General features: G+C 45.8%; 1 protein-coding gene across 1 annotated transcript; it reads right to left on the bottom strand.

Moving 5' to 3' along the window:
- Window positions 1-29,827: 29,827 nt before the first annotated feature.
- Window positions 29,828-133,114, bottom strand: TSPAN7 (tetraspanin 7). The gene is made up of 8 exons (XM_063343846.1): window positions 132,962-133,114; window positions 49,474-49,662; window positions 47,209-47,283; window positions 45,650-45,745; window positions 43,851-44,006; window positions 39,243-39,326; window positions 31,703-31,775; window positions 29,828-30,983 (listed from the first exon to the last, which is right to left on the bottom strand). The coding sequence occupies exons 1-7, from the start codon at window positions 133,040-133,042 to the stop codon at window positions 31,707-31,709; spliced, it is 750 nt and encodes a 249-aa protein (XP_063199916.1). The 5' UTR covers window positions 133,043-133,114; the 3' UTR covers window positions 29,828-30,983; window positions 31,703-31,706.
- Between the last annotated feature and the right edge of the window lie 11,065 nt (window positions 133,115-144,179).

Here is a 144,179-nt window from a genome sequence, read left to right as displayed (position 1 = left end):
GGCGGTTGGGAATTTGTTCTGCTGCACAGTGTTTGCAAAATATGACGAGATCTTGTGTGGGCAAAAAGTGATAAATATGTGCAAATATTTAGTGTTGCATTCTGCAGCCTGGGAACACCATTTGGGCCGGCCTTGTAAGAGCAACATCTCTTGGGAATTTCACTTCCTCTTGTAATTTGTTGTCGATGCGACATGGCAGATTAGAGTTCAGCCTCGGAAACTGCGAGTCGTTTCCTTCTATTCCTATTCGACATACATTTTTGCTCAAACTTGTGAACTGCTTCCATCATTTTGGGTGGCAGTACAGATGTACGCATTTAACACTTCTCTCCTCTCCTTTCTCTTTCTGAAACCGAGTCCAGTTTGTACCAGACTCTGAACTGAGGAAACCTGTCATTTCTCATCCAGAAGGAATGTATGTAAATTTATCATCTTAATTGATGCCTCTCCATGAGTTTCATATAATCAGCCCTTGTAGCTTAACATGCTAATGAACAGGGTAAGTAGAAATCTAATAAGTTAAAGGAATGCAGACCAATTTGTCTGAGTCCTGCTGAGACCTGTGGTATAACTTTTGCAAAGATTTACTCATCTCTCATCTGTCTTTCACTTAACCGCGTTTTACTTCTGTTTCTGTTGGTCCTCTGTGGAGCGGAGTGATTCTCCAAAGCGGACAGAAGGCGTGCAGAGAAGTCAGGAAGAGGACGTATGGACAAGGGAGCTGCGATCGTAAATCCCCTTTCCCTCTGGCACACATGCAAATCTGTGTGAGACCGCACGCTGCCAGAAGCGGCACAACAAGGGCTCCGCGGCGTCGCGTCTCGGCACAGAGGAGCAGTGATTCGTGTGCATGGTGAAAAGGATGGGAGTCCGGCAGGAGCTCTGCTGGGAGCAGGAGCGGGGAGCAGTGCTGGGCAAGGAGGTGGCTGTCTCAGGGGGCTCCTGTGAAGCCCCTCCGAGTCACCTGGCTCTGCAGGTTGCAGTCAGGTCTCTACAGGCCCGCCAAGTCCTCACTTCCTCAGAAGCATTCCTGAAAATCATCGCCAAGTCCAGCTTCAATCTGTTCACCGGTCTCTGTGTATTTTCACGGCCCGGGATCCCTCCCAAGCACTGCTCAGCTACCACTGGGAGGTCAAAACAGGCTGGAAACCCCCTGTAAAGGAACCGACGGGATAAATGCTGCCTGGGCGTTGTTCACACAGTGTTTGTGTAACATCTCTCCCCTGCCTTTTGCCAGCCTCATCCTTTTCCCCTGGAAGCTGGTCGGAGCGGCACTGTGGTGTGCAGTGCCCAGGACAACGGCGGCCCTTTTCAAATAGCTCCTTAGCGCTGCCATAATAAGCCTGATAAATAAAACATGGCTTGCAGACACGGATTTACTGGAGAGGGCTAAGGGGGCTGTAGCTCCCTCATTAGTATCTCCCGGTGCAGCATGTGTGCTCCTCATTATGTGGCACAGTGGTGGTTGTCTAGTCATCCACGATGAGGCTGCAGCCGCTCCAAGGATGCGCCAGGGATCCCAGGGATTTTTTTTTTTCCTCCTATGTTAATAATAGGAATTTATAAGAAAAAAAAAAAAAGACCTTGCATATGAACAGGATGAAGGGGGAAAGACCGCAACTGAGTCTGATTTTCTCTCCCTTGCGTCTCTGTAAGTCCGCAGCAAACACAGGGAAATCTGTATAGCCGTGCTAACATGGAATTGGCGTGAGAAGGACCAAGACCTCTGGGCTGCACAAACTCCTGATTTGGGGAGCTTTGTTTCCCATCAGTCTAAAATGCTGTTTGTAAACTCTTGGCCGCAGTATAAACTCCTTCCCATTTTTCATCTTCTGTTTAAGGGAAAAGAATCAATTTGTCCGGTTTCAAGTCCCTCAAAGCTGGGAACTCAGGAATCTGGGTTAATCTGAACATGTTTTCTGGAGGTTTGATCCAGCTTTTCTTTCCGGCCATCATTTAAATCCCTCCTGCCTCCCGCATCGAAGCTGCAACTGCATCATCGTAGTAACCCTGTGACCGAGAGGCATGAGAATCTCCTCTGAGACAGTAATCTCACTCTAAACAGCTCTCTGGCGGGTGCTCCTGAGTGGCGATACATCATGCAATTTTCTCCTTTAGAGGCTCGCGGTGTCATCTCCGCTGTGATCCCTGGCCCTGCCTTGCCAGCGCTGGTAAGCCAGCGCCCAGGGGTGGCCTGGGAGCGGGTTCCCGGCTGGGACACATGTGGGGTCATAAACAAAATCTGTCCCTTCCTCTTTGCAACCCTGCCCACGCTCCGGCAGAAAAGATACCTGTTTAGGATGGCAGGAGATTTTTCTTGGCGTAGCAAAATAATCCTCAATAAACTCGTGACTTTCGGTAACGGTATTTAATATGCAGATAGCCAAACGAATGCCACCGTGATATATTTTTATGGACAAATATTATATATTAAGTCCTGATTTATACATTTGAGCGTAATACCTGAGGCTCTGAGGAGAGCCTTTAATCTCTGTCAGCGAGGCAGCACGCATGCTAAAATGCTGAGTAAATCTGCACGGGAGCGGTGAACCGAGCGCGGCATATATCAGAGTTCTTCCGCCTGATAAAATTAAATACACAAGCCCACCTTTCTGTGACATTAACGGTTTGATACACAGGGGCTGACATCAGGAAATACTGATCTGCACGCTTTGACCATAACCTGCAGCGTTCCTGCTGCTTCTGCTGTCCCCGTCCCAGCAGGCAGGAAGAGTGTCACCTCAAGCTCCCAGGAGAAGTTCCTGGGTGAGGGAAGGTCTCTGCCTGCAGCTTGGGTCCCTCTTCTCCCATCACTCTGCAGCATCTTGCCTTCAATGTTGACCTGGGTGCCTCCGGAGGGGTAGGCAGGGGGATAGGGGGGTGCTGGCACCCTGTTTTCCCTTTGTCAGCATGTGTGGTAAGGTGAGCATCATCTCGGCACGGGGTTCTGCATTTAATAATCTCACCAGCTCAACTGTTTTTACCTGAATCTCCCTTCTGAACTGATAAATCTAAATTGCACATTTTCTAAACCGCTTAGCTTAGGGGTAAATCTTGCAGGTATCCTCAAATGACTAGCTGGTGTCTTCTGCACCTGTCTAGCACCATCTACTGTAGCTTTTTTATACTGTTTTCCTTTCCCATACGCAGCCTTACGATTCCTGCAGGAGCTGCCTTCCTCCCGAGGAGTTTGTGGAAGAACGGGAGCTCTGGTTTTGTTTGAAAGGCCCGGGGCTGGGCCAATGGTGAAACAAATATATCACACGTCCATCCTATAGCTTGTATTTCCCCCTTTTAAACCAGTGACCTGATTTTCAGTGCCTAGCTGGCGGTTGGTAAATTTTACACTCTTCTCAGTGCTCAGAAAGAGAAGATGGAGCAGAACAAACGTGTCCCACCTTCACTGAAGCTTTCCGTGCTAGCTGGGGGAGAAAGAGTTAGGGATGTGGCAGGACGAGGGGCTGGAGCAGAGCTTTGCGTGGGGAGAAGAGGGCCTGCATGGGAACAAATCGTCCAGTTGCTGTCAGAAGATACCAAGGGGGGAGGCATCAGCTTGGGTTTCTACCATCTGATGGGGAGTTAGGGAGTGTGACTAGCAGCAGCAGCATTCTCCTGACAAAGTCCTATATCTTCTTGTTACATTCAGTATTAAAAGGGAAGCTGCTCTGAAAGAGTATCCTACTTTTCCCAGCTTGGCAGTTCAGAGCTGACATGGAGGGGTTATTATATGCACTCCTATTAGAATGTGGTTTTGGCTGGAGGATGTTAAAGACAACTATTACAACCAAAAATAGAACCAGAGCTTTCCGACTGCTATGACTATTATGGATTTATATGATTAATATTTAGTTGCTATACAAAAAGCACAGAAAGCTGGAAGTCAAAATCAGAACTAAATTGTACTAAGGATTACATATGGCTTTTCTAAACAGAAAAAAATCTGTTCATAATGAGTATTTCTGTAGGTGATAGCTTAACATAAAAAAAAATTACCCGTCTGTTCTGGGATTGTAGAACACAAACCAAGGTACATCGTACATTTTTTTTTTGTTGTTGTTACTGAGGCCGAAATCATCTGTTTGAAACGAACTTGTTTCAATAGCAAGTAACATCTTTTTCCACAGTCCTTGTGACAACTGGAAATGAGGTAGATTTGGCAGCTTAGCCTGTGAAGTTCTGTGGCAAATCTGCAGACCGAAAGACCACAGGGTTTTGTCCTGGCTTTGTTTCTTGATGAAGTTCTGAAAAGAGCTAAATTAAATCCATGCTCTAGCCATATGTGTAATTTTCCTCTACTGGAATAGCTTATAGCTGTCAGTGGATTTCTCCATGCTCCCAGCATTGTGGAAGGGATGATACAAGAGCCTGAAGATTGCTCTCTCCAGTAGTACCACGCGTTTGCGAGCTTAAAGTTATTACAACAGCATTTTTTCATTTGCATGGTTGGAGAGAATCTGTTTTTGCAGTAAATTTGTATTTCAAAGGAGATTTCTGTGTCTGTCATTATTGGGGGTTTACAAGATTTCTCTGCCCCCCTCCCCCCCCCCCCCCAAATTGGGGATGTGGGAGCAAATGAAATAAACCCATCATAAAAAATAATTTTGTCCAGGTGGAACATAAATCAGCCAAAAAAATATTATTCTGCATGGCAAATAAAAAGCATATGCTGTATTATTTAAAGCACAGCCTCCATATTCACATACAAAATTAATGCTACAGTGGGAGGTAAAACTGATGGAGGCAGACAATGAAAATATTAGGAGTAAAACATGATGCCAAGAACAATTCAAGCAGAGCCACTTGCAGGGTCATGGTCATATTCCATTTCAAATGGGCATGGAAATACACTGTGGGTTATTCTTCTCCAGAGATGCACAGATAATAAGCACCTGCTCCCCATGTCTACTCTTCCCTTTTAACTGTTGATTTATTGGATGTTTCTGAAAGCTGTGGTCAGGCTTGTGAGGGATATATAACGTGGTTCCTGCAGGAAGAAATGGGAGCGGGCAGACGAGCTGCCAGACTCCCCGCCACAACCGCGGGGTGAAGGGCTGAGTGGGGTTCAGAACAAAAGCTGGCTCCGGTTCAGCTTCCAAGTGAAAGGACGCTACTGGAAGGTAAATCAGCGCTCTCCTTGTACTCGTCGTGCCTGGATCACACCTAGGAGAGTCAGTAAAAAATCCTAAATGACGTTCCTCACCTCAAACTGGAGTAAATGGTGGTCTCGGAGGAGACACGTACAGCGCTCAGCAGTCTAAGGCACCAAAAGGGATCTTTTCCATCACTAGGTATTTGACTTCCCGCAGCAACAAGGAAACCACTGGGATATATATATATATATACATAACTATAAAACATATTATCGCATGTGTTTAAAGGTCATTTTCAGAACAGCATTAGGAATCCAACCTTCTTGCATGTGTAGGAAGGTTCGTACTTCATACTGCTACTCCATACTACATTGGAGACAGTACCACAAGCAAATTTTTTATACTCATCCTAGTTCTCCCAGGGTTGGGGGGATTTTCACTCCACTCCCCCTCCTAAATTAACAAACAGCCTCACTAAATAACAACCCCACTTACAGCTCTGCCCTTGCCAGGCAAGGACTGAGTCCCTATTTATTCTCAGCTGCAAGGGAACACAACCTTGGCCACTGCATTTGCTTCAAGGACCTGTCGGGGCCTCCTCGAAGGAGCAGGGCCCGCGGGACCCCCCTCCTTGGTTGGACTCGGCATCTCCATAATGGAGAGCAGCCCCACTGCATCGGTGCGGAGCTTTGCCTTCAGCATAAGGGCAGTGTGAGCTGCTGTGCCAGCCGGGCTCGGATGCTTTTGGGGTGCCAGCTTGTGTCTCCGTGTGCCAGCTTGCCCGGGACTAGCTCAGGGACCTCTGCACCACTCCCCATCCCATGCTGTCCATGTGCCCTCTTGCTGTTTGGTATCTAAGGGGTTTTTCAAAATGAAGTTACGAAGCGCTTGAGGCAGTACACCTGGCTGTGAGGCCTCCTGGTAGATTTTACAGCCCAACAGTTGTATTTCTTTTTGCATAAAGCTCTATCTTCTCTCTTTCTCAGTGCCTCATGCAATCTATCCTATCCTTGACCACCATGAACCAAAGACCAGGTTTTTCAGTTCTGAGTGTATCAGACCTTAACCGAAGGCGTAGTCCTGAACAACACAAAATTACTCACGTGCACAGCGAGGCAGAAAAAGATGATCTCCTGCACAGGCTTCCTGACCCAGGTGCGGATTCATCAGCACTCGCATTGTAAATCCCCCAGAGAGGAACCTTCCCCATGCAACGTGACTGGAGGACAACACTGTCCTCCTTCACCATCACAGCTTGCAGCAGGTTGCCGCAGACCTGGTAGCCAAAGCTCCTCAGCGGATTTCCAGGTGGGCTGCTGGCCAGATGGGTGCATGGGCAGAAAGGAAAATCAGGTAGACCTTACTGCTTGGCCTGGTAAAGAGGATGATGATGACCTTATCTGGTCATCGGAGGATTTTTGACTCCACATGAATCTTTTTCTTTGACAGACCAGTTTCAGGGAAATCGTGCTTCCCAGCCTGACCTGCATGCATGCGTCATGTCTGCTCTACCATGTAACTGGAAAGGAGATTTGGGGCAGGAAGGACTGCCAAAAAGTACCAAGTAAACATACCTCCCAAAATGGCGGGAGGTAAATTTACTCGCTGATGTCTTTCAGCCCCAATAATCTCAACTGGTCCAGTAATCTCAATTGGTCTGAATAAGACTGCAAATGTTCTCCAGCAGAAGCGTTACCTTTTAGCTGATGGCATCCCTTTAAGTGCTAAGACACTGTTGTGGTGAGTTTTTGCTGTAGCCAAACGGGACTAGATTGAAATCATTAGCCCCATTTCACCTGTCACTTACTTAAGCTTGATTGGAACCCACATTTGTAAAGCTGAAAGGCTTTTCTAGTCCGTCGTTATTGTGCCTCCCATGGCCAGCCCACCTCTGAGAATTTCACCTTCTTATGTTGTGAGAAGAAATAATGATGGGCAATGAAAATAAATGTTTGTTTTGTTTTAATGTGTTTAACTCAACACTTTTTCTGTTATTAAGGCTTGACTAAAACAAGACTGCTTGGAAAGGAGACACATCTGCTCAGAGTAGAGACTTTCATAACTCATTCAGAGTTATTGGTCTTACCCGTAATATTAGTGATAAAAATTGATTATCCATTCCCACTTGCTTCACGATCCATAGATATCTTTTTTTTCATTCATATTATAAGTTGTTTTATACAGAGTGAGACAGCGTTACTTAAATAGCCAAGGATGAGCATAATACATCTTACTTGCTAAAAGCCCACACCAGCAGAAAGCAGGATTTTTTCATGTTAGCCCCGTCCTGTAGGTAGAAATAATCTGGACTTGGCAACTGCCATGGATCCTTTCAACTTTGAAGATCAAACACCCCTCGGTTACCGTGTGTGTACTGCCCATTGCTGCGTTTTTATCCCCAAGTGCAAAGTTTTATGGGAATCGATACGGCCCCATCATTTGATGAACAGTTATGCCGAGCTACAGAGGGGAAAGTCATTTTGGGACTGTCTCACCAGCACCTCATTGAAGGCAGGAGAGAGGGGGAAGGACTGAATATTGCAAGGATAGAGAGAAATATTAAAGGGAGGGACACAACTGAAAGCTTCTGCAAAACTTTCTGAGTGAAAGCTCCGTTTTGGAAGTCACACTTCAGCAATAGGGGCTCACCTGCTCCCAAGGAAGAGGACCACATGTAAGACATCTCCAAGGGGGTCAAGGGGGTCACGTCATGACCATTAGCATCCAGAGCCTTATACTCAACACTTTCTTGTAGCTGTAGGGGAGAGCAGCAGCGCTCTTGCCATCATCTCGCTGACTTCCCAACCATTAAAAGGACAGAGCAGTTTGGATATTGTCTTCAGATGAAACTGTAAAAGTTGCATTCTCCAACTTAAATTGATTCTTTGAGTCCAGCAGTTAGATATGGTGTGGGAACAGAGGTTATTCCTAAACTGGGATAAACCATAGTATTGCAGTTGTTTGACATGACCATAACCTTAAATCCCTTACATAAAATAGAAAGGTAACTTATTTGCCTGCCCAGAGATCAGTGTTTTCTTTGACTTAGACCCGGAAGATTTTGGTTATTTGATCCAAAACTGGATCCTGGGGATTCCACCTTTTCCTCTGTAACTCCTTTCAACATTAACAGAGGAGGAAGAGGAGAACAGACTCCTGATAAAAATGCCTTGCAGCTTAACTGCATTTGGCAGCTTCCCTCACATAGTAAACCAGCCAATGCATAGACTGACATAAAATTGAAAGGAGAGGTGTTTCCCCGTGGGACTATTAAATGTAAATCTCTTTTTGCTCAATACGGAGATAAGACAAGGTTTTCCACCCAGTTGCTGGGTAAATCTCTTTGGGGGCGAGGGCTGCTTGTCTTGCACGGGATCTAGAGCTCCTGAGGGCAACTGCAGAGCAAACAACTGATGCCAGCAACAGCAATAAGAAAAATAGCCACCCATGCATCTATACTGGCCTTTATGGTCTTCTCACCTACGGTACTTAAGAGCCGCATCCGATCTTTAAGGCGCGATCTCTGCAGTCGCCGGTTACCCCCGTGGGTCGAAGGCGGGAGAGAGGTCGGGCGAAAGGGCAGGGGGTGCACGGCCCCCGCTCCGCGGGATGCCCACGGGTGGGATGTACCCGCAGCGACCTGCTTTTGGAGGGCGATGGGGGAGGGGGGGTGGCCGGCGGCAGCAGCCCGGGCTGAGCTGCCAAAACTGACGCTGTTTTGCCATCTAGTGCCGCGGGTCCAGATTGCAAGAGCCCATCGCCACCCTCCCGGCTCGCTCCCATCCACGGCCAGGCAATCAAAGACACCAACCCAGTTTTATGGCCCAGCTAGAATTACTGGAACTTCAGCTGTTTTGTTTTTTTTTTTTTTAACATTAATTTACATCAATATTTTATGTGCCGTAATGGCTCAAAGAGGCGGTATTTTGTGTTGTCGATAGCAATGGGAAGGGGATAAATCGCCGGTGGCCGCACGAGCTATCTGTGAAACCCTCCCCTCGCCGATTAGCTACCGCCTAAAAGTAGATATTTAGTGTCATTCGTACCTCCTGATTTAGGGCTGAAACTGTGACGGAGCTGAAGCCATTAGCCGAGCGCCGCTGCCGCCGCTCAGAGTGTTTGGCAAATGAGGCTCCTTCGGGTTGTGAGGGACATGATTTACACGGGGAGGCTTGGGAGCAGAGCCAGGTGAATTGCTTTCGGTGACAGTGAGTAATGAATCTGATCAATTTTGCGGGCCCTCCCCCTCCTCTGGTAATCGTCCATGAGTAGGTCACGATTTTCTCACGTGTATTCATTCTTCTAAATTATTTGGTGAATAATTTCAGCGAACGTAGGGCATCCTTAAAGGATGTGCGAGGGGTTTATTGGGGGAGCCCTGGAGTCAAAGGGATTTTAACTGGCTGACTGGAAGCACAGAAACACTGCACTAAGCCTTTCAGTCACGACACACAGGGGTTACTCCTCTGTGTGAATTTATGATTTACTTTATGAAATCATTCCCCCCCGTTCATTTAGAGTGTGCTGTATCTACAAACTTTGTGGCTGTGACATTTTTAAGAGTATAACTAAGTACAAAAAAATGCCTGCGATGCAGTCCAACCTAATTTCCTATAAAATACAAATTAATATTTGCTAAACCTTTTAGTTTTAGGTTTAATTTCAGCAAATTCTAGTCACCTCCGAAATGGAGAGGGCAGAGATAAGTGAGTTTGGCTGCCCCACAATCAGTTCCCAGCATGTAGAACTAAAAAGTCTCATGCTTCATGAACTGAAGTTAACGGGGCGGGGGAGGGGGGAGGGAGAGATTTGGGCTTTGAATACCATTCCTTTAGAGAAAAAAAAAAGTCTTTGTTGGTAACCGATTTCCACAGGAGCTTTAGAAATAATTTCTGGTTTCATTATGTAAAGCTTCTTTCTGCGGTTGAATCCACACGTATGTCTTCACAGGCACAAGAACTTGTCATAGGGGAAAGTCAGCACTTGCTTGGGTAAAGGACGAGAAGATAAACCACGTGCCAAGCACGTTAAAAAGCGGATGGTGACAGGGCAAAGCAAAAAGAAACTGAGCTGAGCTGGGGACTGAGAGGTAGTCAGGAGGAGTGAAGACAATGATAATAAACTAATGAGCTGTATTCAGAACACCTCTGCCGCTGCACAGGAAAACAGGGCAACTGCCGAGCCACCATGAGGAAAACTTGGCAGCTTTCAATTAAAGCCATACCACACCCTGTAGGTTTGGTGAGCTATGAATAATACCAAGGTTTAATTTTACATGCTAGCACAGGCTATATTGTCATCTACAATTCAAATCTTTACTTAGGAGGTTATTGGGTTTGCTATCAAGAGAGAATAACAAAGAAGTGTTTGAAGACAAAATCCAGTGAGACCTGGTTTTCTACAGATTCGTGGCTTAAGGCTGAGCACCTAAGAGGACTTTGTACTGCGTAACAGCAGTTACGCTCACACTGTACCCTTTCCCTCAGCTGGGAACATTAATAGGGTCTTTTCCATTGACCTTCCTGCTTTTTTATGCAATCCACAGGAAATTTCTAGCTTGGACATCTTTGGCCCTCTGTCACATTTGGTTAAATTGGCCAGTGAGTTTAAAAACTGCTGAGGTTACCGGGACTGAAATCAACCAATGGATTGAATTAGTCTTTGCTTCCTTAGCAAACTCAAAGTTAATCAACACAGAGTTGAGGGATGAAGACTTCACTCTTCAAAATGGGATTGAATCACAGCAGAAAGGATGACCTTTTTGAAGCCAGGTGAGCATTTTCATCATTATCAACAATAATGACTAATAAAGTAATAACAATAACAGCCGACCTTTTACGTAATAGCTTGCAAGTGCTTTTCAAGCTTCTTTTTTCCACTTTTAGAGTAATTTTCTCAAAATGCATTACATTTTTGCAGCGCTGCTGAAGTCAAGTCCCTCCTTGAATAGGACAAAGGCAGCCACATGGGTTGCAACATGCTGCACGTCAGTGGAGGGAGAGGAAATTTTAGACAAAGACATTCAAATAGATTCCTGCTTCAACATAAAATGTCAGGGTTTTTTTCATATTAAAGCAAAGAAGCCAGGACTTCAGCAGTAGCTGCCTTATTCAGTCTTTTCTTGGCTAGACTAGGCAAACTGGGAGCATTCTTGTAGACAAGACACCCCAAAGCCAGTCTCCCGTCAATACAAGGAGCCGAGTTTGGATCGGAGTTGTCGTGTGAATGCATAAGCCCAGCCGAGCTGGTTTTATGAGATGTGCAGTGAGCTGCGATCACACAGATCCTAAAAGACACAGAGCATGCACCAGGTAGTGCCTCAGACCCAAACTTGTAAATGCTCTTTTTCCAAGGACTTGAGTGCCAAAGATGTGTAGGCACTCAAGTCCTTGCACATGAGCACTTGAGTGTCCTTGGACACTCTTCAAAGGCAGAGAAGCGTCCATCAAAAAACCTTTGAAAGTAGTGCTGCTGAGCGGCAATTCAGTTTAACTTTTCTGGCAGGATGGGTTGTATTTGTTTGTATTCTTACAGAAATGTTAGCTGTGGAGCCTCTGCATGTACGAGGATGCACATACGAAGAGACAGAGAGAAAAAATTACCGAATACTTTATATTTTGCTCCTTACAGATTCTAAAGTTGGTGGTGGTTATGTGTTGAGAGGAGGTTGAGCTCTCATTACTCACCTGCCCTCAGCATACAGACGTGAGTGCTTCCTCTGCAGTTCAGCGAACACACAGAAAGGGTACAGTAACGCTTAATAATTAGTTTCCCTTTACAGTATTTCATTAAGATACTATTATTATTGTTGTTGTTATTGTTACTATTATTCTCCCAGTGAGCGTGCACAGAGAATGACTAAATAATTTGGACAGACACAGCATGATTGGGAAAGAAAAGGGTTTTCTAAGCACTTCATTTTCCCCCATCCCGTTCCCTCCAGCAAGAAGAATAAAATCCTGTGGTTTTCACGCAGAACCTTGTGCAGGAGACAGGCAGCAAATAATTAAGCATTCCTTTCCTACAGCCCAGCTTAGGCCTTGTCTGCAAACACGCAGATAATGCCGCAGCAGAAATGAGGCGTTGGCGGCAGCGTTAGCTTACCGACGTGCCAGCAAGTGTGGAAGGGCTCTGCACGTAGTCACCGTTTGCTCACCTGCCTGTTCTGTGTCAGAGGGTCGATGCCCAGCACAGCTAAAGCCTGATGGATGGGCATAAACACTAAAATGTAGTGGGCTTGTACAGGGGTCAACGCCTGGATGAACCCTACAAGCACTAAAGGAAGAAAGTGGTAGCTTTCCTTGGGTTCCTGGGAAAGCAAGTCAATGCCATAACCCACGTCCGTCTCCCTGAGTTAAGACACCAGGACAGCTAGGAGATGCTGGAGCAACCTCAGATACAGCAAGCCCGCACCAGCTACTGGTGTTACGCCAGCTGCGATGTGCTGAGCATGAAGCCGATGGAGCAATGCGCATGGCTTCCTGACTAGCCAGCTCTCCATCCAAATATTCCCCTCTGATAAAGGAAACTTAGATGGCTTCTTCAAAGCTCCTTAGAGCTGCAGAAGCTCAGTTATTTTTTTGCAAGGACATGGGATAAAATAATGGATGCAGCTGGAGGTGGAATTGAGATGAAAGAAGGGTAAACTAGACTGAGGTTTCCTTCTGTACTGTATTGATGCAAGCAGCACAGATAGCTACACTGAGGTGTAGTACTTCAGAGAGAGAAAGACAGATAAGGAAAAGGCTGAAACACTTTTTGGAAGGGCTGAAACACTTTTCCATGTCAGTAACGCCGTGTCAGGAATGCCCTCCCATTTGTTTTTTTTTTTCTACCCAAAATAACAATACGTGAAGTTGTATGAAGAATGCTTGATAGGAAATACTAATCGTGTGTAAAGCTACTTCTGGAAGTTCTACATGTGAGCTTTTCAAAGCAACTTACAGGGGTGAGGGGTCAATTTTCATTGAATTTCAATGGGATTTGTGCATCTGTTGTTTCACAGTCTTGAGTAAAATTCTAAAACCGTTGGTTTTCACAGCAGCAATGCTTAACTGCTTTCTCCATAGTGTAGTAAAAAACATCAAAGTCCGTTAACTACAAATCAATATAATGGACAAAAATTACCATTTGAAAATTGCAGGCTACTATATTCATTTAAAGAAAACATTCTTAATCTTGCTAATCCCTATTCAAATAAATCCAGCAACTACTTTAAGAGACATATAATGATCTAATGTGCTCAGCCAGCTCTGTGTCTCCTTAAGAAACTCAAAGGGAGAAAACAAAACAAAACCAAACCAAACCAAACAAAACTCCAGCTAATTGCCAGATGGGGATAGGGCACAACATAGTAAATTAAAGTAAGATGGGAGACAGATGGAGGCCCTTTCAGAAGTCAGATTTTGGTAGTTAGAAAGGACGGTGATAGTCAGGCTGTAATAAAATCCCAGCTACAGTCACCCAGAGCAGATTGAACCTAAAAAAGCCGTGGGTATCCAGGAGTCACAGCCTTACATTAAAAACCCGTAAATAGTTAAGTCCACAGCTCTCCTATGCTTGAGATAGGAGTTCTTTACTTGGGAGCATTACTAGGGTACTTGGGCATGAACATTGCTCATGGCATCAGGATGCCACAAGGAGTAGCAGGGATTTAACACGGCTGATCGGAGCCCCTCAGTCAGCCGCCTTGGGGTGAAGAGCCCCCACTGGACTGCCTTTCAGGGTAGACACAGAGATCCTTCTCCCTGTCCTTCCCTGGACTTCAGGCTGTTTCCTCTCCATTTCAGCATCAGTGTGTGGAGTCGTTGCAAAGCACTTTCCCACACTCCCCCTTGTCTGCTTTCCTTCTCAGCATCGTGGGAAATACCGTGTCCACACTTTCCATGGATACTCCCTAAATGACTGAATGTTCATGTTGGGAATATGTAGGGGGATTGGTTACTCCATCCTTTACTTTGAGGGTTTGTTGCTGGTTACAGTATTTCCTCTTTGGCTGCGTTTCTTTCCCTGCTCTCCTCTTTTTGCTGGAGATACAGCACATTAGGCTTTACAGTGTTCATATGGGAGGCTTCTGCTTTCTCCAGATCATTTGTCTGTATCTTACCAAGCTGAACACACTGACGCTTAACCGGGTGGCACGCTGGCTGCTATTTTGAATTTACATCATTCTTCTTTCAAACTTTCAACCTACTTCCAAAGGCCCTCACGGTTACCTGCCAGGTTGCTACTCCCTACCTTTCCCTTTTCTGTGGCAATACAGTAGTTTAGGAGCAATCTCTACCAGGAGGCTACAGAGCGAGGGGATGACCATCAAAAAACTGCACAGTGACCTACATGACCCAGCATGTCTTTCCAAACTGTGTCCCCTGTCCTTGTGGTGCCACCTGTGAAGTTCACTACAGGCTACAGCCTGTATTTCTGGGGTGAAACACCACCTCTCTTTTCTTTAGCTCTCCCTGTAGGCATCTTACTCTCTTTCAATAACCTTTTTTTCGGTTTAGCAGCTTTCCAAAAGCAGAGACACTTGATCGTCATCTCAGCTTCACCAAGCATGTTAAGCCTGTGCTGCACATCAACAAATGTCATGCTGTTTGATGGATTATAGTTTAAGAGTAAAAATATGGCCATCCTAATGAAATAGACACTTGTGAAGGTGGGAACCAGAGACGATGGAACATTTTGCAGTCATTGCCATCGCTTGGCAAAGTCCTATCATTTATTTACAGCTGCATTTTGGCCTCTAGCATGAGCCTGAATGTAGCTTTTGAAGGGGAAGGAGGAGGAAATACTGGATGGCGATGCTGGTAAGTGCTTCAGATCCTTGCACTCACCCTTTCTCTATGTCCACTGCTCTAGCTGTCATACTTATTCTGTATCTGAGCAATGCAGTTTCTTCAGTAAGTGGTTTGAGTTGCATCGCTGGGTGTGAACACACTGACCTACTTCAACCTCCTTTGCAATTTCTAAATTTCCCTGTTTACCCCTTTCATTCTCAGCTTGTTCACTGTTGCTTACAATCAGCAGGCTTTACTGCCTTTGTGGTTGGTTTCTCCAGACGTAATTAAATTGTCTGGGATTGACATCTGGCTCTGCTGAGGTTTGGGTTGTATCTTCTTGGCTGCCTCAATGTCTTCCTTGATTTGGGATTCTGATCGCTGCCTGCCCCCACATGGCACATCATCAATGGGCGCTTTCATTCCTGCAAGACTCTCTTGCGCCTACAATCACTCTGTGAAGTGTTTTTGGCTCTTAAAGCACTCCGGAAGGTTATTTCAAGACTCAGTCTCAGCTGTGGTGCCTGTTGTGCATGCTGGAGCCTCCAGCAGGATTGCATCAAGCTACAGCAATTTATAGGGGTCCCTGTCCCTTCGCAGGAGGGCCATGAGCTCTCTGGGGCTGATGTCTTTACCTTCACAGCCAGCCAGAGCTCTGGTTTGGAGCATCCCTTGGTCCTTTGGAGGCTGATAAAATCCTGCCAAAACAGCTGTTTTGTGGAAGAATTGTGTCTCTTCCTGCTGTCCATGATCTTGCCTAAAGGTCAAAGCAAGACCCGGTACCTCTCCTGTCCCCCTTCCTCTCCTCCACTGTTACGAAGCCTTCTCTTGTTTTGTGTGCTACGAGCTATGCTATCTGCCCTCTTCTTCTGCAATGCTTCTTTTAATCCCTTAATTTCAGGTTTGTGAAACATTGCAGGTGGTAACAAGAATAGGGCTCACCTTTTCTGTGACATACCTTTATGTCCCTGGGTGACAGCCCTGCGCCTTTCATAAGGATACAGCTAGTCCCCTTGCTCCTGGGAAGGCTTTTTGCTAGTTATTGCTGTAGCTTTTGGTGATGTGCACCCTCTTGGTCTCGGGCCTAACAGCTCAGGTACACGCAGTCTCATGACCTACTGCTTTTCTTTGTCAAGTTCATTGACTTCAGCGGATTTAGCGACAGGTACCCAGTCTAGGGATGCACCTCATTGGAAAGTTTGACATTGTGAGTTTTAATCTTCATATTCAATTTCCTGAGTTTTCTGGTCCTGTGCTTGCTTGTGTGGCCCTGGTTAGCCATGACTGTCACTATATGTTTTCACCAGTGAGAGCCTTAAAAGCTGGCAGATTGTCTTTTCACTGCACTTGAACTTGCTCCTGTCTTTCCTGTAAAGACCCTTCGCATTCTACCTTCCCCTCCCAGCTTTTCCCACTCGGAGCTGTTTGTGATTGTTTCTAGTCGGAAGCTCTTCAGAGTACGCATCCCATCTGGCTTGTCCTCACTCCTTGCAGAAAAGTTTTCCCCCTTCCCCTTGGATTTTGGGTGCACTTTTCCTCTGTCTGCTTTACTCTGGCATTTCCAGCCACGTGCTCTTTGACACTTTCGAGACGTCACGTTACGGTTGTGTTTGTTCATTTCTGTTGTGGGCACGATGCTTTGCCCAGTGTGATCTTTGCACCCATGCAGAGGCTGCCATGGATCTTTATTTTTCTATAGCCCAACGAGGAGACATTCTGCACACCCGTAGAGTGCTAAATGAAGATGTGTCAAGAGCTGATTAGTTTGGAGTTATGGACTTTCTTTAATATGCCAGATTAACAAGGCTAATTATTTCTTTTAAGTCTGTTTTAAATATGTAGGATTTTTTTTCTTGCTGAGTTCTTATGCAGAACATCAGTCTTTGGTAGATCATTTATGTAAATGCCTCATCTCTGAAGTCCCATTCTTCCCTTTTTACCCTCACTCTCAGCCTTGCAGCTCCAACCACCACTAAAACCAACAAAAAGTGCCACTGGCTGTGCTTGTTTACCATTTTCCTACCAAGAGGCAGGCCTTTATCTGAACTTTTATGCACAGTACCCTTCCACGTTCCCTATATTTTATCTTTTAATCCTGGTAGGTAAGATTTCTAAAGCAAGCAAAGTAAACTCGTATGGCAAGCAGCCCTCCGAGGCCACCGTGCTTCGGTCTGGCTGTATGCTGGAGCCTCTTCCCAGCTCCGTCTTCGAGGCGCTGCGAAAGTCGGCTGGAAACTCGGTGCCGCACAAGAACCCGCCGAGAAATACAGTCGCTTCAGAGTTGCCGCTGGGCTGAACGCTTCACTGGGGATCACCTTGGTGTGCAGAGACTGAGCCGCGCGCCACACGGGCTCTTCCGACTTGCGCTATAAATGAGACGTCCTTTATCTGTGGTAAAGCGGGGAATTGTATTTATTAGCAAGATTAGTTGCTCTGATCTCAGGCAGGTGGGCAATCTATTAAATTCCTTGATTAGGCCGTCTTCTCCCAAGCACCTGAGCTGCCTGAAAGTTCAGGTCCTGCAGCGAGAGCCCTTAAGGAGCCCTGGCTGTGCGGCGCGACAGGCAGAGCTCTCCCTGGGAGAGGCTGGGGCTGCTCTGGGCTTCAGACACTGGAGAAGAAGCTTGCTTAACAGGAGGAATATGTAAAACCTCAGTCTTGTGCCTGTGGTCATGACTATATAATGAGAAATCTTTTTTTTAAGCCTGTGGTTTTGGTGCCGAAATCTCCGGGTTGAGTCCCCCATGACGATCAGAGTGTCTAACTGTGTGCTTTAGCTGTACCTCGTTTACACCCGGGCTTGTTAATAGGTGCGAGATTTACAGAGACAACTACTGCCAGAGAGAGTGGGCTCCTCTCTTCCTGCGTTTACCTCTCTGGCCTTTGACTAAAAGCGCTCCTGGGATGACGGGAGTGGACCCACAAATATTTGGCATCTGGCATAACTGGTTTTCCCCCAGCGGAGTTGGCAGATCAATCAGCAGGGACCAAACTGGGATCAGTTTCAGGCGACTGCCCTTTGTTTCCCATCGATTCCAGGGCTGCCTCCGTGACAGGCTAATGAGGGCTGCCGGGTGCCAGGCGCTGCCGGGGACTGCCACCGCGCATCCTTCCACCGTGATTGAACTGCCACCGCGTCACAAAAGCGGCGAGAACAACTTTGATACGCTCAGGAGGTGAAATGGCAAGTACAACTGTGAAGCTTGAAAGGGAAGCGCCGGAAAGCAGAGTACAAGCTACGGCTTGTCATTTAGCAGAGACAAACGTGAGTGCAACCAAAACAACAGCATTATCCGATTAGCAAAAGCACCTGCAACCCGACAGGAGCGGATTTGCAAAGGCAGGGGATCTGTCAGCTGTCGTTGCAGCACCACCGCGAGTGCCACAATACATTAAGTGGGAATAAAAGAGCGGTGGTGTAACAGGTGTAACTGCAATAGCGCTGAAAGGGGCACTGCCAGAGCTTGCAGACCTGAAATGAGATCTCCCGATCTCCTGCGTGGGTGTGCGGGAGATGCAATGTTGTATTGCACTGCGGCTCTGCCTGATGGCTCCGCTGTGGCATCCAGGGATGCAACAATCCTGCTCTCAGGCACGGAGCTGGCGAAACTCAGCATCCCCTTTGCTTGCCGTCCAGAACAAGCGGAGGACTGCTGCGACTGGGAATACCTCAAGGAAAGCACCTGGTGCATCCATGCTTCAGACCACTGTGCTGACCTTCCGAATACACCTCTGCTGCCCTGGAAAGCTACCTCTCAGAAACACGTATCAGCTTTAAAAGCACTCAGTCACTTGTAACTTGTCCTTCCCCTGCCACATGCTCTCCCTTCCCATAAGGCAAAAAATGTATTCCGTTTCAGAGTATAAGGTATACAGGTATATTATACAATGATGATGATGATGGTGATGATTATGGTGATAATGATACATGGCATAATAGCTGTCTTTTACACACATACACGTATGTGAGTACCACCACACGCTTACTTTTCCCTTTACAGAAAATACTCAGTATATGAAATGTCACCTAGGCATGGTTTATCTGATCATATTTCTCCCCTGAAGGACAAGTGGTAGAAATAAAGAACATCATTGATAAAATGGAAATTCCTTATAGGGTTTTTCACGGCTAGGGCTTCTTCTGCTCATTAATCTGCACAAAACAGAGGAGATACGGTACACATGACGGGCTGGTGTATCGTGCCCATCTTCCACTTTAAAGATTTTACATACAGTTCATTAGGCTGCTACTAATATACTCGATTTAGTCAACCAGCCCTTGGTTGTTGAACTGTCTTGGGATTGTGCCTTAGATGCAGAGATGTGCACCCTCACTAGCACCTTCCCCAGGTGGCACAGACGTGCATCTTTCTCAAGGAATCAAAACACTGAGAATGTTAATTGGGGGAGAAAAAAACCAAAAAGCTTGGTCTTTGGAGGCAATGTTGAAAATTGCACTGCCGGTACCAACATGGGGCTGGAAAGGACTGCCAGGACTGAGAAACGCGGCTGTTCTAGACCCCTGCACCTTGGCCTGTGGGTCATGTTCTCCACAGCACGGCTCAGGTTTAATCGGCTGAGGAAGGACCGGACTAACTTCAGCATGATAGGAAAGCTGTCCCCTTTGCTATTTGGTCCTACGCCATTTTGGCAGACTTGTCGCAGAACGTCTGAATTTCCAGATGTCTTTTGGGTGCTGGGACCTCATAATGCTGCCGGGTGAAGCTCTGCTCTCCACCAACCTGTGTGTTGGCCAGGCAGGGTCTGGAGACTCCCAGGGGGGCACATGAGCCCTCCCTGGCCATTTATCGGCAGGTCCCTGTCATGCTGGTGCCCGGGTGAGCTGCAGAGCCTGGGGTGAGGTGGGGGCATTGCCCCCTGTGCCATGCCCAGCCGCCCTGCGGCACAGCCCTCCTCAGGACGGCCTCCTTAGAAGATGAATGAAGCCCTACAGGTGGAAAGGCCACCTTATTCGCCTGCTAAGCCTATCCTTGCCTTCTCCGGGCAGGAGAAGGCCTTGTTGCAACTCATGCCTTGTTGCAATCCGTGTCTTAAAAGCAGCTTATTTTTTCCGCAGAGAGATGACAGAGTTTGCTGTGAGTTTTTGGACACCTGTGCACATGGCATGCCTTCTGCGACCACAAGCAGGGGACTTGAGTGGCCTTGGAAAACTTATCCTGCTTATAAGGAAAAGGGGCTCCAATTATTCTCAAATACAAGGCGCAGGTTGGCAAGAGAGAATTAGGGAGGCTGAGGAACAGTAGGAGCCGTAGCTTGCCCCACCTGGGAGCGAGCCAAGGGCAAACAAAACAGCTCGTTGGTGCTAAAAATTGCCTCCTGACTATTGTAATTGTGCAGGGTGTCCAGCCTTGAAACCCTCCTGGGACAGGCAGGTGTGCGCAACCGCCTTCCATGCCACAGGCAAGGTTATTGCAGGCAGCAGTGCAGCAAGAGCATCGGTGGTGATTTGGCCACCAGTTGGACAGGTTGGGCTTCAACTTCATGACAGACTGTCCCATTGCTGTGCCACTTCAGGCCAAGAGAGATAGTTCACGGCATTTCCAGCTTGTGTTTTTAGCACAGCCATTCTTGGAGCACCCAGCCATAGGCTGCTTGTAGGGAAAGCAAGAGTTTGGCCACCAGGGATGGGGGACTGGAGCCCACGGCTCGGCCAGCAGCACCGCTGCTGCAGCCCCTGCTATCACCTGAACCAGTCGGTTGGTGCTTTTTGGGGCTGGAGATTCAGTGCCTTTGCAGAAACACAGCCTGACTCCAGAAAAGAGCTATTATTAATCATCTCAGTCATCCAAAGCGAGCCGCATTTGCCATTATTTAAACAAGCATCGGTTGATCCATTAGGAAATAATAAAAAAGAAAAACAGCAGAGGAACAGTTCAGGTTCAGAGATTACTATCATTTTTGGGTTTTTTGTTGTTGTTGTTTTGATTTTTTTTTAAGGAAGATTGCAACTCTGTAGCTGGAAGGAGCTGAGCTCCTTACTCCAGTGACCGTGGGGCAGCCTGCATTTCTCTTTCTAACAGGGAAATTTAGACACATCACTTTCACCTCAGGACTTGAAGCTATTCAAAGACTCGGGATGAAATGCGAAAGAAAGAGCAAAGGTGTCCATCTCTTTACTCTGTTGGCCTTTTCTCCTTAGGAAGCCCAGCAAAGCCATCCAGATGGGGAGCCATTGGGAAAAGGAGGTGCTGGACGTGCTGCCCGCAGCGGTGGCAGCATCCTGGGAAGGACGGTGACTACCCCGCAGGCTGCTGGGGACTGACAGACCTGGCCCAGGGGCCGGTGTGGGGCAGCTCATAGGTTAAAGCTGTCCAGGCTTTACGTTTGCTGTGCCTACCTGGGATAGGTTCCTTAAGTGCTATATTAATGGGAGTTTTGCAAGGCAGGTAATTTATAGGGAGGGTTTATGAGCATCTCCCATTTCAGCAAGTGCACCTGTGTACTGGGTCACAGCTCCTACTGATCCAAAACATACTCACCCCATAACTCCACCTGTTTTTAGGCTTGTAGCTGCCTTTACGTCTTAGGGTCTGACCTGTCCTAGCTGCAGATACTAGCAGCTAGTGTTTCTTGGCGCTGTGGCTGTGATGGCATTCAAGGATACTCTCCTTTCCAAGCTTCGACTGTTCCTGCAAAAATTTCCTTTCCTGCTATTGCAAGAAAATGAGTGATGGAAAATACAGAGTCCAGCGCCCTGTATGAATCTGTAGGAGACCTAGCCCTGATCTTCCTCGGTTCTGTAGAAAGATCACACCAAGTCTTCATCCATTTTGTGTGTTGAAAAAAAGCAAAAGTCAACCAGAAAAGGCAACTCTCTAAAAAGTAAAAACTGCAAATACAAATACACTAATTTAAAATGCCATTATGTTACCAAAAACTGTAATCCTTGCGCCCAGATACTGTAAATGTGGCAGTTAAGTGATTACTAATTCATGTTCCAAAGCTAATTACAGCTAGTTGAACTTTTGAAAACTTCTAAATTGGAAAAAAATATATCCCACACCCCACCCCCCCAGCTCGTAAAACTTTCCCCACAGTTCTGCCAACTCTTTTAGCAAAAAGGGGGACATAAAATTCTAGCCAATGTTGAACCGAAGGACCTTTTCTTTCCCTTTATACAGAAATCATGACACAGCATGGGAATGACCTCCCCCACCCGGGGGACCGGGGCCTCTGCGTGAGCATCCCCTTAATCCCCACTCTCCGCAGCCCAGGCAGCTTTGCTTGTGGGCCAGCAGCTGAGCACCCCCACTCCATCATCCCATAAAGAGCTGGTGCGACAAGCAGCAAGGGGGCTGATCGAGGGCTTGCAGCCCTGCGAAGGGTCCCTCATAAGATGGTTACGATTCCACATGGAAAAAAAATAATATTTTCCCCCATGTACTTTTTTTTTTTGAAGTTAAGTAATTGCATCAAAACAAATGTGTGCTCAGAGAAGCTTACAGGTGCAAAATTAGGCATCCATAATCTACGAAAAGCCAAAATTGAGGTTGCCTAAAGCAACTGTAATGCAGCCCTGTGCTCACTGCACTGATCCCAATAGCCCCCACACTGCCTGATGCTCTTCTCCTTTTTCTTTGCCCCTGTTTGTTCCTATCCTTACACCTGCAGCCTTAGCTCCGTGGCATGACTGTGTTTCCTTGACATATCCAGCGAGACGGTGCTCTGATGCCACGCTGTCGCCTCCAGGCAGCACCGCCATGCAAGTTGAGCAATCATCACATGTACTGCTCGTCTGGGTGTTTCATCTGGCTGCATGCAGCGTGCAGCCGTAGCGGAGACGTTGGCCACCACAGAGGCGTTTGGTAGAGCTGGCTATCAAGGTTGGTGTTGGCTCCTGAGCTGGCTGCCACGCTTGCCTCCAGCGCTCATACGTTGTCCCCCTGGGGCTGCAGCACCGTGTCCTTGCAGTCCTTGTTCCCTCCATGGGGTGGAAGATCCCTGCTCCACAGGAGAGAGCAGGGAGGGCAGGAGGCGTCTATTTGCCTCGGGGTGGGAACGGGAACCCTAACAAATGAGTGTGAGACGGCAGGGGGAGAAGTTGGCAAGGAAAATCTTATCTGCAGCATGTAAATTTGCTGCTGGCCTCCTTAATTAGAGCTCCCATTACCTACTGTCTTTCCATGGGGAAAGCCCTGGCGTCCAAGCTCCCCCAGCATCATCCTGGACCACTTCTTCCTCGTTCGGCAGCCCAGCTTGGAGGGGAGGATTCAGCTCCTCACCTGAATCCTCAGGTTTGTAAATGTAATGGGGAAGCTTTTAGAGCCTGGCAGCAGAAAGCTGTGCCAGCAGCCCCCCATTGGCAGCGGCAGCCTGGGTCCCCACCAGACCTGGGCTGAGCAAGGGCCACGCGTGGGTCGGAGGGGAGCGCTGCCCCAGGGAGGGGCAAGGATGCTCCCAGGGCAGGGGAAGGGAAGTCCTCGTTCTTCTGTTTGCTCTTTGAGGGCTTTCATCTGACAGGAAAATGCCTTAGCATCGTGCCTCACCACCCTGAGGAGAACCAGGCAGCCATGGTGACCGCAGATGGGCTGTCAGAGCGGGACGGCCACTGAATTGAGAAGTCTGCGCGGATTTTGCGTCTGCAGCGATGAGAATGCCAATCACTGAAAATGCCAGCAATCAAATAAGGGCGATGAGGAAGGGATGCCACCACTTTATGCTCATCCCCTGTGGTGCCAATGGGTTAAGCAGTGAAGGGGAGACAGCAGGGACACACAGCCCTCTGCCACTCAGCTGACGGACACCTCTCAGACAGTTAAATCACCACGTCCAGACAACCAGGCAGCCAAGTCACGTTCCACCCTGTCAAGCTCTACGGACAGGTTCAGCAAAAGGTAGTAGCCAGCACTAGTGCATCTCCACTGGCTTCCTCAGCTTTACACCCAGGGACACATGAGGCACTGCTCCTTTTGTATGCTTTGCTTCGTCTCCTTAATGAGTAAGAAGCCAAGTCTATTGCACTATAATGCAAACCAATTATTAACGGCTTTTCATTGCGAAGCAACCAGCTCCAGCATTCACTGGAGTAGGATTGCCTCCTGTTTGTCACCGTCCCGCCGCCCGCGTTGTCAGACAATGTTGTTTTAGAACAACATTCATCTGAAGTGGATTATTATTGGGCTGACTACCCCTTGGGGTGTAATGAAAAGCATTCATTAATTCTCAGGGCAGGAGGGCTAATTACTTTTTAATAAAAAACCGTGCTAATTGCCAATAACTTTTTTATTGAATGGGTCTCATAGAGATGATTTTGATTGGCTTTTTGATTTCCTTTCACCTTGTGGCACTTCAAATGCATAGTCCAAACAAGTAGGGAGCATCTAGGTTGCTCCCCTCGCAGGCCAGGCTGGATGGGGCTTTGAGCAGCCTGGTCTAGTGGGAGGTGTCCCTGCCCAGGGCAGGGGGTTGGAGCTAGATGATCTTTAAGGGCCCTTCCAACCCGAACCATCCTGTGATTCTGTGATCTAGGTTACCTGGATAAGCATCGGGAGGAAACCCCACCGTTACAAAGACCGGTGGACTACGCCAGTCTGCGCTCAATTCCATGCTCGAGCTCGCTGTGGTGCCGGCCAGGGTTTTCTGAGTCTCATACCTTCACGCTGCCTCATGCTTCCACATGGCAGGTGGAGACCTGTTTTCCGTCCTGTTTTCCATACTCCCGCAAGGCACGGCATTGATTTTGGCAGGCTGTGGGTGCCGGCGCGGCAGAGGGAGCGCAGGGGGCTGGGGCTGGTTCCCCGCGGGGCTGAACTCCACCTCGCCTGCAGGGAGGAGGCAGCCCCCAGCCCTGCCAGTAGCGGGGTTGCATCAAGGTAAACGGAGTAGCACACAGCAGTAACACACGGGCTCCGTGTACCAGTGCCTACACTTGGGAGAAGGGCTCCTTCACCTGATTTTTGGGTCACAGTGAACTCCAGGGTGAAGAAAATTCTGTGTAATTTTTTGTTTGCTTTTACTTACAAATAATTACAGCCCCGAAGACACCAAATCATCAACATAAGCACTAACCAGTTCTTTTGAGCAAGCAATAACTTAAAAGCACGGCGTTGAAGGTGAATGCCACAAAAGCGCAGCAGGCCCCTGGGAACCGGGGTAGGAAACTGCCGGTGTCAAACTGCTCCCACAAAACCTCAGGGAGTGCCCCGGACTGACCCTGGCCCTGAATTTCATTTCCTTGGTAGTTTCTAGCAGTCTGACACCTGCAGGCTCCCACAAAAGGCTGCTCTCACCATCAGGAGGACATAAGGGGGGTCCTGGCAGGCAACAGTCCCCTCCGGACCGGACCTCAGACCCCCCTGCTGCTGGACTGAGCTGACGAACCTGCCCAGCTCGGAGCTGGAGATCGCTGCAGCACTGTGTCGGACACACAAGCAGGTCGAAATACTCCTCGTTTCAAACCCTTTTGACTGAAAAAAAAAAAAAGTTTTATATATTTTTTGCTCTTTTTTCTCCATCTATCCAGTTCTTTCCTAACATCATGATTTCTGATTCTCTACTCGAGAAGATAAAGTCCACAAACCATGGCTTCCGTGCAAGCCAGAAAGCTGTCCTTGCTTCCCCTCTGGAAATAATTGCAATTTTAAAAAATACCAACGTTTTTTACTTGGATGAATAATCTCCATTTTAAGAACAGATAGGGCTTTCAGAAACGCCTTTTCACTTCTGAGTGCCTTGAGAGGCTGGATTCTCAAAAGGTAGGTCGCTTGGCACTTTCTGAAAGCTAGAGCATTTTGGAAATACCTCCAGGGGGGTTGCCCGAAATCTCATGCTTCTGAAAGCCTTGGCCAAGACGCATAAGTCTGGTGAATAAAGGAATAGCATTCTGGTGATTCCATGGTTGCATTGGGAATGTACATCACGTTATAGGTTACGCTGTTGTATAGTGCAGCAGGGATGCTCTATATGTGTGCGGGTGTATAGGTACACACCCCGGTTATTGATTACACAGAAGGACCTCAATCTAAAATAAGTACTCGGTGTCACCTATAGATAGTTTCAGCAGGGACCAAAAATAGCCACACTGCAGTTACCGCAATCAGAACAGACTCCAGAGCCTGAAGAGCTGCTGCCTCAGCACGGCTTGCTTTTAATGAGCTCGCACGTACCAAATATCTGCGGTTGCGTTGGGCAAAAATGGAACCCCCTTTGAATGAAACGCCTCCTGGTTGCTACAGGAGCAGGTGCAACGACAAGCAAAAGGCAAAAGCAACAGCTTTTTTATTTTGATTCAGAATTAGGCCGAGCTGGTAAAAGCAGCCTGAAGAAGGTTGATCAGATTTCACACGTTTGGGGGGCAAAACGCTTTTACTTACAAAAGAGCAGGAGTGTCATTTGTATGGCAAATTGTGAAGATTTCTATTTGTATTATACAGGTTCATACCGAAGTAGCCCTAACTCAGCCCTGGTAGAAGTCTGACATCCCGATCAATCCTCCAGTGGGATGTCAGGTATTTTATATAGCGTTAACTAAATCGTGCGTGGGACTTGGCTGCCAGCAAGTTAATTTGCTAATCTTAAGATTACCTTAAATGGTAATGAGCCATTAAAGTCAAGGGGAAGAGTCACAGACGATAAAACCGTTTTAGCCCCTGCATGGGGTTCTCCAAGGAGCAACAGGCTGAAATCCCGTCAGCATTCCTGCAAAGCCAGCCTCCTCCGCAGCGATGCTCGCCCAAGGATGCCGGCAGCCAGCACGGCCTCCTGCTCCTAGAGGCGCAGTTTGATGCTAGTGTGAAAAATCACCTGCGCAGCAACGTAGCGTCCCCTCAGCAGTGCTCGGGGCTGTCCTCAGCAGAAGCCATCCCTAGGAGGCAGCTCAGGACTGGATGCACGTGCCAGCTAAGGCCGCTGGTCCAGCTTGCAGCCAAACCAAGCTAGCAGCTCCCCGGCACCAAAATGAGGTGGTCTCAACGCCCCTTCTTCCCTCTCCCGTCTCCATCTCCAGTCCCGCTCCACCTCCCGCTCTCGTCCCCCAGCCATGCCCCGTTCCTCCCGCCCCTCCTGGGACTCATCCAGTCACCCCATCACCCGAATTGACTCCCAAACCTGCCCACCCTTCTTTTTCCCAGCTGGGGTGGGTGATGGCAGTGAACGCAATTTGCTCGGGGAGCGATCAGGCAGCCAGAGCCCAGCGTGGACGGAACTGGCCCCCTCCACCCCTGATTCCGTTCGTGCCAGAGGGTGGACCTCAGCCATGGAGGACGCAAAGCCCTCCCCTGGTACCCCATGGCAGCTTCACCTCTGGAGGCAAAATCCCGCCACATCTGTGCCCAGATGACATTAACCCATCCTTGGCAGCTCTGGCTTTGTTTCCTCTCCACTGCCTCGCTTCTCCCCCCAGGAGGGAGGCAGGGAAGTGTGGGGATGTTGCGCCCAGGGCAGGGGATGCCATGGTGCCAGCTGAGTGCCACCCTCCCCGCTGCAGCCCGAGCCAGGGGGATCTCCCCGGGGAAGCCCTCGGCAGGTCCTTCACCAGCCTGGTCCTCTCCAGGGGAGCTGTCAAGAGACCAATTAACACCCCTACCCCACAGAAGCAGGAGTGCTGCTGGGCTGAGGGAAACAATTGAGCACGCACCGAAGGGCTTCGCTGAATGGATTTAATTTAACGCTTAGGCCTTAAAGCTGAGCACAAGCTCTACTGAATGGGGATGGGAAAGCTGGAGCAGTCTGGGGGCCTGCTGACCTGTCACCCAACATCAGCATCTTCAAAGGAAACAGCCCTTGGCGCAAACAACTCCTTCTTTCAGGGGAAAAAAAAAAAAAAAAAAAAAAGGAAAGGAAAGAAAACCGAGGAAAAACCGAGGAGAGGCTCGGTGCTTTTCCACTCCGGAAGGTGGCTGGTGGCTCCTGAGGGAGGAGGTGGCATCTGCGCCCTCACCTCCCTCCTCTCCGTGGGGCAGGGGAGACCTGCCCGGGGATGAATAGGGGAGGGAAACCGGGGCGGCTGGTGGTGGGCCAGTTCTTTCTGGTGTGGAGAAATATCGCCAGCTTCCTGCGCCTGCGGGAGAAGGGCATCGCTCCAGCATCCCGTAGCCCCAGCAACCGGGCGAGCGGCTGCTACTGTTTTTCAGCCCTCGGAAGGGACTGCAACGTGAGCATTGTGACCCATGCCGAGCGGCTTTGTCCCCACCAAAGTACATGCAAACTGCCCAGCCTTTATGCAGGGCCTGTACCGGTGTCCTCTGCATTTAAAGATGTCCCGCTCCCTCGCGGTAGGCGTTTTATTGAGGGCAGATTTAAATTAGTGCACCAGCTTCCTCTTTTCTTATTTACAAATCTCTATTTCAGATTAGTTTTGAATCCCAAGGACAGGCTACGGGGGGAAGAAGAAGGGGGAAGGGGAGGGAGACGGATGACGTGCCTTTGGGAGTACTTTAGTTGCTCTGAGGTGAAGTCACTTGCTTGGTAGGGAAAAATAAACTCAGTAAAAGGACTTCCACAGAACAAGTGCTACAAACTTCACTACGTGCTGTTCTTTTACAGTGGCAGGGGAACGTCTTAGACACAGAACACCTTGGGAAGACAGGTCTTCAGCTGGAAGTCAGTACATCCCCAGCCGTAACAGCATCTTGCCACAAAACGCACTTGGCGCTCCCCAACACCTTAATGTCCCTCTCGCACAGAAATACTAAGCCTTTTCGTCCCCATTACCAACAACTGGTAACAGGGAAAACGCAAGTGATGAGGGAAATACGAGTTGCTCATGTTTCCCTGTAAGAAAGCAGGCCTGTGGAACCGTGTCGCAGTACGCCCGGCTCTCAGCACAGCCAGAGCTTCGGCTCCTGGGCACCACGGGAACGCAACCTGCCAAAGACCGCGTACAGTGGGGTTGTGCATTTTAGAGCCGGGTTGAAAAATGCAAATCGTGACAGAAGCCAAATGCGAAGCCCTGAGCTGTAATCAAATAGAGAAGCAGAGACTGAGCAGCAAATCGCAGCTTTTCATTTTGGCAGCGGATCAAATCCATAAAAACCATTACCTGCGTTTCAAGAGCAATACAAAGTACTGATTTCCCATCCCCCTGGCAAAGCAGCCAGGGTGCCACCCCTCCCTGCTCTGGGTAAGCGGTCTCCGAACAAAGCCAAAGATGCCAACGGGTGTTTTAAAACCTGCTGCCTCGCCATATGCCGACAGGTTTTTGCCCGTGTGGCTGCGAGCCCTTTTATAGTTGTGGGTGAGAGCGCACCGACCGCGCCAGCACCACCCAAAGGTTCATCAGGAGCTGATGCTGGAGGCCATCTCCCCCCGGCTGGAGGGTCGCAATAACCAGGTGGTGACGGATGGACAGACGGACAGAGGACAGGCTGGGACACTGTACCCACAGTGCTGCGCAGGCACAGGTGCTGCGCAGCTCCTCCACAGCTGGAAGGCTGCAGGGCTTCTCTCCTCGAGTCGTCTTCTCTGTCCACGTTGCCATTGTTAAGGGCTCGGCCCAAAACTTCCAGGTTTAAACTTTCATGGGCTTTCCCATCACATCTTCAACACTTCACGTACGCAAATGAGAACGAGATAAGTGCCTGCCTTTCCACGAACGCAGCAAAGATGGCTATTAGCCACCCCCCTCAACCCCAAATCCCTCTTCTCACCACCCTCACCAAAATCAGAGGGAAATGCCTAAGGCCAAAACCACGCGCAGCACTAAGGATGGGGTCATTAAACGCTGCAGATCGTTATCAGTCACGAGCAGAAAAATGGCAAAACAGAGGGTATGTGTTTGTCACATGGTGAAACCAGCTGTGGAAGGTTTTTCTAGGAGTTTTGAAACAATTCCAGCTCTTTCTCTTTTTTTTCCCAGGGTAGTAACATTTTTCTGTCACCAGCAAGTTAGTTGCTAAAATATGCATAAAGACACGTCACTCCAAGCTGTGCACTTATGTTTCACGTTCACTTCCCCCCTCGAAAGAGTTTTGTTACGACTGAAAAACGAAAAGGAAGCGCCTAGAAATCTGTAATGGTTCCATTTATTAATACGTATATCACAAATACTCACAATATCAATGCATTCTCGTTGGCATGCTAGACAGAGGCATTATTAAAAAAGTCCTATTTTTTTAAAAAGGTTTTAAAGTTTTGCTTTCCCCCAAAAATATTTCATATGCCTGTTTTTTTTGTGATTTTTTTTTTCGTGTGTGTGTGTGTTTGTGTTTTTATTTCGATTTGATTCAACAATGTATTTGGTGGCTGCAACCTCAATGCAAAACAAAAAAAGAAAAAAAGAAAGAACAGGAAAAAAGTATGAAGGCCGCAGTACAGCACAGTTCAATTAGTTCATAACTACCTAATAAAAATAAAGGAAGCAAAATTCCTGCCTTCACAGTAAGCAACAACACAGCTTAATAACAGTATTACACAGGATCAGGTTCAGAGGCAAAATGCACTAGACAAAGCCTACCGGGATACGCACTAGGCATACAACACTGAGTAAGAATCAAAGATGTAGAAGAACATCAGGAAATAACGGTTCCCTTCAAGCACAACATTTTAACATCGTTTTCAAGTATCTTTATGTTATGTTACTGATTCCTTTGTCTTTGGGGAAGGAAGGGGGCAGGCGCAGGGAAGGGGGAAAGGATGAAAACCTTAGTAAAGCAATAAACAAAACAAGAAATTAAGATAAAACCAACAGAATATATATTTCATATACCGGTTTATATGAACGTGTGCAACACTTATTAACCATGGTGAAAGGCTAATTACGCCCTCCAGTCACTACATGCACAGCCCGATCAATGCTGTTAATGAATTACCTTTGTTAACTTACGATGCAACTACTGTGTGACCAAGAACATACAGACGGTGCCGTCCTACGCCGAGCCGCGGGGACGGGAGTGGGGGGTCTGGGTCCGGCGACGGAGGGGACCCGGCTGCTCTCGGTGGCACCGCGGTACTTCACAGAATGGTAACACTACGCATGGGACAGAGTTCGGGAGGTGGGGTGCGAGTGTGCGCGCGCACGGGCTTGCTTGTGGGGGGGGGGTGTTGGGTGTGCGTGCGTGCGTGCGAGAGACAGTGTGTGCTATGACATTCGTTGCAGTCTTCCTCCAATTCCGCAGCTCCTGATCTTGTGACAGGCTCTGGACTTCGCGTTCCTGAAAGACTGGGTCGGGGAGGATACGAGAAAAGAAGTGGGTTGCTTTGGTTGCTAACAGTGTTGGTGGTGGATATTCTGCCCTGCCTTTTCAAGAAGAAAGTCGAAATGACAAAACATTTAACAGTATATTCCTACCCACCCCCCTTTTTTTTTACCACCAGGCAGAATATTGGGATAAAACTCCCCAAGCAGTGAATCCCGTGGGAAGACTTAATTCTCGATGAACACGCTGAGCACCTAAAACTTGCCTGCTATCTTCAGCAGAAGTAGCATGGCCGCGACAATATTTGGTTGTTCAGCCTGGAGAAGAGAAGGCTCCGGGGAGACCTTATAGCAGCCTTCCAGTACCTGAAGGGGGCCTACAGGAAGGATGGGGAGGGACTCTTTATCAGGGAATGGAGCGATAGGACAGGGGTAACGACTTCAAACTGAAGGAGGGGAGATTTAGATTGGATATCAGGAAGAAATTCTTTCCTGTGAGGGTGGTGAGGCACTGGAACAGGCTGCCCAGGGAGGCTGTGGCTGCCCCATCCCTGGAAGTGTTCAAGGCCAGGCTGGATGGGGCTTTGAGCAGCCTGGTCTAGTGGGAGGTGTCCCTGACCAGGGCAGGGGGGTTGGAACTAGATGGTCTTTAAGGTCCCTTCCAACCTGAACCATTCTGTGTGATTCTGCGTGATTCTGTATATAGCACACCGCATAGAAAGTGGGGAAAGCTCAAAGCTCACCTTGTTACACCATCTCGTACTGGTTAGCAGTAATAAACCGGGACAGACAGCAGGCCAGCAGCATCCCGATCAACTGTTCCGGACAAGAATAGAGGTGGAATAGAAGTAAAGTTAAATTAAATGAACTCTGAGCAAAGGAGAGGCCATGGTGAACAAAGATTTCATGTTCTGGCTTTATTATACACAACATCTATGCCCTATTTTAAGGACCACTCTAATCAGAAAAACATGATTAAAATCTCCTGTCTTTCTTTGTCAGATCTTCCTCTTGATTGTTATCAGAGCGTATTTATTTGATAGCCAGCATGCCTTTTTATTACTTTGCAAACCCGTTGTCATTGCCTGGCCGAGTCAGAGGTAGATGGGTAAACTGGTGGGGGGGTCCCTCCCCACCACCCACCACCACCGGGAGCTGGCAGCCCCCTTAACTTTGCTAACGGCGTGCTGGGGAAAAGCTCCCCAATGCCCCAGAGTCGTTATGCTTTCTTTACAAATGAGGCAGCACCGGAGAAATGTGCGTTATAAATCTGGAAATAAATAAAATAATAAAAAAAAAAGAAAGTATTTCACTATTCCCTTGGCTGTCACTCAGATTATCGAAAACACATCCCTGGCTTCCACTCGTCAATAAGCACTCAGTCATTTCAACGTTTTGCCTATTGCAGTTTGTTCACGTTTCCTGCATACGCCAATGGCATTAATATACTATAAATAATTCAACCTCGCTTTTCTCATTTGGATTGGTCAATTAATTAACCCATGAGCATATCCAGATTGTTACAGCTCATGCCCGGCTACGGGGGTGAGGCGAGCGGGCCATCCCTGCAGACGGACCAGCCTTCCCTGGACCTGGCTCCGAGCAAGGGCTGTCACAGCTGCTCCAGCTCCAGCGGGGCACCACCTCTGCCCGTCTCCTTCTGCGCATCGGAAGGGAGCGGTGGTTAAGGAGGGGGATCACAACCTTTTGGCAGCGGCAGAGCTCCCTCGGACCCCGTGGAGCACGTTTAGATAACGCCTGGATGGCCGCTCATCCAAACCATCTCCTATTTCACGCTTGGGATTGCATGTCCTTTCCCCTAGACCATCAGTCCTCCCTGTTCAAGCTATCATCATCGAAATATACATCTTCTCTACCAGCCAATTGCTTCATTTGGCCTGGCATCAGCCCAGAGCAAGACCAAGCCAGGGTACCTCAAATCCGGATAAACTGTTTTCTGCCCCTGAGATGCCAAGTTTCTGGTCAGGACACACTTAATTTGCCACAAATTTGCCACTGCCACTCCTGTTTCAGTGTCCACCAGGACTGCTCTGGGCATTTCAAAAGGGCTTGGAGTCATCTTTAAAAGCAGTGTGAATCCCCACCGTTTCCTACCCGCAACCCCCAACTTTGGCATCAAATGCCGAGGATGACACTGCCTTGGTTACAACCAGATGTGGGGCACAGATAACACCTCCTCCTGACCAGCCTCCAATAAAAACCTAAGCTACTAGGTTTTGGGGGCTTTATTTTTACAGTTGCCAAAAGAAACGTGGGTGCTGAAAACCCTCCTCAGCTTTGGAAAATCTCACTTGATACCAAGAAGACAATTTAGGCATCCGGTTGCCTTTTCTACTAAACTTCTCTAGATGAGTGTTCCAGCAGGAAACTTATTTGGTAGCTGGAGTGCTCACACACTCACCCAGGAGTTCACGGACCGGCAACAATGAGGATGCCAGCATATCCTGGCCAGGTTTTGGACTTCCTTGCTTAAATATTCCAGTCACCAGGAAGATGATTTTATCAATTTGGTCATTTGGGAAGTGCTGCTGAAAACCCGCTACATTCTGCGGGTTTACTAGAGAGTATTTAACACTCCCGCTGCTTACTTGGGCGATGTTTCTTCAGTTCAGTTTTGGAGAATGAGATTTCCCATAGTGCATCCCTGGTACGCATTCTTTCATGCTCTGGCAGGCAGAACAGAGTAAGATCCTCTGGGTGGCCCCGTCCCACCCGCTTCACTATCCCTTTTCTGTGTTTGTGGTACCTTTCAGCCTTCTCTCACCTTCCTCAGCCGGTCTCAGAGGTTACTTCTCTGCCTTACTGCATTTTTCATTAAGATGAACTTCACAGTGTATTCCATCCTATTTATTTTCACTGGGAAAATTCCATCCCCGATCCAAATCAGTTCCTTCCCCATCCTACAATGGCCAACAATGTATGTACATTCAAGTTTACTTTATTTTTCAATGCCTGTGCCATCAGATACCTATTGTTTCCCAATATAAGCACCCAGATTATGGCCATCATCGTTCCTGGCCACAATCTGCTGCTCCTATTGGGTTTACAAGGGGGAAGATGCTGCAGCCCCTACAAATAGGAAGCCATGGGCTTTTCTTTCCCCCTTCAGCTGTAGCAGAGGTCTCCAGCTACCTTTAATTAGGGATTCTTCTGTTTCACACAGGCTAATAATCAGCGTGTCTAAGCTTTGTAGCATTTGCAGGCATGTGACAATGTTTTGATTTACTCAAGTCACTCGTAAGATGAAAGGCAGGTTACACGTGAATGTATCCTTCTGATCTTTGGCCCACTTATTAATTCTTGGCTCTGACCATATGCTGGTTTATGCATTTAAGTGGTTATAGTACCATAATATTAAACTTCCATATTTCAAAAATAATGGCATGCATATCAAGCCATTGCAAACACGTTTTATACAGCATTTCCAGCTATTACCAGGACGTAGCAGAGCTATAATAAATATCTTAGAAGTACTTTGAACACATATAAAAACATGTATTTTCCAAGGTGTGCGGGCTTCCACATTTAACCACAAGAGCACTGTCCCTCCTGGAGCCAAGAAGAGGCAATACCGTATTAAGTTGCTGAATTTTCCTCCTGGTGCTCTTTCATTACAGTCGTAACTACAGTCCTCTGCATTTGAATCAGGTTAGAGGCTCCCAGTCTGCAAACCACAAAGGAGCGCTCTTCATCCCCCTTTGCTCTCTGCATTTGCTTGATCACTTGCAACCTCTGCTCTTCAGACGGGGAGGAAGCCCCTTACCCTACTGCGCAGCAGGTCTCCGCAGCTCCTTTGAAAAACCAGAGGAATCGGTATAAAAGGATCCCCGCAAAGAAACTGGCTGCTACAAGTTGCATTCATTTCCCTTTGCTCCCATTGTCTCTCAAGTGCCCCATCTCAACTTTTATCCACTTATTAAATTTTTTTTTAGTAGTCCCATTTTTTTTTGAGTGCTAAGATTCCAGACTTGGTTCTACGTAAATATTCTCTCTCGCTTTTCCCCTTTCTCTTTTTTTCTAAGATTATCTTGGTCCTCTGCACTATTAACTGAGAGTTTGTCTTGGTACCTCTGGTCTTGTTGCAGGAAACTTGAAAATGCTGACAAATTATTTGGCTTAGGGCACTGGGAAACCCACATCCCTCAGGTGTGTCTTCTTTACTACCATCCCGTTGGCCAAAGCTCATTCCAGAGAGCAGAAAGCAGTGCATCTGCTGTTCATCTCTCCATGGTTTCTAGCAGTCACCTCATGCGTTATCTCGGATCTGACCACTGAAATCCGTCCACAGCACCTTCCTAGCAATCTTATCTCCCATCACAAACATGATAACTGGCTTTTTAATATAGTTATTTTGCAGGAGTTAACCTTGACTGGAAGCTGTCCTGCATGACATATTTATTACATCTTACTATACCGAAAAGAAACTGAAGTGCAATTCGAATTTCCATTTTATTTTGGGTTTTGGTACATTCACCATTTCTCATTCTCTGAGAGACCGTCTATAAATAGAAATGTGTTTAACTGGGAATTCATCAGTGGATCAGGTAAGCTAAAACTGGATTTTTTTATCCATCAGGAATAATTGTTTAGTTGAATGATTTACCTTGCCATATTCTCAAAATGCAAATCTCCAAGCATCCAGATTCCCTGCCTCTATTTTAGAAGACAGCAAATTTTCCATGTCACAAATCGCTTACCTGAGTCAGCCTCCTGTGCCGTGATATGCCTCTGGCACAGGTCCTATCTCCATGCTGAATCCACAGTGATTAGTATTTAGAAGCAACAAAATCTATTCTTATATTAGGTTTCAAGTCACATATTGGATCCCGATACGGATCCCACTCCCTAACCCTGGTGCAAGGCGTGACTGAGGTGTAATCCTGGGCTAGGGCCAAGTGTCAGCCTCTCTGTACTCAGGCAGGACTTGCAGCAGACAAGGTGGATGGTGTCTGCACCAGAACTGTGTCCACAGTCGGGCAGAGCTACTCACATTAACCTTAAGAATAAAGAGGGCAGGTGGATGCTGCACTGTAGCGAGGGACTGTAGCCGCATGAGAACGTATCTTCAAATGACGGGAACCGTGCATGCTCAGGAACATGCCTGGCTTCCAGTCCTTCATTACAAAAGGAATAATTTGGCCTTAACACTGCACTGAGACTCCCCTACTCAGGAACTCTACTGCAACCACAATCTGTAACTCCCTCCCCACCCCAAACTCTGCCTCTCGCGCCCCTGAAGCCAATGCCTGTGCTGCAGTTTTATCTAGGCAAAACTCTTCATCATCTATGCTGCTTGCATAATTTTATTCTCTGTTGGTCAAAGTGCAGCTATCACTTTGCTGCTCTGAAGAGCACCTGCTAAACTCAAATTATTCCATCTGGAAGTCAGCACTGGCATCTGATTCCAAAACCAATCAGATTGTATTTTATTATTATTATTTCAAACCCGAGGAGCAGTGCAGACAATGTCAGCAACACAGCTTTTTTTTTTAACACTCTGACTCTGACTGGGAGGTCTGTGCCAGGCCTGTAAGATGTGCAATGCCATTACATCAACTTTCCCTATTTGTGGGAATCAGCACATTCCCCATGCTAGTCAACACCTAACAAATCATGTGAAGTAAAGGCCTTTGAGCATGCTTTACTGTAGAAGAGCAACATGATCTAATTTGTCTTTTATTTAGATTAAACCTATTCTCAGTAGGAACAGCGAAACCTCGCCTACAGCTGGAGCACTGCCTGGCATTACTGCCAGCCACGGTTAACCTGAAATCAATTTGTAAACGCCGTCCCTAATTGGGTCCAGCAAAACAGATTAGGCAGTCAACTATAACTGGCCGCCTTCTATTCTTCACACCCCAGGAGAGCCGCATTTTTCTCCCCTGCATCCCCTCTCTTCTCCTTTTTACACATTCGCAAGCACCCCAAGCAGCTGGATACCTACTGGGAGTGCCAGAGCCTTGCGCTTAGGTAGGGGAGGGACATCCCCAGCTGGCAGCAGGGCGCACACTGCCATCCGGCAGCGCGAGCTGCCAACGCCACAGCAAAACATACTTTGCTTTTCACTCAGAGCCGCAGCGGCAAAGCGCCTTCCCCCCCTTTTCTGCGTGCCGCGTGCCGCCTGTCACGATAATCTCGCCTTGTGCCAAAAGGCTCCCGTTGCAGGGACCACGCTCTGCCCGCTCTGCCCACCCGCCTTCCCCCTGTGCCCACCTCACAAACAACCGATGACCTAGAGTAAACATCCTGGCACGTGCCAAAATACTAACAATTCCAGCTTGCGCCCTTCCTACAGCCCCCTTCCCAGCTGCAAACAACTTGGAGGCAAGATGAGATGCTGCTTTGCCTATCGTACGTACGATACACCGATTAAAGGCTTTCAGGCAGCATTGGTCCTGACCGAGGGATTTGCCCCAGCAGCGTATGAATTGTAGAATTCTACTCATCCCATTTTTTTTTTTATAGTTTTACATGAGCTTTATAAAAGATGCTTTATAGCCTTCTGGCTGTCTAGAAACGGAACTGAAACAAGAGCTGAGAGTCCTATAGCGGTAATCAAGTCATAATCAAGAGAGTTGGAAAACAGTATCAAGACAGCCGTGACCACTCAAGAAGAACTAAAATAGCCTATTAAAAAAAACCAAAACCACCACACAACAAAACTCCCCCTCCTCCACACACCAACAGCTCCAGACTGGTGGTTTCACCACTCCCGGACCCCAAAGACCTGACACCCACACCCATGCTCTGGGTGGCTGGCAGATCAACCAGCATTTACACCCACATGAAACAGGCTGACAGGCCAAATCATGGGCTTCTCATATCTAACGCCCAGGCTACAAGGCATCAGTTTCCAGATATGCTCAAGGCAGGGCAGTCGTCCGGTCAGAGCCCGAACGGTTTTAGGGCTCTCTCAGGTTGTGCATACCTTGATGGAGAGGACACGCGGCCTGGGGTCATTTACTCTGAAGTACCTGGAGGCATTGTAACTGCTGAGCAAATTAAACCCCAGAGAGGCTCAGCCAATCATGGGCTGACGACATGCAGCAGTAGGGGCAAGACAGCAGCCACAGCCCTCCCGTTAATCCACTTGCCCACCACTGGCAACAGCACTAGCAAATCATTTGTTTGTAGCGCAGCACAGTGTAAACCTACAGCTTGCTAACTGAATTCATGAGTTTTAAGAAGTTGTCAAACAATTTTTCCAAGCACCTCATTTTTTTCAAGCACTGGAAAAACATAAGTCATTCAACAGATATATTAATATTTTCAGTGTTGCCTCAGGACCCAGATTTTTGATATTGTGTGAATGAAGCAAATGAAAGTTGCACGATTGTTTTAGAATACAACATTTGCAGTTGTACTATGTACTGTCCACAGAGAGAAGGCAGATTGCCTCTCAGGTAGAAGTGGTTCAGGCATCATACATGTCGCTCTGTGTTTTTGCTGAACCATTCTGCAAGCACTTTTTCATTACCCGTGTTTTCCTCTCTCTCATTTTTTGCACCTTTCCAGGAGAGTCCTTGCCATCACACATGAAATGACTAGTATAAAGGAGCATCTTGTTGAAATATGCAGGTGTTTTCCTGCTCCTTCTTGACCACAAGATTCTGACCAGACCTTTAGTTTCCCCAACTCCTGTCTAGGTAAAGGCAGTTTGAAAATCAGGGAGCACCAAACACCTTCTTAGCTCTTCTCTTGTCCCTCCCATGCCAAACTCCTTTTGGTGCAGGCAAGGAGTTGGTTTAATAATCTGATTTTGGGAGATCTCTGCTCAGTGTCCAGTGATAAAAGGAAAATAAAATAAAATAGAATAGGTCACCAAAATTAGATACCCCCTCCAGGCTCCAGGTCCAGGATGTGGAGGCCTGAAGGTACACTCTTATTTGAATTCTAGACTCCTTTAAGAAACTATAAGAGCGCTTAGATGATAGAAGCCTATCCAAACAATGGATAAGCTATTTGTCTTCTTAGCTGTTTATGCTCCATTTAAGCCAATGTTTTATTGGGTTAACCTCTATTTGACCCAGTGGAGGGACAAGTTGTTTTCCTTGAGCTAGTCATTAGCTCAACCGTAACTGATATTCCCAAGGAGAAACTTCATTTAAGTTGAAAAAAAGAAAATCAATGAACAGATGACCTCAGGACTAATGAGCATGCTGAGTTCAGTCCCTTTCCATAATCCTTCCTTTCTTGAAGTCTGGGTAAAGAAAAAGACAGAGGGGAAAAAAGGTGGGGGGAGGGAAGCACTTATGCACTTACCTGTGAGAACGCAATCCCAAAAGCCACTCCAGCTATGATTCCCATATTTGTCTCCATAAAACTGGTCACCAAGTCATAACAGCCCTGGAAAACAAACATAATCATTCCTTGTATCAACCTTCCCTGCCACAAATGCATACATACAAATTTCTCATTTAAAATGAACTTGGGATAGACAATGTTTTTTTCTGTAATTTCCAACAATGTCACCTTTTTATTTAATAGCAATTCTGAGTGAATGATGGAAAGCAGTGGCAAAACCGGTTCTTTTTAGAAAAAAAATGTCTTTCAGTACTTCTAAAAGCTAAATGTGATGTGGCATGCCTTTTTATAGGTCTTAATAAAGAAAGTCACTTCGCGTTGTTTTAAAAAACGTTAATATAGCTTTGACCTGAAGCCAAACCAGTAACAATATAAGGTAATGCTATAATACAGTACAGGTGTCAAAAATGAATAAATGATGCTGATCTCCTAATACTCCAGATATTTAATAAAAGCCTGCTTCAGTCATCCAGTGAGGCTTTCTGCTTGCTTTCTCCTTTCAAAGGACACCAGGCAAGGTACTGAGTAGTATATAACTTTAAACCATATAACAAAGTTATCAAGGGTTTTGTATGAAGTTTCTTGGTTCATTTGCTCTTGGACATAAAATTCCCTGTCCGGCTCCCCAAACCCAATTTTCTCTCTCTAGCTCAGACCCTGACTCCATCAGCTGACTTGCTTCCTCCCTCTGTCCCACACTGGGGCCCAAAAGATTCACACATGTTTCCGCCCTTCTCTTGGATAGGCCTTTTTAAGATGTCCCCCTCAGTATGATAATTTTCACCAATTTTTTCCCTTCACCTACTCTGCCCCTCAAAAAAGCGGTGTGGTGTAAATGAGTCTTATCAAGAGACGCAAAACTTGAAGAAAAAAAGGATAATGTCTATTTTTTCTTTCATTACTAACCTATCCGCCCACACGATCCAAAGCCACCTCTTGGCCCCTTTTGCCAAGGTCAAATGGCCAAATGACCAACAATGGCCAGTGGTCAAATGACCAACACCACTCTCAGTGTAAAGCCAGTCAGAAGGCATTTGTCAGGTTATAACTTGATCCACTTATCAGAAGTTGGAAAAAACAGAAATAACAGTGAGTTCTTTTCCCAGTTTGGGCTCCTGTCCCATAAGAGAGACTTGCCTCCGTGTTCCCCCTCCATCCACACCCCCCTCACTTCTGCAAACGCTTTAGGAACTCTCTACATGACTTCAGAGGATTAGATGCTTGTAAACACTAACAGCTAGAAAGAAAGGATGTCCTTCGTTAGAGACAGGCCATCCATGAACTAAATCATATCATTTCTTTAACCTCTTCTATAATATCAGAAGACATTTTATTTAATCGTGAGAGCAATGAAGTGGTAAACCTAATAGTAGCTGTGGACCAGCACAGCTGTAATTCAGTTCTGAAATGTTTAAGTGTACATATTAACCCTTAATTACATCTTACAACAGTGTACAGTATGTCAGATTCAAGCTTGCTTATTTAACACATCAAGCAACTATAGTTGTGTGTGTTTTACATGTTATGAAATGAGATTAGATTTCTCAAGCAGCGCTTTCATTCTGTCTGACACAGCTTAATGTTCTCCCAGCTCTTCTGAAAACAGCCTTCAAGAGACGCAACATCTAACAGCCATGGTAATTTGAGGGAGACAGAAGATCTCGTTAAAAAAACATGCAAGTGAGAGAGTTTTGATCGCTCTCCTCATTTGAAGGCTGTGTTTTCCCAATCACAATAATCTGTTTCCTGAAGTACATTGCATAAATACAGCTTAATTGCTCAGTCCTTACTGTGCACGGAGTGAGAGTGCAAGCAGCACCCAAGAGTTGCATATAGAGTACAGAAGTACGTGAAGCACCGTGTGCGAACATCTGGGCGGTGACTCAGAAGACAGAAGTGACAATTTAGCAAGTATCCGGTCATTCTTGACTCCGCGCATCTGTTCCTTTATTAAGATTTTAGAGAGAAGTAGTTCTTGAGGTTTGTTGGTAATGAGCTCTAAAGATTAAAAGCACTATATGAACACTAATTAGCTAATCCTAATGACAGCTTTCAAAGTTAGGTATTAGTCCCATCTGAGATGAAGAAACTGACAGAGAGACTAAATGATTTACCCAAGGTCACTAAGCAAGTTAGTGGCAGAGCTGGCAAAGAAAATCCAGGAATGTTGTCTTTTAGTCCTGCAATTAGGTCATCATTTTAATCCTCTTTGGATAATTCATCATTAGTCCTCAGAAACTGCTAGTAATTTGATGAGCTTATCGAGAACTTGTCTTACTGATAGTTTTGCAAGATCCACTGAAAAGAAGTATTCCAAATATACTTCTCCACAGGAATGGTAACAAGGGTCTTCCACAACACAGACAGTGTGTATTTTTTCCCTTTTCTCCAACACACACAGAGCAAAGTGCCTATTTCCAAGACGAGCACGGGGCAGGGGTCAGAGGCAATGACGTTTGCTTCCTATCTGAAGTGAAAGCATAGGGCCACACAACATTTCCTCCTGCTTGCTTTTTATTCCCATGGCCCTTTCAGAAACATCCCACCTCGCTCAAATGTTTGGGACAACTCCATGATCTCAAAACTGCCAAACAGAAATCTTTACAACCTTTGATTACAAGTAGCTATCTCAGAAAATGGGACACAAGTTTTCAGATGTCACAGGACGTTCAAACTTCCCCTAGGTAATCAAATCAAATAATTAAGTCAACTGCTTCCCGAGGAATCAGCATTTCACTTGTCAGGCAAACTGTGCATTTGCAGGAGAGATGCTTAGGAACAAACACGGCTGGAAGTGAGTTACTAGCCCTGGACTAGCACAAGCTCATTCATCCCTCAGCCGCTTCCTACAGCTTTGCAGGCATTCCTTTGCCAAGAGGAACTCGCAAGTGGACAGGGATTTCTGTGTGCATGCCAAGCATGCACAGCAAGGCTGGCACTTTGGGGAAACACCAGATCGGTGCTGGGAATGTAAATGGCACCTGCTCAGTTACGCAGCCAGGAAAGGTTCAGAGAGCGTGACCACCCCGAACTGAAAAGGTGGGACCTGCTGGTAGAGTACCAGTCACACCAGACAGCTCTGCTGCTGGTAAGGTGGGGAGAAGCAGGGGCTCAGGATGGGCTGCCCAGGAGGCACTCTGTCTGCAGGGGATGCTGGCTGTACTGCACAGCCCCTACATCCACCCCGTCCTGCCTCTCACCTTCTTTCCAATTCTACAAAACCAGAAAGTTACTACAAGTTCACAAAGTGCAACTGAATGGAGCGGCTCATCCTTCACACTCACGCAACCCAGCAACCCAGCAAGATTACCTCACTGGTGGCGACCGAGTTTCGTAACAGATGGACGTCACTAATGTTCTACAGATGTCTGCAACGAGTGGCTGTCATTAAACTATTACAGAAAAAAAAGGCTTAGTGGAAAATAATCCTCTAGTATCTTTTTTTTTCTTTAATACATGCTAGAAAATGTTGTCCACTTGACTGGTTTATAAAGAAAGATGTTTCAGGCTGTGCTCAGCCACCACTCCAACCTCCTGATTCACAGGTGACTGAGATGAAAAAGACAGAAACAAGACAGAGAGGCATTTCCATATTTCCCCTGCTATCTACTCAGGACTCTCATTTATTTTTTTAAATTAAACTCTGAAAACAAAAACAGAAAAGAAAATAATCTTTAAGTCTGACTAACTATGCTGCAACTTAGCTTGGTGATTTGTGATCATTCCAACAAACTGCCTGTTGCCTCTCTTGCTAATCTCAAGTGAGAAAGAAAGAACTGATGATGCACCAGCACTTAAAGCAATAACTTAAGTTGTATTTCTGCACTGCAGTGTCTGCTATAAATGCTGCATTATTTTCTCTTTATGCCTCCCTTTCTTTGTGTTTTCTGTGTTTTTATTCTCCAATTATTCCTTTTCTTCCTGTTTTCCCAACCTTTTCCCAACCTGCTCCTTCAGGTGACCCCAGGAGAGGGGTCACTTTGTCTGCACTGTCCTTGCAGCAGCACATGTTTGAAGATCTTAAGAGTCACTGTAAACGTACCAGCGAAGCACAACATTTATTGTCCATCATCCATGTTTTCTCTGTTTGGGATGACAGTTAGGCTCCGGCACTGAAATTACTGTACAAACATAAGCAAGAATATGCCTCCCTGCACCTAGCTAAATCCTCGTCCTCAACAAAACGTCACCGCATTCAGCAGGAGCGAGCGGAGAAGCGGAGAAGCAGAGAAGTGCTGGCTGACCTAACCCTCAAGGGGAGTCAAGCACGCGTGCCACTTGTGCCAGCGCTGCCTGTGTGTGTAGTGCCGTACTTCTGCCTCTGCTGTGAGCAAGGGGAACAAATCCCCTCCTCATCAGAAATGTCGCTATACCTGTTCATTTGAGAAAGGCCAGCTTAAAGAATTTGAAAGTAGGCAGAGGGGCAAAGCTCACCCTTACCATCACCGCAGCCCAATACACACGTTATCAACCAGCCATTTGAAACAAAATGCAATTGCTTCATACGGTCCACTGAGGTACTGGATGGTTTCGTAACAACTGCCTCTGGCACAACGTTATTGGTACCTTCTGGTTTACTTTAGTGGCAGCCACGGTCATGTTGCGCAGATCCTGAGTATTACAGTCACTGGAGTTCATGCAACAGCTCGTAGGGATGCCGTGTTTGAAGAAGTAAGGGCTGGTGCTCCAATTGGTGTAGCTCTGAATGCCGCAGCAACTCAGCTACGAGGAACAAGAGGCAGATTTAAAACAAACAAATGAACCAGAATTAAAACTAGTACAGGATCATCACTGCCCACTTAATAAACTCATGATCAAAATAAAGGCAGATTATCTCCAGCTTTCAAAAGTAGTTACCACCCCTTGCCCCATTTATCACAAAAGTATCTGGAATGTCATTTACAGAAGATGGGAGCAGATGACCTACTAAGAAAAAGGTATTTTATGAGCAGAGTGATTACTTGTAGCATTTGACAAAGGTCAAGCCATAAAGCCATCTTTTTCAGTTGAAGGTCTGTTGGGGTTTTTCATTTGTTTGTTTCCTTTGCTTATTTATTTATTCGATTAAAGATGATCCTGGAAATTCAAGACAGAGCCTCACAATATGGTCAAAAAAAATGGCTTAAAACCCCCAAAGCATTACATAGATTTACATACAGGGTCAAACTAGTACAAATTGCTAAGGTTAAGCAAGCCCCTCTAACTCACCAAAATAATTTCTAGGAAAATTCACTAAGCCACGAATAGAAGGAGACCATATGTTCATAGAGTGTGTCTACGAAATCAGCTGAAAGGAAGTTTCAGTTTGGAAGGACATTCTGCTCTAGATGCTAAGCTAGAAGAAGACTCAAAGATATGGAGTACGGGCTGAATTCTCTGCATGAAAAGGGCTTATAAACGCAGTTCCTGTAAAGACAGAGCTGCAGGTTAAATGAACATTTTGCTGTGACAGAAACACTGGACAGTTACTCAAAACTATTTAGTTCAGCAACTCCTAGGAATCAGAAATTCAAACTAATGGTGAACATTAGGCAAACACAGAATTTGATGGCAGAATATACTCAGTTTAGGTCAGCTCAGTAATCCGCTAACCCGGAGAAGCCAGGTTGGAGGCAGAGATTCAAACACGCTGAGGGGCCCTACATAACAGTTGTAATTTCTAACGAAGATCTAGAAGTCATCAATACAATTACATTAAAATTTCAGCTGTTCAGCAAGTTACAATTATATGAAAAACAAACTGGCTCACAGAATGCACTGTGAGCTATGAGGATAGCTTCTTGCTATGGTATAGCTTCCTGGGGGAAGTTAAATATGAATGTTATCGCTTTGTTGTAGTCGGTGGACTTGGTCCCTTGTGCTTGTCACCTGTGGCTATTTTGGCCATGCTGTGGCATTTGCTGGTGCCCTGTGCCCCACTGGAAGGCAAGGCAACCTCCCATTGCCCTGCCACCACACCCTGCAGGTCAGAAAAGCCCTTCCACTGAGCACCTAATCCATCCCTCCGGCATGGCCAGAGTACAGCATTCACTGCCTAAGAACAAGGTGTTCTTAAGGGATGAAACTGGCTCCTAAACCTAATTCAAGATCTGGGACCAACAACAAGTAAGAGGGACAGGCCCTGTCTTTATTGGATAGCTTGTTCATTAAACTCCATCCCTGGAGGTATCTAAGCTTAGGCATCTTGGACAAGCATATCAGCTGAAATACTTTTTTCTTTAGATCAGTTTTGCCAGCCTCTAATTTTGCTTGCAATATACAGCTTGCAGATTGAGCCATCCACACTTCATGTTCCACGATCAAATCTGAATGTATGCTTTGTCTCTCCTTATTTGTTAATTTTTAATATCCAATTTCAGACTTACACTTTCCTGTACGTTATCCACTGCATGGCTCCGCTCATCGTTCTTGTTGTAATTCTGGATTGCTTCAGTGTATGTCCTAAGGAAAGTATCCTTGATCTGTGAAGGCAAGGAAAAAAACAGCCCACATGAGCAACGGAAAGCATAACAACCAAAGAAGTTTTTGCAGGAAGCAAATGCATTTCCAAACCTAACAAGGCATCTGAACTAGCCCTTCCCACTTGTTTTTACTGTGTTTTCAGAGCTGGCAGAACTCACTCGTAACTGTCAGGAGTCACTCACGCTTGTTTTCAAGTGGGGTCTATCAGATGTAGAAAGAAAACTACCCCAGCAAACTGCTACGCTTTAAAAAAACAGAATATGACTTAACCTGTTAGAAAGATATCCTTTGATGCTTCTTCCCCAAACACTTTGTTCCAGCACTAATTCTGAAGGAGGCTGCGTGCTTCTCTCTGCTCACGGATGCCTGATGGGAGCCGGAGCTTAAGCAAACTCCTTGGTGACAGAAGTGGCATCAAAAGCAGACCTGAATCCCCTGACCAGGTGGCAGCCCTCATCCCCAGCACTGAAGATGTTTGAGTAACGAACAAGAGGTCTCTTAGCTGGAGAAGGTTGGGCACATCACTGGGAAAGGCACTTTGACTGGGTGGTAAAGGGATTGGGTAGCAGATGATCTGGGCAACCCACAAGGCTGTGGCCTGCACAAGAGACTGTCTCCCCCAAAAGGGAGCAGCAGCCTGATGCTGGCAGGTCAGGCCAGATGAAATGGCAATCCTCAGCAGATGGGCAGGTGTTTCAGGATCAAAATTAAAAACCATCCACCATTTGCAAGGGTAGACACCAGAAAAGCCTATAGCAAGGAAAATCTCATCTCAAAAGAGGAGACTAGAAAAACACTTAATACAAAGAGAAGAGACAAGAAGGGTCTGTGGGGTTGCCCTGGTTCAGCACTAATGGCATGTAGGTCCGTGGACTTAAAGCCAGAGATAGACCTGATTACAGTGGATAAAGCAGAAGTGCTACTACAAATCTAGACCATCATCCTTTTTTAAAGCTTCTTTCTGTCCCAGTTTCCTACCTCACCCTATTTCTAATCTCTCCTTGTTCTCAGGATAGAAACAAAATCCCATCCCACTCCCTCCCCCCCCCAAAAAATAAAAAGATCTACAAAACATTGAGTCTGGTCTGATGCAGAAGTGCTCTCTGCCTTTCATAAACAACATTGGCCTGGCTGAAGAAGCTGTGTTTAAGACAAGTATTTAATCTATTTTGCAGCCTTCAGCACATGGTAAAAGAGTAAAGAAGATCTTACATGATGGACACACAAAACCCGATAGCTCCAGAGTAAATTATCAGTCAGCTGAGGCCAAGAGCTTTGGCTAAATCCCTTCATTTGGAATTGCATCAGTTTTTAAGAGCCGCACATGTTATTGTTGCACGTCAGCCACATCCCAGGAGATGCGTATGGAGCCGCCGAGCTCAGCAGCTCATTCTTCACACTCCAGAGAACTCAGTGCCCGGGGAGGCACTGCCATATGCAAACTCAGCACATTTCCACCTACCTCGTGGCGAAACACAAACCCTGAAATGCCAGCCACTAGCTCAGCCAGGAACACCAGGGACAAGAACATGGCATACTGAAAAGGAAGGAGGCAAGAGAAATCAGAATGTGACAGGCTTCTGTCTCAGCACAGATACTGCTCAGTTATCACATAAAATTTAACTTTCTGCCCTGGACACCCTTTAAAGATGTTAATAAACCAAAGGTCTTTTGGAGACAATGCATAGGTTATTGCCTGAATATGTTATATGTGTTTATACAACTCACAAATGATATGTTTTGTCTAATTACTGTCTTTTCTGACATTCCTGTTCCACCATTTCTTAGAGTTCTCATATAAATTAAAACACACTCACATGCCAGAGATGGATCCAAGTCACTCAGGCTTTGATCTCGCAATAAGGAATACAAACAGACCCTCTATATTTGTATGGCACTCTGCTAAAGTAAATAAGCTTCTCCAGGTGTTTTGATTCGTGTCTATCTGTCTCACTGCTAGACTGGGATTTGCTGCCCGATTCCTGAAGTTTCTCCAATGAATGAACTGAACCACTGATTTCACTGGTGTGGAAATATTCCCACAGTAATACTAGACAGATGCCTCAAATACTTTGCCGAGCCAAGGCCCATGTTTGGCTTTAGAAGCAGCATTTGGATCCAGAGCTAAATAAACCTTGAAAGCAGCGCTTTCAGTGTGGACACTCGTAAACTATTAAAATTACATGTAAGCAGGAAAAAAGAAGCTAAAGAAAAAAAAAAAAGCAAAGCGGGACGGCAAAATTTGAAGGAGGGAAAATTACTTTTCTTCTCCATGTGCTAGATGACAGTTAATTAAAAAAGGAAACATTTTAAATCAAATTCAGTCCTAGCAGGGTTTAGTGGAAAGAGGGACATTTATTTTTACTGGAAGATTGCTGGGGAAGGGAGGACAACAGCGAAGGGAGAAGTAGAATCATTCTCTACAATTAATGCAGCTGTCAAATCACTGCCTGTATTCTATTCAGGAGAGAAAGAAAGTTTTAAAATATTTCTTATGTGTACAATGAAAATAAACCCATGTGCTTGGAATAGCACATGCCAGTGTAAGTGGCATACCTTTAAAAAAGTTACATGACTTGCAGAGCAACTAGCAGAGCCTGAATTCCTATGGATTTGGATCTTCTTTCACCTTTATCCCTTTTCTATCCGGACTGCAGTAACTCCGACAAGCCTCTACACGTGCCCTGACAGCACATGACCAGCAAGAGATAGCAGCAGTTCGAGTACATGCCAGTTGGCCACCAGCATATAACAGCTGACCGATCTGCAGCTGCTACCTCTCCCCTGCTGTGCCATCCACTGAGGAAATTAACTCTTTAAGATGTCCGTTTTTAAAATCCAGTTCAAACTGTAGAACCATCCCATTCCTTAGAAAATCAGCCCCAAAATTGTACCAGGAGATGCATTGTACTGTCAAGCCCTTTTCCACTATCTCAGTGCTTCGCAAGTGCTATTTTCACCCTTCAAATCATTATACATGTAGGATTTTGCTCCTGAATATTCCTAGAAACGCATTTTACAAATATAGGTTTGCTTAACCTGTAGTCACTTTGCATTTTAAGGTAGGCTGAAAAACTCAGAAGAGAGAAACTTATAGGCAGAGAGGTTAAACTGGATTGAGAGACAGCTGCTGCACCTCTGCTTAGTGTACCTCAAGTCCATGATGCTTTTGAGATGAGGACAAACATACCATACGGAGCTTTGTTTTCTGGGGTTGACTTGTTTCATTCTAGTGAATGTTAGGAGAAAAAGAAAGGCTGGTGTGCTTTTAGAAGGTACCAACTATTTTTGCCCCAGATTTCACATCAGGGGGTTAAAATGACCCCTTTAAAATAGACTTCAACTGAATTTCAAGTTTATGATGCTTCAGATGTTTTTAAGATTGTAAATATACCTATCTGTCTTGCAGAAACCCAGAACAATTGTAGAATTACTCACAGAGTAATTCATCATCAGCATTTCACCCTGCTCCCAACCACACATGGGCCTGTAAGCTGTGCAGTAGCAAAATTCATTCATACTCAATCAACAGCTGGGTTTGGCAAAGATTTTTTTCCCATTCTTTGTCCAAAAGACACACGTGTTGAACATTAAGATCAATAAAATCTAGCTTATGAGCATAAAAACACACATTAACATCTGGTGAAGCTTGGCAGGAGGTGGGAGGAATCCCAGTACATCAACAAAACCTCTTCCTCTCTTGCTTCAGGCACTTTGGCATGCTTACCAGTTTCAGCATCCATGGGCTGCCACGACAAGTAGCAAAGCAGCCAAAAAGACCGAAGACGATGATCGTGGTACCCGTCCCGATGAGCACGTAGGGGGCATTGGTGGAGTTCTCAGCAATGAGAGAGATGTACGTGCCAAGGGTGAGCTTGCCCCAGACGCCGACTGCGAGAAGGATAACGCCTGTGATCTGCAAAGCAAGAGCACAAAGCCGTCAGGAGCTACCAGGGAAGGCATCCAAATTCAATACACAGTGATCCTGAAGAGATTCATTGGTGCTGTTGTCTTGGCAGAAGGAAGCCTCAAGACTTTTACTAACTCCAGAGGGATGGACAGAGAAAATTAATTTCCAGCATCTGGAGATGTTACGTTAAGACTGCCACTGGAGGACAAACATCTAGGATTAATCACTGCGAAGCTGATGATTGCCAAGGGAGGATGCAGTGTTCCACCTGCAGAAACAGGCTCTCTGCTCCTACAGCACGCTGAGAGAGGTGGCCAACTCCATCACTCTCACCAAAAGCTGACAATAATCGCCTCCACCTCACACCTCCTGAGTTTTGGCACAAAGACTGCCTGAACCACAAAGACCTGTTGCTCGACGTCCCATCCTTCTTAATGCCAAAGTTTCAGGAACATGAGCATCCCTTGCAGTGCATTACTCTGGCAAGTGAGCCTTCCCCCACTCCCCAGGCTGTACAGCAAGCGAGCCCCTGGCTGTGCAGAAGCTTTCCCCCCTGACACGGGGTGGGAGGACGTCAGTGGGCCCTGGGAGTGCCCGGCCTCTCGCCTGAGATGTGCGAGCAGAGGCCACCATGCTGCAGGGCAGTCGGGGCTGCCAGCACCAGCAGGGACGTGGGGGAAGCCCATGGTGTGACGTACATTGATATCGAGCAGTGGCCACAACAGGGATGATGCCTGCACCACCTGCTGATCATCACCTGATGCTGACACGTCTGCTTCAAGACTGTACGCCCATAACTCATTCCCCCGGTGCAGCCAAAGGTGGGACACGAAGGGCCAGCCCCGAGTGCCAGCTCTGCAAACGCTTCCTGAACTCACCCAAAACTTCTTACTAGCTCCTCCAGGCCACTGCTAAGAGGCAGGAGCAGAAGAAATGTCCTGACAGTATTCTTTTGTTCACTATCCAAGATTTCTGTTGGGAACATCTTTACACTGCTGTGAAATCTTGAAATTCAACACTATTACACCAGGGCTGCCCTGCAGTTGCTTGTGCAGGGGATCCTTGTTTACAGTTATATTGCCTCTAAAAAATCCCAGCTGAGCTACGATTGTAAGATCTTTCAGCTACTTCTCATACAGGTTGATGTTAATTAATTCAGGGAAAGTCTTCTCGAAGGGAAAAGGAAAACAACTTTTTGGCTTTTTTACCTGGGCTGGCTTAAAAAGAACTATGCGGGGTGCACCTTCGTCACTGCCTTCCCACTGTGCCCCTTCCACTGTCCCGCTGCTCCACACAAGCCGGCAAAGGAGACCGTCCTCTGCTCGACCTGTGTCTGCGGCAGTAGCAGCAAGTGCTGCTCTGATGCAGCATTTCTCCCTCTCTGGAGAGGGAACTGCATTCAGCAGAGCTGCTGAATAATCAGAATCACCTAAGGAAAACACCAGGAGGGGGGAGAATACAAAATAGATGCTCTGAAGAAAGGTACAGGGGGAGGGATGCAGGGGAAGAAAAGAAACCCCAAAAAGAGAGAATAAAGAGAGGAGACCAGACAGACAAAAGCAAATTAGCATGTCCTCAGAGATGGGAGATCACTTCTCTACCAGAGAGAAAATAATCTCACCTGGCACTTTGGACACTTCCCAGCTCATCCCCTTCCTTCTCCCACACCTCCCAGTGCTGTAGGAAAGACATGTCCCCAGCTGGCTGCCACTCAGAGCACACCGGAGTGCAGCACCGCCAGGGAAACCCATCACATCCCTGTATCTCCCTAAGCGTCCCCTGCTCCCCCTGACCAGCCATGGCAGGCGTTGGCATTTCTATAACGGAGGCAATAGGAATAAATCCAGCTCCTGTCCATCTTTCAGTGGAACTGCGTGAAAAGTGCTGATTCCTTGCTCTTGTACCCCACCGACTAACAGCTGAATGCCAAAAAAAATCACCAAGTAGCTTACCTACCCATAGGCATCAAATGCCACTGATAAGTTTGGTCCCATCCACACACACCACTAGATTCACCTTTCTCCCCCTTCTCCCTAACAAAAGCTTTCTCAGAGGGTGCAGATTAATCAGCAAAGTCCGAAAGCGAGCTGTGGGGGGACTCGGAAATCCATAGAACAACTTTTGGTTTCTCGCCTCCAGTTCGACAAAGGGCTGGTTTCTGTGCCTGAGCTGCTGAAAGTTTTACCACTGTCCCCAGGGAGACGTAAAAGCAGCCTTCACTGCCAAAATGAACAAGCAGCTTCACATTTGAAAGAGAACTCAAGCCTTGTAATAAAAAGCATTTTTAGTCAGCTGTTTGAAACAATTACTAACCCTTTTTAAGAGTTTGGTTTCCTCCTGTCTCAGGGGGGCCTACCCAATTTATGGTACACGCAGACTTTGGAAAAAGGGAGCAAAGCCTCTCGGTGGCTCATTCCCCTTCTGTTTCTTAAGAGAGCTCTGATTTACATGGGTTTAAGGAAATCCCGCAGTTTGTGGTGAGGCCTAAACCCCCAGCACGCCTGGCACTGTGCAGAGGGGATGGGACACTTCCACAAAGACACGCTGCAGTTGCACCTTGAGTGGCAGCCACGCCAGCTGGAATTTCACTCATGAAGAGGGAAAAACAGAAGCCTTCCCTGCAAACCTTTTCATGACCTTTATTTGACAGAGCATGAGCAGGGGTATGACTAATGCCTACCTCTACCCAAAGGCAAACCTTGCTTCCTTATTTTCAAGATACACTTTTATCCCTATCTCTCTGCTCTATTAGGCAACCAAGGGAGCAAAATCAATGTACTGGCCTCTGGTTTGGTTTGGTTTTGTTTTTAGATTTGTTTTCTTTAAAAGCAGGAGGGACAAGAGCAGATGGAAGACCAGGATAGCGCTGGCCTGAAAACAAGGCGGCAGGAATACGCACCACTCCTGCTACTCACCATCGCTGCATGCATCTTCTCCTGCCTTACCTCTTGCCCCAACAGGCTGTGGAAATGAACCCTGTATGGTTGTACCTGATTAAGAAAGCAATTCTTTCATTTGACCTGAAACCACCAGGCCAGCCTAATACTGTGTCCAGTGTGACCTGTGGGTCAGGCCCAATAAGTGATGTGGGACCATTCACATCTGAAAGGTCTAAAAGGAAACTCAGAGCATCTCCTGCAGTGCACAGTCTCTCCTCAGTCTTCCCCCCTCCCTTCCCACTGTAATGTTTCCCTTCAGACCACGACAGACTCATAGAATGGTTCGGGTTGGAAGGCACCTTAAAGACCATCTAGTTCCAACCCCGCTGCCCTGGACAGGGACACCTCCCACTAGACCAGGCTGCTCAAAGCCCCATCCAGCCTGGCCTTGAACACTTCCAGGGATGGGGCTTCCCTGGGCAGCCTGTTCCAGTGCCTCACCACCCTCATAATGAAGAATTTCTTCCTAATATCTAATGTAAATCTACCCTCTTTCAGTTTGAAGCCATTACCTCTTGTCCTATCACTACACGCCCTTGTAAAAAGTCCCTCCCCATCTTTCCTGTAGGCCCCTTTTAGGCACTGGATGGCCACAATGAGGTCTCCCCGAAGCCTTCTCTTCTCCAGGCTGAACAACCCCAACTCTCTCAGCCTGTCCTTATAGGAGAGGTGTTCTAGATGATCATGTAGTTCAGTGGCAAAATGGAAAATGATTAGGAAATCATCAAGATAAACAGTGGCAGATAGACACATGGATATGATCAATGCATCTTCTGGAGATGTACAAAATATTTCAGATATCTCCTGGCAGGCAGAGGAGAGCGACTACAAGCCTTTCGACTTTTAGAGCCCCCCCGAGCCGAGATTCACCATCCAGAGCAGCTTTATTTATAAACAACTGCAATAGCTGGCACACACAGAACAAGAAAGCAGCAGTCCTGCTCCACCGGTGGACTTCTATAGGAAAACCTGGCCTTCATGTGGCCCCTCCAAGAATTCTTGCAGGGTTCATTTTCTTAGTACCCTGAAACTGTATGCTATAATAGAGCAGATGAATTATACATTTTTTAATCTTGCTTGGCAATAAGGAGCAACAAATGATCTCATAAGGACAAAGTCTTTATAGAGGCCACTCAGTCATATATTTGAGATGTCGAGTCATGCAGTTTTGAAAGCTCCCTGAAGCTGAAAAACACACTTTATTTACATCTAACAAGAAGGGCTAGCACAGGCCCTGGTAACAGCATGAATGGCACCAACAGTGACCTCCCTTCATGGTGGCCACACACCCTTAGCCTCTGGCATAGCCTCTCTCATGGCTATGAGAGGTGTGGGGAACACAACAGGGGATGCGGCATGGCCTGGACATGTACTGTCTAGGGGTGGAAAGTAAATAGCTAGCTGCAAAGGATTTAATTCTTCATTAAAACAAACACACACTAATAAAGCAAAACCCACCCCATACACCTCCCATGAAGCGCGAACCAATTCTTCCCTGACTGCCCACAGAGATGTTTTCCCAAACACAAGGGCACTGAAGTACAGTGTTGTATTTGTAATTTCCTCTCATTGTCCTGGCAATGGTATGACAACTACAGCCTGTGCAAAAGGGAGGGCACAACCCCACCCCACCTCCTCAGCAGACACAGAAGAAATGAACTGGCAGCTGCAGAACCTACGATGCCCCAAATGAGACATCTGGAGTGCTACTGAAAAACAAGCATTAACAAAGGCAAAAAAAAAAAAAAAAAGGTTTGTTTCTAAAAAATGACTACAGGAGAGGTTCTGCCCAAATGTAAGGAGCTGTGGGAGAACCGTCAGTAGCTGCTCTTTGGAGGGCTGGGACCCCATTGTCCCCACAGCCCCCAGGGGGCAGAAGGGCCAGAGCGGCCTCTCTGAGCCTTGGCCCCATTTTACACAACACCAGTTGCAAGAAGCGCAATGTCATGAAGGCAACTGTGGCTTTCACCACCTCCCTTAAGCATTTCTGACTTCATGGATTGTTTGGGGTTTTTTTATGGTTTCAAGCACAGGGTCTGAGTATACACAGAGGCAGCCGATCGGAAGAAGGATGCACAGAGAAGGGCTGCCTAGATAGCTCAGCTATTTTCAATATTTACCAGCCATCATATACCCTTGCCCAGTGTCTGACGGGTCTGCCTCCATGGCACAGTGCAAAGCAGGAGCCCCCTTGCAGGCAGGGGGCCGAAGGGTGTCCTGCGGGCACCCTACTGCTGTCGGGGTAGGATTAATGAAGCCCACAGGGCAACTTCCAGGGCTGGGCTGGCAGTGCCTGGGCTCCAAGCTGCATCGGGGAGCTTTGCTCACTCATCACTGTTGCTGGGACCCCCGACCTGGAGACCCTGGCCTCTTCCTAAAGCAGATGTCTGACAGCCCCTCTTCATCAGTTCCTACAGCTATAACAAGCCCCATCAATTTGGACAGGTTTCGTGTCCACGAATGGGCTTGCAAGCAGTTTCACAGAATCATAGAATTGTCCAGATTGGAAGGGACCTTTAAGATCATCAAGTCCAACCATTAACCTAACACTGCTAAAATCACCACTAAATCGTGTAGCTCAGCACCATGTCTACCTGTCTTTTAAACACCTCCAGGGATGGTGACATAGACACTTCCCCGGCCACCCTGTTCCAGTGCTTGGCAACACTTTCGGTGAAGAAATTTTTCCTAATATCCAATCTAAACCTCCCCTGGTGCAACTTGAGGCCATTTCCTCTTGTCCTATCACTTGTTACCTGGGAGAAGAGACTGACTCCAACCTCACTACAACGTCCTTTCGTCCTTTCAGGCAGTTGTAGGGAGCGATAAGGTCTCCCCTCAGCCTCCTTTTCTCCAGGCTAGACAATCCGAGCTCCCTCAGACGTTTCTCATAAAACTTGTGCTCGAGACCCTTCAGCACCTTCGTTGCCCTTCTCTGGACACACTCCAGCACCTCAGCGTCTTTCTTGTAGTGAGAGGCCCAAAACTGGACACAGTACTTGAGGTGGGCCCTCACCAGTGCCGAGTACAGGGGGACGATCACTTCCCTACTCCTGCTGGCCACACTGTTCCTGATACAGGCCAGGATGCTGTTGGCCGTCTTGGCCACCTGGGCACGCTGCTGGCTCATATTCAGCCAGCTGTCCGTTGCTGCCCAGCAGCTTTCCAGCCACTGTTTGTGCTGTTTTTTGTCAGCTCTTTGTAATGCTTGCAAACTGTCCTGCCTCTCACATGATTTTGATGGACGCTCCCTTTCTGCCTGTGTTTCCAGGCCAAAGCGCTTCATTTCCCCTCCTGAGGCACAGCGCTTTCCTTCCCGGTCGGTGTCGGGAGAGGCCCGGGCCTTGCAGTCAACCTAGCAAGGAAATGTCCCAGCCCATGAAAGCCTCCTGCCCTGCCCGAAGCACTCCCCATCCCCAACACCATGCCCAGCACCTCCTGCAAGCAGCTGACACCACAGTGGTTCTTGTTTTGCTTTGGTGACTGTGCCACACCAGCCTTGCTGTAACGCTGCTCCAGTGCAAGGGCAGCCCTTCTCGACATGGGGGCCGCAAGAACTTCTGGTTCCGTCTCAACATGAGGAAAAACTTCTTTACTTTGAGGGTGGCAGAGCACTGGAACAGGCTGCCCAGAGAGGTGGTGGAGTCTCCATCTCTGGAGACATTCCAAACCTGCCTGGACGCGTTCCTGTGCAACCTGCTGTAGGTGACCCTGCTCTGGCAGGGGGGCTGGACTAGATGATCTCCAAAGGTCACTTCCAAACCCTACCATTCTGTGATCCTGTGCTCTTTCTCGAGCCTTCAACATTATTAGAAAGCTATTTCATCAAACGTAGATCATGTCTTCCTTACAAAAATTCACTGCAGTGGAAGCCCCTAGACTCGCATTTCCTCAGCCAGGAAACCTGAGAAGGAGCATTCAATAGAACATTATTAAGCCTGCCCTTCATTTAGGTCAAACATTTTAAAGGTTAAAAAAATCCCCAACGCAGGAGATATACAAGTAGGGCAAAGACTGTAAAGACTACACACAAGTACAAATTGCATTGTTTAGCACTAGAAGGTCTCACATTTCATTGCGTCTGAACTCAGGCTCGGCAAACACACCCCAGAAACTCTCGACCGATGAGATGGCAGGAAATGAAGGAGGCAGGCCACCGGGTCACTTTCTAAGAAAAACTCCACTGAAATCAAGATGTTCCAATGGAGTGTTTTAATCTAGATGAATCGGTGTGTTCTGGCTTAAAAAAAATCTGGGAAAAAAAATCCAGCCAGCTCTATCCCTTGCTTTGGCCATGTGTATCATGCCCAGACTTCACCTGGCCTCCCAAGCACTGTTATGCTCCCCTGCACCTTTGCAGCTAACATCTCTGTGTATCTCACATTTACTCTGTGGATCACACATTTACTCTCACATCTGAATCAACTGGGAATTGTCAGTAGGACAGCAAGACTGTGTATGGACCACTAAAGCATCTCTCCTTGCCTTGTCCTGCCTCTCCTCAAGCATGGTATCACAGACACATCCCATCAGTCACTGATTTCAGCCAAAGGCAGGCTTTCTAGCTCTTTTGCCTTCCTTCAGCATTAGTACAGATGTTCCCAATGTTTGTTTCCAATGTTATCTGCAGTATTGACCCCTGTTCTGGAACTGATCAGATGTGGTGAAAAAGTTAACATGCTACAGGCAGGCAGAAAAATGACTGAACTGAATATTAGGTCTAACTTCACTTGTCCAATAAACCATCTATCTGCTTTTAAGAGACACACGGGCAAAGATATGGCCAACAGCATTAATACAAGGGTATGTGCTGCAGCTTTATAGGAGGCAGGGAGAGTGATATTCTGATAACGCTGGGCATTGCTGAAATCACAACTAATGCTAAACACACGCAGTTTCTCAATAAAGAGCAACAGAAAAACGTCTAAGAATTACTTCTTGTAATGGTGCAGGACAAAGATTAAACTATCAACCCCCTTCTTCTGGTACTTAGTTACATGAAATATGTAAATAAGAGGATTCAGGGAATAAGTTTTGAAAGTGCACTATCTTTAATTCAGTCCGAATTAGGCAGGAAAACACTATGTACTCCTTTAAACTGCATGCAGGCTACATCCTAATTGAGTCTGTTGTCTTCATGCCCCAAATCTCACAGAGTGTTGGTGGCATGATATAAAAGGAGCTGCTGCTTTAAACTGAGATAGGAGATCTGAAAGCTACTACATCTCGCAACCACAGACATTCAAGGGGCCCAAATGCAGAGGAACTAATTTATACGCAGGGCTTCCATATGGAACATTTAAAGTTTATCATTTACAGAGGTGAAGATAAATGTGCATCAGTAATTGCTAGTTTATTTGTCTACATAATTCATGTCCTCCTGTTCATTACAGATGTCAGCTATTTTGATTCCTGAGCTCTGGCAAAATAAAACTTGGAACCCGATCCTGATTGATATGGAGCACACAACAATCTGTACTGCTTCCAAAAGCAGTGGGAAGAGCTCAGCATTTCCCTGGTCCGGTTCTTTATCCACAGAACTGAGATGCAGGAAGGCAGCTTCATTAATCAGGATCTCATCGCAGTTATCATTTTCATATTTGCAACCTTGCGAAATGAATGTAAAATGTGTGTGTGGAATAATTACTAAATTGGCCAAGAATACAAAAGTACAGCATTGTTCACACATTAAGGAAAGTCATAAAATCGAGAGGCGTCTGAGGTAGAATACAGCCGCAGCTGGCACGCAAAGAATGCAACATCTGCGATTCCCTGTACAAGGTTGTTTGTGAAACTACACGAGGGATGGAATGGAACACAATTATTCTGTGGCCTTCCCTTGTGACGAATAGCAGATATGGGAACGAGATGGTACTATGGAACAGATAAGCTGCCTATTTGCTACCCGAGCCAACATTTCGCCAAATTTTGATGAAATGCTGTCCTTTGTGCAAACTTTGCTCATTACAATGTACCAAAACACACCTCCATCCCGGAGGCTACCCACCCCCAAGGTGCAACCACTCCTCCTTGAGTACACCAATCATAATAAAAGTATTTATGACTAAAGTCACTCAAACTCCACTTTGAAGACAAAAAAATAGTATAAAAATAGACCGAGAGAGGGAGGATATCAGGGAAGACACCATGGCGAACAAGTCCGGAGAACTCTATCACTGACTTCTGGGACCAGTTGACGGGCTGAGCCTTTCTTCCCCCCCATAGGGATGCCTGTGGGTAAGACTTAGATTATACCAAGTGTTTCCTCAGGGAACTTAGAAATCTCTCTAGAGAATCTCTCTCCTACATTTATAGCCAGGCTGTATTGTTTATAACTTTGTCGCGTGTTTTGTATATTTAACAATATCTTTATTTGCACGTACTTTGCAGACAGTGTATTTATCACCGGCAATCCTAAGAACCTATATATCTATTGTTTAAATAAACCGCACTGTTTAAGTAGCTAGTCGTTTCGGTTTCTCACTGAACGCGACCAAAGACTCGAGAGTGGCCGTGCTAGTTCATAAGCACGACTAGACTGAAGGTGCAGTCCGTCATTAGTGTATCCAAATCGTAATAGTTTAACACATATTAAACGCGATTGGACTGATAGTGCTGAATTGGGCACCACTCAGAATTTAAACCTAGCTGCACCTGGCCTCCCACCTCAGTGAGGAGCGTTAGAATGCAAGGGGGTTTATCTTCTGCCAAAACTGCTTTGCCCCCTTTCACGCAACAGGGTGCAACTTAAAAAGAGATCCAAAGCGGCAGCAACGAGTCAGATGCAAGCAAAATACCCGTGTTGCTGATATTTTCAGCTCCTCCTTTTCCAAACACTACCCTCCCTGCATTCTGGTAGAGGTGCTCTGTCCCTGCACAGCTCTACTCAAATCTCCTCAAACAGGCTAGAGAAAGTCTGTACGTAAAATGGATGAAGCCAGGGGAAAGCAGACAAGGACTAATGCAATCCATCTTGGCTGAAGCTGAAAGGTCTAGCGATAGGTTCAGCAGGCCGTGAGGAAATGAGGGAGGCACACAGCTAATTAGATCTACCAGGCTTTTCCCCAAAGGAGGGAAACTTTTTCACGAAGAAAACGGTCGACCTTGACAGCATCCAGAACAAATCCTGCATTAAAAGCATGTCCAGAGAGGCTTAAAAATAACTGGCCTACCTCTGAAAATTTTATAACGTTCCCAAAATAGGCAAGGGATCACATTCAAAATGTTCTTGCTTTACAGCCTGCCAAGCAACGGAAGTGGCTGGCTTTGAATCTTCTCCTGCCTCAGCCTCTGGGCTCTCATCAAGCAGGCGACTAAACCAAACATAAATCTTCCTTTGAGCTTCAATGTCAGCTCTTCACTGGCAGGAGCAAAGCAGTAAGAAAAGATATCATGCAACACAGAGATGCATGTAAGCCAGCAATACAGCTGAATTCTCTATTCTTACATCTATCTGGTAATCTGGACTACACCTACAAAACTAACTTGGGTTACCGTTTACGCAGGATCGACCTCTGCTGGAGCTAATAAGAAACAAAGATGTCATGAGATGCATCTTTGGAAGAAGGCAACTCTTTCATGTCCTTACCTCCCCTTTGGAAAAAGTGAAAAATGATGCCCATTGAGAGAAAAAAGCCAAACACCAAACCACTACCAAAGGTGTAGTCACCAGTGGTGCCGCCTAGTATTTCCAGTAAAAATGAAGACGCTTTAAAAAAAAAAACAAAACAAAAAAAAGAAATTCTGATAATAGACAGAAACAAATGTTTCTGGTAACACTTCCTTGTCTGTTTTTAAAATCCCCTATAATTATCCTCTACCCAGTGAAGACTCGACTCAAGAAAAAGTTGCAGGCCAATTAATAACCATTTCCAGACCATTTGCAAACTGGGAGACTATCTGTAAAGGTCACTATGTTAGGAGAAAACACCTGCAATGGCCGTTCTGGTACATAACTAGCATCTTCAAGTCCCTGACTTCACCATTTCTTAATATAACTCCCAGTATCTGACATGACAATTTTTTTTGTCTCCCTGCTCTTCTAACTCAGGCCCATCCTGCCTCTTCCTCTCCTTTCCTGCCAGAGTTTCTCATCTAAATAATCCCTTCCTAAAAAAAACACATCCAAAAGGATTTAAAGAAATGCCGCAAGATTAATTTGTTAGGTTACATTCCTCTCTGCCATCCACTGCCTGTCTCACCCCAGCCGGCTGCAACTCTTTGGGCTCAGGGCTGTCTGTTCCGGTCGCATGCGCAGGATGTCCAGCGTAAGGGGTCTTGCTTCGTCCCTTCGCCCCAGCAATCTATTTGAGTTATGATCCCTGCTGCTCAGCATCCATCTAGTACTAGCTGCTGTCATAAGATTGATTATCCACCACAGCTCTTGCTGTTTCCATCCCAAACTGCGATTCCTACGTATTAAAACCACTGGCCCGTGCCTTCCCTGCAGAAACCATCATCAGGGATAGCAGCACGTGCAAACTTTGGCAACGGGGACGCTGCCTCTGCTCTCACATCGCCACTAGGTCAGAGCTGAGTATCTAGTGCACCCCGGTCAGGGGACAGCCACCAGACTGGCCCTGAGATACAGTGAAGAAGATTTTGATTAGACACACTGGTATCAAGCTTAACAACCTGTTCTTGCACTTAAGGTTCTTGTTATTAAGGTTCAGTGCTTTTCCTTGCTGGGACACTATTACAAGTACATGAATAGTTGTTCTGAGTGAGCTGCCACCAGATTAATGTCCTCAGAGGTCAAACTGTAGTGCTGGTAAAAAAAAATATGAAAAGAAAATAAAATACTGACTCTCAGATAGATGCCAAAGTGAATACTAAGTTATCATGGAGGTGATCTGGCTACTCATCACTGATTCCGCAGACAACAGAGTGCGTACTTATCCCTAACTTTAACTGTACCTCTATCAACTGCAAAGAAGTAGAGTTAAATGACCTCTGATAGGAAATGCACATTGCACATACAACCCAGCTGTTTCCCAGCACCCCCACCCATCCATACACTAACCATACACCAAGGTTTAATAACACTTCCCGTGCAGGCTGGGGCAGAAATGACATCCAAGGCTGTGTCACTTGTTCTGTAGGGAAAACAGGTTAAAAATCACAGAGAGGTGATTGCTACCTTCTCTTTGCAACTAGGACAAGAGGCCAATGCCTGTTTAACAAACAGCAGGGAAGAAAACAGGGTCATTTTGTTTGCTGCAGGATGAAGAATTGGATATGGCCCAAGAAGTCCTAAAAGCACCAACAAAGAGTGCAGTGTTGGGGGACACACGACACAAGAGCTTGAAAACACCCTTGCAGCATGTCTCAAGATTAATCTTTTCTTGCTAATACAGCAGTGAATACCTATTCTTAGAGAATTTTCCTATAAGGAAATAATTATATGCCACTTGTAGGAAGATTCAGGAAGAATAATGAGATTTGGGACCTGATCTCCATACTAAGGCCTTAATGAATGTTTATAATAAACAGTCATATTCTCATGGTGAAGACTCAGCTTTATTACACCTTGCACTTACGGGAAAATATTTGGGTATCTTAGTAAAATTAAGTTCTTCATCATGAGGCTTATGCTTATTTTTATGTAAGACACTTCATTAAATGAGAGAGAATATTCTGTTTTACAGCTTAGTCACCAGTGGCTCTATTAATTGATGTATCTTTTAAGTCGGCCGCAGACAAAAACGTGGTCATCTCTGAATGAAAATAAAATGCAAAAATACATTTCTGCTGGGAATTTTCAGACCTAATTTCTTGAAACGTAGCTTTAAATATGCATGACTGAAGGTCTAAGCAAAAAGAACTTACAGTTTGGAGACATCAAAAGCGGCATCCCACTCTGCAAGCTAAAGTGCGTAATTAGAGAAAGGAGGTGCCTTCAGCACCCATCGTTTGTTTGTGGAGCACGGCTTAGAGCCCTGCGGCCATTTGCGCTTCCCGAATACTGATTCATCGCGTGTGCTATGGCTCCCAGGCACGCCAATTGTGGTCACTTGTGAAGTTGCACGGTGGTCCATGGCCACCAGAACAAAAACCAGGCTGGTGGAGGTCAAGCCTGCTTTGGACTGAGCTTGAGGGGCCACAGGCTGTTTGCAGAGAGCGGATGGATGGCTTTAGCTTCAAGCTGCATGGCAGCCAGAGCCTCTGCAGAGCTGCAGCCTGATCAGGCAGGACACGCACCCCGGGTGGTGGCTACCTGCAGGTCACCTGTTTGTCCCAGCCTTGATGGAAGCGGGACCAGCCCTCACTCACACATCCTCTGTTGAGCTGTGGTCAGAGATGGCAGGCAGCCATAGCCTCTCTTGTCACCAGTTGGGCTCAGAGCTCAGTTTTCAAGGGCCGGCAGCTGGGCAAAGGCTCAGGTGCAAAGCCAGGACCAAGAATGCTGATCGAGCTTGACATTGCACCGATGGGTGTTTCTCATTCCCTGTCTCCACCCCCTTCCAAGAGGTACATGATAACAGTGGAGGCCAACCACAGAGACCTGATGCAGCAGTGAGGCAGCACCTTTGCACCGTGCATCTGGGCAACACACCTCCAGGACGCTCTGCAAATGCTGCACCTGCACTGCTGAAACCTCATCTGCAGATAAGCTGCTCTTTCCTCGATTTTTCTTCTGAATATCCCTCTTCCTCTGAAGAGGGCCTAGTCTGGCTGGTATTTGGCTAGAGATCTACTCTTGCTACCAAAGTCTCTATATGGCATATCCATGAATGTCATCCCAACTCACAGTGTTCAAGCAGTGTTCACCACACTCTTAACTGAATTTTAGCACAGCAAAAGGCTAACGGACAGGAAAGCAGAGACAGCTTTCCTGTAGATGACAAAAGGAAAAGCAAACCTTCCGGCACTCAGATTAAACCTAATTAAACCAGTCTTAATGGTTCAGGCAGCCTTTGGGATGGGAGGAGTTGATGAGAGGCAATGACGTCACCTTGTAGATTTGACAGCAGGCAGAGTACGCACAGCGGAATCCAGCCCCAGCATCTTAGGTATGGATGAACACAGAAAGGAGAGCCTGAGTTAGCGTCTGTTTCATCAGAGAAGACTTTTGTTTACATATTCTGCTCTCAAAGATGACAGTGCCCACCTCTCTCTCTAGTCCTCTTGGGCAGTGTGGTGACTGGTGGACAAGAACACTGCCACAGAGCTTGAGGTGACTCTTGAGCTGTCAGGACTGACGTCCAGTGAACTACCATTCTTGACTACAGGAGGACTCTCTTCCACAGGAGCCACATCACAGGAGAGTTGTGCCCTCTTCAAGCTCTGCCTTTCTGCTATTCATTGACAGGCTTCAAGAGATGGAGCAATTTCCCGTGGTGGCCTCTCAGCCTCAGCATTGCATTTCCAAGCTCTCCCTTCTGGTCTCAGATGAAGAACCTGCCCCTTTGAAGATTTCAATAGTCAGACAAAGAAGCCTGTGACAGCCTGTCCTTTAAACGAGTCAATCATTTTGTCCACCAATGACCTCAGAGCTGCCAGCACAGCTCTCCTCCGACACCAGCCTGGAGACTGGGGGGCAGCATGGCCTGCAGCCTGGCTCTGCTGCAACACTGCTCCCGGCACTGGGATGAGCACTGGTGGTGCAGCACCACAAGTCAACAGCTTGCCAAGGTGGATACTGATCAACCCATACCCTTTCAGAGGATTTAAACCTCCACATTTGCTTGGCTAAACAAACCAGCAAGTCCTCCTCAAAGTTACGAGTCTCCTTTCACGTCTGGAATTTGTGGCCACCATGTGACCTTTTTTTTCTGTTTATTTGCTTGTTTAACAAATACTTAGGGCAGGCTAGGCTTACTTTCTTCCAGATGTCCCTCTCTTTTAGAGATGTCCTTCCTTCCTCACCAAACTTCCGTGCTTTTTAAAAATGCGGTGCTGAAAATTGCCAATCTACAACAAGTATAACTTTAAACACGTGCATGCTCAGTTCAGTATCAATGAGAAAGCACACTCCTGACCAAAGAAATAGTGATTGTTTTGAAGGTCTAGCACTGTATACAGCAGAACAGAAGGAACTAACTGATCATTAGCAAACTGATATAGCCACAGAATATTCACCTGTGGGACCTGAAAGTTTTTGGAAGCTTAAATGCAGCAGCTGTCCCCCATATTCACATTTGCAAATAATCCCTGCAACAGCAATACACAAAGATGACAGAAATGCGGTTTACACAGCATAATACAGTTTGATCTCAAACTTTAAAACGGTTCTCCAATTTTGCTGAGATATAAGACTTCAAAAGATAAAAAATGCAAGATAATCAAGACTTGTTTCGAAACAGGAATACTCCCTATTTAAATCCTTTAATGTTTCTTAAATGCTCTTGTTCATTGCTTGTCTCCTAATAGATCCATGCAAAATCTAAACTTCTATAATCCCTATGTGAAGAAAATGAAGGAAGAAAATGAAACACCATGAAAAATGGCCTCTAGTGCTTTCCGTGGCCATCAGACTAGCACTACGTTCAAAGCCCATGCTGTCACAAGAATGATCTAGACTTCAGTGGAAAGATTCCCTTGTACCTCAGGACTGACCAGGATAAGGAAAACTTTGAGGGAGTCTCCGATGAAGGAATTTTGGTAGTTTCAGTCTTCAGACATGCAGCAACAAACTACAGCACCTTACTACACCATCTTAAAGCCCAGCAAATCATAAAAACTTCTTCATCTCCCAACAGGAATAGAACAAAAACCAGAACATGCAGAGAGCATACAGCGACCGTGTGGTACAGTTCATCCAGCTCTAGAGAGGAAGAAAACATAATATGTGCATCCTGAGTCAAATGTACAGGAAAAAACCTACTGGTTTGCCCGAGCACACACACTGGATAACAGCAAACACCATAAAAGTTGTCAGAATAGATAGAGTCAGCAAAGATGCTCAAAAACAACTCTGAAGGGGAGTTGCTGCAACACAGTTTCAGAGGGGAAGCTCCTCCAGGGAATTATTGCACCCATCCAACACACGCGCACAGTCAGCACGTGGAAAAAGGATTCTCCATTGCACCATCACCGGCAATGTGATTACACCAGAGGGCAAATGTAGGAACCAGGCCTGTTGGGCACACAAAAACTCTTGGGCAGGTGCAGAGCAGTGTCAGTCCAATTCCATTCTTAACTAGGCACTAGCCTGCCACTGTCCATATGGCTATTATATTTCTGTAATTATGACTTTGCTGATCTTACACAGCTTCCTTCTGAATATAATGAGAGGCAGTAATGACACCCACAGCAGCATGAGACCCAGAGTGACTTCTCACTTTGCTGGCTGTGGGAACTGGACGAAAAGCAGACCAATCAGTCTGTTTATCCGCTGGTCTTACAAAGTTAAGATTTAGCAGTAAGAAAACTTGAAAAGAATTAAAAAGTGATTTACAAGCTCATTAGTCACCGTACACACAACAGCAGTGGTGTGGAACTCTCTCAGAACCACTTTGTATTCAAGCAACTACGCTCCTAATAACCTTCAGAAATACCAGAATATGGCATTGAAATGTGCCATAATAGATACGCAATGAAATTCAATAGTACCAAATTCCAGGCCATGCTGCCAGAAGTTTCAAGCTCCTAAATTTGCAAATAACAGTGCAAGAAATGAGTTTCTGAACACCGGCTGATCACGGCATTTATGAGGAACCACTCATGGCACACACATAGAGAGAAAGGCACGTGCAAACCCAGGGTGCGTTTCCAAAGGCAAGGTATTTATTTCCAGGAGAGGCTGCGCACGGGCTGCCACAGCACATGGCACTGGCAAGCCCCATCCGCAATGCTGCAATGCAATCCGCAATGGGCATAAATCCCATTATCCCCATTCAAGAAAGGTGAGGTGATACTGCAACAGGTACACAGAAAGACTGCCAGGATGAGGAGGCAATGGAGAGTCTCTCTCACAGGAGGCGTGACGCGTGGCTTTCAAAGCCTCCCATGAAGTGGGATAAAGAGGGGTAAGGGGATATCAACCTGCCTGTAAGGGGATTACACTCCAAGGACAAGAGAGAGCTATTTAAGCCAAAGGACAACTGCGCTGGGAACAAAGCAGGCGCACGTGTGCCACCATGCATGTAGGGTGGAAATGAGAGTAAGGAGGTTAGGAGCGGCCTCCTCCTCTCGGAAGAGCTGGGTGGGAGGGAAGGGGGTGAAGCTGGCAACACGACCGCTGCCTGCCCAAGGTGGGCAGCTTCCACCCCTTCACTGGGCAGCATCACAAGTAGAGAGAGCAGGAGGGCTCTGCTAAAACCCCGACCTGGCTGGAGCCCGTGCAGAGGAAGCGGGGGTTGGGGGGGCTCGTAGCCTTCACCCCGTGCAGTGCCAGGCCACCTCTGCCAAGGAGGTTGTCAGCTGCAGCATTCATTTCAGTTCAATTCATGTGAAAATTAGCTCAGGAGCGCGTGTAATGATCTGATAAGGGCTTCGTTTAAAGTTTAAAAAGGATTTTGTTATTGCAACTAAACCCCTAATGTACTGATCCCATTTTATGGAAAATCACCAGTTATTTACATTCTCCTAATCATACTCAGAATGAGCTGAGAGCTGCCATCCTGACTGCTTTTTTTCCTAGAAAGAACACATTTCGTTCATAATTGAAACTTCTGGTTCTTTCCTTTTCCCCTTTCGCTTGAGCCATGTTTTCCTCTCCAGCTCTTCCAGGCACTGCACTGCACTGCAGTGAATGTCTCCCGTGGATGCAGGTCTGCTTTCGGCAGGCGGTGTACCTATGGTGGATCCCCACTCTATTGCCGTACAGCTCACATGGGCCATCCTGAGAAAGCAACTGTTCTCGTTTCAGCGTACACAAGTCGGTCCTTCAAAACCAATGATGTTCTCTATAACCATCTGCATTCACTCTCACCCACGCCTCGGCTACTGCCCCTCCTCCCAAACACAGGCGGCAATGCAGTCAAAGAAGCGAAAAAGGTAAAAAAAGGCTAAGGAGAGCAAAAGTATGGTTTGTTCCACTCTAAAACAACCCTTTTTGTCCCAGTCAAGGTCCAGCACCCTGGCTCTGCATCTCCGCAATGGTTTTTCATACTGCTCTGTTCTTCATTTGCATGCAGCTCTGTTTTTCATGTGCCGCACCTTCCCATTAAAGAAGTCAAAAAGTCTAAGCCAAAGACAAAGCCAGAAGTCACTTTTGATACTCCAATGTTTTTTTAGAGAGAGAAAGAAAATATCTGCCCTGAATCCCAACAGGAAGGCATTCCCATGGACTGTGGTGTGCAGATTCTGTGTGCGCTCTCCTGCACTGCAGGGAGATGGATTTAATAACCACAGTTGTTCTATCAAGTCCTACCTTCCTGACAACTAAAAGAAGGACAAAGGCCAATTAAATTCAAGCTTGTCAGTTCCTCCAGAGTCCACACAGTAAACAGACACCATGTGCAGCCAGTTCCTAACTTCTAAAAATTTTTGTGAAAAGTGTAATCGTGCCTTTTTAGAATGCAGAGTCCTTAAAATTAGCACGTAAATCAGACACACGCACCCCTGAAACAATTATGTGGATGTCAGCGGCCTTCTGGGCAAGACCAGCTGCTAGCTAGAGTGACCATTGACTCCCTTCTTTGCAGGTTTATCTGGGATAAAATGTCTTTATCTGCAAGCAAGTCCAATATTCAAGGAGGCGATGTTCATCTGTGCGTGTGAAGCGATGCGATCAGAATACCCTTATCCTCAGTGGAAAAAAGATGACCGCTCCTCAAGCAGGACTGGTAGAAAGGGGCAAGTGACAAGAAGACAGCTTTGAAAGACTGCAGAAGAGAAGCTGCAATTCCCTAGCAGTACGCCATCTTATTAATAGAAAAATCTTTGCAAGGATCAAAATTCAAAATGATCACCCCCCACAGCTGACACACCCTAGTTTGGAAATATTATTTCAAAATAGTTTATGACCTGTAATCATTCACCAAAAGTCCCTGGATTACATTAAAAGAAAAAACTGAACTGTGTTTTTATTTCCATACATATACACACACTGTTGCTTAAATAGTTTAGATGTGGAAGTGCCTGTGTTTGTGGGTATTGCACATCTGTATGGGTCTGAAAATAAAGGCACAGCCCTCATGTGTAAGTTGTTTTTTGCTACACATTAGAATTGCTTCATGAAAATACTGACACTTTTGAGTGTGCATATGACTATGCGTGTTCTCATGTCAAAAAAATGGGGTTTTTACATAACATTGTGCTCAAAATGCTAAATTCCAGCTGAAAAAAAAACAAAAGAAGTCAGCCAGAGCAGGAGCAAAACCTTAAAAATTTCAACCCAGATGTCTGAAGTTGTGTTATTTAAAAAAAAAAAAAGGGCAGTAGAAAAGATCAGATAATCATAATACCAGGTGACACTACCAGATGGCTGATAACGCACATGTAACTGTACTGCTTGTACTTTAATGCTCTTTTGAGACACAAACTGACCTGCAACTCTGTTCTCCATCAGGACAGTCAGGCCACCAGAAAAGCTTTTTAACCACAGGTCTCCCACCACTTAAACTCAGCTTACATTATGGTGTGGATCCAGAAGCTGTGGGACACACGCAGGATTCCCTCATCCCACCCTGAAGCTTTGCCACAGCTCCTTTGGGAGCACAGGGACCAATGTGCTCTCAGTATTCATAGCTGAGCTGCTGGGAGCCCCTTCAGAAGAGCCCCAGGAGGCCAGGGCTGCTGCCTTCACCTGCAGACCACTCATCCCCGCTGCCGTACCTCCATCTGGCCTGTAAAAAGGTCTTTGTCAAAACCAGCGAAATACGTAAAAACTTCCGAGCAGGAATGCTCCTGCTATTTGAGATACAGTGAAAGATCTGCAGGAGGTGGCTCACTTGCTCCTCACTCCTCCAAGTTTTCTTTTCTTGAAACAACTACAGTGATGTCCTAAATGGCAGGTGTACCAAATTGTATCGCATTTTGCATATCTTATTGCTATGGAAGGTGATTCATTTTTAAATACTTTAAGACTTCTTTATTCCTATTCATCTCATCAGCTCTAATCGGGTTTTGATATACCATTAACATGCTTACTAACCAAATCCGCAATCAGAGCAAATAAATGAAGTAGGTGGACTGTTGAAATTAAAGGAAAGAGGAGGATTTTATCACGAGCCGTAGCTCTGGCACACACACGCTTCCAGACTCTTAACTTGCCAAGCCTTGAAGAGTCGCTCAGAGCAGGCACTGGGAAGGCAGAGGTGAGCAGCCGTCCCGCTGGCTCTCGGTGCCGCTCTTCAGTTCCCCAGACACGAGATAAATTCCCGCCCAGTAAGAGAAAGAGGTTCTGCGTGGCAGCTCTCCTCAGTTTCCTTTAAAGCGCCTGTAACTAAGACAACTGGCGAAAGCCCTTCCATGCATTCAGCGCTAGGGTACTTTCAGCTTCACTGGAAATAGGGCTAATAAAAAAAGCCCATGTTTACATACAACAGAAAAGAAATATGTTGAGAAAGCAATTTCATTTTCGAGCTTGAATGGAAGTGCTGCAATTAATGGAAAGTAAAAAGCTAAATATAAAAAGTAGGCATTAAAAAACCTGTTATATGTTTTAGAACAGCAATTAAAGGAAATGATTCAGTGTAGAGCGCCCGTTGAAAAGATTAAGGAAAGCCGTCGCATCTTTCTCAAGAAGAATTACATTTTGAAGGGAGGTTTCAGGCTAGTATAATGATAGTTTATTTACAGATATTCAATATTTATCTTACTAACATTCATATTAGCAGCAAGGCAAGCTAATGTGAGCATCATTATACACATCATTCTGTTTTATTTCATTTGACTGGTTGTTGTAAAATTCATGTTTGCGCTGTTGCCAGTCAGTCTTGTTCAAACCTCATCTGTGATCTTAAAAGCTCCATTTTGGGGAGCCACCTACTAACAAGAGAAAATAGAAGGCATTAAAAGGCTGAGCATGAGCCATACAAATTCCTGGTTGATTACTCTCTTACATGCATTTACCAAGCTTTCCTATTTTACTTCACCAGCTCTTACTACACACTGCCAGCAGCTGCCACTAAGATCGTGCTGTCACTGGCTCCAGGCAGGGATGTAGCTCACAAATTTGCCGTCCTATCTGGCTGTAGCTGACGCTCGCTTTTAACCCAGGATGACGCACCGGCGAAATGGTGGCTTACCAAATGGGCAACATTAAGCTTAAGGTATCGGAGCCTGGCAGCCCAGGAATGAAATAGCAGCAGTATCGGCAAAGAAGGCAACAGCAAATAAAGTTGCTACACTCACCCACATACAATGAGAAAATAAATAAATAAACACCACAACACAAAGCACCATGGGAAAAGACCAGACACACCTTTTCCATTTCATGTTGCCAACCACATTATTACCATACATTACAGTGCTTTCACTTCCAAACTCCAGGCATATGCAAAAGGAGCACATCCTCCTACTTAATTAACATATAAAAATAAAAAGACCTGCATTTTAATATGCATTACATTAAAAGGTGGACCTTGTGGCTTCCAAGTATGCCAAGCTGTTGGGGAGTTCTCCTGCCTGAACATTGCTGACAACAAAGCTAGGGAATCATGCACTTTTCTTGGATTCATGGGGAGAAAATGCACAAGAAAGGCAGCTGCCAGCTGTGACAGCCCTGACAAACAGCTCCAGTATGTTCTGCTTCTTCAAAAACATATTATTCCCATCTAAGTGTTACCAACAGGGAGTGCTCCAAGATCAATCTCTGGAGAAGAAGACACAGACCAACAAGTAATAGGAACTTCTCTGAGAGAGTCTATGTCATCGTTGGCTTCCTCAACCTGTAAGTCTCTCTTGGACTTCAACACTCTGCCTACAGGTGTAGGAGATTAGTGTAACAAAACTCAGTGTAAGACTTCATGGTAGCAGAAGGTGATTTTATTTTATGAAACTCCAAAGCTGATTTTACTTACTGACACTCTCACGTTCAAATACTCATAAGCACCAAGATGCATATGTCCACCGATCTAGTGTGACCAGGATCACCTGTTTTCTTTATCTGGGTATCTTACGGCCCCAGTCTTGTTCTTCGTCTTATCCTGTCTTCAGGTCAGGTTTTTCTTCCACTTCTTGTCTTTTGGTTCCTTGATTGAACTCATAGAGAGGGTGCTCCGTAGCAAAACATGCTGTTCCTTTAACCCTTGTTCTGCTGTTTCTTATGGATTTTTCACACGCAGACATTTCCATTCATACTTCACTTAACTTGATCTTGTTACGTTGGTTACAAATTTCTATGCTCCAAAGACTTGTTGCATTTGCAGTGTATTTTGCTGCACTGCAGCTGCAGATATGCCTTCATTATCAGTAGAAAGCATCCCAAAACATGCCACATCAAGAAACATGAAAATCTAGAATTAACAAGAATGAACCTTTTTTGTTTGCGTAAAAACAGACAGACTTTCAAGAAGATATTTCAGATACACTGTGAATTAAGCACAGAAGGGATGAAACTCGCTGACCTGTAGGTTACTCAAACACTATTCATGACATGAATGAAATACCAAATTAATGCCTTGTCAACTAAAAATAAAGTACCATTCCCTAATATAGCAAGAAAGAAAAACAATCATCTGACTTACAGAGTTCTTTGCACAATGCAAATCACTTACATATAACTCCTTCTACCCTTACATCATCCCAATAGACCAGGCAATAAGATTTGATTCTCAGGCCACCAAGTTCCTAGACTGACTCCAGGTTCCAGTTTCCCAGTTTAGATCTTACTAGAAAAATTACAGGAGAAACAAACAGCCATTTCTACGCCCTAGACATTGGAAAGGGATTTGATGCATCTGTTCCCAGAGCGGTGTGATATTGTTTAATAGCCAGCACAGAAAACGGATGATTTGGAGCACTGGATGCTCTCTCTGGTTTGGGGAGAGGAGCACATTTTGGTTAGAAGTAAAACAACCTGGACTTCTTTAGACATGAAGATGTGTGTCATTCATACAGGCAATGAAACTATGTCTGGATGCTAAGGCACAAGTGGATAAATGGGTGCCCAAATAAAAGCATACCACAAGAATATTTCACGTTGGATAAATGGTGCCACTCCGAGATGAAGCTGTCTACAAAATAAAACCTAGGCAAGTGCAGGCCCCAAAAGATGCCTCCCCTTCAGCAAAAGAATCAGTTTCTCTGACTGAGCGCAAGGGTCACAGCTCTGTGAAACTGGAGAGGACGAACTCAAGGGAGCCATAACAAGCAGGCACCACTCAATACTGGCCGCATTACCACACACAGGGCAGCACTGGGGAGTTTGACGTGGCCAGCATGGGTGTCCCCTTGTCCCTCAGGGAGAAAAACACAGACACTCATCAGCACATCCTAGACAAGGCTGAAAACAAACTTGAAGAACACCCGATAAGTTTGGAGTAGTTATGATATATTTGGTCTGCTCTTGCTACCTGCTCACTGGGTACACATTTCACATAATAAAAGGATGTTAAGTTCTCAAATTACTTTTCTTGTCACTAAAATGGCCCGTGTAGATTGGGAATTCAGAAGGGGAGAATGTTCCCACAATACAAGTACGTTGCCTCCATTATACGTAAATATTATTGTCAGCACAATTCAAGGCCTGGCTTTAGAGTACTAAGTAATGCTTGGGAGAAGTTTCACCTTAGCTATTTTGCGCTACAGTTGACAGCACAGCAGAACACCCTGTAACTGAGAGAACAAGAATGGAACAAGAAAGAACACAAATAAAGAAGGAATACAGGAGAAAAAAGTGTAGGTCCAAACAAAGCAGATCTTCAAAAGCAAACGTGTTCTCCTGAAGAAAATTAGCTGAAGTTTGTTATCTGGCAGTAGCAGTTTTGGTATAAAACTTCATCCACCAATGAAAAATAAACAAAACTGTTTTAAGGAGGGTCTGCCATCTTTCTCTCATCCTCTTTCATCTCTGGCTGCTATTTTGCTCCATTTCTATGTTTTCTGCTCCTCACAGATGCCTGGGCATCTCCTTCTAGGCATGCCTGCCAGGCACTTGGGCTCTACAGCCCAGAGGCAGGTTTGCTCTCTTCTAAATGCCAGCCCAACACAGGGAAGCCAACAAAAACCATGGGAAAGCTGCCAAAAGATTCAGTGTCTCCAGATCTCCTCCCTCCATGGAGGGGCATTCAAAAGTCACTGGTGATCTGCTGGGTACAGAAAGGTAGAACAGAATGGGTCTTTTCCACTACACTGTATTACTTACTGTCTTACACTACACTGCATTACTTGCTTTCTTACATCATATAAAGAATACTTAAGAGTATCCTTCAAAGCAAAGCAATGCTTAAACGATAATGAAAAATTGTCCTTTCTACATACTTTGCCCTCTCCCACAACAGGACTGCGCAAACACAGCCGAATTCCCCGTTGTGCTAACCTGAGAAAGTAAGCTGAACTTACTTTGATCGTATTTGCTAAAAAATTCAGACCTGAAAGGGTTTCTGAAACACATTTACACATGTCATCGCACAAAATTTTTTTCTCATTCAAATGGATATTTTAAAGTCAACACAAGTAAATACTCCCCTGCTGCATCATTACAGGAATTACACTGTTTAAGAAAGCGAATATAAGGAGAAAGTAAAATCTGTTAGAAATTGTTGCTATCATTTTCATTGTCCAAGCTGATAAAGTGCCAACAGAAATGGAAAACCAAGCCAAGTATTCGAATAAAAATTCTTGCACCATATACAATCAGGCATACCACTGGGTATGAGCCATTGCTTCCTTCTTTTGGAATGGCTGGTACCTGGCAGCAAGCCATCAGCAAAGTATTATTGTCACTGTTATTTCTTGAACTGGTAATGTCCCATTAAAATGCAACATTATTATGAAAATGTTCCTTTCAAAACTTAAAACCAGCATTAATTTTCAAATCAAGATCACCAGTGTACATCTTTAGCTGCATTGCCTGCATTACTGCTGCTAAATGAAGCAAAAAAAATTGTTTTATTAATTTAAACAGGTGTCCTTTTTTAATAAAAAAATATTTTTTCTAGTTTGCCTCGCTTGCTTCATGAAATGAAGGCATGGAGTAAGGAGGAAGTGGTTTAAAGCCATGCAGTATGGCTCACTGAAGCTTAGCTATTGCAAATTAACCCAAATAACTCTTTCTGAAAAGCTGACTCACTTTTTACACAACAGAAATACCACTGGAACCATCTGAGTTCCCTTCAGTAAACCTGCTGACAGAGCACCGCGCAGAAAACACAAAAAAAGCTGTAGAGATACCGCCCGATGATAAAGGAGCTGGCAAAATGGGGGAAGCTGCAATAGCCTTTGCCGATAGGAGTTATTAGAGAAATTCTGCAAGCATTGGAGCTGACTTATTTTTATCAGCGTCACAAAAAATTAGGAATATCCTAAGGAAAGTTTATTGGTGATGAAACTGGCCAATACTGTCACACAGAGAACACTGGAGGCAACGGAGGTGTTTCACACCGAAACAGAAGGAACACGATAGAACTGCGTAATGTCCTCAGCATATGAATAGAGATCTCTGCCACACGCTGGTCTCAGTCCTCAGGAATTACAGACGAAAGACCTGTACTAGCTGCTCAGAAGATGAGTATTAGCTACCAATGCAATGCGGCTGTGAAAAATGCCTGTGCAAATGATGTGTTTCCAGTAGGCACACAGAAATATGGGTGATGAAATCTCCTCTGGAGCAGAGTATGATTCTGGCTGTCCACGTTCAAGTATCACATGATGAGAGCATGGAAGATGTAGAGAAGAAATGCTCAGCTCTTCCACCTCTGCTCAGCCTATTGTAGGAGGAAAGAACAGAAGAATGTGGCTTGCTCTGCTGAACGCAGCAATACCTGAGAATAAGTCCAACTGTCTCGGAGCTCAGCTGGCTTCCCTTGTTTACTCCCAGGGAACTGCATGGGTACAAAACCACAACTGTATTGTCTCGGGATAAAATCAGATGTTTAACCCCTCATACGTATGAGTTTCTGAATAGCCTTTCAACAGGACTTTTGGATGCAACAGCCAGTTAGCTCTGAGACAGAGTTTGGTCAATATATGAAGGCATGAGACAGTGTAGCTACCAGTGGTAGCAGGGTATTGGGTTCTTTCCTCCAGGAGGTGCTTCTCATCCCACATTTCTACAGTTCTAGAAATATCTACATATCACAAAATCTATATTCGTGTTAGGTCTTTTTTCAGTGTTCAAACATACCAATAATCAGTCTTTTAACCTGGCTGTCTGCCCCCAAATCCCAGCTCTCTGCAAGACACTTCTGCTCTGCCTGACTTGCACTCAGCACAGAGAAGAACCTGAACCCTGAAGTGGACTAAAGCTTGAAGTGGTCCAAGCTGCCTAGGAGCCCTGGTAATCCTGCATTCAAGATGCATAGCAGTGAATGCCCACAACGCTGTTTGGACGTCAAGTCTAACACATGCATTTCCTGGCAGCAAAACCTAGAAAGGGAACAAAGGTGGTGTGAGAAAGCAAGCTTTTATCTTTTGTCTTTAAAATTTCACCAGAAGACTGAAGCTTCTCAGACTCCAGCATGTGACTCCACGTCAGGGTCACTAGAGCCTGCAGGAGCCGCCACGAACACCGTGACTGCTGCAGAAACCACAGTTTTCCAAGCTGCCTAGTGAGTTCCTCGTCTTCCTCCAGCGGCAGCCCAAGTCACACTCATGACGGTGCAAGTGCAAAGTCTAAGGGTGGTTTCCAGTCATGCTCTCAACTCCTTTTTCTAAGCACGCATGACCCATGTGACTATGTGGATCATGTATAAAACTGGCCAAACATCCAGTTTAAATTAGAGCTGGCTGGGAAAAAAAAAGCAAAGGTATTTTTTGGGGGGAAGATCTCATTCTGATTTACAGGTTTTACATTCCAACTTGAGAATGCCTGCTAAGCTTTCAACCCCCTGGCTCTGAAGCATCAAGCATATGGCTCTCAAAATCCATCCAGCATTACTTGAACAGTTCTTTCAGATCTCACTTTTCCTTTTTTAACATGTAAGAAGCACGCAAACCCACAAAATAATGCCTGCCTGGCTCTGCAGAAACACTGAAATAAAGGCTCAGAAATCCCCATCCACAGAGGCACTTGTTAGACTACAGATCGCTTATTTTAACGGATTTTAGGTATCTGAACACTAAGCCAGAGCCGTGAGCTCCCATGTCCTCTATTTCCTTTGTCGATCTCTCCATCCAAAAACCCAGTGTTGATACTTGGCTGCCAACACTACTAAACCGTGAAGACTGCACCCAAGAATGGGCATCACAGGGCAGAGGATAAAATACAAAGGCAGCAGCTTTCATGACTACGATAAATCAGATTATCAGAGGTTGTAAGAAGGCCAGCATGTAAATAGGGAAATTTTCAAAAGCACCAAGATATTCAGAAGTGATAATACAGCAGAAAATAGGCACCCAGTTTCCAAAGACTTTCCTTCATTACACAGAGGTCCAGAAACCAGACCATCTGAAAACCCCAGGACCTATCTGAACCTGTAGGTACCTAAACATCTTTAGGAACCTGACTCTACATAAACGTCACCTTTTCTGACCACTCTCATGCCTGCATTAATCTCCCTTTTCTCACATCCCTTCACAGAATCACAGAACCACAGAATGGTAGGGGTTGGACAGGACCTCTGGAGATCATCTAGTCCAACCCCCCTGCCAGAGCAGGGTCACCTAGAGCAGATTGCACAGGAGCACATCCAGGCAGGTTTGGAATGTCTCCAGAGACGGAGACTCTACCACCTCTCTGGGCAGCCTGTTCTAGTGCTCTGCCACCCTCAAAGTAAAGAAGTTCCTCCCCATGTTTAGGTGGAACTTCCTATGCTCAAGTTTGTGCCCGTTACCTCTTGTCCTGTCACTGGGAACCACTGGGCACCAATGAACTGTGACGTGTTCATTTTTTTCAGTTAATCCATCTGAGAATAACATACCAAAATATTCAGTATTTCAACTCCCTACCCGTAGCCTTTTAACATAGACACAAAATATTTACAGTGGATTTTTAATATAGATGTGTTACTAGAAACACCAGCAGAGACAGTTCCTGTAAGGAAAAGGTCACATTAAATATACTCTGCAAAGCACATAAAATCAGTGACATTTTGACCATCAGGCCTTGAGGAATGATCTGTACTTCCCGTTCACAGCGCGCTGGCTGGTGCTGGGCTGATGCTGAGCAGATGGCTGCAGAGCAGTCTTTGCTGGCACTGAGCCATCGTATTGTTTTTTCTTGCTCATGAAGGTTGGGTTATTTATTTATTTATTTATTTATTTATTTATTACGTGGCCTCAGACACTTGTGATCAGGGCCTGATGGAAATGCAAACACATGACCAATAAGATGATGTTGCAGTTGTGAGGGGCTATTCATGATCAAGCTTTGATTTTCTACAGCCAATTTTCCACTTACCACCTCTTGCCTAATAAAGCCTTCCCTATTGTCTCTCCAGCTTACAACTGCTGATGAAATGCTTGAGTGTTTCTATGGGAGCTGATATTAATGTGTTTTCCTGGTAGTTTTCTTTCTTTACAAATAGCACTGAGGATGCCAGCAGAGCTCCTGGAACCATTTTTGTTAAGCCCAAAGGTTAGGATCTCAAACTAATTGGCGTAAAGACAAAAGAGTCTTTAATTAAAAATCTGTAACAGTGAAGGGGATTAAATACAGATGCAGCATTATTACATGCTAATTTTCATACAATTGTTCGGAATATGCATTTTTAGTAACTAATAAGGCACCCATTTTTCCTTTCTAAATCAGTTCCTCTAAAAATAGTAACTTTTTTATCTTTCCTATCTTTCCTAACTCTTTCCTATCACTAAGCTTCTCACAGATGCTCTTGTTTTGACATTAGCTTTGAGAAAAAACAAAAGAACCAAATACACAAGAACTAAAGTAGAAATAAAACCCATTCACCTCCAAACTCGGATCCACACAAATTATCCTGCACAGAATCAATAACCGTTCTGCTTTTTGCACGCATATTTAAACAGACCTAATCCTATACATAAAGGCAGCAGGTTTAACAATTACAAGATAATCGTCAAACAGACTTTAGATCAGCCAGATGTCCAGAAATATACTGTTAATCTCAACTGTAGTTTTACCTCCAAAATTACGCTGTATTCTATCTTCTGCCCCCCATGCATCATTTTTAAATCTTTCCATTATTCACTCCATAGCTTTTTATTATCCTCCCCTTAACTCAGTGTGATCAGTTAAGTTCCAGTAGATGAACACATTCTCCAAATGAATAGGAAATCCAGCATCCACATCGCTGCCTGGTATTTACATGTAAAGTGGTAAATCTTATAAGAAGAAAATTAAAACGACATCAATTTATACTTTGCATTAAGTGGATCAGACATCTCCCCTCTCCCTTCCCCCGCTGTCTCCCACCCCCGAAGCTGAAATGACGACAGCAGCACTTAATCTTTTTTGCTGAAGGATGTTAACAGCACTGGGCTATGTGTGCTGCTCCTCTAAGTTTCTCGGTTATTAAATACTTTTTCTGCTTCGTTGCTTTCAGGCTTAGAGTCAAGTTAAAAATAAATGTATACAATGCAATTATTAATACTCAGTTCTGAATCACCTTTAAGTGTTTAAGAGGTAGTGAGAGAGAACAGTAAATGTTTGAGCAGAACTTCCGACGAAATTTATTTCGTTTATTTCCGTTTAGAGGTGAAAGACAACAAAAATGCAACATTTCTAACAACTGACTGGCATCACATAGCAGGGCAATTAAAACTCAGGAATACACTACATAATTGATCTGCTTCTAAAACTACTTTGATCAAAGCTAAACACGAAGCCACTCCCTTCACACTGTAGAAACTCACAACTAAACCCCCTACGTTTTGCCTAAATGGTTTTCTCCTACGAAACCCTAGATGAGTGTATTCAAGCGGCTTAAGCTCCTGCCTCAGTTCTGGACCCTGGTCTGAAAAACAAGAGGGTGTTTCCCATCCTCTGTTCCCAGGCCAGTTCCCAAGGGGATTGCGTTTTTTCCACAAGCACCTCTGGGTGGCATGGGGGAAGTGAGAGAAAACGTTCCCCAGTGAAGACTGACCATCCTGCTGGCAGCGCCAGCCTGCTTCCTCCACTCTCTGTCTCTTCCCTCTCCTTCCTCTCCCTTCTGCCTCCTGGGAAGAAGAAAGCAAGACAGAAGCAGCACATTTTCTAACGCCCAAGCCTAGTTTCTTGAGTCTGCGTCTCATTTGAGGACAAGGAGGCAGGCAGCAATGGGGCAGCAGGAGAGAGGTTGCGACTGTACCAGGCAACACCTGCAAGGGAGTGCACCTACTGCTCCAGCACATCTCATCATCTCCAACACCGATGGCCATCAGGAGGACAGCAACACAAAGCACAGAGTTGCCCATGACAGCAGAGAGAGGAGACCTGGCTGAGGGCCAAAACAACCAGGACCAACAAGATGGACCCTGTGGAGCTGCAGTTTGGGCTGCTCCTGCTGGAAGGAGTTGCCTTCTTCAGGTCATGCGTGGTCCCCAGGCCAAACAGATCTGACCAAGGCCTTGCATCCTGGAAACTGGGGACTTAAACCAGGTTTTGGTGGGTCGAGCAAGCACACAATGGACGCCGCAGGTATGGAGCTACACTAGGTGACTGAAGATAAGAAACCGAGATTGCAGCCTTGCTTGGGTCCCAGAGGGCATTGTGTAACGTGGTGAGGCTTCAGTGACACCACTGCTCGGCTGAGTGTTCCTCACGCAGCTCCTGCACCACCAACTGCATGGGCAGAAGAGGCCGGAGAAGCTAAGGAAAAGCAGCATGGCAAAGAGTAAAGCCAGAGGAAAGGTAACCCGCCAGCCACAGAGGATTGATTACTCCTCTCCACCTCCACCCTCCTCCCCCTACTAACCAAACCAAACCCAAATTGGTGAGAGCTGAGCCAACAGCCAAAGCCATGTAGGAGTGCCTGGGCATTTCTGCTGAAAGCCAAGATGTAAACTCTGCCTCCCTGTCCCAGAGGCCCCACCTACCCACGCATACTGGTTTCCCTCAGGCGGAGGTGGCATGCAGGGCTCAGCCTCCCACCACCCAGAGCACAAGGTCCCAGCATGGTGGGATGTGGCACCCAGCCCAGGCAGAGACGATGGAAAGAAGCCCTGGTCCCCTGTTGGGCTGAGTGGATAGGGCAGAAGAAAGGCCCCTACATGGGGTTCTAACAGTGAGGACACCATGCGTAGGAAGAGGAGTGTTAAGGTCGTCCAGGGAACAAGACAACAGCCTCTAGCTTCTCCTTTGGGGGAAAGAGGGGGATGGGAGCAAGGAATGAATGATAAAGGCACAGCATGCATGTGGCATGGATCACAATCGTGTCTCTGATACCATGCAATCCTCCACCTCACACCAACCACTGGTACCTGCTGGCTCCCTGGAAGAGAAAGCAACATGATTTGTACTCTGCTGAATAAATTCCTCATTTCCTTTTCCAGCTATCTCAAGTGACAGTCATTCCTCTTATCGCAGCAAAGCACATTAGCAGAATGAACATTACCCAAGGCAACTGTGTTAATTTTTTTTGGAGGTGGAGCTCGCGTCAGAGTAGCTAGCATGAGGGACACTATCAAGAAGGTATAAAATAGCTCCAGGGATGGCCAAGAGGAACCTGATGACTAAGGGAGTGCCCTCAAGAAGGCTTTGGGTTATTCTGTGAAACGTAGCACATGGCAGGAGGAAAGCAAAGGGCACACGGCTTTAAATGAAGATGGCAGGTCAGTATATGTTGAAGTGACACATACCTGGGCAGTCAGCTGTGCAGCTAATCACTCATTGTCCATCACCCTCTTACCGATGCTTCTTTATATCAAATGCCATCTATAAGCCCTTTACATTGTGGCAAAATGCATAAAGAATGATGGAAATGACGGTAATCCATACCTCACAACACACTGGTATCACTCCAACATAAGATTTCAGGCTGATTCTGTCAGCTCCAAGCTCTGACTTTTCAGGTCTCACACCACAGTTCCCATGGCTCTGAGTCACCAACAAATCTTCCATTTAGCAGGAATGCTTAATGCAGCATAGACTTGACAAAGTAAAGATGGGTCAAATTCAGTTCTTACAGGACCAAAATACATCTTTTCAGACAATGTGTAGTAAGCACATTCATGGCCAGACTGGCATTCGCACCAGAAACATGACGATAAAATGTGGTGTTCCTGGATGGATTTTTATAGCTACGATCATGTTTTGTTTTTCTTCTTCAGAGAAGTGGAGTAATTCAAGCCTTCCCCACAGCTCCTCTCTCATGCTTGAGCTGAATTTTCTGAAAGCTACACCTATGCAGCAGTTCTTCAGCTTAGGTAACTTAAGAAAGATGTCCTTTTCATACTTCTCCTCCTCCTTGCAAGGGAAAGCCCACACCACTGCTCCAGCAGGCCACCACAGGCTGACCACAGCCACCACTGTCCATGCAGCATTGTCATCCTAAATTTGTTTCCCGACACATAATTAGTAACTCCAATGTTTTTCTGGATGCCTTTCCCTCTCTGTGTTCTCTTACACTCTGCTTCCTCCCACTGGCATCCAAGTGTCCTGAATATATCGCTGGAAAGGGATCCACCATCATGATGACAGCAAAGTAAATTCTGTCTTCTGGCTTACCATCCCTTGTCCATTTGTGGACTGCATTGTCTGCAGCTCCCGTATAGCCAACCTCACCAAGACTGGCAGGTGGGGGCACTACCCGTGAGCACCACCATGCTGGCAGCCAGTTCCACTTGGAAGTAACTTTGCCAACAAGGAACAGAGGAAATACAAACTGACGAGACAAAAAATGAAGAGTGATAAACTAAGACAGCAAATGAAAAGATGAAAGGAAATGAAAGAGCAAACACCAGCACAATCTTTCAATTGATATTTTACAGCCCACCTGTGAATGCTTTACTAGTGCATCTCTCTTGTAAGAAGAGATGTAAAGAAAATCAGTCATTGGTATGCAAATGCTTATTGCTATAACTACAACTGGTTAATACCCTTGTTATGCCTTAAACTGTCCCCTGTTCTACTGTGAACCAACCCCCACCTCCAAAACAATATGGTCAGCTATTTAATAAAGAAAATTGAAGTAGGTGACACCACAAGTACGTAAGACACCCTTCTGCCAAAAAATTACACAAACCCTGTTGCCCTCTAAAGACAGCACCAGTGATCTGGTTTATAGCCTTAAATGCCTCTAAGATTACAGATAAAGTTGATAATCCACCTTTAAGATGGCTAAGTGACCATTTTGTCCTCAGATATTTGCACGTGACATAGGACATCATCCTGTAGTGGTTTGACATCTTCTAAGCAAAGGCAAAATCCCCTCTTGTGTTCCAAACACCAATAGATAACTCAATATAACCATTTGGTGGTTAAATTTAGGCCTAAATTTCTAGCAATCAGTGCTAGACGTGCAAGCCTGCAAGCCAGTCTCGCTGAAGAAGACTTTCCCACAGCAGCCTCATCACCCGCACAGGCAGCTCCTTCTCCAGAGCCTGCTCCGGCCATGGGGCAAACAGCCCAGGAAACTGCACCCAAGCCACAGGCTGGGGCAGGGATGGTGTTCCCCTCCGTCTGGGCTGGCTGGGAGGTGGTGCAGGCAGACTCAGAAGGCAGCATGCCAGGTGGCCCTGGCTACTTGCCAGGTAGAGGGGCCTCGCTCTGCCCGTCCATTTGGCTCCCAGAGCTGCTGTCACGGGAGGCTGCACAGAGCGACCAGGCAATTAAAGTACCAGCATTTTGTTTGGGGCTTGTTCAAAACATTGTGCAAATAGAGGGATTAATTAATCCCCACAACAGCAGTGCAAGGTAAGCAGCGCTCTCCAGATGGAGGAAAATACGACAGAGGCAGTGCGGAAAAGCCAAGAATAAAATGCAGGTCTGTGCGCCTTGTCAGACTTGATTTCAGTCCCTCGGGCCACATAGGAAAACATTTGCCCTTAAAGGGGGAGTGATTTATGATGATCTGGAACTCAACCTTGACCTATTTTAACAATCATAACTGGTCAGGAAATTGTTAAATGAAGCTTTTAAATCAAAATCTTCTATTCCAATGCAGAGGCATGTTCTGTACCAAAGTAAGCAACTGCAAACCCCTCCTGGCTCTGCGGTGGCAGGTTCCCGAGCTCATTTTCCCCAGAGTGATGCTAAAAGCAAGCCGTGCTGGGACGTTCTTACGAATAGGCTGTGCTACTGGCTCTCAAGTCCGTATGCGCTACTGGCTCTCAACTCATATGCCATGTACGACAGCAAGCAGAGAGCTGTCCTGTCACTGCTTAGGGCCAATTGCTGAATTGCAGTAGACGTAGCTAAAATACACGAAATTCGTACTTTCATACAGAAGCGACTGGTGTAACTACTCCGGGGGTGCTGCACGATACTGAAGTTCCACAAAACAGCCCCTCTACTAAGGTGTGGGCTACACTGCAGAAGAATTTGGAGCCATTGCAGTACATAAAACCCAACGGTTCAGCACACCAAGTTTATTTCCCATCCCCACAAAAGCCATCTGACAGGAGGGAGAGCAGATATTGCTCTTCGCCACACAGAGGAGATGGCAGTTGACATGAAGGGGACATGGCAGGAGGTAGACCAAGACTCCCCTGGATTCACTGAAAACCCAAGATCTGTGCACTTGCTTTTTCCCCACAAAAGGACTGAGCAGACTTTCACAAGATCATCTCTTATTCACTGGTGAGACGGAAATTATTACTATGTAAGTTAAGATCAAATCATTTTTAACACAAAAGATTGCAGAGTGCAATTTTATCACTTGGGAGATCTTGCAGCAGTTCACAGGCTCATACTGTCCTTCCTGCTGCCTTCTGCCACCAACCAAGAGCTTCATCTCGATTCCTCATTCAAAACATCTGAGCATTTAAACATCTAATCAAGTCTAGCTGTCTTTCACAGTGGGAAAACACATATGGTAAATATTTTACTCAATAAGCTATAATGGACTTGGGTGTAATTCAGAGTACTAAACATCCTTGTAAAACGCAGGTTTTAATTTTTAGGGGCTTTTTTTTCCTACAGCATGGGATGGAACACTGACACTATGAACGAGGATGAAAAGTCTCTGTAACAGTCTAGCTAGAAAAAGGCTCTGCAGATATTATCACCAAAGTTCCTGTGTAAAATACTTCCAAAATAATGGATTATACTCATGGTCTTACTAATGACAGGACAAAGCAGGAAGGGAAGTACTAATTTAGGCATCTTCCTATGGTGTGATTTCTGTTAAAACTTTCCAAAGCAAACCACAAAGGATGGGGGTGATAAGCTCAAAGTATCCTGATGTTCCTTTCTTTTTCTGCCCTCACACCCTTCTCTGCGGCTCTCAGTCCTTTTGGCCACAGCCCGGCTCCATCAGCCAGAGCAAGAGTGACAACATGCAGCTTCCCTTCAAGATAAGATGCTTGGTCCTGAGGCACCATATCTATGCTGGACCCAAACATCCTATGTGATCCACTGTCCCGCATGGCCGGAGCACGTTATGGCTAACGGGGCTGGGATTTCGCCTGTTTAGGACAAGGCAGAAGGCTGTGACATGAGGTCATCAGTGCCAGTTCATGTAGAACTCAAGCCCCGATTTCAGTGGTGACTGATCCCATGGCTAGCATGGTTGCAGCATGTTGCTTGAGTCCTGTCTCTGATTGCCATCTGCACCCTTGTAACCAGCCCTGCAAGTCTGTAACCACGGCTGCTTTCCAAAACACCTTGGTGAAACCCACTTCCACCTGGACAGTAGCTTCCCAACAGGTTTCTTCTGCCATAAGACATCTAAGAGTCTCCTGTGCTGTGAAGTCCAAAGCAGGCTTTAGCATCATCAGCCAGTTACCAAGGAGCGCATTCAGGGCAGCCTAAAGTCCACCACAGTCCCTCTGCTTTGCGTTTCCTATGAGCAGGACCAAGGCTGCATGGGTATTTCAGTACGACATACATCAGCATTGGGGCTTCACTGGAGTTCGGGCTGCCACAAAACTGTCCTATCTGCTGAACACAGCCAGTCTTTCCTAAAACCTCTTCTACACAGAGTTCAGCCCTGCAATGCTGACGGACATAACCCTTGACAACTTGCCTCGGGGTTTTTTTTGGGAGGCGGGCAACCAGCAGGGCTGTTTGAAGAGCCACCCCTGTTCCTGCTCTGCCCTGGCTCCAGGTCGTCTAGCAACAAACACTGAGAACTGGAATATGCAGCCACCTACTCTGACAGAAAAGTCACGGCAACGAATAAACGGCCACTGTGCCTGAGAAGTAAAGCTGTGCGATCTCTTAGGCAAAATCCGGTATGGAGGGGGCTTTGGAACAAGCAAGAAAAAAAACCAAGGAAGAGGAATAAAAAAAGATACTCGTAGCCATTGGCTCATCTGATTGCCAGAAAAACATGAGACAAGCTGCTGATAATGCCGTGATGTTGACGTATAAGAACTGACAAGATGGCACAGAGTGCAAAACCAGGAATCACGGTGGAAAAGCCCTTTCTTGAATACAGCGCTTCTTGCTGCACAGCTAAGAAGCTGTGGGGATTACGCTTCCCAGTATTTCCTGGCTCGTTTCCTATCTTGGAACTGGAGACTGGGGAGGAAAAGAAACATGGATCTTCAAACATGCTGCCCAAAACTGGAACGGGAGTGCAATCTGCAGTCTGCCGCCCAAAATTCATCGCTATCTCTTTACAGCGCCACTGAGGTCTCACCACTCTTACCCAGTGAGAAGGCAGAAATGGGTATAAAACAAACTGTTACAAAGCAAGCCGCCCTTCCTGTTAACAAGACTTTATCCATCTAATCCTGCTACTGATCTTCCCAGGGAAACCACAGTATTCGTTAGTGACAGGGCACCTGAATATCTACCCGGGGGAGGTTCACTGGCACCTTGTTGGCAGCCACGCACAAACCTCAAGCCCCTGTGCTGGAACTGCAGCGAGCTCATGTACTGCTGCACCTGCCACGCACGCATGTGCATCTGCTGCCCATTTTGCTTGGTTTATCCTCATTTCTGTCTCTGCTCAGCACTTCAGCAGGGGAGGAAAGGAAAGGAACAGAAAGGACTCAATCATTTCTAGTGAAAGCCAAAATAATTCCCTTTCTAGCAGAGAATGACAGTCTAATTTTATTTTCAGGCCTGGCCATTTTCTCAGAGCAAACCAGCAAACTCTAGCTCATTTGGGGGAATTAACTGTTAGAGCAAGAAAATATCGAAGAGACAGACAAAACCCTTCACCACTTCTGCAGCATCGCTATCTCAAAGCTTAAGTTCTATAAGCATGAAAGCAGTTCTTAGTGAAATTTCACTTGCGACATCTTAAATCAAGATGCACCATGTAACTCAAGCTTACCATTTAATTTCTAATGATGTGATATATATTAACCCAACTTATTGAAGGGTCTGGCCTGCTCAAATCCTATCCTTGTAGGAGTGTTCCCACCCAGGGGGGAAGACCACACCAAAATACAATGCAAAGAGCCAAGTTAGTTTCTTTTCCAGCAAAGCTACTGAAACTTCACAGTCTTAACGTCTGAGCTATACCCTATCGGCAAGATTTTAAGCAAACTAACTGCATTACCTGGTGCTGCCACCAGATGGTCACAGAGCAATAGAGAAAAATTCGTTGTAGCTGTCCTAAGTCAAAAAGCTGGTATTATAAAGGGGAGGTAACAAAGTCATCTCAACCGTGCCATCTCTATGACAGTGAAGTCCACATGATTCTACCCCTATTTACTGCAACATGTCCTATCACACCATAATATCTTATATGCAGTGAGTCTTCTTTCACATAAACACCCCCAGGTTTTGAGAGTGCCGTCAGGGGAAGGGGGAAAAAAAAAAAAGCAAGCTTAGTTTTCTGAAGCTGGAAATTCAAAAGAAAAACCCTAAGGTAATGCAGCGGCATTATGTAGGTCTTAAAGGCACATAGCTCAGAAATACCCAACTTCCAACATTAAGATCAGCCCAGCTTTGTGCATATGTAACAATATTATTACATATACAGTTATCTTCTCTCCTTTAATTATCATGCTGTTGGCAGCAAATTTTACACACTTTATTCAGATCTCCACCCTCTCCAAATTCACTGTCAGTGATGAGTAAAATACAGCAGGATGCATTAGAGACTCTACAGCAGCCACATTCCTCCTGCCAAATTTAAAGAGTCCCTTTAAATCACTGAGAGTGATTAAATCACTGCAGAGCCCGAGAGTATGAATTGGAATATACGATGGGGAAGGAGAGCATACAAGGTGATTTTGGCATGAGTTTGAAACCATGGGTTGTACACAGGTGGTAAAGCCACAGTTGGGTTTGGACGGCACGACAGAAATGTTAAAAAAAGCCACTCTTACACTCCACTGCCCTGCATCGTCCATATGGCACCTTTCTGGAAACGCATCAGACAGCTTTTCAAATCCTAGTACAAGTATTTTTTGTATCCTTTCAGTATGATAGATACAAGGCTTGGAGGATGCTGAAGCCTCTTAGATGATGTTGAATACTTACACTTTCTTGTGAAGAGAGTAAGAATGTTAAAAATCGGTATCTTGGGTCCTTTCCAAGGTAAGATGGAAGTGCTAGAAGTCCCACGGGAAAGGAAAAATTCCCACTTCTCTTGCACTGCAAATCGTGTTCAGGAGCAGTCCAAGAATGTGTAAATTGCACCTTTGACTGACTTCAAGCAGAGAAATTCGGAGGCCCAGAGGAGAGAAATATTTCTATGGCAGGTTGAGTGACTGAAAAATGTGCCTAACACTTGAAGACATTCAAGGACTGTAATGGGCTGAGAGTGCACATCAGGCGAGGAGAGAGAAGCCTAGCAAAGCAGACAATAGCACATGGCAAATTAATTATTTTTCTAGAAATGACACATGTATGATTTTATACATTGCGGTAGATGAATATACATACACATTTACATCCACGTATGAAAAATCTAAGGAGCCACATTTGGAAGCAGCAATTTGCCAGCCCTTAGGATGGAGTTACCGGGCAACTCCTCACGAAGCCTGCCCCAGGACCTGAGCGATACGTGAGAGGATCAGCAGCTGGGAATACAGCTGATGCCCTGGAAACCTCCGAGCAGATGGGAACTGGAACGATGGATGTCAGCAGGGGAACGGTGCGGGTAACACTTTGTTCCGGATGCTTCGTGCTGAACGTAGGAGATTATCAGTTATGTGAGCAGCAGATATATGGGCAACAGCTCCAGCTACAGTGAATGCTCTGCTTCCCGTCCTAATCCCTCTCCCAGGCGATGAGGGCAGCAGACGCAATGCTTTCCTTTGCTATCTGGAACACAGCACGGTATGGAGTACACGGTAAACAGAGCATCAACAAATGGGTTTGTGCCAGCCCCGGCATAAAACACTCAGTATGTGAAGCGCGTGCTACAGTCTAATGAAAATTGCTTCGGAGGGTTTGAGTACCAAATGTCTCAGCGAGGAAATGGCCCCATCCTTCTGTTAAGCCATAAGACTAGGGAATTCCCATGACACTGAAGAGCGGTTCTGCTTGCTGTGGTGTATCTGGCTGTTGCATGCTATAAATACAGCCACTAAGGCTGTACATTAGTTCCACAGTATGTCAGGCGGCAGACACTTCTAGTGTCATGCATTGCAAGCTGCACTTCCTCCTAAAAATTCCTGCTCTGGTCCTGCGGGTTACGCCAACTTGGGTGTGAAGCAGGTGCCTAGTGCTGTTATCTGATGCCAAATGCTTTTTAGAGCTATCTTTTGTACCAAACAAATTTATTCTATAAACATTTGCAAAATCTCCCAAAATGTACTTGTGTCCTTATTTATTTATGAAACGGTGAATAATTCATGAAAGAGGGTAGACAAAGGGAAGAGATGGGGACAAACAAGGTGCTCAGGATTATAACATATGTACGGATTTGAAGAGAAAACATTTGACTTGGAAAGATAAGACTGCAAAGTTATCTGGCAGTGTCGGCTTTAAAGCCTTATGATGTCATTTCGTGCTTCCAAAGGCACATCAGCAACCACAGGAGAGATTAATGGTTCAAAGCCGCACCATAGAGATCCAGGCACAGACCCGCTGAGCTCGCTGTGTGCTTTTTCAGATATTTATATGAAAAAGTAAGAGAGCAGGAGGCTGTGCGAAGCGCATAGGCATTAGATGAGACTCCACGCAAACCAGTAACCTGAATTAAAGGCAACGCCTGGAGAGCTGTGCTCTAAGGGCAGATCACAGCTGCAAAGGAGGGCCGGCAGGGCACAACCCAAATTCTGCAATAAGAAAACCCGAACACTTTATTTGATAGGTTAAAAAAGCCCAACCAACCCTGAAAAAAAGCCCCCAGAGGTCTTTAGTACCCAGCATACTTCCATATGTTCGCTGCTTGTCCTGCTCTAACCAAATGCAGGGCAGCTGATTGCACCCTGCAACTGCAGGCACCAGAAGGAGTTCCTGTTTCAAGCTCCTACTGTTAGCATTTGAGTTTGATAGAATCAGGTCAAAATCAGTCTTGCTCAGGCTGATATGATGCAGACTCCTGGATCTCACCCTGCTCACCAAGAAGATGTGAGATCTCATTCTCCTTTCCCCAGAGTCATGTTGTTAAAAACTGCCAGAGAAGTGCTAGCGCTATAGGATGACGTACCAGCAACAAAAAAAACCAACGAACCACAAACCCTGAAGTGCGGTGAACATTTTCAGAGAGGGGAGGGGAGATTCTTGGCCAGTTCTTGGCCTTTGCATTGCAAATAAAACACCCACCTCCTAGCTTTCACCAAGAAGATAAACACAACAGTTGGGGTCATGAAACAAGAAGGCAAGACTGAGAGGGCGTGATTTAAAGACATCTTCGACACTATATACAAACTTTTGCCTTCCAGTTTCAAAAAAAAGCTGCTCTTCTATTCTTAAAACAAGCAATACATGACTAAATATGTATAGAAATCTTTATTCACATCTTTGACATATAGATGAAAATATTAGCAGCATCTGTACTGTAAATTTAAGAAATACTTTAAAAAATAGAGAAACACTACAATGTATCTCATCGAGGATACATTTATTCATATGGGTAAAGAAAGCTTTGTGAGCACATTGTAGTTTTAAAACTAAACCTATCCTTTCCCAATTGATGGAGTTTTCCATGGCTTTCTTTTGCTTCTAAAGACTGAGAGTTTTGATGCAAGAACAAAGTGGAAGATAGATTTAATACTAAGAACTTTCAATGAAAGCACCAATTTGCACCAGCTTGAGTCCTAACCTGAAGCACATTTCCTACCACCACAGAAAAACAATAATGGAAATGGATAATTTGCCAGATGACACAGGTACCAAACCATTTAACTGACCTATTAAAAGTTAGAAAAAATCCTGATGTACTGGCCTGTCATGTTGTTAATAAAAAGAAAAATAGAGTGCACAGGATGTGATATCCTCCTCCCCTAGCTTTAGCTCCTGCAAAAGCAACATTTGGCAGCGTACGCTGCCACAATCTCTTCCCTGTAAGATGGGGACAGGTAAATGGTGCAACTCAGTGAGTGGGGGGTACATAATTTGGCCTATCCATCAGTGATGAAAGCAACCTTAGATAAAAATGACCCAGGATATTACCACATAAAGTAAAGAAAATGCCTTCAGTGAAAAGGGAGCTTCCAACCTCATAAGAAGTCCTGCATTCCCAAGTGGTTCAGGCAGAGCTGACTAACATGGTAAGGACACAGGTGAAAGGGATGCACTGAGACCGTCTCCAGAAAGGGATCTGCACATGTTCCAGTCAGTGAGGTCTTTTAATTACATGAAAACTTACTATAAATTGAAGGGCTTGCACAGAAACGTCAATAAGGCCTCATAATGCTTCCACACATCTCCTGCAATTTACTCAGGGTAAGCAAAGACCAATCTACTGTTGAATTACAAAAATAAAACCACAAATCAGTCTGAAATCCAGGTTAAGGAGGAGAGTTGGTTTTAGTATTGGGAAGATACTTAGAGTCATTGAAGCAAAAACTCCACAACTCTCTGTATTTACCGCTTCAGACAGTCTGAATCCATGTGACAGAAGCAAGCGGCTGCTGATTGCCACCAGCTAATTATAGTGCTGGTCTCACGACGGGGCCGCCACTGCCAGGGCAGTGTGAAGGCCGGCAGCTCCGCGACACATTCACCAGCAGCACTCCAAAAATGACCTGCTCCCGCCTGCCTTCACTTCACGGCCACCATTTAATTGCTGACTGCCACGCAATCAGAGACATGGGAGGAGTGCTCTGCCCTCCCACAGCGGTGGCCCATTTCTGCTCCTCCAGCCTCACCTCCTGGTAGTCATGCTTGGCTGACAGCAGGTAGCACAGGTGACACCTGGTCCTTCTCAATGTAAGAAAACTCAAGGCAAGACGTTACAGAGGGGGAGAAGTATACTTATTTCGACTCTTTACAGCTCTGGGGCATCTTAAGGGCTGGAAGGCATGTCCTGTGAGGAGCAGCTGAGGACTTTGGGTTTGTCTAGTTTGGAGAAAAGGAGGCTGAGGGGCGGCCTCATTGCTCTCTGCAGCTTCCTGAGGAGGGGAAGCGGAGAGGGAGGCGCTGAGCTCTTCTCCCTGGGATCCAGTGATGGGACATGTGGGAATGGTTCAAAGCTGCATCAGTCAGGGGAGGTTTGGACTGGACATTAGGAAGCACTTCTTTATGGAGAGGGTGTTCAGACACCAGAAGAGGCTTCCTAAAGAGGTAGTCGATCCCTCAAGCCCATCAGTGTTTAACAGCCATTTGCACAATGCCCTTAGCAACATGTTTTAACTTTTGGTCAGCCCTGAAGTGGTCAGGCAGTTGGACTAGATGATCCTTGTAAGTCCCTTCCAACTGAAATAGTCTAGTCTAGTTCTAGTTCTGTTCTATTCTGTTCTGTTCTATTCTATTCTATTCTATTCTATTCTATTCTATTCTATTCTATTCTATTCTATTCTATTCTATCTGCAGAGACAGCGGAGCCAGAGCTGTCAGAGCCAGCAGGGCACCTGCTGCCTGCAGCGGTCCCTGCCTGCAGTTTCCATAGGAAGGCAGGTGACCGGCGAGCAGCACAGCTACCAGGCTCACACCCACTTGCCTGGGGCGCTGGCCATGAACCAATAACTGCTGCCCATTTATTCTTCAATCCTCAATGTTTCACAAGAATGAAAAGCAAAATAAAGCAGGAGGAGATTACTCCTAAAATGTTTTCCTTGACCTAGAGAAAGCAACAGCTTGCTACAGACCTCCTGCTGGCCTACCCTCGGCCAAAACAACTGAAAGGACTGCTGCATGTATTTCCATCTCAGAGTTGTTTACAGAGTTTTGTCCTTCCCTCAGGCACTCTCCTTCCCATGATTAGCAGCGATGTGTGAAGATACTTTGGTATCAGTACCCTTTCCCTGGAAGGGTTCCAGTCCACCAGCCCCGAATGGCTGCTGTGAAGTGCAGCGTTAGTCCCAGCCACTGCATTTCTCGTCTTATACAGGTCCCCCCAGGTTTCTCCCGGCACAGTCAGAAGCAGGCAACGAGGCACACATGGTTTGCAGCAACAGGCAGGCAGTTTTTCAGTGTAACTCTCCCAGAGTGTCACTCTAAGACTTGTATATAACAAGACGACTGTTTTCCCTACACTGCTGATAGTCATGCAACCAAAATGACGCCACGCAACCTTAAACACTAAAGACTGCAGAACACGTCAAGTCTAAGGAGATACTTAACATAAAATCAGTGCTAAATAGATGGGGAAACAGAGATGGAGAAGGAATGAAAAATAAAGCCAGCAAGATAGTGCACCCAGCCATATCACATCTTAGTTACTTTTCAGTCCACGCAAGCTGCCTCTCTTAGAATCAATTCCAGTAGCACCTAAACTAAATCTGATCAAAGTTGCTGTAATTACTTGTATCCTTAAAGTATCAACTCATCAGTAAGAATGAAACAGAGTCAGCTCATCAAATGCTTCTCATTATTACAGCCTCACAGCAGGAGCCTGCATCTTCCATCACTGCAGACATCTGCTATTATCATCAGAAACCCAAAGACAAAGTGGCACGAAGACTTTCTTTTTCAGGATTATTTCAGTTTGAGCATTCGTCAATGCCACGCGATGCTAACTCCATTCTCCCCAGCTGTCACCATCTAAGACGCACATAAGTGCAAAAGTACTATGAAAAGTACCTACTGTGAAACCCACGCATTGGCAAGGGATTTGAGGATATATATAGTACTTGAACCTACATTTGCCTTCAGTCTATGAACTAAATTAGTTTTCAAGTCTATGGGGCCATTTAAAATGGGGGCTTTCAATGCCAATGTTCCCGAATGCCAGCATCTAGTTGCATGTTCTTGAACATTTGAAGCCAGGAATGTGGCCATACCAATATTTGCTACTTACCGCTTCCAAAATCCTTACGTTTATGACTGACTTACATTTTCCTGCATTACTTTTATCCGAAATTGAGATTTTCAAGTGAGGAACCTGCACTTACGCCAACATCGTTTCGGACAATTGTTGCAATTTGGCTATAGGCAAACTGAAGAGAAAGCTAGTATATTAGCACCCCATGAGTTTTCACTTCTCAGGAAAGCTCCAGGTTCCTGTGTATAAAAATACTTTTATAGTTTCTTCTACCTATATAGCCACACCTCTGTGGCTGCTGCATCCAGAGACGTTCCCACAAGCAGTCAAGGAAGCACAGTCTTGATGAAACCAGCAACAAATGGAGGACCCGTGCAACTGTCCTTAATGGATCACTGTAAAAGCAAAAAGAGGTGTCAAGTAGACTTCCCCCTTTTTTTTCCTTGCTTGGTTCTGTTCCACACTGACATTAGTGAAGGAGAGGAAGAAGTAGAGGACACACTTATTAAAATTTGCAGCACACAAGTCTGAAGGGAATGCAATTATACTTGGAGGACAAGATTATATGAGATTATTTCATCATTTGAAGACATGCTTTGAAATTCAACATGGCTGGGAGTACAGTTATGACACATACCCAGCAACAACCAACTGTACAAACAGAGGTTGGGAAAAACTGTTCAGACAGCTGCCCTTCAGAGAAAGATTTGGAGAGGAGCAGACCATAAGGTGAATGTGACTCAGTGAAGTCATACTCTTATGAAAACTGAACACATTGGGATGTACAAACAGGAGCGCACATCACCTACAGTATAGGTCACCCTTCCACTCTGCTTGGCTTCATAAGGCCCCAGATGAGGTATTATCTCCTGCTCCCAGCACTTTAAAAAAAAAAAAAAAAGACGACCAAAGGAAGGGAGGTCAAAGAACAAGATGTCTAGAAAACATTACTTCTGAGGCGAGGTTAAAGAAAATCGTGTTGTTTTCATCTAGAGAGGAGAATGCTATATGCAGGGTGATAATGGACTTCTACGTACATAGAAACATGCTACAAAAGTCAATAGAACGATCTGTTCCCCATAACCACGGCAGATAAGGAATAATGAGCTGAAACTGGAGCAAGAATGACTCAGATCAAACATTATAAAAGCTACATATAATGATAACAAAGCCCAGGAACAGATTTTATGCAGAGTTCTTCAAGCAGAGTAGATTAATACCAGTGATGAATGACTCAAGTAGTGCTGATCGTACCCAGGAGTAGGCAGAACAACTCGATAACCTCCTGACATTCCCCCTCCAACCCATTTTTTCCTGGTTTTCTAGGAATCTTAGCTTTACAACTATAAGCACTAAGAGTTACAACACTATAATACCCATAGGAGCCACAGCAAAGTTTACATGTCCTAAGTACCTAATTAATACTGAAAATCAAGTCACAAATGGCTTGTGCTGTCTGGGTCAACGTGATGGCAGGGATGTGCCTTTTACTCAGGACAGGATTCAACAGACCTAAGTTTAGCAGAACAAGAGAAATTTCAACCACACACCACTCTCCTTTCCCAGCAGAGTCAAAGGAGAGAAACACCCATGGTCGGTGTCTACTTCGGGACGAAGCAGGCTGTGTCAGGGGCTCACCCTGTGCCGTCTGGGCAGGCAGCCTCAAGGCTAGCTCAGGGCTTGGCTGGAATCGCGAGATTTATTCTACAGATAACACAGTAAGATTTGTACGTGTGCACCGTAACATTTACCTGGGTACGCTGCACCTCAGCCAGAAACCCTTGCTTACACTTCCAGCTATTTCCTGAGCTGGCCACAAAGAGAGGATGCTCTACAGCACCGGCACATGAGGTCTCAGATGGATTTTTAGGTTTCTCTCCTTAAAAGATTTTGGCTACCTCCTTTACTACACTAGGGAGCACAGCATCCCAACGTGCTTCGGGGTTCTCCCTCATGTTAGTCTGTATAGGACATCAGCATATTTTTAGAGTAATATTTCTTTGAAAACTGTATCATTACCCCTGGCTCTAGTGCCATCTTTTTTTGTTTGTTTGTTTTTTTAAATACAACTTAGGATGCTACCAGAGAGGAACAGTTGATGTTATATCCTCACTGAAACATCAGGCCTAACTTCTTGCAAGTAAGAAAAGCATAACCTTTCAGATCACATTTCACGTTTGGGATCTGCCCATTTTCACTGGATTTTCTCCTGGTGGGGCATGGCCTCTCTGGAAAACATTACAAAGACAGGGCAGTGCTGTCCCACAGCTCACGGGTCTTTTGCATGGTACAGGAGATCAGCAGTTGCTTTCTTACACCGCAGCGTTTGTTCCAGCCCCCTTGGGGCTGGGAGGGCGAGGAAGGCACACAGAGTTCCCCTACTGTGGAGCACAGAGGTAATTTCATCTAATTAGAGAACTCTAAATATTTGGAAGTCAGCATCCATTATTATTCTGGAAACTTCATATGGCGATAGAAGATGGGCTTTTTCTGGCAAAATTTCTTCATAACAAAAGAACATTATCAGGCAAGCAGAGAGACACTTTCCTGGTTTTCAATGTAATAACGCCAACAGATATATTACGGCAGGATTTCTACAGCCAGGCAGACAGCTCAGCTAGATCTAAAGGGGAAGAAAGGCAAACTTTTAAATGTGAACATCCTAAACCAAGGGCATTCAGACATCCCCTCTGCTCCCATAGACGAGTCTCTGGAAAAGATTCCTGCCAAAAATGGCACAGAACATCAACTGAAAAATAACTGTGAATTCATATTCAGCTGTGTCTTTCAGATGCCAATACAAGATATGTGACTTCTCTTCCCTGAAATGGCTTCGGGAGAAAGTAATAGCGAAAGGAGAAAAAAGAGAGAAAAAAAATTGTACTGGAGTTGACTTTGGGAACAAAGGCAATGTCAGCTGGAAGAAACTCTTACTAGGGTTGAAACAGCACTTTGCTATATTCAACTGTACAGATTTGTCTGACTGGAGATGGCTGTGCTCAAGGACGCTGCTGTAATAATTGGGAACATGCTGACATCTGCATCAGAGGTTCAGTCTAGTCAGAAGTCGAAGTATTAGAAAGAGGCAGTGAGATCACTCTTAGGTGTCTTGGAAACTTTCAGTCAGGAGAGCATTTCGGGGAAGATTGCCTATTTAATTCCAAGATGTCTTCCTAAGCCTGCTGAAAATGTTGCAGAACAGAGAGTTGATCCTTTACTCAAACACTTCTTTCAGAGCCACCCCAACCTACACTTCACTTGATTAAAATGTAGTTAATTCACAGACTTTGCTTAGCCAATACCACAGACTACGTCGGTTGGCCTATTGCTGGGACTCATAAGCAGGGTGATCGCTTTACCTATTTATCAATTTCGTACACGCCCTAGTTATGGCTGAAAGATTAGCTTTGAAATAGCAAGATGCCTATATGAGAGAAAACCAGAAGGCCTAACAAATAACAATTTGCGTCACGCTCTCTTCTTGCCATCGATTTGCAAGATGTTGGGAGAAGCAGAAAAGGAAGATGCATGAGAGAGACAATGCGTAGATCTGCGAGAACTTGCTCATCAACCCAAACCCCAATATGCAGAGGGGCTGAGAGGAATTTAATTTCTAATGAAAATTTCAAATGAAAAATGTCCAGTCACCAGCACGTAAAATTACTTTACGTGAAGTGACAACTCCAGTTGCAGACTGTGTTCTGCTTATACACATAAAATCCATGGTATTCCTCTTCCCCTCAGTATGCAGTGCACACATTGAATGGGAATTGCTGCTGAAAAAGTTCATTTGCTCTCAGGGTCGAAGGTGATCCTGTTCCTCCTAATTACACAAGAAAACTCCACTGACACAGTGATTGTGACAAGAAGAACAAATCCGGAATGCACAGAAACCACAGTGCTTTGGGACTTCAAGAGATCACCCTACGCCATTCAGAGGATGCTGTGACCTCTCTTTCTGATACCCGGTTCCAAATGAATCAAGGACCAAACAGGCCCACCTACTATTTTTCTGCCTTGCCTCACTTCCTGTGATGTGGCTTCCTTTAAGTCTGTTTCCCTGCATCCATCACTGATGAAGGACAAGAGGTAACTGGATTTCCCTTTCGATCAGTCTATGACAATATAAAGAAGTAGTGGAAGTTCTTGTGTAAGAGCTGGTGAGAATACTGCATCATTGTTCTATAGGAACATATATAGGATCCATATATAGGAACATATATAGGATCCATATATATATGGATCTATATAGGATCCATAGCCCTGCTAGGATACTATAACTAACTAGTTTTCTGACTGTATCGGCATTTATTTTTCTCTTTCCAGCCACCTTTGTTTTCAAATTAAGGAATCCCTTTTATTCATTCACAGCCCAGGAAGATAAGGGCTTTCTCTATCATCACAAGTGTTTGCTTAGCATGGGTCCAGGATACTTTATTTGCTGGATTTGTTTGAACTTTCTTTTGTTTACAAGGCCTTCATACAAAATACTCTTCAGGAAGAAGAAATTTCTCTCTTTGTAATATCAGCAGCAACATAACCAAGATCCTGAAGCACCCACCGTATGGAAAGCTGGTGAAACTCAGGAAGAAAGCAAGACCTTTGCTTCCAGTACATATCAAAAGGACTCAGGAAGTGGGTCCGAGACAAGAGTTTTCTTTAGGAATATATCCAGAAGTTTTTACTGACCTTGACTCTATCTGTGATTGTCTAAATCTGGAATTAGATCTTCATCTGCCAGGACAGGCAGGCAGACAATGAGAGCCTCAGAGGAAATTAGTAGTGCAGCACAAGGAATAGGCATCTTCACTCATGCCCCGGCACTCCCTGGGTTACCAAGGTAGGAACAGCTTTGTGCTGTTCCTAACGTGGCTCACACAAATGGTCAGGCACTCACCCTGGCCAACGTCCAGCAACCTCCTCCTGATCTTCCTTTTCCTCACCTGAAAGAGTTTGGCACCATATCAGTTTAAGTGCAGAGAGGGTTTGCAGGTAGCCATGCAGATGACCCTGAGGCAATCAAAACCAGCCATGGACCTTGCCTCAGCAAACTGCATTTGTTCTTGCAACATTACATTTTCTTTGCTGTCTCTGTCAGTGACTGATTTGACCCGACGTATGACCTGCAATCCTCACCAAAATTGCCTTTTCTCTGTTCTGAGTTTTCCTTCCAGGGTGACTCTTTGATCTGGCCTTTACACGGGAGGCTGGGAGGCCAGAGGGCAAAAGGGAGCTGCAGAAAGGACAGAGGAGAGAAAAATCACACCAGCCTGTGGGCAGCAGCACAGGCTGGAGCTAACACCAACACAGTCAGACCTTTCTCTCGCTGGTGGGGGATGACTGGCGTGGCAGGAGGTGGAAGTTGGTGCCGTGGAACTTCACATTAATGAGGGGCTGCCGGGAGAGGAGCAGCGCTCGCCTGGCCCCTGTCAGTGCGGTGCACGAGGACATCACTCAAGGGCAGCTGGTCCCTCCGGCGACAGCGGTGTGCTGCTGCATCAGCAGTCCCCAAAAATGGGACCGTCGCGTAACAGATTTGGAAACTGCCGCAGTTAAAGCAAGAAAGGATGACAGCACATAAACCAGCACCCTTCACTTTCCAGAAAAGCTCAAAACAAAACCAGAAGAATTTTTAACGAGAAGGTACTGAAGAATTTGGGAGCAAAATTACCTCATATGTTAAAATGTCTTTCCGTCTTCCTGAAGGCTGCCGCTATCTCAAGCAGCAGAGCAAGTGAGGACACTTTGCCTACACATTACCTCACCACCGAGGATGCATCACTGCATCATTTTGGGAAAAAAACATACTGTATTAGCAAGTCAAGTCTCAAACGTGCAGCTTTTTACATTAAGAGCAAACCCAGCTCTTTCAATTTAAAGCAACAGCAGTTTGGGAACTTCCCATTCAGGAGTTTCCAAGGGCGTTCCCTAAAAAGCTGAACTAGCTATTGCTTCAGAAGCAGCTCTGCACAGGCCATGGTCCCACAATACACTTTGTATTTCTCTGCCCACACGAACCCCCCTGCGCAGCCAGGGCGAGGGCAGGCACCAGATGCTCTCGATGCAGCTTTCTGTTTCCTAGCGCTGCATTTCACAGACACAAAAATAAACCAGCCCAAAACAACCACAGGTTTACAGGTACTGCACATCCCAGCTGTCTCGTCGTCTCAAGCCAAGCTCTGTGCTGCAGAAACAGCTGCACCTTGAAAGAGGAAGGTTCACCGAGGTAAAGAACTGCAAGGGAAAATTAAAGAGGGCAGAGAGGCTCTCGTAAGGAAAGCATTCTGGCACGTCTCTTCCTCAGTGGCTTGGCCCCCTGAGCAGAATACAAATGAAGAGCAGCGCTGACAAGCCAGTATAACATCTCAGTCCCCTTTACAAGCCATCCATTCGGCTGACGGCACAGAGACAGTGCAGGCATTGTCAGAAATACACTGGTCGCAAACAGAATAAGAGGGAGGCCCGCAGACAAACATCACCCTATTGAGACTGAACACAGCCTTAAAAATATACTAACAGCTACAGCTATTAACATGCCTGCACAAAATGGAATATGGGCAGAGGACTCAAAAGTGCTTGTTCATTCCTTATCCTCCATTTCGAGCTATAACGTCACCCTGTAATTAACTAAAATAACCTCTATTCTGTTCAACTTCTCTACTGATGAGAAGCTCACAAGAAGCATGCATCATCAGGAAAGGTTTAAAAATACACCAAAATTTTACAGCAAGCGCAAGAGAAATAAAACACTTGCTTTTCTGTGTGCTTTTTTTTCGATCTTGCGAGTGCTGATTAGCAAGGATGTCACAAGTTTGGCTATGCAAGCTAGTTCGTAAAAATTAAATGGGCATAGACTTTTCCAAGGCTTCACTGCTAAGATAAAAGGCTCTGCCATCACTGGGAAAGATTTGGGCATTTCATTCTTAAACAAAGGTACATTGTCAGCTAGGAAAATGCCTAGCTTTAAAATAGATTGAGGACAAAAAGTCTACCATTAAGGCAAAAGAATTAACACAGCAGAATTTCCATAAGAAATATGAAGTTGAGGATGTCATGTATTTCAGTGGCTGACCATCCTTGCAGAAAGACATGGGTGGGAACTAACTGTGGGCAAAGAAGGGAGCCTACATTTCACACAGCATATTACTCACAAAGTTTTACCCCACCTCTATTACTCTGTGAATATCTGATTCACTGGGCCTTTTGTGTTTTTTCTTTAATTAAGCACTTCAAGCCATTCACCACATCTGACTAATGAACCCTGCATATTTCATTCTTGTTTTGTGTGCAGATGGTTTGTACACACAAGTGTGAGCATTGTAGCCTATGAAGCATAAAAAACAAATTTAGATTTAAAAAGTAAGAAAAAACCTTCCACTCTAAAGCAATTTTAGAAGCTTGGGAGAAAAAATATAGTCTGAGTGCTGGGGAAGCTCAGGCTGTCAGAATTCCAGGAAGAGAGTCACGTATGAAGTTGCAAAAAATAAATGTATCGGGATAACCAAATAATTATATGCAGGAATTGTTTTTGTAAAGAAAATGACGGGCTGCACAGGAACACTATACTCTGAAGCCCAATGCATGTTCTTTAGGCGTCACATTTATACAGACTGTAATGAAAAAGGTACGCTTAATTAAGCTTTTTCTTTAAAGAAAGCACTGATACAACATGAAAAAGAAAACCCCACAACTCTGGCATGCGTTCCCCCTTCTCTTAGCTTTGCTTGCTCAAAAATCAAACACAGAGAAGATTAATTTATTGGTTGGAACATAAAACCAATTAAATAAATAAACAGCTTGTCACTCTGGCTTCAGAATGAATCTAGTGGAAAATTTTTTTCCTAGGAAACCTATTTTGGGAAAGTAATAAACCATCAGGAAGGGCAAAGGCTAGAGGCATTAAAAAAACCACCTGGCAACATTGCACTATTTCTGACGTTACTGAGGATTTTTGCTTGGCTGCTTCACCGTTGCAGGTGTCAAATGGTAAGGTTGATTCTCAGAGATAGTACTCTGCACACAGAGCAGCCAAAGCTGGATCATCTGTTGCAGAGGGGGGTGAAACGACTTGCCCTAACCAGCCATGCATCAGAGCTGGGGGACACCACCCACACACCCTACAGTCCAGTGCCAGGACCCGACCCACTGCAGGCTGCTCATGGCCAGCATCTTGTAGCCAGGTCTTCTTCACTAGCAGCGCTGCCAGAAAGGGATGAAGGAGCCTAACATCCTACTTTAAGCAGCCTGGGTGCCCAGGGAAAGGTCTCCCCCTCCTCCTGCTGTGCACTGAAACGGGGATAGCAATGGTGGGCAAGTGGCAAGCAGGGATAAAATACACCTCACAGGTGTCTGAGTGCTGCCCTCGTCATCCAAGAGTGGTGGTGGGAGCCAAGGAACCCTGGAGGAGGAGCCTGCAGAAGAAGCTGTATTCTCCAGCCACCAGCCACAATAGGAGCCCATGGTCCCCGGGTGCTGGGGTGTCACACCCCACCTCCAGCTGAGCAACCAAGCTGCACAGGGGTGGTCAAAGTTCGCAGGACTGGGCACAGAATTAGCTTCAGCACACAGAAACACAGCCCTGCGGCACTTTCCACTTCCCTGGCTCTTAAGACCCAAGATGCTGGGGGTGTGGGCATGGTCTCCTGCAGAGATGACAGCAGGACCAGGTCAGGGGACAGCCACCGTCCCAGCCGCCAGCAGAACTGCCTGCGGCAGAGATGGGCAGAGGGAGAACGAGAATCAATGACCATCTCTCCCTCCCATGTGTTTCCATCCAGCTACCCATTGTCTATGGTGCTTTACTTCAAAAATATTTTTTTCCTCATTTATTTCACTCCTGATCTATAGAACCAGAAAGCCGGTGGATTCCTCTGCAGAGGTACCAACTGAGTTGCACTTAGGCTTGAAGGAAGCAAACCACTCATGAAGGGCCCCCCTATGCCTCAGTTCAGTTCAAGCTGCACCATTACAAATCACCCCTGTGAAAAGGTGAGAAGCAGCTCTCTTCTGCTGCCAGCCGAGACACCAAAGTGGAGAAAATTACTATACACAGCGTAGAAAATGTTTCCTTTGGCAGCAGTTAAGAAAACGCTATTCATCCTGTATACAGCCTGCATGCTCCTGCATAATAAAGAGAGCGATTGAACAGTCTTTTAAGAAGTTTACTGGGTCACATTTCTCCTGGACTAAGGCCAGTGCTCCCATTATTCCCCAGTGCTGGGTGCACACTGCACAAATCCTTTACTGGTCTCAATCCTTATTTCTTACTGACGCTGACTGTACCGGCAAACAGAAATATGAACCCTGAAATTACTTATAATGTAAAACATGTTTCTAAAGGCTGTTTAGGGCAAATTAATAAATCCGCTATCCTTGCTTCTTAGGTGACCGTGGCCCTGAGAAGTGGAGCCTGGGCAGTTCAGTGTCAATGGGCACGGGTTTGTCTCCAGCACATACTGTTCCTCAGAGGCTTGGATGAGAACAAGAAGCAAAGCAAAATACAGTGAAGGGTAGGATAATGTGAGAACTTGATTATGCAAGCCATTAAAGTTAATGGCAGTAGTCATACGAGGACAAATTATGCCAGCAAGTATGGTTTTGCAGAAAAGTGCACTGAGGATAAATTGTACTTTCCAGCTAGACATTCGTGCAGCTTTCTAAGGCACTCAATCCTCCCCCTGCCACAATCAAGGAACCACATTTTCCCAAAAGCACGTGACGCAAGATGCTATGGGCAAGATCCCATGCAGCAGCACTGCAAATGAGCTCAATGCCTTGAGACAACCCTCTACTGCATTTAGCAGCTCTCCAGAGAACCAGCAAAACATGGAGACATCAGCAGTTGTACAATGAGTGTCCGATGCTCTCTAGGTCAAAGAAATTGCTAGGAAGCAATACCACTTTTGCAAAAGGAAGCAATTTCTTAAAGAAGAAGGTGACAGCAAATCTCCCCAAGCAAACACTGCCAAACAAAAAAGAGGAAAAAAAAGAGAAAAAAAAAAAAAGAAAGAAAAACAGGGGCATGAAGGAGAGGGAAACAGAGAGAGAGCTGGAGGACGTGACAAAGGGATACCCAGTTTTTGGAGTCCCCTTTGAAGAGCCCTGCTGCCTGGCTGTGATGACCAGTCCACCCCGGGCAGCAGCCAGCACAGGACCCTGCTACAGAGCCAGCCCCATCCAGCAGCGCTGCCTGCCGTTACCTGCCACAGCCTCTTCCCCGATATCCAGGGAGGAAAGCAGAGTTATGGGAAGGATGCTGGACAGCTGAACAGACTGGGAATGAGGTAAAACACCTCGCGTTCCTAAATTAGCCTCTTCGATATCTTAGCACATGACAGCTACACAAAGAACACAGAAATAAAAAGGAAAAAAAAACCCCAACAAACAGAACAAAACGATGAATTACTGTTTTTTCTTTTCCTTAGCTGTACTATTGGGTTTCCCACCTGTTTAACAGACAGGTCTCCTAGAAAAGTTATTTTCTCATTTTTCTTCAATGATTCAAATATGATTTTTAAAAATAATTCCATATTTTAGTGCTTCAGGTACTAGTATTTAAGCAAAACTCATGACGAAATCCTTTTCAACAAGCCTTTCTGTAAACTGAGGGTAATAAAGCTATAGAGAATGGCCTGTGCACAGGAAGAAGAAAGGAGCTGTGCACATTAGGGATCAGTAGCAATTGCAGATCAGGAGGAGGGCAGGAGCGAAAAAAACAAGAGCACAAACCCCAACCTCTGATTCAGCTACAGAAAATCAGCCTTCCCCTCCACCGGACCACTCTGGATTTCTTGGGTGAAGAGCCATTTCCAAGAGAAAGTGCAACACAGCTCTTCAGGAGCACTTTGCATGGCCGACCGACTCGTGGTGGAGTACTTGGTGTAGTGACTTTGGAAGGCAAACTGGCTTTCCCATCCTGAGTCTGAGCAGGTGAGACCTCAGCTCGGCCGGGTCGGTGAGCTGGCCCTTCCTGAGCAGCCTGGAAGGTGATGGCTCTACAGGACACAAAATAAACCGGCACAGAGGTATGTTTGTGGAGTCTAGCCAAGCGTTTCACCCCTCGCTCCCGTTAGACTAATGGACACAAGCGCAAGGAGACATTCTTTATGCTCCCCAGGTTTAGACAGTTTTGGATAATTCTGCCCAGAAGGTCCATCTGGGGCAATTCTAAATCATTTCAGACCTAAAAGCAAAAAGGCAAAACCGAGGGGAAAAAAAGCAGAAAAAGAAAAGGGGAAAAGAACATTTGAATCTCTCCTATTAATAATGTTAAAGACCCCCAATAGCTTAATTTCAGGCCCAAGACCTAATTTACTATGTCACTGTACGTATCAGAAAAAGCCATGTAGTGTTGTACCAGTGAAATGTGCCCTTTAAGGCCTTACTGAAAAGCCTGCAGGAAAGCCTCACTTCCTCATTTTGAAGAAGCTTTCAGCAGTTGACCCTTTCATTGAGGGAGCTACGCACAAGTTTGGCAAAATTATGTGCGCTCCTTTGCTGATGCTCTTGGAAGGGCTGTATATCAGCAGCGCACATACTTGCCTACCACCTCACCTCCTACCAAAAAGGCAAAGGAGCAGGGCTTTGCTTCTCCAAGAGGCCACGAGCCGGCAAGGGCAGCGGAGCAAGGTCCTGCCCACTGCAGTGTTGACACCTCTGGATGACACCGAGCCCCCCAGCTCCCACCAGGATGGACAGCCGAAAGGGAAGCTCTCCTCAGCATCCTTCCGCAATAGCCTCTCGGCTTGGGCAGCCTCAGAAGCAAAAGGCTTCCCTTCTTGTCCTCGGCATGAGCAAGGAGCGATGGCAGCACCTTGAGCCAGAGCTCCCTCCCCAAAGTACCCCAGAGCGGAGAGAATTCAGCTCTGAAGTGGCACCCTCCCAAAGAGACTGAAAAACAGGCAAGAGGCAGCATGACAGGTGCTTTGTGGATTTTCTCATTGCTCCAAGTTACATTTTCGAGTCTCCCCTGCTGGGACCCCCACCAAAAACTTGGCTGTGAAGAGGCTGCAGCTGCGCGGGACTGCACTGGTGTCTGGCAAAACCCCCAACTCCAGGGCAAGGACACAAAAACCAGAAGGAAATGTAGACACCACACCATAGGCACTTGCAAGGTGCTGTCTCTCCGCTGCACACAGCAGCAGTTCAGTTCTCTAGTGCTCCTACAACCACACCAAACCGTGCCAATATTCTCCTTTTCCGCCTGTCCATTGGTACAACCCAACAGCGTTTCTGCGCTACCATCAGTGGGACAATGGTTGTTCCCAGAAGAAAACCCCAGCCAGCTCAACAATTCTGACATGTTTCCCACAAAAGAGGCAATTTTAACCACGCTGGGTATGCTACAGGCAACACTTACATTTGCACAGCTTTAAACGAGCAGAGTTCAGCTTCCAGCACACGTAGATCGAGCTGCAGTAAAAATTTAAGCTTGTGACACTTGTAGGAAGGAAGGCTGGGCTGATAAGTGGTGACTCAGACAAGCTGGCACTGAGGAGCAAGCTGACAGAACATTTAATTAACAAATTAACTTTCTACTCTCTTAAATAAGCGTTACAGTCTTGCAAACATCCAAGAATATAGCATTCAATTTCTACCTAGAAGACTACACCTGACATTTTTCCAAGACTCGCTTCCCGGTTTCCATTAAAAACAAGTTTACCTACTGCATCATCAGATGTTCTGGAGACAACAACATTTTGCTCTGTACACTTCTTTGTAGCCACAGGGCATATTAGCCAACTCCTCTGAGTCTCTTCTAGCAGTGTCTCACTCTATCAGTAGCACCAATTTGTGTGAGTGCCTGTTTGCTTGGCCGTCCTCCAAGCAAACCAGCTTTTCTGACTGAATCTCCTGGTCCCTTTCCGAGCAAATAAGAGTCAGGAGGCTTGCAGAAAGTCGTCTTCCCACTGGGAGAGGCATTCAGCAAGAAAATCTTGGAGACCTTTTTCCAAACTGACTTGGAAGAAGGAAAGGAAAATAGACAGGAATAAGACATCCATGTATCTCACCTTTGTCCCTTTCCAAAAATCTTAACCTTCCAAATTTTGGGGGAAAAAGTTAACCAGTGTTAATACTGACTGCTGAAGGCCATTTCCAGAAAACATACAAGTTTGAAAAGAAGTGGCTAAAGCTACAAAAAGGCATCTTCATGTGCTAATCTGATCCACTGGATCAAACATCTACCCAGATTTGAACTCCTGTTCTGCTTTTTGATCACTGTCTTTTCCCTGCTCCTGCACACAGCCCTTGCTTCCTATGTTGGAAAAAAAGATTTACCCTTAGCAAATTTTACGAGCTTTTAAAATAAAAATTTTTGTTGCCCAAGCTCAGCCATTTGCAAAATTCAGGCAGACCCAAGCAACCAGCTTTCTTTTTGAGCATCTGCTCTTTACACCAGCCCGTCCTCAGACACAATGGCCCTGATTTCTCCAGCAGCCACCATTCGGGTACAATAATGAGTGTAACCATTATTAACCAGCAGATGGGAAGCAACGGCTCCAACCACCGTTCAGACAGGTCCCTTGGGCCAGGACCCTTCTTGCAGAAGCAAGCTACCTATTACACACTTGGGAAGAGCATCTGTCGTCCGTTTCAGCAGCCAGTCTGGCCCAAACCACGACAAGCAGGAACTGGTAACAGACATTTAATTGTAATTAACAGTTTGCCGAAGGAAAGGCAGCAGCAGCAGGGCGAGAACACAAAGGAAAGAGACGCTTCCCCTTTCTCCTGGGCCGGGGAACAAGAAGCAGAGATCTCCAGTGATTTGAAAGAGCAAGTGGCGGCCAGCCAAAGCACCTCGGGGAGTCCTAGTGTAAAGGGGAAAAGGTTTCTTGGCCAGGAAAAGCAACCTGAGAAGGAAGAACTTCCCATCAGACAATGCTAATCCCCAAAGCCCCAATGGCCACACAGTAAGGAAAGTAGGGAGAAATCCCATCTCTCCTCTGTTTTCCCCTGGGCACTCTTTCCATCCTCCACGTCTCAGTGCCCTGTGTGAATGCTCCCTCCCTGGAGACACGGGTTTGCTTTACCGCATTACCATCAGCAGGGGAAATCTGGGTTGTTTATTGTCCCTCTCAGGGAGGGCGATCCCGTATTAGGAAGATTAAGGTCAGCCAGTAAGCGCGTGACACGATAATCTCCTGCAGGCGCCGAGGGGGCTGTGGCAGAGACGTGGCACGCATCCTTCCCGGGCTCTGCTCCCGCAGCCGGTTGCTACGCCGGCCAGCCCCCCAGGGCTCCCAAACCCTCAGGTCACTCCTGGGGTGCAGCTGGATGGGATGTACCCCACTATTTACCCGCTGTTAACAACACGGCGATGCTGAAGCCTGCAATGTCCACGCAGAGCCCTGCAGCCCATGACCACGCAGAACAAGCCCACGGGGTCTGCACGACCTCCACAGGCTGCTGGACTTGTCGGCTGCCTAAGCCCCCTCGCTACCTTCCCCACCAGGACACGGTCTTTGGGTCAAAATATACCAGCGTTGCTTTGGCACCCCCTCCATCTTCCCAGCACCATGCAATATGCTCTCTTGTACCTTCTGAACAGCTTGTAAGCCAAGCTCCTTTTTTTAAAATGTTAAATAAATTACACTGAGAAAGTCATGAATGATTCCAGTAAAGTGAGGGGGAAAAAAATCTTTATTTACTTAGAACAGCAGCTGTTATTTCCCTCCTGAAGGAATAAGCAACCCCTCTGTACATTTTGGGAGAGCAGGATTGGGACTTTTTAAAACTATTATTTACCTCGCGAAACTAAAGGTGTAATTTAATTTCACCCTGAGTAAGATAACTAAACATGTACCACAGTTTAAAACATAGCAGCATCAACAGAATAAAAAAAAAAAACAACCCAAAACCCCAAACTTATTTCTTGCCCAGAATATCACTTTACTGCTGACTTAGGAGAGAAAGAGGAAGCTATTCTTAACAAGCCTGGTCAGAATAATTTTCTTGAACAGCAAATCAGCGTTCAGGTTTCTGGATGCTCAACCACTGCAGCTCACAGCATTCCTCGTATTTTGCAAGCAAAGCCGAGAACTTCCTCTTGCCGGCTGTCCCGACAGAAGGCCGTACAGCGCAAGAACCAACCAGGCACACCATAGGCAGGCAACACAGTGTCCTGTTACCCGCGGTGTGGACCCCCTTGACGCTGGTGGTTGCTTTATTTCTTGGCTAACTAACGGTCCCCACCCTACTTAGATCAATCTCTTCACCATGCCTTCCCCCGCTGCCTCCATTTGCAGGGGAGACTCCAGCCTGTAGCTCTCGTGCGCCCAGGGGGCTGCCGCACCGATTTTCAGCGAGTGTTATCACTCTCGCTCTCGTTTCACGGGTGAGCAAGAGCTCTGAACGCTTGTCTTCCCTTCAGACACTTAATTGCTTGATGTATTGAGAAACTACCTTTTAAAATTATTACGCAGCTCTGTATTGCTAGACCTCCATCTCCCAGCATCAAAACCTGTCATGCACAATCAAGCCAAAGGAATCTTTTATCGTGGCATCACAAGGAAAGGAGTAAGATCCCTATGGATTAAGAAAACTGCTCTTATGCAGCAAGTTCAGAATGGTTGGTACTTTTTGTCTCAGCCTTTCTTCTTTAGAGCCAAAAGCATTTTTTTCCGGACCTGCCTGGTACTGATTTTTCATCAGCACCTCAGATGAGAAAATCACTATATTCATTCTCAAAAGCCCAGCCTTACCACAGATTTTGTACCTAATATAGAGAAGGAAGAAAAGAGCCCTCAGTGTGGTTTTGAAATCAGTGCAAATGCAGTTAATATTTAAATAAGAAAACCCTATTAAGTAAATCTTTGTGTAGAGAAATCCAACCTGTTCCGATTCTCCTTTTCCAATCCCCTTTTCTATTTCCCCTCTAAGCTAGCACAGCCAGCTAGAAAGACCAGTCCATGTGATGGAGCACAGCAGTTGGTGTTTGGTGTACGAAAGTAGCCCCTCCATCCCCAAACCACTCCTGTTTCCAAGGGCTGTGGTAAGACGCTGGGTATACCAGCTATCTGCTTAGCACCAAACTCAAGGTCAAATTTTCTGTTAAGATCCGCTTCCTCCAGAAGACGATGAGTTCGCTCTGCCAAAGGTAACTCAAAATCCAAGCATCTTCGCTACCTGCAAAAATATAGGGGTGTCAAGTGAGAAAAGGAAGGGACCCCCCTTGGAGAGAATCACAGTGACTGCTGAAATATTAATGAAGCTCTTTATTTGAGAGAGTCTAAAAAGGACTTTGAATAATGCATTGCAAGCAACGGTACATCAGCAGTGGCTTTTTTATGCGGGAGGCAGCTGGCATTTTAAAAATAGACAACTTTCAACTTGATGGGGGTAGCTTACCAGCAGAGGAAATTATCCACAAATGCACCATCATTTAAGGGAACAAAGCAGATAAACAAGCAGAGCACAAAGAAAGTTTATTAGTACAAATGTTCCGAAACAGTCCTCTGCTGTCAGCACAGGCTTGCCCACCATAAGCACAGCCTCACTATTATTGGACGTCTCAATGTATTCTGTCCCTTACTGTCACCAGAACAGTCTCTTTAAGCTACTCCACAACGGGCACTGTCTGGCAAAGATCTAACAATTTGCTCCGGTAAACAAAAGAGATGCTCTGTCCCCCCCCAGGCAGTTCATGAATTTCTGAAACTTATTTTTAAAAATAGATTTATTGGTGATATTGGCTTTCTAATGCAACAGAAGAAAAAGAAGGGGGAACAAAATGGCATTGGAATAGGAATGGGGTGAAAAGGAAGACCCTTGGAGCCTGCTCAGCCGTACAGCTAACTGTTCATCTGGGGTCCTTTGGCGTTAGGGTTACGCTAAAGGCGCCACTCACACGAGCACCTTTAGCAGCAGCATATTAAACAGCCACGTGCAACACAGCTAGTGAGCTGCTTGGCACGTCTGGGGTTTCAGCGTTTACACTTACCAACAGCAACATGACTGACAGACAAAGATGTTGCTGTAGCTGGCTTTGTGACAAGTCCCCACGAGGGTGACAAAAGTCCTTCCAGCCAGAGATGTTTTCTAAGTATCCTTGATATGCGCTCCCTTTCCCTACGCGTCCAGGATATAAAATGCAGCTTTAAAATACAGTCGCATGGGCATATGTGAAGGCACAGGGCTTGATTCAAGGCACAGGTGCCCTCGCAGTGGGCTCTGCCTGCACACTGACATTGCCAATGGCCAACGTCATTGGCACCTTTCTTTTTCGGTGGAAGCACTGCAAATCTCGATGCCACCAAGAGCCACGACATTATGAATCTACTTGGGAAAGGGGTTAACAGGAGTTTCGGTCTATGGTTTTGACCACAGATTTCCCTCTTCCATCCCAACACGGTCCCCTCTGACACCTGCTGATCCCACAGACCAGCCTGCTCCCACCCCATGTCCCCCCTTCCCCCCTGCCAAAGAGTAGGGCCAGCGGGGCAGCAGCTCCCCACCCCGAGGGACGGGGAACTGGAGGGGGAGTAGAGAGGAGCATGGATTGGCCCCACCGCAAAGGCTACATACCAAGTGTTACAGCATTTTAGAAGTACCTGGTGTCACGCACAGGCAGAACGGCAGTGCTCCCATAGTACCGATATATTGCCCATCGTTGCACATATATAGGCACACCGCTACTGAGGCAGGCCACCTTAGGAAAAGTGAAAGGTCCCAGAAAGCAAGTGCACAGGGCAATGAAACAGCCTGCCCTGACAGCCCCATCTCCTCTTCCATCTGTCTGATTTATTCTATATAGCCACTTATTTATTTGGTTGGTGGCCCCAAGCATCAGTTTCCCTTTGCCCTTCTCCAGGACGAGAGGAAACAGGTTCAAGTTACGTCAGGGGAGGTTTAGATTGGGTATTAGGAAACATTTTTTCACTGAAAGGGTTATTAAACATTGGAATAGGCTGCCCAGGGAGGTGGTGGATTCACCATCCCTGAAGGTGTTTAAAAAAAGGGTAGATGGGGCACTTAGGGACATGGTTTAGAAGTGGCTTTTGTCAGGGTAGGTTAAAGGTTGGACTTGACGATCTTGAAGGTCCCTTCCAACCTCGGCAATTCTATGATTCTATGATTCTATGACTAACTCCTACCTTCCCCCTCCATACGTCCTCCTTGTTCCTTGACATTGAACCCACCCTTTCTGCTCTTACATCTTTGCCCGCACAACCAAGTTCCATCAGTCGTCAGCGTCCACCTTTCACATGGCTAGAAACAGGCAGCCAACACCCACACCGGCTCCTGGTGGGCGAAGCCACCTGAAGGAGCAAAAACGCAAAGGAAAGAAAGGACAACCCCCAACCCAAAGGCATTACATGATTATCATGGCATTAGAGAAGCTCCTGAATGGCACTGGGGGGTGAGCAAAGGGCTGCTGCCCCACCGCAGCCGCCTGGCACCCCGAGCCCCGCAGCATCGCTGCCTGCGGTGGGAGGATACTGCATGAGCAAAACACGACACCACCCTGGGCTTGACTTGTTTGTTTTCAAAACGAGCTTAGCCTTGCCTGGGCAAAGGCAGGAGACATTTGCTCGCTGTTAAGACGGCAGGAAGCCTGCCCGCAACACCACCTCCAGGAATAACTGCGTGGTGCTGCCCATATTCACAGTGCAATCGGTGGTTCGTCTGTTCACAGAGAGACCATACTGTCCAGGGAGTGGGGTGTTAATTGCAAATGAGATGACTACAAAGCTTTTTAGGGCTTGCAGCCCAGTTTGCACTCCCGGCATCTCTGTGCGTGGCGGCACCTCATCCGACTCCGTTTCCTCCTGCATCAGCATGCCCTGCACCAAAGTTTCTGCTTTCTCATTCCCCTTCACACTTTTATTTTCCATGTTTTTCACCCCTCCCCACTCTTCCCCCTCCCTTTTTTTTTAATGCAATGTGGCCTTTTTTTCCCCCTGCACGCTGCTGAAGGTAGGAAAAAAACCCAAAAAAACCAGACCAAAACATGTCAAGGGCAGAGCGGGGTGAGAGGGCGAGCGGTGCCGAGCAGCTCAGCCTGGGTGCCCAGCGGGGCAGGCAGCCGCCCCAGATGCCAGGGAGGGCAGGGCTGAGCACACACAGTAAATAACCGCAGCCTCATTAGGAAAGCATTAAAAATCCAAGATACAGCTGGCACAGGATGGATTTAGCGTGGCTGCGCTATTCAGCATTGGCATAAACCCTGCCGTGCCCCACGACCAGACTCCCTGCCACCGCAGCGCGCTTGGCCCCTTCCCTATGTGAGCAGCCCCCAAGAGGCACATCACCCCCAACACATAACTCTCCAAAAACACTGAACAAGGGCAAAATCACAGGGAAAACAGCCTAGAGTGAGTGCTCAGACCCCCAGACTGTACTACAGCCTAAACCCCCAAGCAGCATTTGGACTCCTGACAAGTTTCAGACAGAGGGGAAAGCAGGTTAGGCTAAACCAAACCAAAATCAGATGTTAAACTTTTAAACTGGGTGGGGAAAAAAATAAAAATAAGAAGGGAGGGAGATGATTCACCAGAAGTTTTAAAACCAAAGCAACCGGGAAGTGCAAAAGCACGCAGAGTTGAGGATGACGTGTTCCCTGCGGATCAGGTAAAAAAATTTCTGCAGCCTCAAGCTGGGAACAGGACGGGAGCTGGCAAAATGCAGAGGGGAAAAACCAGGCAACTGAATAAGTTGTCCCATTTAAAAGGGACATGGGAAAACAGGGAACTAGAACAACTGTATGTATATATCTGACCACAAGACGGTGGAAGTCTAAAACGCATGATGTGGACTAAAGTGGCGGGAATGAAGGGTTTGGTCTCAAGTGAGGATGTCAACACACAAGCAGCATCAGGAAGCTGCTGAGAGGGAGGCAGTAATGGGGACTCCTTAAAACAAGCAACTTATTACCTAGGAATGAGAGACTGGCTCATACCGGTGGGGGAATGGCACTGCCTGCTAAGGAAAGTTCAACCCTCAGAAATGCAAGGAGCATTTAACCCTTCCAGACTGAAGGTCCAGACCTACACAGGCAGAGATCAGCCACAGCAGAAGCAACAGTCACAGGCTGGGGGAGGCTGCGAGGGCACGCTCAGTAACCCAGCTCTCCCCATACTCCTTATGCCAAGTTATCGCCACAATGCTCAGGCTGAAGTTGCAGGCGTCACACTGGGGAGCCCATAACAAAGCTTAGAGCCCACCTCAGCAATGTGGTGACCAAAGGTCCCCTCTGTAGCAGTGGCCATCATAAAACCCAAAGAAACCCACTACCTTTCTCCAAAGGAATGATCCCAAAGCATGGGAGCCTCTCTGAAAAGAAATTAATGACACCAAGCAGCCCTAAAGGTGCAACATCTGAGGGGTGTGGGAGGATTGCTTAAACATGTCCACCTGGAAGCACGGGACAAATGGTATCTGCCAGAGGAGGCATCAGAAAGACCCAAGTCAAGCCGCTGCCATGAAACAGTGGTCTGATGACCATCGACGACCTGTGTGGCTACCCTTACATCAAAAGACAAATGCTGCAGGTCCATCCCTCACGCCCCACTGACACCAGGGCTGCATCCCAGGCAAGCTTCGTGGCAGCTGTCAGGGAAGGGACCACCCGGTGGAACAAAGGGAACCTGCTTGTTACCCAAAGAGAAATATTAAGAACAGGAATAATGTTTTGTTGCTTTATTCAACCAGAACATAAGCTAGAGACGTCGGATACAGAGTGAATTGTGAACTCCCAGATCACTTCCAGAATGTTCAATATTATTGTTGTTGTTATTACTATTATTACTTAGGTAAAATACACATACAAATACCATTTTATCATCAGGCATTTCAGGACAAACTGTTCACCATTTGTCTGTCTATTCCTGAAGCTGGGAGCCTCGAAGGTGCAACCCAGCTGTGCTGTAGAAACACTGGCAGGTATGTCAGGAACAAAGACATCTAAAAATTCAGTATTATGATATTTGTGAGTAACTGTGGCACTTCATAAAGACAGTTTCACAACAAGCGATACCAGAGTTTTTCCTCCTCTTATGTCATCAGAGATCAAGTTAACTAAATTCTTCCAATTTTTCTAGATGAATCACCTTTCACATATTGTTTGCTGGAACACAAAGCACAGTAAAATCGTCTGTCTTTACAGGCATCCTCACTTCCTCTGCCCAATTTGAAATATGCATTAATAATGTGAAAATCCACAATGTCTTCCCACAAGAGGAACCAAGTGCAAATCTCTACACTTCACAGTCATCCTGCGGTTTTCTTGCCAGTTTCAAAGCTAGGCAAAAATTTCGTGGTTCATTGTAACAGACCTCACCAGTGAGCTACAGAAAAGGCCAGCAATAGATAGTGTTATGACACCGATATTCTCCTTCCTGAGCAGGTAATGAACTGTCTTTTCCTCAAGCAGTGCTTGCCAAGCCCACACAAAAGGAACCTGCCAATTTCTATCTATCTGGAAGGCTGATTTATGAGGTCAAAGCCGTGTTATAAAGATCTTTTTGCCTGTCAACTTGTGATACACATGCAGACCTTTGAAAAGAAAGGTATTGCTTTTAAGCTCTGGTATGAAGTTTTGGGAGGAAGGTGGTCGTTAAATTCAGAATCTGTGTAAGCTATACAGCCCTTACCATAATTTCTTAGGTAACTTTTCATGTCCATCAAGCAGAGATTTTATATATAGCAGCCAGTGTATGAGCAGCAGCCAAACTAGTATACGGCACAACAGTGAAGCACATCCTCACCATCCAGCTCCTGATCTCCCCGCCAGAACAGGGAGGGAAAGAGCAGGCTCCTGACTGCTATGGGGAGCCTGGACCTGGACCAAATTCATTTGTTAGTGGCTTTCCACCCCCTCCTTCCTTACCAGGCCACTAACAAATTAATGAGCTATTTCCTAAGAGCAGAGCTTAAGAAGGGAAGCGCAAGGGAGAGTAAGCATTAAATACTTTGATCCCTTCAGCAGCTTAGGTACAAAAGCAGGTGCTCGCTCCTTTGCTGTTCTCCAGAAGGTGTGCCACGGCATTCATCCCATAGCCAAGAGAGAACAGGAGATCCAGGAAAGACTCAGCTGTCACCTTCACTAAGGGTAAACACATTTGAGCATTTTGCACAGCCATGTATTCCGTGGCTCCTGGATCAAGTGGGGGTAAACTCATCTTTACTTCCCCTGACAGACCAACAGTGTATTTCTAGTCCTGCCTCCACAAACGAGACCATTGGTGAAAAAGTAGGGCATGGGACTGGGGTAACCGATTAAGTCCACTGCTCTGAAAATACCTTGCAGCACTCCTAGCTCTCACAGGAGAGGCAGACTCATGTGACTTCTTAACCAATTCATAAGGTGACTCATGTAAAGGGCCTTTAGTCCACCATGAGCGTAGCCCCTCTGACTGTCTAATGCCAAACAAGTGGAGAAGAGTCTTGCTAGCGCAAGCAGGCAGGTTTGGGAAGAAAGCTGACAGAATAAGAAATCTTCGTGGTGGAATCTTGTAACCACCTGGAAGAGAAAATTCTGAAGTATCGTGGCCCTTCCTTGAAAACTCAGCAGAAACCAATATGGTCACTAAAGTCCTGCAAGATATTAATTTCCATAAGCTGAAGTGAATGCCTCCAGGAAAATGACCTTCTATGGAAGAAAATGAGTTCACAAACACAGAATGGCCCAAAGACTTTAATTGCCTTTGAGATTACTTGAATACCAAATGAGGCAAAAGACGCCTCAAATGGAGGTAAGTCAGTTTCCAAAATAAGAACTCTTGTTTTAATTTGGCAAGAGGCTCCAGATGTATCATGTGTATCTCTCTATTTTTTGAATGACCAGAAAAGCTTCTAAGTGAGCCCAGGCAGAATTTGGCTTTGCCATAGACTCAAGCAAGTGTGTGTACATGGGGCAAGGAGAGAGGAGGAGTTTTCACTGCCTTACTTGGTCTCCTCTTCTCTCCCAGGGCAATTCAGAGACAGTCCTCATGGGTCTTTTCATAACACATTGCCAGCCTTTCCTGATTATGTTCAAAAGACAGACGTCAAGACAGCAGAAACTACTGTCATCGCAGTGATGCAGCACTAGGAAAACACAATTTTCATAAGCCAAGTTGTGAGACAGAAATGCTTCCAGGACAGGCTGAGAAGTGTTTTCCACTTGCTCAGCTATGCCCAAGGATAAGGTCTCAGCCTGACAGGATCACCTTAGGTCATCTTCAGCATCATTCTTTGGGCACTTCTAATGTGTTTCATCTACTACGGGTTATCATCCTACTGTACAGAAAATAAGTCAGAGCACTACATCATCCCATGGCTGACACATGCTCTAGTTACCTTACATGAAGCAAGGACTGCTTAGCCTCTGTCCATCCAGGGGGAAGGAAAAGGAGAACCGAATGAAATGTTGTCTTCTAAACCGGATTTACATGGGAAGCTCCTAGGACAACACCACCACAAAAAGAAAAACCCCATGAAGTGAAGATTTTTCCCATGTCTGACAGAATTTTTCAGTAAGAAGTTTCTGACATTTTTATTAATGTGAAAAAGGACACTCTCCTGCCTCCCAGAAATGTGGTTTCTTAGTGTCAAGAGGAAACAGACACCAATATACACTGTAAGAGCTCTACAAAAGGCCTGATCTACCAAATCACAATCACAAGGCCACCTCTGGGATCTCCTGGCCTTTGCCTGCTGGTACCTTTATGAACACCCAACATAGTAGAGTACATAAAGCAAGCTGTAATTTCAGTGGTTGCGGCTCAGCCTTAGCCACCTTGGCAGAATCAAAGATTTACCACCACAGACTGTGTTTAAGATCACAGCTTTCTTCATCCACGTTTCTTCCCTGCCCCCTTAGACATGCGCCTATTACTACAGATGAAAACCAAGCCGGAGCGTGGAGGATGCTGCCTGCCCAGTGTTCAGAAGAGACAGCTCCAGAAGGGGAGCTCTGCAAGGCAGACACTTTCTGACACATCCCCCTCTCCTCTCCAGCCTTTTGCCCATCGTGGTACCAAAGCATTTTAGTGCAGGAGCAAGGCTAGCAGGGGGAAAACTGGTCCAAAATGTCTATGACTAATTCTGTTTTTCCTCCTTCAGCTTTGCCTTAGTTACTACATTTTAAGGCCATCCTGTGGCACAGCGTACATGGAAGCAATATTACATTCAAGGCCAGGCTGGATGGGGCTTTGAGCAGCCTGGTCTAGTGGGAGGTGTCCCTGCCCACGGCAGGGGTGTTGGAACTAGATGGTCTTTAAGGTGCCTTCCAACCCAAACCATTCTGTGATTCTGTGTGATTATGGAACTGGCTGCTCTGTTCTGTATACTTTCTCCCACAGTACTTTTGATTACAGGATAAGCAAAAAAAAAAAAAAAAAAAAAAAAAGAGAGAAAACCAGCAAACACAGCGATTTTATCCAAGAAGGGGTATAATTTCAATATTATTGATATAGCCCAACATGAACCACATACGTTAATTTTCAAGGATGCCAAGACTTGGAATAAAGAATACCAAAAATCAGATTTCCACAATTCCAGTGCCAGCTGTGCTCCCTCCTGGGTAACATTCATGTTGATATTCAAAACACATATCTAGATAACACTGGCTCCTACCCCAATGATCCTTCCTGTCCTAGCTAGCATGGGCCATCTGTTACTGCTTAGTATGCAGCCCCACTAGATGTTACATTGGTACTACTTATATGAAAAGAATGAAATAAACTGCCAGCAAAGATGGCATTAAGAAGTCTTTCCTAAGCAACTCATAATTTACCATTGAAAAAGTGTAATTTAAACTGCACCAAATAAGGTGATAAAAGATACCAGTGCATGAACTAAGCCATGGGCCAGCCTCTGTCTCTACATGATACCACTTATGGAGAAGGAGAAACAGGAAACAGAAATCATGCTGTAGCTTACCTGAAAAATTCTCTTTTTAGGTAGCAAGGTCCAGGAGTGACAGAGAAATTAATGACCTTTTGCCAAGTCCTTGCTGAACCCTTTCCACGCTTGTTCACCAGACCATACAAGAGGATAAAAACAAAACAGTGACTGCTCTAAACTATTCTTCTCTGCTCTCAGCCTGACCAGCTGAGCAATAGCCCTTACAAGAGACATTAGGATAAAACTGTAAGGGGACCAGCAGAAGAAAACCAGCCTGACATTCACCCAAACCCACTCAGCTTCAAGATGCCAGCTAGGATACACGGTCACTTCTTTCCATGAGCCGTCCCCGCCTACACCCAACAAACAACAAAATACACCTTAATCTATGGCCAGTGAAAAACCTTAATTTCAGTCTGACACCAAACCAAGGGCAGCCAGCATTAATTTCTGCCAGAAGGGCCTCACTGGGGGTGTGGGAGAAAGCACAGACCTACAGTACGGGCTACAGAACAGGCTCTCAGCATGAACAAACTCCCTTCTTCTTGAAGTAACCCTGAACTAAATGCTTCCTCCATGCAAAAAATCACCTGAAACCCTGATCCTCAACCTGTTCTAGCCTTATGTGGAAGCCTGGTAAGCCCCCTCTGTCCTTCCCTGAACAACTCAGCCTCAGCCCCCGTAGGTGTTAGTGCACTTGTCCTGCACTAAAGCAGACTCCTGAGAGCTGCCATCCCCATGTGGACTGTACTTTGTAGCTGTCTGATTAAAATTTAGCAAAGAAAACTGCTAATAAGTCTCTGCAGCTGTCATAGCATCCACGGCACGAATAAATTAGACAGAAATCCTTCTTTAGTGAAGAAGTCAGTCTAATTCCTTGGAGTGCTTGACAATCTCGCTCAGAAAATGTGTAAGAATCCACAAATCACAAAATTCTGCACAATGGTCTTTAAGCAGAGCTCCATGTTAGCAAAATCCTTCTCCATATCCTCATGTCCACAGCAGGGTAAAAGTAAGCAAACTAGCTTGTTCTGGAGGTCAACATTTAAACATGATCCTGCCTGCCACACTTGGTACATACCATGGAGATAACAGACTGCTGACACTTAGCACAAGGAGGATGAGGACATTCTTAAGCAGGCACACCAAATTTCCTTCCTTTTGGGTAACCGTGTCAACATGCTTGCTCCCCAGACAAATGATCTCCCAAAATAGTGGTGGATATCCATCTACAGAAATGCGCACTTATTCTCCTTGAAGGAAAACTATCCTCTCTATGCCCTGCATGAGGGGAATTTGTATTTTTTTTTTCCCCCACAAAAGGGCTTGCCTGATCTCTGAAGTCAGGAAAGTTGCCTGGATCGTTCCCAGGTGTGGAAGCCCACCCACCTGGGGGCCTGCTGTCAGGCTCTGGCAGCTCTGCTCCCTCTCCCAAGGTATTGGGCAACCTGAAATGCTTTTTCCAGTGCAGTGTGTATGCAACTTCAGAATAAAGAAGCATCACGGTCTGCCAATTTCATAGTTCAGATACAGCTAGCTGCTCTACCCAATAATCTCTTTCCACAAGCAGCATTCATTAGACTGTTCAGAAATATTACCATACTTTACAAGCTACTTTAAGAGCAGGTAAAATGCAATTTCTATTTCCGCTTGCTATTCCTGCAATTGAAACAAGATGTCAAAGTGAGTGCTACATTGTAATAATTATTACAGTCAGGGACTTAAAATAACTGATTCACAGCTGTGCCAAATTTGACCAAACTGTTCCTTAGAGATATTGCTTGACTTGCATCAGTGTCTCCGTCTATAAAAGGGGCATGCCAGCTATTCTGTTATCTTTTAAGGACTACCACTGGAAAATAAATTCGAAGATTTGGTTTTCTCCTAAATAATTACACAATGCTTCTTAGGAACAGCAGTATTTGAAGAACATAGGAAACGTAATACACCACTATCAATGTTGTAAAACCCCCCACCGTATCAACACACAGGGAGCAGCCAGGCTCCATTTTTTTTCTGAATTTAATCCAAACAACGTGCGCTCTGCCATGCCCTCTGATGCCAGCCATAACACTCAGCATTTATTCATCCACCAGCTGACTCACGTGTGATGTTGCAGTACGCTCTCTCATCAACACATCTACAGAGCGAGTCTAAACTAAAGAACTCATGTTCTTTAGTTTACGCTTCGTTTTTGTAGAAGCTGCAAAATTTTAAATGCAGTTCTACCTCTTTTGGGGCCGTCTAAGCTTTAGTGGAACCACCATGCTGGAGGAGCGCACGTCTTCCTGTGAAATGACGTTTACTGCAAAATCAAAGGGCAACCAAAGCCAGTCTAGAGACAGGAGACAGAACTTAAGTCTTCTGTCTTGACAGAGGAAGGAAAAAAAGGTTTATCCTGCTGAGATATCCATCAGAAGAATGAGTGATAAACCCTCCCGATGCCAACTCTATGGGAATTCTGTAGTATCCAAGCCAGAATAACCTTCTGTTTCACCAAACCTGAATATTAAGCACAGGCAAGTTTGAAAAATAATCATTTGGCTGCATAAGACAGTCTGGACATACATGGTTCCCACTGATTTTAAACAGAGCAAGACGACTTTTGCAAGACATTTTATACATTTCATGTGGACAAAGCTCTGTCCACCCACACGTACTCATCAACCCCAGCCGATTTAATTCTTCTTAAAATGTCTTTTTATATCATACCCTTTTGCTTACCAGTATTGCACTAACATATGATATAGAGCAAATACGCTTTCAGAAGGCAAATATTACTGCCACACAGACTCGGGCTTGGGAGCACAACTGATCGGCTGGTGAACGGTACTAGAAGAAAAAACTGGTTAACTGTCTGTTTCTCACTGATGAGGTGGCACTTATTTTTGTATCATTAATAGCTTGATTGATTGCCTAAGAGCAAAGACTTAGCATGAAATTCTTCCTGATATTCTTCAGATTTAAAGGTCTGCTATCTTACATATTTTACATATTTGATGGTGCTGTAAAAAATAGGAAGTCATTTTGGTCTTAACACCTGGCATGAAACTGCAAAGCCAAGCACTTCATGAAATTAAAAGCATAAATCAACTAAGTGGTTGTGGCTCGGTTATATTCTTGCTTATTTGGGGATTGCACTGCTCTAGGAAACAGCCCAGCTCCTTGCTTTAATACTGGCTGTTCTTCAGGGCACAGGGATTAATCCTGTCTGCTCCCCTGGCAATCTGAGGTCAGCCAGCCAGGGGGGAGGGAACACTGTAAATCTGATACTTCTGTTAAAAAATAGCTATGGTGCAGCATGATCAGGTTTCCAAACGACAGGGACCGGGTTTGTTTTGTGCTAAAGAGCACCCGTTTCTCGGGTATATACTTGCAGAACTTGTAATACTTGCAGAAGCATTACATTGCGTATCATGCCAGCTCACAGAAACTGAGCCAACTTTTCCATATCGTTTTGAACAATTTCACTAGCTGAAAATTCTCTCTCCCACAGATGTACCTATTTTAAGTACAACCGTCTTTCCTTCCAGAAAGCAACTAGCTGTTGCTTACAAAACACAAAACTTCTGGAAGTGGGAGGTTTTATTTTTGCTGCTGGTTTCAGTTGAAAATAACGCAATTGCTGGATGAAATACTCTAGTTTATTACCAGCTTGCTTGGTCCAGCACATCTCCTGCAGCCTCTAATCCCACAGGCCAGTGAGCAGAGCGGGACAGCCCACCCCACACCCCAGCTCTGGCCACTCTGGGGCAGACCCCAGCTGTGGCAGGGATCGTCTGGGATGAGGCAAGGACCAGTGGTCCTGTCTTGCACGGCTCTCTGGTGAGCGTGCCGAGGTAAACACGGCCAAGGTGGGTGAGCTCAGCACCACGCAGGGGGATGGAGGGGGCTGAGCTGCCCTTTCCACGCTGGAAGGATGCTCAGCAAAAGCATCACTTTGAAGTAGGGAGACCTAATGGGGAAAGATTTAAAATGGAGTTATTTTTCCTGAAGAAAGTATTTGCTGACAAGGCCATGGGCAAAGACAACTTTTGCACCATCCTGCCAGTTTTGCACAAACACTCTGAAAGCTGCACAAAGATCCTGCTTATACTCAGCAAACACAGCAAGACCTTGGCACCTCCTAGAAAGGCTGTATGTGGCCCCGGTCTCACCTGCCATGACAAAAACAAATCCTCAATGCCATCCCCATGAGCTACATTTTTTTTCTTTTTGAAAGGTTTGACCTTCCGAAGTAAATCCTGATCCCATCCCTTCGCATTATCCACTGTTTTATGAGAACAGACAGCAAGGAATACGCTTGGGCTTGGCTTGTATGTTCCAGAAAATAATACTGAAATACTCCTGACAGCTAGAGCCTCGACGTCTTGAGGTCCTGGTTCTCCCTTCAGGAGTTGTTAAACTGCACTCGCATGAGAAAAAAACCCTAAAGCTTGCAGGTGATGCACAGATGGTCTATAAGTTGTTCTGGGACAAGAGAGATCAATTTAAGCCTCTAGGTTATTTGACCTACATAATTTAACTCAGCAGTTTTTCCTGAAGTATACTGGAAAGAGAAACTCAGTCCCAGATAGCACACAAACTGATCTCAACATTAGCCAACAACTGCAAACTGTGTCTGCTTCAACTAACTCAAAGATGCAGCTATACAAAAAAGCAGCTCTAACACAGTATCAGTGACCTGTAAACCAAGAGCAAGTTAAAAAAAAAGTCTCTAAACATGCAATAATATCAGCTGCTGGTCTCCTATAAGACATTATTTTACAGGTAAATTGAATCACACTCTGTCTGCGATCAGGGCAGTAAGCCCTACATCCAGCCCAGGGCAGCTGCACCAGTAAAAATGATTCCAGCGATGAGATGCAGCCACCAGGGAGAGCATCGCGGTATGGACCTACCTGTATTTTTGTTTCCTCTTTGTTTTCAAAGGGAAACAGAAGTGACACGCACTTAATTATGTTATCATTCCAAGCCTAATTAGAGCCAGTTAGATGTTAAGTACTATTGAAGTGAACCATATATAGGAGGATTGAGTTTCCATCTTTTCTTCAGTTAATACATACCTGGAAAGTGTCCTCTCTCTCATCTTAACCTATTCTTGCAAGAATAAAAGCCACAACTTCTCTGACAGATATCTGGTGTTTTGATTGTCTTTTGATGCAGTGGTGGCAACAGCAAGTTGTACTGAAAATGCTTTGGCTAGGAGACTATTAGGGAACACGACAGAAATAATGGAATCTTCCCCTCTCCCCTTCACCATAGGACACGTGCAGCAATCCTCCATCTCAAACAGCTTTTGGAATTGATGTGCATGTGTTTCCATAAACTGTACACAATGTCCTTCACATTTTCTTTGGTGAGGTCAGAGTAGAGCATTTGGACAGCCCCAGGCAAGCTGCACACTGTCATGCACCTTTGCATTCTTCTAACATGGACAAAAATCCCAATCAAGGCATAGATCCCTGCAGACTGCACGGGCCTGCAGACCCCAGGTTCTCCATCTCTGCTCCAGACTTTCAACTCTGGTTGGGCCCCAAGCCCCAGACATGACTTTGAAGCCAACACACTTTATAGAACTTCAAAAGGGCAAGCCTTGGTTCTGCCTAATTGGACTGATTCAACACATGCCATGACACAACCCATCATGCCATAAACTGGCCGAAGTTTCAAGTCCAACTACAAAAAAGAACATTGACGTCACGTGGCGTATTCCGGAAATACTTGTTTCTTTGCGAACTTCATTTTTTTAGGATTTCCCAAATCACCGACAGTTTCCATCCCTGCAAGGACTACCTCCATCGAAAATTTCAGGTTTTGATATAGCTCCCATTTATTTTTAGAAGCATACAAAATGAGCACTTTTTCATATTCTGCTGCCAAAAATGCTGAAAGGAAATTTCTAAACACTTTAAAGTTGCTGCCAGATGGAGGCCAACCCATCCGAAACTCTGTCCAAATGATAAATGTTTTTAAAACTTACCAAAGAAATAAATCAGCACGGTCTAGCTGAAGCTTCAGTTGCAGGGAATGTACTTAGGTCCTTGCAATAAGAATAATTTTTTGTGTGCTAGGGGTTAGTTGAAAATATACTTTGCTGGTGGCATTCAGCGCAAATTTCTGTTCGCATGTCCTGTATTTTCTGAAGCAGTATCTGTAACCCGGTCAGGAACAAGACCCTGAAGAACTCACTAGCTTCACTGGTAGCTTCAATCTTGTGGCATCAGCAGGTCTGAGCTGCTCATTTCTATTCAGAGGTACTAAGGCACTGAGTGGTTATAAGGGTCATACAGCAGGGGCTTCCTTCACTTCCCAGTTTTAGGGAAATGTAAGTGCTCCTCTTCCTCTAGTGTTTACAGGATTTCAGCCTCTCTTCTTCTCACCTCTTTCTCTGCTGCACCCCATAAGCAGGCCAACCTTTTCCTTAGGTCTGCTCCCAAGGTCCACAGACTTCTGAAGATAAGCCCGTCACCTCATTATTCACACCATCAAATTCTCCTACCAAATACTCTTAAAAAAGCCTGCTTGAATATAAAAAAAAAAAAGAACATTTCAACCTGCTCCATCCAGATCCACAGAGAGCCCAAACCAAACCCGCCCTCTTCTCAAAGCTCACAGTAAATAACTCGCAGAATGAAATGACGACAAGACACAATTTCAGCCTTCTGCCCAGCCTGGGCTGCTCCATGGAATCTTCCTGCCATGTGGTGCGTCCAGCCTGGCCTCTGGGAAGGGGTGACCGTGGGTACCACACAGTGACCAGCCACCACCTGAACTCAGCATGGCGATTCATGGAGATGGGGAAGGTGAGAAACGGAGAGGGAAGGGGGCGGCTTGCTTCTGTTAAGGGTTTTAGCACTCACTGTCCCCAGAACCGTACAGATGAAAAAAGAACATCTGGAAAACAGCCTGCAAAACACTACATGGAAATTAATATTAATAGCATCGTTTCCATTCTTTCACTACAGCTCCTAAAAATCCTGTAGCCTACTCCCAGAGCTCAAAGAACCGGTTCAGCTATGAAATAACGATAATCCAGTAAGACATGCGCGTGCCATGCTTCAGAGTCCCTTTAGTACAGGATAAATTAAAATGCTTCCCTCTCATAACCCAGAACTGTTACAAAGACAGAACATATCAGCCATCTGCCCACCTTGGTGAAAGAGAGCTGAGATGGAAAGAGGCCTGCTCTACCAACGTGAAGGATTTCATCATCTCTGAGAGATGATTAAATACTAATTAATAGTGATGAGCCTAAAGAAATAACATTATGCAAATAAAAATGGCCTTACAATAACTCATCTGCTCCGTATAGTCACCTCTGGAGTCTTGTATTTTATTCTAAAGATTCAGTCACCTAGGTTTGCATGACACTGAGGTCAACAGGATTTTCACCCGCAAATTTGGTGGATGCAGAACAGACTCGGTACTACTGTAAAGCTAGCATCTCTGTAACAAGTACCATTGGACTTAAAAGGCACGTGCAAGATTGAAGGAGATGTTTCTGCAAGCTCACATGCACAAAGAGCGCTTCTAGATATTCATCTATTAACTCATTGGCACATGGATTTGCCCACAATTTGTCCACAATTTGTAGGACAGTTGCAACAACTGAAGAAACAATGATAAAAATCCAGAGATGGAGACAACTAATGGTACTAGGTAACCTAATTTACCTCCCTGACAGCACAGGGAATTGATAAATAGACACATAATCAGAGATAAAATCAGGTTCTTGGATCCATTTTAAATTCCCTTGGTTTACCTACAATAATTGCCTCCGTTTCCTTGACAAGCAAGGCTGGTATGAACCAGCATCCAAGAGAAAGGACTCTACTGCCTTCTCAATAGAAAAGTGCTAACAAGGCCTCCCCAGCAGCCTTCCCTAGAATTTGTATTTACACTGTTTAGGCCACACAACAGGTTGCTTAGAGCAGGAGTGAACCCTAAACAGCCAAAGTGTTTACTACACATAGAGCACTACTCCACCACAGCCCTATCCCATCACCCGTGAAAGAGCAAGGACTTCTGCCACCGCTTGTTTATGAACGCATCCTACGTCTTCTCAAATATAACTCAAACACTTCAAGTCACCCACTATCCCTCTTCACCAGTCCAAACTGACCTGTTAACGTGACCAAGTTACCATCCCCAAACAAGAGAACACTCCAGATACAGACTCCAAGGTCAAGGTGCAGCAGGTACCTTGTCAAGACATAAGCATAGTTACACAAACAGCAAGAAAAGAAGGAGCATTTAACCAACAGCAAAGTCCATTACTCCCTTAAATGAGGGGTACCAGGCTAATTTGTACCATCCACGCACGATTTTCAAAATGCAAATGGGCATCAGCAATGCAAAAACTACACCGACTTGCCAGGTCCTCAAAATACTCAAGCCAGCCACACTCATAAAACCAATTCCCTGCCCTGGAGGAGAGCAGCCTGAGACCCCTTGCGATGTCTGAAAGCACAACCGCTGCCCCACGGCAGCTCTCCCTCTGTGCCATCCCACCCATGGGTGACGCCAGGGTGGAGACTGCCCCACATCTCCTCCCAACACACCTGCGAGAGCAGCCCAGCATTCCCGATGGAGCCCAAGTGGAAGTCACAGCTTTATCTTCTCTGGTGACTTGCACTTACCAGATTTGTCATGCTGGCATGGCTCTCCTCCGTTAGGACTCTCATTAAGGGGTTTTAGGCCACAGCTGTGATAAAAACAAAAAATCCCACCAAAAAAACACCGCAAAACTAAGCCAAGTCAGGTACCCCAACAAGGAACTTCAAAAGCTGACTCTGGAGCTATGGTTTTAAACACCTTCTAGCTGCTTTTTTTTTTTTTTTTTTTAAATTCAGTTATTTATTTAGCCAACAGAATTCACCTTAGGCTACGCTCACAAGAAAACACCATTATCTTTAATCTTTCATGTATGTCATTACGAAAACAGAACACGAAACAACTGACTTAAGGAGGCAGCTGCACGAGGTTTGTGCCTAAACAATGGGGCACTTCAAGTCCATCATGACAGGGATATCGTGCATTTTAGAGACAGCAATTTTTCTGGATTTCAGGTAACTTAAGCACAAACAATAAAATGTCTTTGCAAAAATATAGCAATGATGACTTCGCAGTCAACAGTATCAGCAAAAGATTGAGCAATCTAAGCCACATGGGAAAGCTAAAACATTTCTCAAAATATTTACATTAAAACTGCCTTCTAACAGGTATTAACAAAATTGAAAAGAAAAAACATAAGCATGGCAAGTAAGAGATATTAAAAAGACCAAATACATGCAGAAACCAATGCAGAAGCACTGGAAAGAAGTTCTGGGGCGAAGACCAGTAATTTCAGTGACCCAGATGGACATTCATAATGAAGATGACTAATGCCACTAGTAACTCAAAGGGACACGCAAATTTAATTCCATATTATAATGCACAGCTTGAACGGCTGCATTTGAAGATGGGTCAGCAGTTCAGCCATAAATCTGTGTTACAGAGCAGGCCATCGCGCTTGCTCTTTGTCTCATGCATTTCCCAGAAAACGTTTTTTGTGAGCTCCTGAAACAGTGGGCAAAGGCCACCTCCACCGTACCGTTGCGGCATGAGGACCAGGAGCTGCCCGCCCCGATACCACAGCCACCACCCACCCACCTCCTTTTCGGGGAAGCCTGAGAGAAGGGGAAGATGGGGGGACAGCTTCTCCCAGGCAAACACAGGCTCTCCCCATGGCACCATGCCAGAAGGACCCTGAGCCCCCCATCCTTCATGGAGCCATCTTCTGACCACCTGGGCCCTCCATGCTGGTGACACCACATTCCTGCAGCCACCAGAGGAAGTGAGTAAAAGGAGATTAATTATACGGAAACGTGATTTCAAGCTCTTTTAAAATCACAGCTCCAGCTGTAGCCTCGCAGCCAAGCGACACTCACCTGTCCCACCACACTCCGGTCTACGGTTCTCCTGACACCTGCTAACCTCCGAGGGGTCGTACCAGGTTGCACAGGTCCATTTTCCAAGCAATAAAAACTTGGAAAACTAAACAACTACTATGCAAATAGGTATCTTAGTTGTGATATTATCACATAGCAAAAGACAAGTGAAGTTCTAAGAACCTAGTTTAGTATCCAAAATATCGATCTTGGTCAGAAGATGCTCTTCAGACCTGTGATGCACCTTGGGAAAATATCTGAATGGAAATTCTACTCATATGCTTTTATTACATTAATTAATGGCAAGAAACCCCCATACCAGCAGGATATCAGACATAAAGCACTCATTTGAGTGCCAAGTGTCTCACAGGGCCTAAAATTGGAAGCTAATCACTTTGCTATGGTGCCTCTTTGGGGCAACAACAAGCTTTGCATGGAAGATGAAACCCATTTTCTGCAGCCCCATAATTTTAAGGACCAGTGCACGCACCCTTAAAGCCCCCTCCCAAAACACATTGAGGCAGGCTGTTAATTGATAACAAAATATATTTCAAAGCCTACAACGAAATATTAAGTATACATAAATTTTAAAACATAAGTTCACTTAAGAACTAGATAAATATATAGTACTGAGGGGTGCTTAAAGGTTTCACTCCCCTATAAAAAATTCACTTTGAATTCTAATCCAAAATTCATCTTCCCTTAAAAACAAGACAGGTTATATCTCGGATTTCTAAGCAAGCAGTTTATGATACCCAAAAGGAAAAAAATAAAAATAGCTAACAGCCAAGCAGTGCTTTTACTGCTTTTTTAAAATCTACTAGTTCCAAAGCAGATGCACTCAGTACAGAATTCTGATTAGGAAAAAAACGGCTGTTGAATTTTTATTACTACATCCCTTAAGGACCAAAAGCGGTAACCCTAGGCATTTAATGTGTACTATGAATAACAATACATATGAGCACATAAAAAGCTTGTTATCTCTGTTTATGGAATTTTTTTACCATGTTGATATATTCACGGAAAGAAGTTGGGAAGTACGGTGAGGGGGAGGAGAGGAAGCTATCAAAATAACAAATATCATTAGATAAAACCTATTTGGAAAGGAACAAGCTATGCAGTACAAAATTCGAACGAAACACGTCTCTTCATTACCGCCCTGCAGCTCCCATGTAGTCAGTGGAGCCTCATTTAATGCTTGTCCTAAAAGCCTTCATCTACATACAGCTTACCCATTGATGCAAATGCAATTCATATTTAACCCTGACAAATAATAGCCCATGATAGGAACGTTCTGCCTACATACATTTGCTTCTTTTATAAACAATGTAAACACAGAGAAGTCCTTCTGGATGTTTCAAAACAGCTCACTGGATTCAAAGAAGCATCTTCTCTCCCCATCCCCTCACATCACAATCCATAACCGCCTGGCCAGATAATCCGACGGGTTTCCACCACATACCTCCCTGTCACAGCACCACTTTCCTCAGTGTTTTATGCTACAAGTCCATCCCCACAGCTAGAAAAAAAACTGCAGCTAAGCAACGCAGGGCTTTCTCCTTCAGAAATTAGCTTACAACCTCTCAAAAAACCCGTGGGTAAGCTGTCGGAATAAAATTCTACAAACCAGCCATTTGTGGCACTGGCATGTTTTCCTTCTGGTGTTAGGTAAGTCCAAGAAATAAATTTTTAAAATAGTTCCTCCTATTGAATCCTTCCCATATTTTCATCTCTGAGAATTCACAGGGACTGAATTTGAGTTACGCTGACTCTGGAGCCAGCAGCTTGTGCGAGTACAAAGAGCACCCCAGAAATAATGGAGAGGGGTTGAGACAACCCTGCGCATCCCTCAGCTCTCAAACTTGCCTGTAAAAAGAAAATGAGGATACAGCCAGAGCACACCATGCTTCTGCTCTACTCATGGCAAGAGGAGCAGCCTTGCTCCAATTTACACTAAATGGGTTGACTCAAAGCCCAGAAAGGGGCCAAAAATGCGAATTAGTTTTTGTTCTGTGCTGAAAGGAAGAACAACTGATGAAGACTTAGGGTCTGCTGTCAACTACTCTGGATCTTTACCAAGCCCTCTGGTGTCTTCTCCCGTTTAGATCTGCCTGGGTTTCCCTAGGTTGGTGCCTTGGGAAACCAGATGCAACAGCAAGCATGATGGAAGAGAAATTCGTTCTCATTTGTTCATGATTGCAGGATCTCGTCTCCAACCGTTTATTTTCTTCTTCCTTTTCCAGGCTCAAGGGAAAGGACAAACAGACAAACACACTCGGACAGCTGTCAGGTGTTAAGTAACTGGAAGAGCCACATTAGTGGGCCATGCCCTTGGAGAAGACTGGGACACACAGGAGCCTGACAGACAGTTCAGAGGAAAAGAATTTGCACTGGAGCGTCCCACCAGCAGAGACGCATTGCTGTAGCCCACACCAGAGCTCAGCTGTGTTATTTACCCAACGAGGTCCCAGCTGTCAACCTGGCCTGGCATCACGACAGCCTACAGCGCAAATGCCCTGAGCCAGCTGCTTGGCTCGATGTACAATTTTCTCTTTTTTAATGAGATTAGCGTTCGTGAAATGTGCTAGCTCAACGGGCACGCCGATTTAAGTCCTCTGTTTCTTCAGGCTGCAGCAGATACAGCGGTCACTTTTAAAAAGACGTAATTTGAAAAGATAGAATGAATTCACCAGAGCTCCTGCAGTTGCTCATTAATCACAGGATGAAGAGAGGGTTCTTGCAGATCTGTTGAGAACAGGGCACTGGAAAGGACGAATCAGTAAATTGTGGCAAATGTATAAACTTAGCAACCTACCTCCTTGAGACTAGCGTGAAGGATCTATTTGCCAACAAAAAAAATAGCACATGATTCTGGCTTTCTGTCCATTTCGGTCATCAGACACATCTGCTGCGGTTACCACCAAAATTGTTTAAAAAGAAGCGGGGGTATGGAGGGGTAAATAATGCAGAGGTACTGCCATAAGTATACATTAGCAAAATGACTTTTGGTTATGCTTATTTTGATTAAAAAAAAAAAAAACAACCTATGAAGTTAAAGTCGAAACAGGAAAAGTCATATGTTTACTATAAAGATGTAAAACATCATTGCCATGAATAAGCAATTCTTTATGTAGAACGTATTTTTAAGCAGAATGATGAAAATTTGAGTTACTCCGCTTCACAGACACTTTTCACAGCATCGAGCTCTTAAAACGGTAATACAGCATCAGCTTCCCTTGCTAGGAAGTGACAAATTCGCTTCGGTGTATTGTATCAATGACGTGCAGATTACAGTCTCTAACAGTCCACAGCGGGGCCATTATCATCTGCTGTCACCGTGTTACCATTAAAAGGTCTTTTAATCCGCCAAAAAGCCGCCAAAATACGCCGCCGACGCCCGGGGATCTGCTGAGTAACGGGGCCAGGATCGCTGCGAAAACCCCGAGCCCCCCGGCTTCCCCCCCCACCACCACCTCAGTCAATCACTGCGACTCAATTAACGTATCTGGGTCATAAAAATGGTTTACGGGCGCCGGAGCCGGGTTACGAAACGCAGCGCGGCGTATACACCGGGCGGCGGCGGTCGGCCGGTCGGTCGGTCGTACCCGCTGCGCCCAGGTAAAGAGCCGAGACGAGCACCGGGAGGGGGGGGGGCGGCGGGGGGGGTGGGGGTCGCGGGACGGGGATGCGGCAGGCAGCGGGGCCGCCCCGCAGCATCTGCCCCCGCCCGCCCCCGGTCCAACCGGCCGGGGAGGCGGCGGGGAGGGGGGCGGCCACCGCGGCAGCCGGGGAGAGCCCTGCAACTTTCCCCCGCGGGGGTATTTGCTTGTCGCAAGAAGAGGCAAAAAAATTAATTTTTATAGATCTGTGTTCATATATATTTTTATATATGTGTGTGTATATATGTGTGCGTGCATATATATGTGTGTGCGTATATATGTGTGTGCATATATATGTGTGCGTATATATATGTGTGCGTATATATATATATGCGTGCGTATATATATGCGTGTGCGTATATATATGTGTGTGCATATATATATGTGTGTGTAGATATATATATATGTGCGTATGCACATATATAGCCCAGCATCAATGGAGCCACGTCCCCGCACGGCACATCGGTGACATCCCGGCGCAGCCCACACCCCCCCCTCCCGCCCTTACCGGCCCCGCCGCCCGCCCCGGGGCAGGTGGGGGCCGCGGCCGCCGCGGGGGTGCCCGGGGGGCCCTGCCCGGCGGTGTGTCGGTGTCCGCGCCCCGCGCCGCCCCCCGCCGCACTCACCCAGAAGACGAAGGAGTAGATGATGAGGAGGGTTTTCAGACACGTTATCACGGGTTTGGTCTCCATTCTCCTCGATGCCATAATACTGAGATCCCGGCTGCAGGCTGGGCGCGGGAGGAGGAGGAGGGAGGAGGGAGGGAGGAGAGAGGGAGGAGGGAGGGAGGGAGGCGGGCGGGGGGGAGGCGGAGGGAAGTGAGCTCAGCGCCGGGCTCGCCCCGCCGCCGCCAGCCCCGCCGCCAGGGGGCGCTGCCCGCGGGGCGCCGCCGAGGTTCGGGGGGGCGGCGCGGCGAGGGGCGGCGGGGAGTTGGGGGCGACCCGCCCGGTGGCCCCGGCCCTGCCGCTGTCCGCTCCTCTCAGCAACGTGTAGAATCATAGAATCACAGAGTCATAGAACCATAGAATGGTTCGGGTTGGAAGGGACCTTAAAGACCATCTAGTCCCAACCCCCCTGCCCTGGGCAGGGACACCTCCCACTAGACCAGGCTGCTCAAAGCCCCATCCAGCCTGGCCTTGAACACCTCCAGGGATGGGGCATCCACAACTTCTCTGGGCAACCTGTTCCGGTGCCTCGCCACCCCCACAGGAAAGAATTTCTTCCTGATATACAATCTAAATCTCCCCTCTTTCAGTTTGAAGCCATTACCCCTCGTCCTATCGCTACATTCCCTTGTAAAGAGTCCTTCCCCAGCCTTCCTGTAGGCCCCTTTCAGGTACTGGAAGGCTGCTATAAGGTCTCCCTGGAGCTTTCTCTTCTCCAGGCTGAACAACCCCAACTCCCTCAGCCTGTCTTCATAGGAGAGGTGCTCCAGCCCCCGGATCATCTTCGTGGCCCTCCTCTGGACCCACTCCAACAGGTCCATGTCCTTCTTATGCTGGGGGCCCCAGAGCTGGACGCAGTACTCCAGGTGGGGTCTCACCAGAGTGGAGTAGAGGGGGAGAATCACCTCCCTCGACCTGCTGGCCACGCTGCTTTTGATGCAGCCCAGGATGCGGTTGGCTTTTGGGGTTGTGTGACTTGCTGAAACTTCATTTACCAGGGGGAGTTGTGATCAAAGGTCTATGGGCTCTGTCCCTCCAGGGTGAAGTTGGCTGGAATATCTTGGGGGGGGGGGCGGGCTGGAGGAGAGCTTGACGTTTTGAAAGACGAAGCAAAGTCGTGTCCCCCCCCCACTCTGTCAGCCACCATTGCTTGTGAAGATGCTGACAGGAGGCATGAATTGGGTGGCTCGGGGGTCTTGGGGAGGTGGGGCTGGAAAGTCAGGGCTGGACAGGGAATTGTCAGCATGGGAAAAAATTGTCTTTTCAGTGTCATGACAAAAAATTGTGTTCTATTCAAGCTGCAAGGATCTGGAGGCCACAGGAAGTGCAAGTGCCACAGGAAGTGCAAGTACCACAGGTTTCACGGTGCTTTTCTTACGGCCATACAGTACGGGTGAGCCGGGCTGTATCCAAGAGCACCAGCTCGCAGTGGATCCATTTAAGGGGCCAGGGCTCCTCCAGCCCTGCACCTCTGGCATCCCTCTATTGGGCAGCTCCACTGCATGGGATTGGGTTGAGACAGAAGGATTTATGGATGTTGCCTTACAAGAGCAGGTCATGAAGCTGGGTTGCTGCTGGAGCGTGGTCCCTAACCTTGGCTTCACCTCAGCCTGAAATCTGAACTCTATCCTAAAACTAATCTGGACACTGAACCCCAGCCTAAACTGATCAGAAACCTTGTACTTACAGAATCATAGAATCATAGAATTGGATGGGACCTTAAAGATCATCTAGTTCCAACCCCCCTGCCCTGGTCAGGGACACCTCCCACTAGACCAGGCTGCTCAAAGCCCCATCCAGCCTGGCCTTGAACACTTCCAGGGATGGGGCTTCCGCAGCTTCCCTGGACAACCTGTTCCAGTGCCTCACCACCCTCATAGTGAAGAATTTCTTCCTGATATCTAATCTAAATCTACCCTCTTTCAGTTTGAAGCCATTACCCCTCGTCCTATCATTACATGCCCTTGTAAAAAGTCCCGCCCCAGCTTTCCTGTAGGCCCCCTTCAGGTACTGGAAGGCCGCAATAAGGTCTCCCCAGAGCCTTCTCTTCTCCAGGGTAAACAACCCCAACTCTCTCAGCCTGTTTTCATTAGAGAGGTGCTCCAGCCCTCGGATCATCTTCTTCTGCCTGTCTTTGAGACCCTGAGCTTCAGCTGGAACAGACCTGGCTCGTCTCTGCCAGGCCTGGATGGGCCTTGAGTGGCAACAGACCCCGGAGAGAGAACGGAGCTCTGAAGAGAGCCTGCTTCTCCTTATCGTCCCTGCAGCTACCAGCCCACCGCAAAATCCAGCGAGGGATGGACAGAAGAGAAGTAACCGTGTTAGTCTAGGAATGGACAGGGGGCTGATCCTGCAGAGCCCTGGCAGCAGAGCAGCGGTGTGGGTCTTGCCGGCTTTCCCTGGGTGGGGATAAGAGAGGCTTGTGGTGTGGCTGCCTTCAAGAACAGCATGGCCAGAATGAGCGTGCACGTGCTCCTCGGTAGCCTGAACCGCTGCACGAAGCCTGCGGGCAGGCATGAAGGGAATGATTTCAGGTTTTCCTTTCACGTTTTGGAGGAGAGTATGCCTGCCTGGGAGTGAATGCTGAGGTGCAACATGCCCGTCCCAAATGGTGCACCTCCACACCTCCTGCCAAAGCAGTGCTCCAAACTATACCTTTTTCTGCATTAAAATCAAAACAAGGTCAATGATGAGCAGCATATCTCCTCAAGCTACAAAAACAATGTAGTCTGTGCAGCTGAGGCATATCAAAGTGATAAAACAGACTTCGCCATTCAAGTGTTTAAAACCACAGTGTTTAAAAACAAAGAGAAAAAACGGTCCCCCAGTGAGTGCTTTTGTAACACACAGAAGTTTTGCCATGAAGACTGATGCAAGATTTTGCTGGGTTTGACTTATGACTTTAAAAGTTGATTATTTTAATGGAGAGCCTACTGTTTCCCAAAACAATGAAGGCATTTAAAGGATGCTTGGAGGGAGTATTCTGCAGGAGATACTGTTTTTTGAAGCATTCACCACTTTTGTGGAAAATTCAGATGACAGGTGCATAAATCTTTATTGACTTGGCCATTAAAATGTAAATAAGTGCAGTAACTGCAAAAAATTATATTGACACTAACAACAGTTATAAATATTCACTGTACAAAAGTTACAGTAAAATTTTTGACAGCAAATAGGTAAGCTAGAGCAGGAGAAACTTATCTTCCTGCCCCTCACACATGGGCTGTAGAAAAGATAAATGCTGCTGTCACAGGCCAGGGGACAGTAACCATTTATTTCAGTAGCTACGGTTGTACCTCCCCTCCACTTCAGGTGTTTTTAAGAAAGTGTGAAATAAAATATAATATCAACCAGAATTTAAATATCCACCCAACAGAAAGCACTTATTGCTGTCTTGGGAGATGCTGATTTTGACAAAGGCGACAGCTCACATTTTGTTGACAATAGTGTGTGATTTTAGGTCACTCCGCTTTGTAGTGCCTACCTTGAGACACTTAAGGTGTCTCAGCTTGACCTTAGGCACCCAGAGAAGTGCTCACCTCTGAAACATTGGCTTCTGTTGCTTGGCAGGGAACGGTGCAGACTAAATGACCGGTGCTCCAAAGAGGCTGCCTGGGACTATCAGTTGTGTCTTCTGTTTCACACTTCCAGGGACAGAGTTACAGCAACAGGACTTGGAGGAAGATCAAGCTGCTCTTGCAAGAGACATCAGCCAGTGGGTCTTCTCACAAGGATGATATCCTGAGAACTGAGAACCAGATAATCCATGTTGTCTCCATCCAAATTTACAGTCTCCTGCTGAGACTGTCTTTGGAGGAACACTGAGTTACTTTCTGACATACAGTCAAGCAGCATATACTTTATTGGACGTAGATGCAAATTTTGGATTAAAAATGAGAATGTCTGAACGGAGCTGGACATAAATTTGCTGGTTACAGCAAATACCATTAAAATATGACAAGAGCACCAAGCCATCAAACATTTTAGGCTTAAATGGAATTAATGAATAATTGCTAGCCTTCATGCGTGCATTGGAAACACATTTAACTTTTAAAATTATTTTATCGTATTTTTGCAGATTTGGGAGCACAGATTTTCAAGTATTTCTTGAACAAAAATAAAGCAAGTCTTTCTAAAGCAAAATACATTTTCAGTTCTGTAATCCATGTTTGCAAAGTTGGGAACATAATTGCTCTTCGCATCTCCCCACAGAGAGAACATTCTTGTAGTTATTCAAAACAGGGCATTTTTGCCTAGCTCTGTCATTTGAAAAATATTTCTTTAAAACACCAGCAGTTTGCAGGGATTCTTCTGACAGTCGGTGCCCAGGAACTACTTTTTCTTTGTAATGCACAGGGAATATCCTCTTTCTGAACAAGTCTACTTGCAGCGCATTGATCTAGACGGAGCTCCTTCATCCTACAACAGGAGAGCATCGCATTGCAGAAAGTGAAAACGAGGACTGCCATTCTTACCTGAAGCTGACATTGGTTATTTGGTGGTTAAGTAGAAACTTTCTGAGGAAAGTGGTGGAAAAATGTAAACAGCCATTGTATCAAGTGTGATGCAGCTTCACACCCTTATGCAATTATAGCGCATGTAATGAAATGTGGTGCTTTCTTCTCTTCGTGCCCACTCTGGCCTTCCCCGGATGCCCTCTGGTGCTGCTGAAGGTAGAGAATGCAGCCTCTCCTATCTTTTACTGGGCCTTCAAGCTTACCATCCGCACTCGCTTCAGCCTCCCTGGAGATCAGGCTTTTGGGGTTTTTTTCCTCTTTCTCTCATTCCTCCTCTCTCCATGTTGCCTGCCAGCGGCTGGCCTCAGCTGGCAGTACCTACAGCCTGCATCGGTCCATTGCATTCCTTATACCTCTAACAACACAAACTAACCAGTTACAAGGTCAAAACTGGTACAGACGTTACAAAACTGAGGTAAAGGTTACACACAGTCCTCCCAGAAGCCAAAAGGCAGCTAGATATATCCACTTGACATGTTTGTTTTAGCGCTGTTTTATAATAATTATTAGATGATAAAGAAAGACGGCCATGCCATGATGTTCCTTTGCCCCTGGATTGTTCCTTGCTACAGGGACAATAAAGTTCTTGATTCTTTGCAGATTTACTTCCAAAGCTTGAGCAGCTTTGTCCCAAAAGCCAAGCAAGTGTGTGGAGGCAGGAGGGAGTGTGAGGTGGAGGGACGTCCTTTGTCCCATTTCCCCTCAGAGCAGGCACGTAATACCTGGCTTGTATGAGTAATGTCGATACTAATATGCTTTTCATAACTTTTCCTATTTCTCAGCACATACTTTCATTTAAGAGGGAAATTTCTAGTTGTTTTCTAGGCAGGCACTTCTGGTGGCTTGTGATGACTTGCCTGATTACTCTAAAGCTATGCAAAGTGTCCTCTCTGAAGGGAGTGGAACAGAAATACATTTGTGACTAAGTATAACTACCCTAACAGGATAAATAAAGATCACCAGCATTTACAGAGAAAGGGTGGAGGACTTGGAAAAGATAAGAGAAAAGATAAGCAGAAAAATACACAAAGGGCATACCTATATTATTTCAGGAGAAGCATCGTTACATCTCCACATGATACAGGTTTTGACACACATCAAGAAAAATGAAGCCATACAATTTTATAATCTTCATCTTCAGCAATAAAGTGACTGTTAACCCTGCACATTTGCCAAGTCACTCAGATTGGTTTGTCACACTCTGTGTTTTCTCTTTTTTAAATTGTTTTCTTTCTTTGTAGTCCTGAATACCAGCACCAGATTCTGTCCTGGTGTCCCTGGAGTAGCTGGACATTTTCGTAAGGTCAGTAGATAATTTACAATTACCTTGGGAGGAATTAGATCATTTATTCGCCTGGAAAGATCGATGTGAGGGGTTAAGAAGCATCAGCGAGGCCTCCCTTGTCCATGATTTTCTGTATTTTGCTTCTGTCGAGAGGTGTGGTGGAGCTGCATCTTAACATTTGAACACCACAGCGTTTGATACTGTTTCCATTTTCCTCCTATTCCTTTCTTGACTGTGCCATGATTTGTTTCACTAGATTTCTCTTAAGTCTGCCCCGAAGCAAGTGCAGGCAGAACTGGGGATCCTGATCTGTTCTCCAGCACTGGCAGAAGTTACCTCTTGTCATTGCAGGTTTGTGAGTGTTCACGTAGGAAGTGGGGGCAAGAAAGCAAATTCCAGCTTTTCTGTTATGCAGGTGCAGCTATCCGCTTATGTGACAGGTGCAGGCTCCTGACTGACGTGGAACTGTCTGCTTACTGTGCAGTATTTTCAGGAACTCCTTAGTGTCCTCAGCTTATGGATAGAAGGATTGGGAAGCCTCAGGTGTGAGACAGCTGATGGACTATGGACAACATGGATGCTGCCAAAGTAGGTCAGGCTGTGGAACTTTTACTGCAATGGAAAGTGATACTGACATTAGTGTGACACAACAGCGTAGGATAACACAAAACTGGGAGGGGTGGATGACACACCAGAAGGCTGTGCCGCCATACAGCGAGACCTGCTAATTCTGTCATCAGCTTCAGGGTACAAATGGCAGGACCTGATTCCCAGTGGGAGGATGAAAGAAGATAACCCTGGGAGACCCAGAGGAATCCCTGCTGTTATACAGTACAGAGGAGGACAAGGGATAGCGTGAAGAGAGTCACAGAGGCCACTGTCAGCCCAACCCCACTTTGATAAACAGTCGTGCTCAAGGTGGCAAAATGAGACCATGCACACAGTGAAAGAAACTTTGAGGTAGACTGCATGAGTTTTGAGCCAATGTGTTTTCTCTTGATGTGGTGCCTAGGTTTCCTTCTCCTCTAAAACATGGCTCGTTTTCATGCCTTCAGAAAAAAAGGGTGTTGATTTTTAAAGTAGCCATTTATTTTACAACAGCATACTCGTGATAAAAAGAGAAAAAATGACAACAATTTAATAGTCAGCATGTTTTGGTGAATAAATTAAGCTGTATAAAACAATAACATTTAAAAAACAATTCATTACAGATGAAGTATAATGACAACAAATCATAAAACAACCAAAGAAACAAGACTGATACTTAGGCCATATCTTGTGCCCACATCAGTGCCAGTTTAGGCAGAGGTCTTGATTTTTAAGGACAGCCTGTTGCGTGTTACATACAGGTATCTGTACATGAGGATGCAAAAGATCTAGCTCCAGCTAAGAGGTCCAGGCTCCTTCCCTGTGATGCTGAGGAGTGGCGCGGATGTGAACTGCTCACTCAGACACTCCTTGTTTCTTGGGTGAGCTGAGAGTGGTGGACGAGAGCAACTCTTCTTCCCTTGCAGAGGATTTTTTGCTTTGCACTCACACCCCTTCCTTCTGGAAGAACAATCTCAGCACTGTTTCCTGGAGACACCCTTGGCTTGTCCTTCTCAGGTTTTTCCAGTGAGCAGCCTTGTTTCCTCCACAACCATAGGATAATTTCCTAAGCCGTGTGAGAGGACCTCTGTTCCTCTAAATGAAGGAGCAGTAAACAGTTGGGGACTCAATCTTACCAGCCGTAATGAGCCCTGCCTGTCAGGTCGCTAGCACACCCTCCTGCCCTTCCTAGGGTCTTGAGTGCTTGGGCTCCGGGCCAGCTTCTGTAATGGGTGCAGGCGTCACGTCTTGAATCAAAGAGGTGTTTGAGAAAATGCTGTGAGATGCCTTGGTGGCAAAGGCTGCCCTTCTCTCAGGAGGTGCTTTTAAGCTGGGCACTCTACCCATGCTCTCTGCCTGAGCTACACTGCAGCTACGTGGCAGCCGTGCCCATGGCCATGCCTGTGCTCCAAGCTGGCCACCCGCTGTAGGTGGGCTCGGGTCAAGGAATTCAAGAAGCATACGCAGCCTGTTCCCAGAGTCTCCTTGGCAGTAGAAACAAAGCACCATATGCTCAAGCAGCAGGAGCAAAAGGACGAGCTCAAAGCCAAGGGAGTTGAGAGCAGAAGGGCAAGGACGGGCACAGGAAAGGCACCAGGACATCTTGCTTCATGCTCCACCATTCCTTCTTATGGGGCACTGGTGGATTATACACATCTACCTCCTCTCCCTGCAGCTCCGAGAGGCTGCCTCTTCCACTTCACTTTCTGATACCCTGCCTCCAAGGTGTCTGCTCCTTATAGGCCTCTTCCCCTCTCTTTTATCACTTTTGGGCACCATCACATACACCTGACTTTGCGTTACAGTCTCTCCTAGGCCCTTGCTGTGTTGGCTGCCTGCTCAGCCCACTGTGCAGGTGAAACCAACAGCAGTATCAGCAGCAAGCATCAGGGCAAAGGGATCAGGTCCTGTACGTGTGCCATTGTCCCCAGCACAGAGCACGGCAGGAAAGCCCCGGTGCCGCCGTCACTGACGCATAAGGCACAAAGGTTGCCTGCGTCGCTGGCCCTTCACACCGGGTCTGCTGGAACCAGACTTAGACTGCAGATATGCAGATTTTTTAATTAACACAGAATCAACTAGGGCTTTTCTCTTTTAACACATATAGCTGAGACTGATAATGTTTTGTAATGGCTGATTGCCTTTGAAATGTATGGTTCTTCTCCATGTTTGTCCTGAATTGTATATATTTGTTAGTATTTCTTTTTTTTACTGGCAACCAACAGAAATACAACTGTATTAGTAACTGAGATAAGGGTTTATTGATCCATTTGAAAGAATTTTTAATGATGTAAAAGGCATTTATATTCAGTGCTCAACCTCACATGGCAAAAGGAAACATAAAAAAGGGGCTGCATAAATATCAACACTACATCACACTGTAGAAATGATCTCTGAAGACCTCCCTACAATGTCCAGCTTCTCCAGGGGCTTCTGACCTGGGGCTCAAGAGTTGCAGATCAGCACCAGAACATCCCATGTCTTCCTGACATCGTGCTGGCTTCATGGATGAGGGAAGCAAAGTGTGCCATAGGTCTATGGGAGTCACTGCAGGCATCCCAGCGACACTCATGTGAATGTCCCCCATGGGGAAGAACTCAGCCAGTCTCTTATTCAGCACTTTGGTGCCTGAGAACCTACCGGCTTTACAAAATGAAGCAAGACTATCTCTTCTCTTTTTCCATTTCAGGGAGGCAATTTCCTTGTTTTCCTTCCAGCTTGCATTTTCCAGTTCTCTCTGAGTCCCAGCCCAGCCTGCAGACACGTGAGGCATCCTTTACCCCACAAGCAACCTTTGGGGAGGTTGTCACATGGCAGTTGCACAATGTGTGTAAGTGAAGGAGCCACATGGACTGCACAAGTCACATGAAGCCAAACTAAATCATGTACTGTTTCTTTACTAGGTTCCGGTGACTTCAGAAGCACAGCAAGGGCCTCTACAATACTCATGAATTACTGACAGGATATTATTCCTGTGCAGGAGTAGGACACAAAGGACGCACGGAGGGTGCACCATGGAGGTGGTACCATGGGGAAAGAACTTCACCATTTCCATGCAGGAATGAGAGAACCAGGTACACCTTTCAGGGACATGTTTTGATGCAGGATTCCTTTTTTAGCGCCTGGATAACACCACTGACATTCAGAGCCTTGCTGTGGTCGGTAAAGTAGTATCAAATAAAACACAGAGTTCTACATATACTCTCTCCTGAAGTTTTTTCTGTCAAATTGGGTCAACTTCTAAGTAAAGAAAGAGAGCATTTTAATCTGTCAGCACTGCAAAACTAGTCTGGGATTTGAAAATTACTTTTGTGCTTAGAAATGTTGTGGATTCTGAATTTGGCAAGCAGTATTGTTGGTGCATAAGATATAATGGTATATAATCCAAACCCCGATCATTTCTGCTTTGCTTAGCTTGCCTTATTTTGGCAAATGTTTCATTTGGTGGGGTTTTGGGGTAATATGAGAAAATAAAGGCTCCGTAAAGATATTTTAGCCAACATTGAAAATAAAAAATTAACCAACATCCCCCCATTTTTTTAAGCAGTAGCATTTGTCACCTTTATAAAAATACTCTCTGCTGTAGACATGAAAGCAGATCATAAAACTGCTCTGCCCAGATCTGCAGGGGAATCAAACAGATGGCAGAGCCCACTGCAGTTTGGATGAAGATTTCATAGCTAGATATGCAAGAGAATAGTAAAGTGGTTTCAAGGTCAGCGATGAGGTGAAAACCGTGGCCAGATTTTCTTCAGCTAGAAGCCCGTGCAGCCTTTCTCACATATTTAAAGGAAACGCACCAAACCCAGAAATTCCCTCATTACCAGGAGCAAATGCTCTCGGTGCAAGACAGTATTAGAACAGGGGGAGGGTTTGCTTGCTTAACTGGCATTTTTTAAATGCATATTCTACGCTAATTTTTTTCAGATAGATGTTCATGACTGTTTATGTGCTTATATGTGAGTATGCATTTTTTAAATTCAGTTAGATCTGCAGGTGGTCATACAGCAGATTGTAAATAATATTAGTTGTGAATTTTGGCAACAAAAATTATTCTCAAATAATGGTTATTGTTTTTCAATTAGTTCTGGGCCCAACAAGCATCTAGAGCTGTTGGCAGCCAATTTTTTCCTCTGTGCTTGTGTCTTTTATGCCCCCACAAATCTCTGAATTGAGTAGTTATGGCTTTAAATGGAAAACTTCCTCCCTGATTTGTTGTGTTCTTTCAAAAATAAAAATCCCTAGCAATCTAGCTTGTAATATCCATCAGGCTCAGCTACACAGATCTGGATGCTGTATTTCTCTCTTGTTTATGTCATTAGTCTGGTTTTAGTTAATTTTCACTTCCAGATGTCTCTTGTGCCTGTTTTTTTCTGCTTAACAGGATATAAATCACCTTTGTAGGCCAGAGCTGGTTTACTTGTTTAATTTCTGGATACATTTTACAGAGTCTGATCATCACAAAATAGCTTTTTCTGGCTTACAGCACAGAGTTCACTACAGTTATTTAGTGGCATGAAATATGCACGACTGACTGAAGAATCAGGCTTGTCGTCTGAGTGCTTGTCTCCTCTTTCATTAAAGGGGCACAAAGACCTGCTCTGGCGAGGGCTGGACCCAGCTCCCAGACCATGAGAAATACGAAGACTCTGGGTAGCATGACTGAAAGAACGGAGGTGTGGGTTACTGTTATGAAGGATGACTCCTACTTGCCGGATTAGAGTGGTATCTTCAGAAAACAACGCTAAACTGCATCACGTTTAGTATCTCTCTTCCATGACAGGCAAGG

Source organism: Chroicocephalus ridibundus, chromosome 1 (assembly GCF_963924245.1).
Source record: "Chroicocephalus ridibundus chromosome 1, bChrRid1.1, whole genome shotgun sequence".
NCBI lineage: Eukaryota > Metazoa > Chordata > Aves > Charadriiformes > Laridae > Chroicocephalus > Chroicocephalus ridibundus.
Note: the sequence above shows the minus strand (reverse complement) of the source record. Positions and strands in the feature narration are given on the sequence as shown.

Bases quoted from the DNA above. Each gene is read 5' to 3' on its own strand.
- TSPAN7 (XM_063343846.1), bottom strand. From the start codon at position 133,042: ATGGCATCGAGGAGAATGGAGACCAAACCCGTGATAACGTGTCTGAAA. The intron at 49,663-132,961 runs GTGAGTGCGGCG...CTTGCTTTGCAG, and splicing joins TCTACTCCTTCGTCTTCTGG to ATCACAGGCGTTATCCTTCT. The intron at 45,746-47,208 runs GTAGGTGGAAAT...TTGCCTTCACAG, and splicing joins GGTTTGTGTTTCGCCACGAG to ATCAAGGATACTTTCCTTAG.